At 35.3% G+C, this 138663-nt stretch overlaps 6 protein-coding genes across 8 annotated transcripts; 3 read left to right on the top strand and 3 right to left on the bottom strand.

Annotated features, from left to right (window-relative positions):
• Positions 1-1156: 1156 nt before the first annotated feature.
• On the top strand, positions 1157-4845 carry LOC149412722 (uncharacterized protein KIAA2013 homolog). Its single transcript, XM_089645102.1, has one exon. The coding sequence runs from the start codon at positions 1281-1283 to the stop codon at positions 3129-3131; it is 1851 nt and encodes a 616-aa protein (XP_089501228.1). The 5' UTR covers positions 1157-1280; the 3' UTR covers positions 3132-4845.
• A 13081-nt stretch (positions 4846-17926) lies between these two features.
• Mer (ezrin/radixin/moesin family protein merlin) lies at positions 17927-62407 on the bottom strand. 2 transcript variants are annotated; one of them, XM_089645191.1, is made up of 13 exons: positions 62113-62407; positions 61863-61992; positions 53791-53996; positions 53052-53176; positions 52108-52210; positions 42111-42317; positions 38107-38211; positions 30829-30960; positions 29724-29870; positions 27813-27908; positions 26409-26513; positions 21909-22105; positions 17927-21237 (listed from the first exon to the last, which is right to left on the bottom strand). In XM_089645191.1, exons 1-13 carry the CDS (start codon positions 62197-62199, stop codon positions 21027-21029), a joined length of 1851 nt encoding a protein of 616 aa, XP_089501317.1. In that variant the 5' UTR covers positions 62200-62407; the 3' UTR covers positions 17927-21026. The 2 variants fall into 2 exon arrangements, with proteins under 2 accessions (XP_089501317.1, XP_089501319.1); XM_089645193.1 differs by having other exon boundaries at positions 26409-26501.
• A 930-nt stretch (positions 62408-63337) lies between these two features.
• On the top strand, positions 63338-73326 carry Pex12 (peroxisomal biogenesis factor 12). The gene is made up of 7 exons (XM_089645194.1): positions 63338-63691; positions 63764-63872; positions 64145-64344; positions 64753-64985; positions 66280-66427; positions 67798-67883; positions 71379-73326. The coding sequence occupies exons 1-7, from the start codon at positions 63572-63574 to the stop codon at positions 71500-71502; spliced, it is 1020 nt and encodes a 339-aa protein (XP_089501320.1). The 5' UTR covers positions 63338-63571; the 3' UTR covers positions 71503-73326.
• An 8100-nt stretch (positions 73327-81426) lies between these two features.
• On the bottom strand, positions 81427-91973 carry LOC149412719 (protein GUCD1). 2 transcript variants are annotated; one of them, XM_089644907.1, is made up of 4 exons: positions 91884-91973; positions 89895-90181; positions 85372-85559; positions 81427-83184 (listed from the first exon to the last, which is right to left on the bottom strand). In XM_089644907.1, the coding sequence occupies exons 1-4, from the start codon at positions 91903-91905 to the stop codon at positions 82977-82979; spliced, it is 705 nt and encodes a 234-aa protein (XP_089501033.1). In that variant the 5' UTR covers positions 91906-91973; the 3' UTR covers positions 81427-82976. The 2 variants fall into 2 exon arrangements, with proteins under 2 accessions (XP_089501033.1, XP_089501034.1); XM_089644908.1 differs by having other exon boundaries at positions 89986-90181.
• Positions 91974-97212: 5239 nt separating this feature from the next.
• LOC149412718 (spliceosome associated factor 3, U4/U6 recycling protein-like) lies at positions 97213-125591 on the top strand. The gene is made up of 16 exons (XM_089644919.1): positions 97213-97413; positions 97692-97819; positions 103958-104133; positions 105026-105194; positions 106440-106617; positions 107420-107511; positions 108910-109249; positions 110043-110216; positions 111378-111492; positions 113220-113425; positions 113913-114306; positions 115908-116058; positions 117455-117572; positions 118453-118691; positions 120500-120697; positions 121766-125591. The coding sequence occupies exons 1-16, from the start codon at positions 97312-97314 to the stop codon at positions 121965-121967; spliced, it is 2982 nt and encodes a 993-aa protein (XP_089501045.1). The 5' UTR covers positions 97213-97311; the 3' UTR covers positions 121968-125591.
• Positions 125592-126030: 439 nt separating this feature from the next.
• LOC149412717 (pickpocket protein 28-like) lies at positions 126031-137928 on the bottom strand. Its single transcript, XM_089645397.1, has 12 exons — positions 137741-137928; positions 136231-136437; positions 134741-134861; positions 133970-134118; positions 132329-132441; positions 132160-132248; positions 130472-130656; positions 128750-128835; positions 128547-128606; positions 127931-128111; positions 127369-127460; positions 126031-126246 (listed from the first exon to the last, which is right to left on the bottom strand). The coding sequence occupies exons 1-12, from the start codon at positions 137926-137928 to the stop codon at positions 126098-126100; spliced, it is 1620 nt and encodes a 539-aa protein (XP_089501523.1). The 3' UTR covers positions 126031-126097.
• Positions 137929-138663: the final 735 nt, after the last annotated feature.

The raw sequence follows: 138663 nt of genomic DNA, 5'->3' as shown, positions 1-138663 counted from the left end.
AACTTCTAACAGGGCCTATAAATCCTACTGATTCCTCAACATAAATATTTAAAAAATATTTCGTTATCCTACATGTATTCAAAATGACCGACTTTTGCATCTTTATATATAATTTTTTTGATAGATCTAATACGCCTAAATTTTTAATGAGAGTGTAGACAATGCCAGGCTTGTTCGGGTTAGCTTGTTCAGGCAACTTCGAAAGACGTTTCGTGAGAATTTCGAAAGCCGTTATCTCAGGTTCTATGGCGCCGAAAAAACAAAAAAAATCAAATGTACTAAGAATTATAGTATTAAGTGAATACAATTATAAATTCTGCACGAAGTGCTTTCTGTGGAACAATCGTCACTCTGACATAAATACAAGGCTGGTTCGAACTTTGAAAAGCCATTTACTCAGCTCTAGTCGCAGAACGGAGTTAAATTTTAGATAGTACTAAGATTAATGCTCAGTTGGTGCTTCCAGAGGGACAAAAAGGGTAAAAAGTGATAACAACACATATTTGCTGCTAAAGTTGAAGTTATTAATTTCTTAAAAATGAATGGTATTATTTGAAATAAGCAGTTAAGCCGCCCAGCCGATAAAAGGGAGGGAGGAATACGCTCGCATCTTCCACGTTTGTATTTGTTTGGTGAAAAATTGAAAATGTCCACCGACTTGTTGATTATCTTCAATACACGCAATAATATTATTTGTAACCAATATGATTTTCAATATTCTTAGATTTGATCGGACTCCCTTTCCGTCTTAAGACTCTCTGTTTCTCCCTAGGTCTAGGGATTACTTCCTAGACATGGCAACGCTGTCTGAATCACGAAAAAAATTCGTAAATGTGTTGCCATAACCGCAACTGTCAAATGAAATAATAAGGAGATTTGTTACCAAAGTGCCTACCAGCGTTCTCACCAGTACTAACTGAGGCAACCACTAACCCCAAACCACATCAAAAGTCTCTATCATTCGATCGCTCTTTCTTTGGAAATCCCATTTTTTTATCCTTTTCCACATAAATTTTAAATCTGAAGGCCAAATCCGTTAAGTCTGTAGGAAGCTTTTATTTAAAAAATAGAAGTTCCTATTTTACATCTGAACATTTCAGGTAATATAATTTTTAGTTATGGCATCTTGTTCTATGGTGGTATGTGTCGTGTAGATTTTTGACAGTTCCTTGATAGCAGTATGAGCGCAAACTTGGTGTTTTTTGTGTAAAAACAATAAAGAGTACATAAGAATATTAACATGTGCCTGATAATTGTTTAAAACTCTTTGATTATTAAATATGGAGAAGCTTCGAGTGGAAGTTGTAGAGGCCGGTCGCCGTTTCAAGCGACTTACCGACGGTCACATGACACGCCGGCGTATACTCATAATAATATTGTTCTTTATATTTTTCTTCCTATACCTCGGACCAGGTATTATAAGATGGCTGTGGTACAGTGAAGATGCCAAGCTGTCGGACCCCCAGGCGGTGTGCATGTACGACCGTCTAACGCCTTTCCTCAAGGCGCATTCAGAACAGAATGTTTACATAAAGAACAATGAACAACCTGTCTCTGAAGATAATACTTATGTGCCTTATGTGGGAAACGGAGTCTTCGGTCTCACGATCGAGAGCGACGCATTTATGAACATTAAAAATGGGCGCACTCTTTCCTTAGACGTTAATTTCCACCCGATTGTTTCCGTCGACGACGACCAATTAAAAGAAACATTGGTGGTCGATTATCTGTATGGACTCGTCCATAGGTTTCAGTGTTCTGCTCGCGGTTATAATGTGGTTTACAGATACTACGCGCACAGAACAATCCCGTCGTTGTTCGTTCAAGAAATAAGAATTTCAAACCCGACAAATTCGCAAATCGACTTGAAGCTAACTCCTACAAGGATATCGGACTGGCCGACCGTGGTGAAGCAGAACATTAAACTTCACCATGGACTGGCGGTGTACGACTATGACGTGTTCACGGGAATGATAGAAATCAGCCAGTCTAACAACATGGTAGTGGCGGTCAGCATTGTCTCCAGAGTTCTACCGGCTTCTGTATCGTTAGACAGCAAAGGCAGCGTAACCTTCAACTCTTACACTACTATTGTCTACAGTGATCCCATCTCGAGAGATCGCTACGTGGAACAGAAAGATGTCATGGAGAAGAATGCCATCACGGCTATGGAAAGAGCAATCAAAGTATCGGAAACAGAAAATAAACTTAAAGATTTGCAAGCGCATGTTTGGCTGAACTTGTGGTATACCGGCTTCTCTCTCAGCGAGTCTAAAGCTCAGGCCGCCATTAACGGCGATAAAATAAATGCCACGATCTATGCAGTCTTATCGCAGGTGAGGTCTTTGGAATACGAAGAAGGAATATCCAACCAGAAGAAGTCGGAGATTGTCCGATCATTAACATATGCCGAAGGCTGTTACGAAGGTCACTACACGCTCCAAGCAAACAATCTATGGAAGCCTTTAGATAATTTGTATCAGATGAATACTGTCGTTGGAGCTTGGCTTTTGACTCTAGAGAAGCAAGGATGTCATAATTTATTAAAAGCCGGAGCCAGCGGTGTCGTTCAAGCCATGGTTCTCAGCTTCGGAGGTCTCCGCTTCAGTAACCAGCACTTGGAATTCAACATCCATCCTTCCAGCTTGCATCGAGACTTTTTCTTCCGGCGCTTAAACTACGGCAACATGACGCACGTCAATATAAGCGTAGTACTTCAAGAAGACAACAAGGCTGCCATGTACGTCGCTTTGGATAGATCTGACCGCACGTATTACGCGTGCGATGGCGGTTGCATGGACAGTCCGATTCAATTAGGACCGGCGAGGAAATACTTCCCAGTAAAACTAACGGATCCCTTAACGGCCATTCTATACATAACCTCCGATAAGCAGCACATGGAGGATTTGAGGCACGCCATACACGTTAAAGAAGTGGCGTTGGCTCCAGCGCATGAACACCACGTCATAGCATTGCACAAGCATGGACACAGTCTGGGTGGATTGCCGACTATATTCTGGGTGTCCATTTGCATTCTGATTGTAGTGTTCCACTTGTTTCTCTGCCGTATAATCGTAACAGAGTTCTGTGATCCACCAGATAAGTATAGAAGAGTCTATAGCAAGCCGTAGAGCTAGAGATGTCAAATGTATATTTGGCCCAGTTCCTTAGGCCTTGAAAGAACCCAGCTCGAAAGTGTTGAAGACGGTATGTTTGTTTTCTTGTTTAGCTTTTACGAAAGCAGGAGAGTATTTGCTGGTTTTTTTTTGCGTTTCATGTAATTATTTAAAATGAATTTCCAATGTTTGTATTTTTATTATTAAAAAAGATAATAAGTCTAGAGCCGTACTAACATTTTGCTCTAGAAGTTACCAAATAATTATTATTTATTAATGTTATGCTTTATTATTCTTTCGTCCAATTATCACTTCAGAATATTATTTAACAAAAATAGTTTATTTTGCTCAAGAGGTATTAACGATCTCATACTAACTACTTTATCTCTCGGTTTCCACTTGGTTTTCTTGCATCAGCTATCATGAAAACAAAAGTTTAAATGTGTTTTCCTTATTCCATTATTTTGTATTCACCGAGAGAAAAGTTAATTTATTAATGAGGCTATATTCAAAGCTTTGTACATGTGTGCACGTTCATTTAAGACAGCTGTTACTTTTGTTGGATTTTTGTTCCGTTCAAGCTATTTATTTGCTTTAACATGTTAGAGTTTGTAATGACACTTGTGACAATAACTCTACACAGTAGCTATCTAAAGTCCCGTATTGCTGCTATCAATATTCTTGACATCGTCAGTCCAGAAGCAAAAGTACTCGTGTTCTGTTTTGACAGAATTTATTGCAGTTTTGTTTTTTTTTCACAATAAGTCAAAGGGTATGTGTGACACAAAACCCGTTTAATCCCATTTATTTATTATGTAAGATAATAGTGTCTATTCTTTTGTGTGAGGAAAATTTATTTTTACACAATTTGGTATGCAGACGGTCTGCATAAGTCGCGTAAACACTCCGGCTATGGGCCTATTGTATTTCCTATTTATCATCTTATTTCTCTGACAGTAGTCCAGTCCCTTTCATCAGGGTTGTCATGGTAAAAAAACCCTTGACTGTGCAGAAACGGACGGTCCGTTTGATATATTCCCCTATCTTAACAGACACATTGCAATCTTTAGAGCAAAGGCGTCAAGTAGGAATGCTGTCCTTGTTCTACTGGTATTTCGATGAAAGATGCTCCGAGGAATTGATTCCGTCATTGATACCTTCAGCTACGTGGCATAGTCAGGAAACACGCCAAACATGTGTACACTTTTTTACAACTCATTCTTTAGTTCAACCTCTCGGCTGTGGAACGATTTGCCGGCCCCTGCATTTCCTTCCTCTTCCCGTCTCTTTAAGACCCTTGTTCACTCCTTTATCTCCTCAAAAAGACCCTTCACACAGCATCCCCAAAGATGACAAAGGCCCTTAGGGAAATTATTGTCCTCAGGGCCTCCTGTGTGAAGCTTATGTAATAAAGATGGGTGATTGATTGGTCATGTCTCCTGGTTTCACGGCTTGAACTTTCATTCTATGAAATAGACCATAGAAATAGAATAGATAAGGTGGGGGAACCAAGTAATACATGCATGGGTGTTTCTTCTTCCTCTTTCTTTTTCCACTTCTAACAGCATTTTTTGTTTGAAAAATACTTATAAAAGCTTTTAGCTCATAAGTTGAATTTTCCACAAGCGTCCTTTTGCTATTACATCGATGATTGTCCTTAAACTTCATAATTTACTTAACTTTGATGTTTGTATTATAACTATCACCATTTGTTTTCTTGTAAATCCAGTTATTTCTCCAATACTTAATAGCATTACAAAATGTTGTAAGCCTCAAAAAAGTCTGATAAGTAGGCAGTATTCTTTAAGGTTATTTATTATTTCATTAGAATTAAAACTCTAGGTTTGTCATTTAAAATTATTATATATGCGACTCTATTTTTTTGATTCATCACAGTCGAGGGCAGATTCATTCATTTCTTTCATCAATTCGGTCCAATTCACTATGTCAAGTGAATAAATAATTAATTTTTGTTTTAGTTGTTGATGCTCTTATTATTTTAACTCAGCAGATATTTTAGAAGGTTTTGACTTTGGCTCTTTGTAATTTCTTTAATCGAGCTTTCAAAATATATTTTTTTAATTTATGAGATGTTCACAACAGATAAAAAATGTATTTGATAACAATTCTAAATTATCTATCTATTGCTAAAACATTGAATTGATGCTACTCGATGGTTTTTGGGAAGCACTGAATTAATTCAAATGCACCCCTGGACTGAATTAATTCATTTGATTCATTTCTTGCCCTACTCTGATTTATCAGTTCCATTGTGACCACTTTTATCATTGCGCACTGAAAATTTTTACGTATTATTTTTTATCTCAATTTACTGCTCAGTAGTCCTACTTCCCCATGATTATTACAATCTACTATAGAAATTAATATAATCTGTATTTATTAAATTTAATTTGTTTTACGGTGGATAAACTATTATTATTGATCATGCAGCTATCAGTACTAATGCATCTTTCTGTATTTTCATTTCCAAAAAACATTGATTCATGTTTTGACTCGGCTAAAACTAATTTCATTCTAATTTAACTAGTGTTAAGTCAGTACTCATCACAGGCTTCAAATTATGTGTAAGTGTTATTCAGAGGTTACTGACTTACCTTAATTATAGAATTAAGTGAAGCTCTAATTAAAGTTATGTTGTATTTCATTGAATAACTATCTAATTGATTGAAAATTAAGATGTTTGACGTCTTTTCTATTAATATACGCTGATAAAGACAGATTTTTATAACAACAAAACTTTCATGTTTAGATTTTAAAATACCCTGTACAATCCATTAGGATTAAATAAAAAAAATCTATGCAGTAGATGAGCGTAAATCTTCTATAAAAGAAAAATGTTCATTTGTTCAAAATCTTATATCTCCGAAAGTTCTTCATTGATTAATTTGAAATTTTGAAACAACGTTGCATTCAAATACGTGTGTGTTTTAATATACCTATATTATATTGATGTCACACGCGACAAACAGCGCCATCTGTTGGACGTAAAAGCAACACGCGCTATTGTTTCTCTATCTGCACAGACAGACTGAGACCAACGCGTGGCGGGGTACAGCTAGTATATAATAGATTTTGTTGCAAAGAAAATACAGTCAAGTTCATAACAATATTAATGTTGCCAAAAAAACAGTTTATAAATAAATTATTATATTAACCTTTATTATGTTATAAATAAACTGTTTTTTAATTTTTTTATTGAATATATAAAAGAAAAACTTAAAATTAAAACGGAGTTCTACGAATTAAACTTGACACCAATAAATATTTTGTTTTTAAAATCAATGATGATAGTATACTATAAGCATTTATACAGTATAGTCTCTGTAATCCACTATAATCGAAACCATTTGGTGATGTCGAAGTGGGTGGAAAAACCACAAGACCAATGAAGAAAAAGGTGTAATTTGAGAGAAAAACAAATAATATTTACAATTAGTATCCCCGCAAAAAGCACCACGCTGATTGAAGTGGGGAACTTTATAATAAATCAACTAATAAAAATAAACTTTTTTTTTTTTTTTTTTTTTTATATTTACTCCACACAGGAGGCCCTGAAGAAAATAATTTCCCTCAGGGCCTATGTCATCTTTGGGGATGCTGTGTGGAGGGTCTTTTTGTGGAGAGGAAGGAGTGAACATGGGTCTTGAAGAGTCCCATGTTGTAGGAGGGAGGAAACACAGAGGCCGGCAGTTCGTTCCACAGCCGAGCTGTTGAACTTAAGAACGAATCGTAGAAGCGACCCGTTCTCATGTGACAAGTGTCAACTGTGTACAAATGTTGGGCGCGCGTTTGGCGTGTATCCCGACTACGCACCGGTGCCGAAGGGATCAATGACGCTAGTTCTTCAGAGCATCTTCCATTGTAATACCGATAGAACAAGGACAGCATACCTACCTGACGCCTGTGCTCTAAAGATTGCAGTCCGTTTGTTAAGATTGGGGAATCTATCAAACGGACCGCCCGTTTCTGCACAGAAAACTGCGATCGTTGACATTTTATAACATTGCGATGGCAGTAGGTATGTAATTTGGTTTTGCAAAGAAAAAAGAAACACATTCCTCTATTAAAATCACAAACAAAATGTGTAATATTTATGATATTTATTTAAACAAATTTATATGGTATGGGGTATTTACATTGTTCAAACCTTCCATGAATAAATACACTACAATCGTGCATAACCAGTGAAAAAAATCTTATTGAAATGATAACAATAGCGTCTGTTTCACAAAATTTCGCCAGGCGGAATTGGCGGGGTTCTAGTTTCGTAATAGGCGCAAAAGCTCATACCAATAACCGGCGGAATTCTGCTTGATGTTTTTCGCTTCCCACAGCAGCAGTGAATATCGCTTATACACATATCCGAAATTTCATTAAACAGGCTCGGTTTTTAACTGTTCGAATTACAGAGACTATACTGTTTAATGTAATAGACAATACATTTTTTAATAGTTATAAGGAATTTTGAATTTCCACATACAATTAGGTATATGCAGAAAACATTGTAAGCAGATTCTTTATGAATGAAATTGACTGTATGCCATTAGCTTGGAACTGATAACAGTTTCAGTCAAATAGCTGAACAATGCTCTTATCTACATAGATATTTTTTTATTAGATTCTGACATTATAAAATTTAATTACTTATTCATTGTCTTCCTTTTATTGCATTTCAAATGATTGAAGGTAAATATTTACAAACTTTGCACCATGTTTTTGGTTTCATGTAAGTGTTTAATGTTCCCTAACTGATGATTTGGCAGCCACCTCTAGTCTGAAGCTCATGATTATGAAAATGATTGACTGCATAAAAATTGGAAACCCTTTGATAGATTCTCCGATCTTGATAAATATTGTTAACTATCAAACATAAACTTCAGGTGGAAATGCCGAGTTTGTTCTACTGGTATTTCAATCCTTTGGCACTGGTGCACAACATGAAAAAGGATTTTTATCTATTTAAATTATTGTATGAAAGATTAATCATACATTTACAGTAGTTACAAGATTTCTTATTTTAGCATTTGGGAAGATATATAAAAATTTTAATTTATGTATAATCAAATATATGTGCTGTTCTTGAAATTTCATTCAATGGCACCATTCCTCTTGTCTTGCTGAGGTATGCTAGAACATCTGCTCTGCTGTGTGGTATCTTGTACTGAACATGCTGTGTCCAATGATTTGCTGATTTTTATGTTTCCTCCCTTCTACAACAACTTAGATTTGCGCCTTCCTCTCTTTCCCGTTCGCACAGAATCCAAAATGACATAGGAGTGCAGAGTTAACATAAATTAAAAAAAATCTTGTTGGCATCAGTGTCAAAATCAAAAGTAAAATACAATTTTATCTGCTCCATTATTAATTCTTGCAGTTTTGCCGCAAATATCAATTGATGGTACAGCCCCCATCTAATAATTTTTTATCTTATCTATTGGGCATCTAATTGCCAGAAGTTATATTTCATTTATGCCAAACAAATAGAAGCATCTCATTAATTAAATTATATCTGATATTAATTAAGTTAATATTTTATTTATGAATGCACAAAATTATATATCTCTTCCAGAAAAGGCAAACTTCCTAGTCAAGAGTTGATAAATCTGGATTTATTATTGTCATGTCATAAATTATGAAATGAAATGATTTGCCACAAAGTTGTTTCAAACTTTATAATATATAATGTATGTATATGATATAACCTGAGTTAATAGATTTATTAACTATGTAGTGTTTTATTTTATTTCAAATATTATTGTTTATTAATTTTAGGATTGTAAATAAAATTTATTTAAAAGATTAACATATTTTTTTATTTAAAAAAAAATATATTAGGCCCTTTTTCCACAGGGATACGCAACTTCTAATACAGGGTTTTCCAATAAGAGGTGTTATTTTGATATTCAATCGTAAAAGATCAATGGTTTTGTTGCTTGTGTGGCACGTAGCGCCGTCTTGTTGAAAGTAAACATTGTCCAGATCAATGCCATCCAATTCCGGCCATAAAAAATCATTAATCATCTTTCGATAGCGTAATCCATTCACCGTAACTGTTGCTCCAGCCTCATTTTCGAAAAAGTAAGGTCCAATGACTCCGCCGGACCATAAACCGCACCCAACAGTCACACGTTGAGGATAGAGAGGCTTTTCAACAATAACTCTTGGGTTTTCCGAACCCCAGATGCGACAATTTTGCTTGTTGACGAAGCCACCGAGGTGGAAATGGGCCTCATCACTCAAGATGATTTGCATTTGATTCACTCAAGTGAATTTTAATAATTTCAATGCATTGTATATATTATTTCAATGCATTGCGTGTATTGTTCCATATTTATTAATGGCGTAGTTTCTACTTGTCAAATGTCAAAAAATGACAGCTTCAAAAGTAACATCTACCGAAATAGCGGGCTATTCAAAATAACACCTCTTATAGGAAAACCCTGTATTTGCAAACCTATTTTTCAAATGCTAATTGTTTCATAAAATTGTTTCGTAATTTTTTTAATGCAAACTGAAAGCGTGGTATTATCTCTTTCTAAAGCTATTTAAATTGTATTTTTTACCGTAATACAAAGTTAGATAGCACAACTTTTACAAGACCCTATCAGGCTGGGATATACAGGGTGTCCGGGGGTAAAGTGCGCTAACTTGGGGAGTGATTCTACATGATTTTTGAAGTAGAAAAGTGTTATATCTGCCTTACTTTGCAGATTTAAGTGTTAGGAACTCTTTGTTAAAAAGTAAAAGATTCCACTTATAATTGTGTTTATTCACGTTACAAATAATAGGTCTGGATTTAGCTACACTGTTCATTACCCGAGGGTTGGTAATTCTCTGGTTCGAGAAGCTTGTTCGCTGACAATCTCATCTCACAAGTAATTGTTACACTCTAGCGACATCTGTCAGACTCTGGAGTAAGCTTTATAACTAGCGCCATCTATCGCTTAAATACTCAACTTTATTACCAGACATCACAAAAAGAAAAATAACTTTTTTAGAAATTCCAACGTTTTAAGGTAGTTTTTAGATAAAAAAAGTAGAATTTTTTGTATGGGAAAATAAATATTCTTCTATGAGAATCTACCGAAATAGCGGGCTATTCAAAATAACACCTCTTATTGGAAAACCCCGTACTTTTGTATCCCTGTGGAGGAAGGGCCTTATACCAATTGTTTGAAGAGTTTCAATAACAAGATTTATAAATCTGGGATGGTTGCGCTGGGCAGGACATTTTGCAAGGATGGAGAATATAGCCGACCACCGAAGAGCTTCTTTATAATTATCCTGCATTACAAAGGAGTGTAGGTAGACGACGGCTGGAGTGAATGGAAGCTAATACCGTATCATTGGATTTATTACCTTTAAGGAACTGGAGGTAGACAGCAGGAGGCTGAATAGTTTTTTTTGGGAGGCGGGTATAGATACCGCCACCCCAGGAACACTCCATTTATTGGATAACCAACACCTCTGCCATAATAACCCCGAGAAATTCTTCTCCTTAAAAAAACCCTCCACACAGCATCTCCAAAGATGGGCCCTTAGAGAAATTATTTTCCACAAGGCTTCCAGTGTGGAGCTAATGTAAAAAAAAATACTCTCAGTATTGCCCTACTGAGAAATCACCATTCAGAATTGAAACGTTGCTTGAAATGGCCTTTGCCGAGTTTGGTGACCATATCTGAATAGCCAGGTACTTTTTAACCTTCCCTTTCCCCACTCCCTGCAACCTCACATCATATCTCAATTGGGTATTCAATAATCTCACTGGCTTCGGACGGGAGGACTCTATTGCGATATGCAAGTCCTTTTCATCTGTAATTATTTTCAAACAAGTATTATAAAGAGGAAAGAAAACAATTGATTGACTTTGTATCATTTTATTGTTATAATTATCAGACAATGTACTCTGTAGAAAAATACCTGTCAATATTCTTCTCACATTACATAATATTTCTATAAGGCCACATTTTAATTAATTTATTTAAAGGCAAAAAGCATTTCTCAAGTGCACAGCTCGGTACACACATAATATCAAAAAAGAATTGCTTATACACAATAATTATTAACCATAAAATATAATATGTACAAATAATTAAAAAATACAATTTGAATTATTATTTCGAGAGAGACTCGAATCTATCACATTATAATATATATTTTATTTGTTCCTGCTTTTTGTTCTTTTAAATCATAGAACAAATTTTAATGGGTTTTGTTCGTTCAAATCATAGAACATCGTTAATGGGTAGGTACTCAATTTCAGACTAAATTAAGGTACCTATTTAATTTTTAAATTTGTGTTGAATTCTCAATACTGTATGTGAAAAATAATAAGGGCTCAGTTCCAGAATTAGGTATTTAGTTTTTTAAGGCATACATAAATATACAGAATTCTTAAAATGTTGTATAAATAATATTTAGTTCAACTATTAAATAGCAGTCATTTTAGAACAAATAAATTGAATGAATAAAATATAACCTAAGATGACACAGCGGAAATCTTCTGACATACAACTCATGAAAAAAATTACCTTGGTCAAGACTTTTTGGTTGGACATATGTATTTACAACGGAGTATAATTGGAGGCATATGATGATCCACACCAAACACATATAAAACATATTTTTAGTGACCAGAACCGAACGTCAAAAGTTCTCTCAAACTACCTACATCGTATCTCATTAATTTCTCCATTCCTTTCACCTCAAATTCTCTAATATTGGGGGTGACATAATCCCACTGACACCGCGGATGGTGGAGATCGGTGATCAACTATTAAAAAAAAGTTATTTAATCTAAATGAAACAATGAAAGATTCCCGTTGTGTTATCTTAAACTATTTTTTAATTGTTATTGGATTACATATAAAAAAGCCAGTACAGTACTCTCACGGTATTCCGTGGCTCGATTATCTGACAACTACTATAATCCGCCGTTATTTTTATTAGTTTAAAGCACAAAATCAAAGTACTATAATTTGCCAGAATTCATATGTCAAATTTAGTAGTTTGCGGCATGCCTAGATTCAAGCGCCAACACTGACGGTTTGGGTTATTTTTGTTCACTGACGGTTTGGGTTATCTTATTCTCACACACTCAGTTATTATACTGCCGTTTAGCTTGCTCGAGCTGACCATTTTACAAGTCACCAGGGATCATTACTGTTTATTATTTTTTTTTGATAAATTAATGTTTTAAAGACAAGATTTTATTTATGCATAGCACAAAGGATAACAATTATTTTTATAAGCAATAATTGTTCGCCTGAAACACTCATCCACATTGAAAAAATCTCCTGATAAAAAATACATGACGCCAACGGGACTCGAACCCGTGTAATTGTTGAATGAAACACTAGCATATATTGAATATTTTCTCGGGTAAGAAATAAGCCCCCATAGCTCAGTGGTCAGAGCTTTCGACCGGAAATCGAATGGACACGGGTTCGAGTCCCGTTGGCGTCATGTATTTTTTATCAGGAGATTTTTTCAATGTGGATGAGTGTTTCAGGCGAACAATTATTGCTTATAAAAATAATTATCATTACTGTTGTTTTAGGACATTTCCGTTGGCCAACATATGTTTGTTGACGCATATGTTTCTGATCGTTTCATTTTGACACGAATTTGTTAGAATAATTTACTAAATTAAGTCTTCTTGCAAGCGTAAACATGACGACTTAAGCCTTGTTTCACACGTGGTGGACGAAGCTGCTGGGCACAGTAAAAATAAACCTTTCACACGTGCGCACCTTGCCCCAACAACTAACAGACCTTTGATGGTATTTCTAGGGATATTACCCTAGATCTAGGGAAGAAAATACTCATAAATCTTAGAAAAGTTTGAAATATCTTTAAATAGTATAAAACAAAATCGCTATCAGTGTCCGTTTGTTTGTGCGCTTAGTTATTCAAAACTATGCAACGGATTTTGATAGGGTTTTCACTATCATTTAGAGAATTTCTTCCAGAAGGTTTATATATAATACATGAATATTATATTTATAGAAAGTAGAGAAAAGTCGATGTTTTGTAATCAAGTCGTAAAAAAATATTTTCATGCGCTTACGTAACGATGGCCAAACCTTATAAGATGCATCAAAATAATGAACTACGGAATTGTATATCTTCAAAAGGTCTACAGAAAAATCCGCTATGGTATATGTTGAAGGATAACCTCCAGTAATGCCGGGTACACGTCAGCTAGTAATTCTTTATAAGGTCTAAATTCTAGGGTTATTTCAAATATTAAAATATTTGAGAAAACAAAAACTACTCTCACGCGCAAACGTCTCGCTACTGGATGACTGCGGCCGGTTTTTGCGGAAGCTTCTGTGGGACTACTTTATTTTCCCCCACATGTGGCAATACTAACGTGAGGACGAATATTACAATTTTACAGAACGCGGAGACGGTGGCAGAAAGAGTTGAGAGAGTGGCGGTAGGATCGAAGGTTGAAACAGGAATGGAGATTTCTCTTCTCGTGCTCGCTTGCGTCTAGCGGCGGATTAATTCGCGTTAGTATTGCTACATGTGGGGGAAAATAAAGTTGTCCCACACTTCCATTGTATTCCATACCCCACTACACGGAAAATGCCATCTATCCTGCAGCCGGGCTCGCAGTGTGCATTGCCGTCATCGACCCGGCCACCAGATGCCGGATGGCACCGAAAAGACACATACTAGCCCTTACAACTCAGATCCTTTAGCTGGCCGGTACCAGATGGCTTTGTCTAGCACGTGTGAAATAAGGCTAAGTTTAAACCAAAAATTGGATTTTTTTTTTTTTTTACGAAATATGTAGTTTTATTTTTTTGCATTTTAATATGTAAAAACTATAATCGGACACTTGACCGGTTGTTGGAGAGGCACATTAGTGAGGAAGTACTGCATATATTTTTCAAAAGGCACTGGATTAAAATTCAATTATTAAATTTATAGAATCAACGAGACATAAAAAGTTAACATGCATAATTTAATTATTTAACTTGTGCAAATATACAATATTTAGAGGAAGGCAAATGGATTTTACAATGAACAAGGATAGATCAAACACACTATAATATTATTATATTTAGTGATTAGTTAATTTAAATTTTATCACAGAAACATGAAATGTTATTATTTAATCAATGACAAATACAATAACAGAATTGAAGGCATGAGTGAATGAAGGTGTTATGTTACAAAATCAAAATTATTTCTTTGAGTTAATTTTTTTTTCGATTGTGCTATTAAGAATATTTTAAGTATTGTTAAATTGAGCTCCTCGGGTGTAGACCATGTTAACTGACATTTTTGCAAAACTGTTTTTGTTTTGCATTTTCTGATGTCTTCTTTCGCAGGAGATCATTTTCATAGTGGTAGCGCTGTTTTAACAAACGATTTTAGCTGCGTAATCAATGGTATCCGACATACTGTTTCATGTAAAGAATGGTAAATGATGCAAGATGCCGGATAGCCGACACATACCACATTCTGTGTCATCACAATTAACGGATGAAGTGATGTAAACATTGTAAATTTTGTGGATTCTTTTGACAGTCTAGCATACCCTAAGTTTTCTGCCAAAAACAAAACACAAACTCTTCATGTAATGAAGATCACATACCGCGATAAAATTTTGATGTAACCCGTTTCATGTAAAGCATGTTAAGTGTTCACTTTCAATACATTTAGCACCGTTATTTATTTCCTTTTTTGCACTAATTAGATCTGAAACACATAAATATGTTATATACTTAATTTAATTAATCCTCAGCACAGGAGATCCCAGTGAGGATACCATTATATATACAATGTGTTACAAAAATAATAAAACATTTATTATGTTGAGGGATCAGTAGGATTTATAGGTCCAGTTAGGAGTTCTACCGAGCCGAACCCTCTGATATGAAAATATCTGTAGTCGGTGAATTATTTTCTCATTTGACTCTGGTGAGTTGACGTGTTGTTCTTGTATTGTTTTGTATTTATTATGCTTATATAATGCACTTGCATAATGTGGATTGACTATATGATCATTTGTGGAAGGGTTTATTTTTTCCTATGGGGAAGATTTAACCCGGATATAAAGTCGGAAATTAAAAAAAAAAATTTATAAATGGTTCTAATGTTCATGTAAAGGATGGTAACTAACAGTTTTTACCATTTTTCAAGTTTAATTATTTTGTTTCAAATCATATTACTGCAATGAATGTAACTTTGTATCGTCATAAAATAAAAAGTTTAATAATAAGTCCTCCTAATTTTTAACAAATTAAATTAATTAATTTAATTTTGAGCATCCAACCATTCAAAATGCTATAAAACTTGTTTTTGTCAGTTAACATAGTCTACACCCGAGCGGCTCAATTATCCAAAGTGGTTGGTTACGTAATTTATAAATATCATATCTGAGATTTTCTATGGTGCTTAAATGCAATTGTAACAGTGTATAATATACATGTTTAATAAATTCAGTAAAATGTTAAAAAACGTCAACAATGAGTTAAAAACATGGAGACCTTTTTTTGCGGCTAACCCTTTCAAAAACAAAAAAAAACTTTTTTCAATAGTTTTTTTTGTAGATGATTCTTAATGCAATCTAGCCGCACTATTTTATTAGATGCCAAATAAAAAAGGGTTTTAGTATATTATATGTACGATTTTTTAATGTTTAAACATAAGGCCATAAAAAAACTCAGATATTGAATATCTCATGAAAAAAATTATGTAAAATTTTTTAAGAATATGAAAAGAATAATTATTTCATTTCATAGAACTTAACTTGCATGAGATAGGCTCAAAAAGCATTAAAAACAGTGGTGCAGCGACAAATTCCCAACTTATGGTCAAGCTTATAAAACAGGTTCCTATCAGTGCAATTTTTACGAGTGAGAGTAACAAGAGATATTGTTTTGATATGATATGCAATATCGCATGCACCCAGAATGCATTCATCCCGGTTTTAAAAAGTGCTACAAGTGGATAAAGATATTGATTTTGATGTCTTGTATGTATTTAGATATTAATATTTTTTCCGCATTTGAAGCACGGACACGGGGGCAACTACCCAAGCTGCCCAGGAGGTTGCTACACCACTGCATAAAATATGTATGTTATTTTTACAGAGCACATAAGCTTAGAAGTTGTAGAACGGGGTATTCCACATATGTTTTTACTAATACATATTTAGCTGTGCGCGAAAGGAAGAAGGGCATGAATAAAAATAAACTTAAGAGTATACTCAGGCTTATCCACACAATATTTTTTAAATTTCATATTATCTTTGCTTTGCTTCGTTAAAAGTCCATATTACTTTTTATTTAGACTCATCCAATTTTTCCTTCTTGAGCGATAGCTACCCAAATTTGGGTAATAATGGATACCCAAATTTGGGTAGCACCTCCAATGCTCTTGTGCGATAGCTACCCAATTTTAATCGGTAACTCTAATGCCCTTAAGCGATAGCTACTCAATTTTTATGAATTTATTTATTGGATTTCGCGCATTCAGCTAATACTGTTAGTCGCTAGCTTGATTAAGCTTCTACTGAATACCAAAAGATTTCACTAATGTTCCTCTCATGGAATGTTTGTACCGTATAGTCTGCATGTAGGTGCCATTTAATGTGCATGGTGGAATTCAAAACTGAAAGCCTGAAAATGTCTATCGCTTAAGACATTTTTTAAAAATGCTCTATTGCTCGATGTGGCAAACTTAACTCAAATCTTTATTTTTTCTTCTTCTTATTTCCCTTTTCCTTTCGTACATAGATTTTGTATAGTCATAGAAAATGTAAACTTCAAGCTTAATCAACATTAAAAGGTTCATGTGTAACCAAAGACATTACATTCAATCATTTTTTATCTAAATTTTGTGAAATAATTTACAAATTTTTGGACGAAAAGGTCAAGTGTAAGATAATCTCCGTGGCGAAAAATCACGATTCAGAATTGCTTTAGCCATGTTTGGTGAACATATCTGAATAGCTAGTTACTGCCCCACCTTTCTCTGCCCCATTATTTCTGTTCAGCCTTACAACATAGTCTCACTTGCTCCCAAAGGTTGGGAGCAGTTGAAACTGTATTCGCATAAAAAAATTAAGAAGTTAATGTCTTTGGAAATAGAGTTAGGTGGCTTAGGAATAGCTCGTTATCCCCAAACCGTGCATCAGCAGCAGAAATTCGATCCCCTTTTTATAGCACAGAATTTAATCAGCAGCCACAAGCCATCCTATTGTCACAGCACGGGATGTGTTAAAACTTAATTAATTCAAAATGTCCGCATTCAAAAGCAAGCATTCGTGGTTATCTTTTGTTAAACATTAAAAACGATCATCTGTTATAGATTACTGTCCTCCACGTGCATGCACTATAACAATAACAAACAACATTATTAACATTTGTTAACAAATAACTTACAACAAGATGGCAGAGCGAATTGCGCTCGAGATGTAAAATGGCAGTGGCGCATTTACAAATAAAATTAGAGTAGATATGATGAGTCTTGATGTTAAAATGTGTTTGAAATAATAAATAAATACTATACTTTATAATCCATAAAGCAAATTTCGGTAAGCATTTTCAAATTTAACAATTGCACACTGAAAATGCAGACTACTTTAGTCAAATTATAATATTTAATCATTGAAGACAAGATTTACAACTCTCAGGTTTTACTCATTAAGTTATAACAAAAATAAAAAATATTCATCCTGGACTTGTAGACAAGTCAATAGATGTCACACATTACATTAAAAATGGTTACATTTATCTGAGACACTATATAGATTGCATTTAGTTCGGGTAGAATCTTGCAATATACATAAAGACAGCAGCCAATAAAAATAATGTTGGTAACTATCAGTCAAAGTAAGAAACAGATAAAAATAATGTAAGTTGATAAAATTGAATTAGCTCAGCGTTCAGAGCACTTCCCCGGCAAGGAACAGGTCCTGGGTTCAATTCCTAGACGCGACAGAATCTTTTTCTGTTTCACATTTTTCATTTGAGAGTCGTTAATACTGTATTCAATGATAAAATATTACAATTTTGGATTTAAAAAAAAAGAATTTGTGTAATTCTTCAGCATAGAGGTTGTTTAATAAACAGAAACATTTAAAATTCAAAACTTAGCAAATCTACTCGACGAAATGGTTACTTGATAGTTACAGTTAAACACACTTGTATTGAGTAGAAAAAGAATACATTGAGAGAATCAAATTAAAGTTATTGTACTTTGTTCACGTTTTTATCATCTGTAAAAATGTATCATTACAAAATGAAAAATTTTAATTCACAGATGAACCGTACCTTGTTTTGTTAAATCCAATTTATAGATAAAGTAAAGTAACATGATTTGACAGGGAAATGTAAATGGATGGTGTGAGTTTTACAACTCAACAATTTCGCTGAGCAATCGGTACATGCCTTGGTAAAGTTAAAAATTCCAGATGTTGAAGCAAGCGATATGCAGAACATGCCGAAAAACTTCAACTGTGTTGATTTAAAACCAAGCAGAAAATGTAAAACTGGTAAAAAAAAATCGATGGTAAAAACGTGAGCATTGTGTCAATTTATGTCAAACTTAGCCCACGTTAAAAAGTTATGTTGACGAACATTTGCTCCCCATGTGAACAAGGCTTAACATTAATAATAATTATTCAAATCAAGCCTCAACTCTGATAACATTCCATTCAAGAATATAAATATGTAATATTTTCATTTGGGTAAAATTAAACATTCATTTATAAATAATAATCCTTGTTCACGACGATTAACGTCAGTAATAAAGGATTTTATATCATCGATGTATGCACACGACAAATATTATTGGTTAACTTGGTCTTGCCAGAATTTATTTATATAGGTATTTAACAGTACCTACCTATCTGAACAGAAGTTCTTCTGTGTGTAATAATAACAAAAGAATAAAAAACATGCGAAAATTGATTTAAAAACCATGAAAATAAAAATGTATGCGATTAGTTTTATTATTATGCTAAAAAATATGCATAATTCAAAAAATTTATTATGGGATATTTGCTAAAATGATTCATAAAATAAATCTATTATAAAATAATAGTAAAGTATTACTACAAAGCGAAATTTTAACTGCGCCATTAGCAATAAACTAATATTTGTCTAGAAAAAGACAATATAATAAATTACGTATCGCATAATTATTTGTACCGTGATCGGGGATGTAATAATGACGTTCGATCCCTCATTTCAATGTATTATAAATCATACGGCGGCAAATATAAAAGTTATTTATGGAGAAAATGGTTTTTCATTGCTAGAGCAGTCAAAACTTCACTCAAGGAACATTCCTTATCTTCGTAATGTCAATTGCCTAAAAATAAACAATCGTTTACCTAGTCAGTATGAAAATTGTCAACATTTCATAGAAGCGCAGAGTAAACTATGCATAAAATAAAATAATATTTAAAATAGTTAAAATAAATTTGACTCAAAAACTAAATTACAATTTGGTATACTCTTATGAAAATCTCTTTCATCCTATTGTCTCTTGGTTCATTATGTAGTTGTATTGTACGTATTATTGTCACAAGTCTTGGGACTTTTACGAGGAAAGAATTGGCAACTGCGAGAATGTCACTAAAAACTGAACCATTTTAAACCTAACCTAAAAATTAATTAAGCTGTATTTCAGTTAATTTTAATTTTATTATTGGAATTGGAACATGGAACTTAATAATAAACACCTGGCATACTGGCAAAGTGTCAGGCGGGCTGTGTGGATTTGATTTTTATACAAATCTACAGTTTTATTTCGAGATCGATGAAATTTTAAAAAATTGACCTTCAAAATATGAGGAAGGTCACTGTTTACATGAGATTTCGAAAAACCACCCCGTCCCCTTTTCCCACCCTTTAAAGCAGAATTTTATAATTATTGACGAAATTTTGCACACACTAGACGTTTAAAATAAGAGTAAAATTACTGTCTACATCAGATAAATATCAGATCTACCTCGGCTAGATAAGTCCTCCATCACAACACAAGCAACATTTTCCCCTTACTGTGGTGGTAGTAGGAGATTTTCAAATACCGTCAGGTTATTCGTAACCTGAGAATGTTTGTTTTTCTTTAAAAAAAAAAAAAAATGTTATTGGGTATTTGAGACACAGTTCTGTGTCAAAAGTGTAATGTGTTAGTGTGCAAGTGTTTAGAGGCAAATTTCATAATGAACGTCCTGCTCTTTACCGTTGTACAATTAAATTTGTTTTCATGCCTATAAACTGTATTTTAAACAATGTGATCTAAAACCTCAGATAACATGGCAGTTTATCACAAGATTGTGGACTAAATACGTTAAATAAGACGCCAAAGAACGACATGGCCGAATGGCGCATTCTCGGCACTGCAGCTCTTAACTACAAAAAAACCTTTGGCGGCAGGACCAAAATAAAACTCGATTGGATTCCCATTTGGAGAAGAAGAAAGGATTGACTTATTGTTTAAAATTTAAATCAACTCAATTACTGATAAGCAAACTTACTGTGAACTTAGAATTGAGCGCATCAGCAATATGCTGCCTGCTCATAAAATAATAAAATGTGTGTTGTCTTAATAAAATTGCAGAAATCGTTTCATAAATACCGACACAGCGTGCTTAAGATGATTTTTTTACAAAAATGGTGCAAAGCAAAAATTATTGTATTATTATCTAAGTAATTCCTTTTTTAACTTCAATAAAAAAAAATATACTTTCGTTAGAGCCAAAATCATAATTGATAAAGTGACATTTATATTTTGAACTAGTTGAGGTAATATCCGAAAATAATTAATTAGATATGAGAAGATATTAAAATGGTTCAGTTCTTTCCGACAGCCTAAAAATCACAATCTCCCGATAGTTAGGTAGAGTTATCGAGATATCTAGAGCTCCTCGTAGAATGCCACCCTGGCCTTGGTGGAGCCCGACTTGACCTTCTTAAGAGTAGAGTATTTGGTTTCCCCGAGCCTGACCTGGTCCTCGTGCAGCTGGTCCAGCTCCGACTGCTTCTCGTCCACCTTCAGCACCTCAATCTCCGTGCGCAGGTCTCGCAGCTGGTTCTGTAGGTGCTTGGACTTCTCCAGGTAGTCCACGCTAAGGAGATAAATTAGGATTTTACAGTAGCAGCAGCATTGACGTTGTATATATTGGAAACTGAACCAAACGTTAAGACGTAAGATTGTTCCAGACCAGCTTGCAGGGTTAAGACTGCCCTGATGATAGCCAACTCCCGAAAGGAGAGGGTACCAGTAGAAGAAAAAACTATTATAAATTGAAAAGCCTGTATTGCAAAATCACACGAAGTTATCTATCAAATTAAAAGATAGCAGATTATGTACTAAAAATAGTGTTTTAATTTTCATTAAAATATTCCATAATCCCGGTGTTAAGACAAGCAAAGTAGCGTACCACCGAGATCACTGTGCCGACAAAAGTCTGGGATTTCCAGGATCCCGGTTTTCGAGATCCCCGGATTGAAAGATCTAGTCCTCAGTCTTCAGGCCTTACCACCTTGCTCCTACTCTCCTTCAAGCATCCACACTTCTATGTTTGTGATTTTCCGTGTCCCGCTATCTGGAATTCTGTCCAAATAACTAGTCCATCACAGTCTTTGTGACCTGCAGAATCCTACAATGGTTTCAGTGATAAAAGTTGTAAAATGCAAATTAATCTATCTTCATAAAGCGTACATCAAATTGGAGACAGTCAGCTTGATAAATAGCAATCACAAGACTGAGTTTGGTATGTAAATATAAGCAAGTTACCGTTCTTTTTCAATCTCCAGGGATAGCTGCTGTATGTCTCCGTCAGCCATAAGCTCGTAGGATGTCAGATCGGTGACCATGGGTTCCATTGTCAGCGGTTCCGGGTCCCGGCCGGATATGTGCAGCGACTGCAGGTCGGTTTGCAGGTCGGACGGCAGCGAGCACGAGGAGGGGAACAGCATGGACGGCATGGGGGTCTGGAAATATCAACAATATTAGAATTCGATTCATTCAACTTTATTAAGTACATTAATTAGGTTGAATGAATAAAAAAAAATCCGAATTCTAATAAGTAATCAATTTTATTAAGTATATGGGTGATGTACTGTGCGTGTCTCGCTAGGAAAACCACACCTCATACTTTTTCCTTCCCATCCTTCCTTTCCTAAAAAGACCCTTCACACAGTATCCCCAAAGATGACATAGGCCCTAAGATCCTTATTTTCCACAGGGCCTCCTGAGTGAAGTTAATGTAGAAAAAAAAAATTAGCCACTTGTTTCACATAACTGAAATGATGAACTTGAATAAAACTTGAAAATTATCTTTAAAATTCAATGAATTGTTCAAATCTAGAATCTGTGGAACAAACTGGCCCTTGTGTTCTGTCCAATCGCCAGTGTAAGTGTATTGTGTAGCTTTGTGGAAAAGTATGTATCAGCCAAACAAATCTTTTTAAAACAAATCTTTAGCCAAACATTGTTTTGGCAAATGGGATAAAAAAAATTGAGCAGTTTGGAAAAGGTATGAATTAGAATCACAGTTTCTGAATACATATTTCATCTTTAAAAATGAAGAGAAAGAAAACAACACCAACTATTCTATATATTAACGCAAGGTTACCTAATAATCTAGTGCTATTGTCATCGATTCTTCTGGGACCGGCACACAGTCAAGAGTTATGCCAGATGAGTGTGAAACATTTGCAGTTGGTTATTGTTTTTCCTCATGAGAATGGGTTATTTTTACAATTCCTTATTAGCCTTTTTTTCATGGGGATACGCAAGTATCTCATACTCGACGATTCCATTATATTGGCAACTACTGCCAAACATCTGCGCGGAGGTTTACACACAGGTACAAATTAACCGCGGCCAGCCGGGCGAGGTGATTCCGATTCACGTCGCAGAGACTTTAAACAAGGCGTCACTTGTGTCAAGATATTTTGTAACAATGCGTAAGCTTTAAAACAATGATTGGTGCCGACGCGGGTCTCATGATTTCAGTAGCGTTGTTTAACCCTTTAAGCCTTGAAAGACATTACTAGCCTTATATGCCATTAGAGCAAACATTCTTAAAGTGTGCGATATCGCTTCCTTGTGGGTGCTGGAGGGTTTCAGGAGGGCAGTAGAAGGCTCAAAGAAAATTAGGGGGCGTTTAGGAAATCCAGGGAGGCGACGGCAGACAAATTCTATTTATAAGTAAGTATCTGACGGAATCTAGCTGAATTAAATAATAAAAGTATTTACTTCCTTATAACAAAACTGGATATTCACCACTTTAGTTAGTTAGTTTTAAATTAAGTAAAAACACTAGTAATGGAATTATATATTTTTTATCACCGTCATTGGTTCCTCAAAGATTGTATGAAAAACTGTATCGGAATATCCACCTTCAGTTCGTGCAGTGTATGTGGCAGTCAAATTGTAACCCTAGATAACTAATCGCTCGTCGTGGCGATGACGCGCTACTCAGCAAAATTCGAAATCACCTACTTTCCCCCGCTCCCCGACCTTGACTCTTTCATTACCTACCTAATTTGAGTAAACAGTGCAGCACATGAGGCGATTGCGGCCACACGCTTACTAGGACGTGCCCTATGACCATCTCGTCGTCCACTGGACGAAAGTTTAGTTATAACAACAATTTTTATTTTTTAGGTGCGTACATTCATATATTTATGTATTCTTATATTTATTGTTAATGTTGGCGAATCTTCTACAATAGAAGCTCCGGTTCCATCTACGTCAAACGTGCCTAAAATTAGCTACCTGTGTCCATCCAAGGCCCGGAGGATGACCAAACACCGTTGCACCAGATGTAGAGGGGCTATTTGTGGTCCACATCATGTTGACATGTGTGGTCACTGTGTAGACTGATATTTTGATATTAATTTGTACGTAATTTGTTCATTATAAACCTTACTTTTGTGCCATGTAACAAGTTCCTATCTTAATTAAATATTTTTGATTTACAGTGGTGCCTCACACAACGAACGCCTCGCACAGCGAATGCTGCACACAACGAACTTCCTTTTCGTTCATTTCACGATTCATACAACGAACTTCGCTTCACACAACGAAGTCGCCCGATCTTCTACGATCACTGCCGATTAATTGCATCCTCCCGCGCAGGCAGTCGTTAGACTCGTTAGTCACTGCGTAGTACGCTTAACTTACGCACGTATCGCAGCAATCGTTCTTCATTACGAATTAAATCGCACACGTATCACGGCAGTCGTCCTTTTAAGATAAACTCAAAATTTTTTTTATATGATGGGTTCTAAAAAAAGCAGGAAGGTGATTTCTCTTGAAATGAAACAGGAAATAATTAGAAGGAGTGAATGTGGGGTAAAACAGTGTGACCTCGTCAAAGAGTTTGGCCTCAACAAGACCACCATTTTCACCATTTTGAAAAACAAGGATGCAATAAAATCAGCCAAAGTAGCTGTACTCCGATACTCTTGTCCGTTATTTCCGGCAGATGTTGAAGAAAAGAGAGAAACAAACGACTTTGGACAGGTTTTTCACTGCACCATCGGCGGAAAATGGATGAAGATGTGCAAGATTCGATTATTTCTTAAAATTAAAAAATGTGTGTTTTTTTCATTATGTTTTTAGATGTATCTAAATAAAAATAATAACAAAAAATTTATCTTTTTTTTATGTCATCTTACCATATTTTATGCTACAGAACGAATTATTTTTTTTAACATGTATTGTTATGGGAAAACGCGTTTCACATAACGAACTTTTCGCATAACGAACTTGCTCCTGGAACGAATTAAGTTCGTTGTGTGAGGCACCACTGTATTTCTAGTGTTTTATTGCGTAGTCCACTCGACGAAAGTGTAGTTACAATGAAACAATGAAAACAGTTTAGTTATCTAGGGTTAACAACCCTGCATGAATTGACATGATTATCTTACTTGTTTGAATTTCGGCTGCAAGTTATTGAATGCGGCGACATAAGGCTGTTTTTAAGAAATTTCCAGCCTGATATTAACAAACTCATGATGCATCAGATTCATCCTTCACATTAGGTAAGTTTTAAATTTAAAACCTTATTTTAATGTTAATAATTATTAATGTTATTATTTTACTTATAAATATTATTAATTTATTTAAAGTTTTATTTCTTTTCATTGAAACATTCTTTGATCTCAGAAATAAGATATGGGTCTCACCCTATCTATCCTATCCATTTAATAATGCATGTTTTAAAATTATATTTGCAATTACTGTGTAGCAGTGTCCAAAGAAGCGAACCTAGCAGTCCACAATGGAGTTCTGGTACCTACCCTGATGTACGGAAGTGAGGCATGGAACTGGCAGAGAAAGCATGAAAGTAGACTGAATGTTGTAGAAATGAGATAACTGAGGCGTATGTGTTGTAAAACCATGTACGTTCGTGTGAGAAATGTGGAGATTCGCAAAGAGTGCAAGGCTGATGTAAGCGTAATGAGTAAGATCAAGAAAGGGACGCTTAGATGATTTGGGCATGTAGAGCAAATGAGCGAAGAAAGGAATGTAAGGAGAATATACGATGCAAATGTGAATGGTAGCAGAAGTCGGGGACGCCCGAGGAAGACATGGCACGACCAAGTGAATCAGATACTTGAGTCGGGCCGTGTCAAGAGTCAGAATAATAGAAGAGTATGTATGAGACGATATATGAATGTGAATGAGGCAAGGAGTGTGTGCCAAGACCGAGTTGTTTGGCGGTCCGTCCTCTCTGCCTACCCCTAAGGGAAACGGCGTGATGGTTATTTAGTTAGAACAGATGGAATGTAAAAACGTAAGTTAAAAAATATTTAAAATATGGGGGACACTAGATTTTTTTTAAATCTCAATCTAATCTCGAAGTTTGAGAGCCTTTGCATTAGAGATTCTGAAGGACAGATATGACCGGGGCGCCCAAACAATTTAAAGTAGTTTTATTTTTTTTCTATAATGAGTCGATATGTGATTTGTTTATCGTTGAAAAAATTAGTAAAATATTTATACATGATTTATACATGGATAAAATCCAAAAAATTGTCAAAGTGCATGATTACAAATTGGCAACATTTTTTCATTGACGGTTGAAAATTTATTTACATTTTTTTATTGTATAAACGGCATAAAAAGTGAAGTGATTTTTGATTTACACTTCCAGTACACTTTTTGTTCTGCAGGTTAATTCTAAAAAAAGCCTCTTTGGAGGTTGGCTATCCACCACCCTCACCATGTATCCTACCTGGCAAACCATCCCAGTTGAATGCATAATCTGCGGTGACTTACTGTGGTTAATGTAGTGGAGGTGTTCCTGCTGAGGAAGTGGAGCAACTTCTCCTTGGCCTGCTTCTCTGCCACCCGCGCCTGGAGCAACTCGTTCTGAAAGGAGAACTGGTTTATTTAATAAATTACTATCATACCATTTCGCTATGTTCCCACAGTTACTATGATAATTTTAGGCTCTGATAAACAAGGGCATTTTACGCCAATCCTTGCTGGAAAGTTGTCGTCAAGATTTTCGTACTGTCGGTGAAGTTTGTTGTGTATGTATTGCATATTCTTGTCAACGTATTACCGTGTCTTGACGTTGAGTTCGCTCGGCTACCGATACTACGACAATATTGTCCGGCCAAATCTATGTCTTCTCGCAATATTGGATGCATGCGTCTCTGTTCGCCACCTAATCGCAACGAAAACTGTCATAATTTTTAAAGCAATTAATATTAATAAATGATTTGGTTTGTTAAAGTTATTGCAGGTATTGACACAACTATATGCATTTCCCTTTAACATATTTTCCTGCATTCCTCCATTCAATTACCTTTCCCTGTCTGACAGTGTGGAGTACCTACATATCTGCATCACTGACATTGCAACAATTTATTATACATAACCAGTCTGTTAAGAAAACCTATGCAGTGAACATGTTCCTTCAGTGTGTTTAATTCAAGTCTATTATGGAAGTTATGCAGTGATCACCCCCAGTGTCCTTTTAAGACCATAATATCCATTTGCAACAAGACGTAACAAAGACCAAGGGTAAGTCCGAATCCCTTTCCAATTCTAACTGTTAACCACAGCTACCCCAACAGTTGTTTAAAATATTATTTACAGTCCACAATAAAACCACAAATTGATTCGAATTGACAAGATTATTATAAGCAATAATTAGTCGCCCGGAATATCAATACAAATTGAAAATATCTCCAGAGTAAAAATAAATTCCCGTCAGCAGCATTTATTTTTACTCGGGAGATATTTTCAATTTGTATTGATATTTCAGGCGACTAATTATTGCTTATAATTATTTGTTATGTTTATAATACATTTGTCTAATAATAAAATATGTGTCTTTTTTCATTACAAGTAAGATGAAAAAACGCAAGGTGAAAAAAAACTTTTTATGTTTGATTTCAAAATTTTAACATTAAAAAAATTATATGTTTATTTCTAATATTAAAATTTTAAGGTGTTTTTCATGAACTTTCCAAAACAATTTTTAGTTTTCGAATACGTTCAGAAATATCCCATTTATTCGGATTTTATTGAGAAGCAGAAATACATACCAATTCTCAGACTTTCTGACAGCATTTTTAAGAAATGTAACGGTCAATATGCCAGAGACCTGAAGGGTTTAAACGAATGTTACATTACATATATGAATGAGGTTAATTCTTGAGTAATGAATACCTTCAGTCTATCAGCTTCCGCAGCTCTCTTCTCTGACTCCTCCACAAGGCGGGCCGTTAGGAATTCTGCTTCCCTGGTCTTCCGTTCTAAATGTATCTGAAAATCATTCATACAGTGAATACAAGTTTGCTATACACCCATTACAGAGACAGTTACCAAGAAACCTAAAACATGAAAATTATTCATACAGTGAACACATGTTTGTTATACACATTAGAGAGACAGTTGCCAAGAAACATGAAAATAATTTTATATATTAATAATGTTGTAGTGTACTGATATATCTCTTCTTAAATAGCAATACACTTGATGATCGGGATTTTATAATAAATACTTTGGTCCGTCTATGACTATGAATTTCTATATTATTGTGAGATAATTACAATGAATATCTAGAGGGACATACGTCCGTTCTATAGGAGACTCTGAGTTATTCTGGCAAGGGAAGGAACTCGTACTGAGCTGCCGGCCTGGAGATCAGCTAGCATTGCCTGTATTCGTAACCATTCGGGTATAGCCAACACGTTGTCTCTGTCTTGTGGTGTAACTACTGCCACCTATGGAAATATCTTAAAACTAAATAAACTAAATATCAATAACTTAAATCTACACACTCTACCAACATCTTTCAGTTGGATTTGTAACTACAACAAATTAACAACATTACAAATGTAATTCGGTATGTTTAAGCTGATCAGTTTAAATACTGCCAAGACAATTAATTATTTTAGTATTAATTATGTAGTTTATTAAAAAAAAATTATAACATCATTTTTCCCTTAGTTACAAACTTTTTAACTAGTGTTATTTTGCATAGGACTAAAGATTACCTGTATCTCATGAACTATCATATTCAACCATAAATAAAATGTAAAAAAAAACTAAATACATAAAAATTAAGACGATTACGAAATCATGCTTGAAAGTTTTAGTAGTTATTTTAACTAAAATCTGTATAAAAAAATGTAACTCTAAAGTTTTACCGGGAAGACCACCAAACCCGTTGGACTGATCACTTAAAACAGGCATTTAGAACATCGGTGTCCTTAGCTCTCCATGCAGCGCAGGATCGTGAGGAGTAGAGGAACCGGGTTCATCAGCACAATTGTAGCGGTGTCACAATTCTCAGCAATGACTCAAGAATAAGGAGTTTCGTAGCCAACACAAATGCAAACCATTAACCCTATCGCACTGGAGGGGGGTAATAGACTACCCCCAAATGAGAGTTTTTTTGCGATGTTTTTTACATCAAATATAAATTAGGTAATCCTAGAAAAACTATTCGGTAATTGAGGTGGGAAGATGAGGTAAGAGGGGATGCAGCACAGCTTCTCCAGGTGACAAACTGGAAGTCAGCCGCTGAGGACAGGAGGAGTTGGAGGCGACTGTTGCAGGAGGCCAAAGCTCGATATGGGCTATAGCGCCATCGAAGAAGAAGAATTGAAATGCTTGTGACTTGACATACAAATGTGAAAAGTTCTTTGTTTTTGAACTAAGTTTATATGTTTATTATCCTGATGAAGGTTGAGATCAACTAAAATCGGTCAACCTGTATAACTGAAATAAAGTTTTGGTTTTAAGCAAAGAACTTTTTTCATTTGTGTAATATTACGTATTTAAGTGTTACTGGAAAGGGAAAAAATAATATTAAGGGACACGACTGCTCCACGATATAAGGGGGACTCAGTGACCCCCTTCGGGTGCATGTGATTTTTACTTTCAGGTATGCAAAGGTTAACATGCAACTTATTTCCACAGACCGTACATTAATATTAAAGACATTTACCAAAATCTTCTATCTTTCAGTAAGCATGCTTTTGTTATTTGAAAATGACATGAGCACTCTTTGTGCGGACTTGGTTTAGTTCTTATGGCATGCCATATTGTATTTGATTAACGAACCATGTATACCTTTTCTTCTTCAGTCTGTATGGCGCTCAGCCGCATGCGAGATATCTCCTGTTCGGCTTCAGAGGCCTTCTGCGACAGGAGCGACGCTTCCTCTTCCGCCACTCGGCTCTTCTCCGCCAGCAAATCTGCAGTTTCTTCGGAACGCCTCTGGAAAATGAATTCTCGTAAGTATGTTAAATACAAGGGTGGATTCATTTTTTAAAAATTGTTACTCAAAATATAAAGAAAACAACAGTTGACAGCTAGTAATACATGATGTCTGCAAACTACAAGCAGGGAAACAGGTTAATCTAAATCACATTTGGAGTCAATTTGCAGTATAACTTTTTTTTATTTGATCTTTCGTTTTTGAGTAAATCGAGTCCAAAGTTGAAACTTTTTAGGTTAAATTTGGTAAAATTGTTTACTAGGGGGTTAATATCAGCTGTTTATTGTCTTTAAAAATGAATTGAACGCTGCTCCAATAGTTTTTTTAACACTTTAGTCACTGAATAAAAAACATTTATGGATTCTCTGTGTGATGTAGATTCGCAGTTCCCCGCTTGTACTACTAGTTTCCAGACACCGTGCATAATTATTATGCAATTGAATTTGTTTGTCAATTTAGCAGCGTGGTTTGAATACCTTTTCATTAATTTTGCATCTCCTCATTCATAGTTAGTTCTTATAAAATTGATAGTAAACAAAATGATAAAAAACCTATTACTTTTGTCTTTCAAACTTTTTTTCTGCCCTTCTAACAAAATGAGGTTTGCACGGTGATAGGCGGAGGACCATAGCACTAATCCATCTTGGTGCACTCCCAGCACATCTATACATATTCTTTTACGACACGCGGTTCACTTGATCGTGCCATGTCTTCTTGGGATGTCTCAACTTCTGTATCCAACCGCTTGGTTTTCATAAATGTATTATATTCTCCGACACTCTTTTCTCCATTCAAGACTAAAATAATCAGGTTACAATGTTGTTCCGGTCCAGAAGTCCAGGGTTCGATGATCCTCAGTTAAGAACGTTACCTTTTTATTTAGATTTAAATTAAGATTTCAAATACCTCTGCCTATCAAATTCAACCATTGCAAGCTCATCCTATTAAGATACGTACCAAAGCCTCGTTAGCGAGCCGTATCTCCTCCTGGTACTGCATGAGCCTCTGTTCCATGGCGGCGCGGTCTCTCTCGGCCGTTTCTCTGAGCTGCTTCTCGCGCGCCAGCTTGTTTCGCTCTATCTGACGCCTCTGAAAAAGACAAAGTTCAATCAATACACATACAGTTATGACAACATACCGTTATTCTAAAACTGCATCAATACGGATAAAGTTAGTTAATCTCTTCTGTGAGCGGGCGGCCATCTTGAACTCTTCCCATGATTATGAGTTTTTCTTTATTTTTTTATTATAGCGACTATTTAAACATTGTACATACAAAATATGATGTTAAATACATGTATAGTAAATTGTATTTCTTAGTCCTCCTCACTGGGTGACCTGTGCTGAGGCGGACTCAAGTTATACATTTTTGTTTTATTAGTTTTCTATGTCTTTTCATGTCTGTCTGTTTTATTAGTTGCATTCATTAGAGTAATAACGGTTCTCTGGTCTGTTAAAAGTAAATAATCCTTGTACATATAAATCATGAATTAAATTAAATCTCATATGAAGATACAGTGATTGCACATTGTACCATTTTTATAACAAATTATTCAATCAGCAATTGGTACAAAATTTTATAACACCAAATTTTCATGTGCGTATGTCGAAATAAAGTTTGCAAAAGGTAAAAAACGACGGGAATATAATTTTAAGATTTGTTAATACAGGGTTTTCCAATAAGAGGTGTTATTTTGATATTCAATCGTAAAAGATCAATGGTTTCGTTGCTTGTGTGGCACGTAGCGTCGTCTTGTTGAAAGTAAACGTTATCCAGATCAATACCATCCAATTCCGGTTATAAAAAATCATTAATCATCTCTTGATAGCGATCCATTCACCGTAACTGTTGCTCCAGCCTCATTTTCGAAAAAGTAAGGTCCAATGACTCCGCCGGACCATAAACCGCACCAAACAGTCACACGTTGAGGATATAGAGGCTTTTCAACAATAACTCTTGGGTTTTCCGGGCCCCAGATGTGATAATTTTGCTTGTTGAAGAAGCCACCGAGGTGGAAATGGGCCTCATCACTCAAGATGATTTGCATTTGATTCACTCAAGTGAATTTTAATAATTTCAATGCGTTGTTGCAGCGTGTATCGTTCCATTTTTATTAATGGCGTAGTTCTACTTGTCAAATGTCAAAAAATGACAGCTTCAAAATTAACATCTACCGAAATAGCGGGCTATTCAAGAAAAACTAACAAGTGAATTGTTCGTGAAGGACGTGTTCTTATCAGTGCTCTGAATATTAACTGTATAACAGTGTTGATATGGCGACAAGATCGACCCAAGCCTGGGAAACGGTCACCGCTGCCATTAAGGACCTCACGGACCAGATTAGTGGCCTAAAAAACATCATAACAGAGCTACATAACAAGGTTAGTGATCAATCGAACCTTATTGTTGCACAAAATACTACCGTCGCCAAACTGTCGGCGAAGATAGTTGCACTGGAAGCCGCCAGCACCTACGGCACGAGGGAGCACGCAACCAGTGGGCCGTCTACCTCGGGTAATTCTACGGAAGGATCAATCCCGATCAAGTCTTCATCTAGCGGGCCATCGGCCTTGGACGAATCGGCAGAAGGTACAAACTCATCAGCATCTCCGACAAATGAGGAATATCTCGGGAAATCTAACCCGGACGAAAAAATAAAGAAAAGGAAACCAAGAAAAAATAAAGCTAAGCCACTGAATGAACCAATCAATTCTAAACACGTTGATGATCAGAGTGAGTGGCAGGTGCAAGCACGAAAGCCGCGACACCGTACATCCCTCATAATAACGGGCACTAAAAAAGAAACGGCGTTGCGAGCAATAGAGCGAAAGCATTATATCCACGCTTGGCGCTTTAGCCTAGATACCAATAGCACACACGTGCACGCATTTCTCAAAACCATTGAACCGGACTCCGAATTTGATATTGTCTCATTGAAGGCAAAAGGGAACTACACCTCCTTCAAAATAGGTGTCCCGGAAGAAAAGAAAGATACATTCCTAGATGCCGCCAACTGGCCGGCAGGTATCGCTGTGTCTAAATTTAAATTCTTATCACCATCAAATAAAGAAGGTGGCCCACAATCAGGTAAATCTTTACCTACCTAAAAATGGCAAAACTAGCGTTGAAATACCAAAATGTGCGTGGTCTAAATACGAAAATAGGTGAATTTTCGAACAACGTTATTTCACAAAATTCTGAAGTTATTGCTCTAACTGAAACATGGTTGCAAACCTCTGTATTCGACGCAGAACTGTTGTCCACCAGCCAGTACACAGTACATCGCCGGGACCGAGAGGGGCAACGAGGGGGAGGGGTACTGCTCGCAGTACGTAAACCGTTAAATTCAATAAGAGTAAGGGAGCTAGAAACAGATGGCGAACACCTCTGGGTAAAAGTCTGTAAAGATAACTTCACTGTGTTTATATGTGTAGTGTACTTCTACTGCACAGATGACAGCGAAAATAGACGTATTTTCTATGAACATTTAGACAATAAAGCCAATATATTATTAAATAAGAACATAATAATTTTGGGTGATTTTAACTTAAATAATAAACCCAAAGACGTCTTAACTGATTTTTCGTATTTCACAAACTCGAATGGACTGACGCAGTACAATAAAGTGAAGAACAGTAGCGATAACATTCTCGATCTTATCCTTAGTAATATAAATGTGTGTGACGTGATGAGAAGCGAGGAACCACTGGTGAATGAAGACCAGCATCACCCGACGCTGGACATTTCCGCGCGCCTATCAAGAGCGGTTCGGTGCAGACGAAGACCCCGCCAAAACGATCGCCGCGCCCCCCGCGGGCCCCCGCCTTCGCTCCACAATTATAATTTCCACCAATTTAATTATAAGCGAGCAAACATAGAACTGTGCAATAATATTCTTTCGCATTTTGATTGGACATTTTTGTACACCATAAAATCTGTAGACGAAGCAGTGAAATATTTAAACAATGTACTGTTTAGTATTTTTGAATTATGTATACCAAATAACAAACCCAACATCACAAACGATGTATATCCGATATGGTTCAATAAGAGCATTATAGATAAACTGAAAAGAAAGGAATCACTCAGAAAAAGATATCTATTGCACAAAAAGCAATCCGATTATCTGATATTTTCAGCGAGTAGATCCGAGCTAAAATCTGAAATAAAATTTGCTAAAAAACAATACATGGAAAATGTTCAGAATGGGATCAAAGACGACATAAAGTTTTTCTGGAACTATATTAGGTCACAAAAAGTTAACCCAACCTCACCAACATGCTTGATTGAGGAAGGCGTAACTTTTACTAACCCTAACACAATTGTAAATAAGTTTGCTGACTATTTTCATTCCGTCTATAGTCAAGTAACCCCTAAACTTGAAACCAATTTCCCAACAGCATCACCCTGGAACGTTGGAGATATCTCACTCGGATTGACCAACATCCAGGAAATAGAAACTTGTATCCGGAATCTCCGACCTGATAAGGCTACTGGTCCGGACGGTATTCCTCCTTCAATAATTATAAAAATCTCTCCAAATATCTGTGTTCCCCTTGCGTACATATTTAATCTCTGCATCATGTCTTCCACATTTCCACAGTGTTGGAAACTAACGAGGGTCAGCCCCATTCACAAAGCTGATGAAAAGACTGACGTCAGAAATTATAGACCAGTTGCAGTACTGTCAACAATTCCAAAAATTTTTGAAATGATTATCTGTGATAAAATCAGTCCACAAATCACGCCTTTCTTAAGAGGTAATCAACATGGCTTCTTACCGAAGAAATCAACGGTAACCAACTTACTCTCTTTCTCTCGACGGGTAGCACAAGGCCTAGACTGTAGGCATCAGACGGACGTAATTTACACGGACTTCGCAAAGGCATTTGACCGAGTAGATCACGATATTCTAATAAAAAAGATGCATAAAATAGGTTTTAATCAACCCTTACTGACATTTTTTGCGTCATATTTAAAAGATAGAAGTCAGTATGTAAATATAAATGGATACGACTCCCATAAGTTCGCAGCTCTGTCAGGAATTCCTCAAGGATCGAATCTCGGTCCCATGTTATTCCTCATTCTGATTGATGACATTCAGGATTGCATACGTCACAGCTCATGTCTACTATTCGCAGATGACATGAAACTGATGAAGGAAATCGAATCAGATTATGATTATTCGAAACTGCAGGCCGACCTCGATTCAATCATGATATGGTCGGTAGAAAATAAACTTAACTTCAATATTAAAAAATGCGTTGTTATGACTTATAGTCGTTCACAAAATCCGGTATTCTGCCAGTATAGAATGAATGGTGAAGTACTTACACGCGTAAACATCATCAAGGACCTTGGGGTGATCTTTGATCCCAAGCTGACATTTTCAAACCACATAGTCCAGCTTACCTCGGCTTGCTCCAAAACTCTTGGTTTTGTAATTAGAACTTGCAAACAATTCAATAACAAAGAAGCAATGACCTCCATGTTCAACGGAGTGGTCAGAAGCAAGCTGGAGTACGCCAGTACTGTCTGGATACCTTATCAACTTAAATACATAAATATGATTGAACAAATTCAAAAAAAATTCCTAAGGTATGTTTACATGCGATCATACGGAATATATCCGAAATTCATGCATCACGTGGAACTGCTAAAGGAGACAAATTACCAAAGCCTGGAGACTAGGCGTAATGCCGGACTCATGGTATTTGAATTAAAGTTACTAAAAAACCTTATCGATTGCCCATATCTCCTGTCATGCTGTGGATTATTCGTTCCTGATAAATACTGTCGAAATCGTAGCCACAACCTATTCTGTATACCGCAGGGTCGGACAGATGTCATTGCCCGACATAGCATGACAAGAGGTATGACCTTACTAAATGCCCTACCAGCGGATATAGATGTGTTTAATATCACTATACCATGTTTAAAAAAATATATGTACATGTATTGTTAGTTTTAATAAAATTGTACCATAATTGGACTTACCTGTCTGTCGTACAATAAAAAAAAAAAAAAAAAAAAAAAAAAAAAAAAAAAAAAAAAAAAAAAACACCTCTTATTGGAAAACCCTATAGAATATAAGAGAGAATGTACCTACATTCTAAGGCCCTTCTTCCACAGGGATACGTCAGTGTCTGATACTCATGTTGTGTACTAATGTTGCAACAAATTGTCACCTGACTCGCATCCCCACCAATCATTGTTGAATTCTCGAAACCTCAAAACAATAATGCTTTCAAAACCTCACTCACAACCAAACAGTTGCCGTAGCTGTCATTTTTATATTCTGTCATTCTTTGTTGAATGATCATTGATTGAAAGCATTGCAGCTCAGGGTTAGTCATGTTCCTGCCATTTTGCAAACCAACCACTTGCCGTTGTGCAAATCAACCACTAGCCGCTGTGCAAATCAACCACTTGCCACTGTGCAAATCAACCACTTGCCGTTGTGCAAATCAACCACTTGCCGATATGCAAACTCAACATAATAGCCACTGCGCGCTTTAACCATCAATCAACTTACTGGTATTACTCCATGTTATTACCAACTTCATTTCACCTTGACAACCACTGCCCCACCACATCAGCATAATGGAATTCACGCTGGTATGACAACAGAACCCGGATACTTCTTGCCCTCCGCATCATCATCTCTCAACCACAACCAAGAAGCACAGTTCAATTTCTAATGGCTCTAGTGATACTAGAGTGCAATCTCAAATGGGTCAAGTTACAGTGAAAGTGTAACTTTAATAACTTCAGTGAAATTACGTCTACTTGGTACTCTACGAAAACTCTACGCTCTTCAAACTTAGCTTACAGACCAATGAAATTTTAGAGTCCTTTTTGTTCTTGTCATCAATTGCATAACTTTGTGTGTTGTTCTTGTCATCACTGCATAACCTTGTATGTTGTCTTTTCATCACTGCATAACCTTGTATGTTGTTCTTGTCACCATTGCATAACTTTGTATGTTGTTCTTGTCATCACTGCATAACCTTGTACATTGTTCTTTTCATCACTGCATAACCTTGTATGTTTGTTTTTTCATGATTGCACAACCATTTTTTTTTCTTTTCAAATCAACATTGCTTTTTACTCTCTACTTCTCTCACGACAAGGTGATGAGGATTTTTTAGCACCTATAGCTTCATTACCACGTCGCCTTTTACTGGCGGAGGGGGAATGTGTTACGTAATACAATCACACTGTAGCAACTTGTGTTACCCCGCTTTACCCCATGCCAGATGGCCGCGGTCATGTTAACTGCACGTGGTGACCACCCACGGCGACCGCTCGGCCACCATCTTATCTCAGCTCGGACGCGGGCAGTTCTAATCCTTCTCTTGCCTCGGACGCACACCCAGTTCTAATCCTACCTCGGTCGCGAAAGCAGCGTCCCATGCCAGAACAATTGTAACGCTCGCAACAATGACGCGCAGATTACGCATTATTAGAAGCGGACTCGTTCTTGAATGTAACTAAATATTTTGCGCAGCCAATTCACAATCATGTTTCGAAATCTTAAGTTAAACTTTGCTCGATGGAACCACGCTTCCGTCGAATTCTCAAGTGCGTCGCAAAACTAAACCAACTGCAGCTCCCTTTGGAGCGCGGGCAACTACCAGCTCGGCATGTTATGCCCCTCATGACAAGGCGAACCAGTAAGCACCTTCATTATAATCCACTTCCGTTGTTCAAGACAGTAAATTCCATCTTAAAAACTCCCCGTTTCACCCGGTCGTTTCTATAGAGAGGGAGAGAGAGTTTAGATTCTGTTCTACCATGTGTTTCTTTAGAAAGTGTTAAATAAACCTTTGTTCTTTATATTAATGAGTAATAATTGAATTGACCTTCCCAATCCCTGACCGATGGACGAAGAAATGAGCTGGAAAGATCCCCACCCCTGATGCATTCGAGTACTCATCTGCCTACCTTTTTACACTGAGCTAGCAAATTACATTACACCCTGGTTCAATTCCAAGATGGGTTTTAACCAATATATAGCAGCCTGTTTATGAACCCCCGCGCAGATGTATGGTTGTAGTAGCAAAGATACTTGAATCGTAGAGTATCGGATACTTGCGTATCCCTGTGGAAAAAGGGCCTTACCGAAACTGACAAATTTTATGTCTGCTAGTCCCTTTAAGGCGATTATTTTTTAACAGGAACATGCAAGAGATTCATAAGAAAGGGAGTATAAGTTATATTATTTATTTTACCTGTTTTTCTTCTTTAGCTTGAGCCTTCATCTGTTGCACCTCCATGGTGTCAGGTTTCCGTCTCCTCATGTAGAGGTCATGGTTACCAATGCATAGGTCTAATATCTGCAAAAAAATACAACATTTAACATTTTAAAATACAAATGCAAAACAATTCATTTTTCTATCTGTGTTTTATCAATTGTTTTAATCAGTCATTTGAAAACAATTAATGTTATCAACCAAAGAGCTAATAAATTAATAATAATTGGATGACTTGTATAGCGCCGTTTTTGTGCAAAATCATCTCAAGGGCGCTGTCCACGAATACTCCAACAAAATAAATTTAATATGTACTTCAAATAATGTGACATAATATTGTCATCAACCGTAAAAAAACAAACATATTTTTACAAACTGAATCCTACTTATAAGCCGTGCTTTTGAAAAACCTCAAATAAATGTGAAAAACACTCTCAACACTAGACTACATACTGAATGGTAAAATTCAACACTAGATTCTGTACAAATTGTAAGGACGAGTTGATTCACAGAAGTTAATTTTCAAGTTCTGTGAAAGTTCTATTTATGTTCTGTTAATATATCAATATGGGCCAATCCTAAATCTCTATATGAATGAAAATGTCAACAATACGACACCGTTAATCCAAACTCTCATTATCAGATTCTAAATTCCAAATTTAAACATTAGCATTTTATTAAAAACGACATACAAAAATTTCAACACTAGTTTCTAAAATCCAAATGTCCACACGTAAGTTTATGTTATGAAATGGCAACACTAGATTCTAAATTCAAATGTCCACATGTAAGTTTATGTTATGAAATGGCAACACTAGATTCTAAATTCAAATGTCCACACGTAAGTTTATGTTATGAAATGGCAACACTAGATTCTAAATTCAAATGTCCACATGTAAGTTTATGTTATGAAATGGCAACACTAGATTCTATATTCAAATGCCCACACGTAAGTTTATGTTATGAAATGGCAACACTAGATTCTATATTCAAATGCCCATACGTAAGTTTATGTTATTAAATGGTAACAATAGATTTTAAATTCAAACTTTCAACACAAGATTCTAAAATCCACATCTACTGAAGCCAAAACCGAAAACACCATTAGAATTATTGCAAATTAGTCGTGATTTGGAGGAAAATTTTAAAGCGTGATTATTTTCGGATGAGTCAAACAGCAGCAAAATAATACATGCATCACAACTTACGTGGCCGGCTTGGACGGGCATATTGAAATAGCAAGAGTTCCTTGTGGAGCGCAACACGGGAATTATTGCGTAGATCTAACACCACGTAAACACACAATATTTACTTTCTGAACTTCCATTGCGAAACTCAATCCCATGTGAATGGCAATTTAACAAATAAAATATTTTGTCTCAAGTCCTGTTTCAACACCTTTAAGTAAACTAATGATTAACTACTCTCCAAACAAATTTATCCTAAGATAAAAAATATTATAGAAGCGCTCACCAATTCTCTAGTCAACTTTCCGACAGGTTCAAAATAGATCAATGTTGAACCTTATAATTTTTTATATCTTGTTCAAAGAAACTAATCATTTTTAAATAGCGTCTTGTACAGGGTTAGCAGATTCCTCGATAATGATCAGCTGCTAACTCTGGACAAAACTCAAGTACGTACAACGATTGAATTTGGGAGCCACCTCTGGGCTGGAGTCCCAAAATACCTGATAAACCTACTTGATTCTGTGCAAAGGAGGGCGACTTGTCCAACAATCTGTTGTTAACAGACCGATTAGCCATCTCTAATACACTAACGCAATGTAGGCATGCTGAGTCTGTTCTACAGATGTTTCAATAAAGCCTGCCCGAAGAAGCTAGCAGTATTGATACCCTGTGCACCGGTGCACGTACATGAAACTCAACAGACATGGTCACATTTTTGTGTAAGTCGGGTCACATGTGGAACGTGCTATGGGCACCTGTTTTCCTCCTTCATATAATTCGGGCTTCTTCAAGAGCTTCATTAATAAATCCCTCCCTAGAGCCCCTCCCTTAACCCTCCCTCGCAACACTGCCCAACCAGTGGCGATATAATCACCCTGTCTTTACACTGTCCAGACGAAGGCGCTCTTGGGAGTTGTAACAAAATTTATTTATTTTTAAATGGTTTTTACAAATAATTTTTATAACGCCTATTTAATGAAACATTACCTCAAGGGCGCTTAGCAAAGCTGTTTCTGCGACAATAACTATTTTTTTATTCCATGAGTATTGCTAATCCTTAATTTTTAACTTTACTTAACAACGAAGAGACAGGTTCCAAGTCACCTGGGATTGAGTACAGACATAATTTTTGATGTGTTAAATAGTACGCTAGGTCATTCTCAGTCTTGCCATTGCATTCATTCATGTTAGATTACAATGTGCACATTTCAGCAGCCAAGTAGTCAAAAGGATGCATATTTGTGTGTTCCTATTGAATTTACACTACATACAGACAAAGCAACATATCTTTCTATTCATATCGTTTATAGACTCAAAAGAGTAGGATTGTGATTGTAAAAATGTGCTGTAAAAGTCGGTGACATCTGAACTTCGAACGTTTTCAGTTGTCAAATAAAATCACAGACATAAAGTTGATAACGCAAATTAATCGAATAATTAACCTAAAAGCAGTAGTCACAAGATATTTGAATAACTAGTTAATGAGATAGTGTATTACAAATGCAGATAACTCTGGTTGTTCGAATGACGAATCATTTGAAAAACAGAAAGTTAGTACATCAGATCATTTTTTATTCAGATAACAGATCATTATGACAGTATTGCTTATATGAATATCTGGTCAATCAGATAACTGGCAATTCCTATAACAGATCATTCGGATAACTGGCAATTACAATAGCAGATCATTCAGATAACTGGTTATTCGGATAACAAGTCATTCAGATCACTGGCAATTCTAATAACATATCACTCGGATAACCGGTTGTTTTTATAGCAAGTCATTCAGATAACTGGCAATTCCAATAACAGATCATTCGGATAACTGGTTAATTGGATAACAAGTGAATGACGTAATTAAGTAATGACATAACTGGTTATTGGAATAACAGATCATTCAGATAACTAATTATTTGTATAGCAAGTCATTTAGATAAATGGCAATTCTAATACTGGTTATTCGGATAACAAGTCCTTTAGATAACCAGCAATACCAATAAAAGATCATTCGGATAACTAGTTATTCAGATAACAAGTAATTCAGAGAGACCCAGACTGGTCATTCGGAAAACATATAATTTCATTGTCTTGTCATTCAGATATATTACTGGTAATTTCAATAACTGATCATTCCAATAACCGGTCATTACAACAATTCAGATAATTAGTCATTTGGATAATTTACCATTTGAATGTCAAATGACCGATCATTTGGATAATTGACCATTTGAATGTCAAATGACCAATCATTTGGATAATTGACCATTTAAATATTATATGACCCGGTTATTTGGATAATTGACCATTTGAATATTAAATGACCGGTCATTTGGATAATTCACCAATTGAATATTAAATGACCGGTCATTTGGATAATTCACCAATTGAATATTAAATGACCGGTCATTTGGATAATTCACCAATTGAATATTAAATGACCGGTCATTTGCATAATTCACCACTTGAATATTAAATGACCGGTCATTTGGATAATTCTCCTATTGAATATTAAATCACCGGTTATTTGGATAATTGACATTCGAATATTTAATGACCGGTTATTTGGATAATTGACCATTTGAAATGACCGGTCATTTGGATAGTTGACCATTTGAATATGAAATGACCGATCATTTGGATAATTGACCATTTGAATATTAAATGACGGGTTATTTGGATAATTGACCATTTGAATATCAAATGATCAGTATTTAGTATTCTACTTCACATAATACAGACTATTATTTAATCTGATCATAAAAAGTTACCAATCAATACATAAATATTTCTTACCAATTTGTTCATTCCTTTGGGCGAGAAGAATATAAAGTTGGTGGATGATTTGTCGATGAACTTGATGACAAACTTCTTATCGTCAAATGAAATATGCTTTATCTCGGACCAGGGAAACGTCGTCTTGGGTATCAGCTTATTGTCCTTTTCATAAATATTCAGTCCGAGGGCCGTTACACCTAAGAACAGGTTCGTTTCCTTCTTGTTCTGAAAAACGAGATCAAAAACAGGCAAGAATATGAATATAGATCAAGATTGAAAAGAATAAGCAAGAAGGGACTAGGGAGAGTATCACAATATAGTCAGCAATTAAAGTATAAATATATTGAAATTTTGATTGTTAATGTAATGTAAATTACACAGTTGTAATATAGTTACACAACAAGACTAAGATCAGAACAAAAGATGATAGTGCCAAAAATGAATACATCGTTTGGACAACGTTTCCATGTATTCCTGGCTCCTAACAATAATAATAATTGGATAATTTGTAGAGCGCCGTTTTTGTGAAAAATCACCTCAAGGGCGCTGTACAATTTATTTCCTAGGATCTACATTTGTTATTTAGACCAACTGTGCCAGCACGAGGTTCGTCATCCGTTCAGGCATGTGTCTGCCGCCAATATAGCGCTGACATGTGTCTGCTGCCAATAAAGAGCGCCGACACAACATCCTCACATAGACAACAAACCTTGGCAGCACCGCTGTGACGCTCGACAAAGACAGAAGATGGAGACTCTGCTGCAAGAGTCCTAGGTAGCGAAGGAACTGTACCAGCTGCTGCAGGGAGAGAGACCACCCCGTCCACCAACTGTGCCAGCACGAGGCTCGTCATCCGCTCAGGCATGTGTCCGCCGCTAATATAGCGCTGACATGTGTCTGCTGCCAATAAAGAACGCCGACACAACATCCTCACATAGATAACAGACCTTGGCAGCACCGCTGTGCAAAATCACCTCATCCTAGTCTACCCTAGTCTCTCCAGTCACCTCCCAGCCTTTCATGCCACCTAGTGCATTCTCTCGACCCATTCAGACTCCTTCCTGGCTCCAATACCTAAATAAAATGCAGCAAAAAAAAAAAAAAAAAATAGAATTCTTTCTATTGTCGTGATCCGACGATTTCACACCTCTGTCTTAGACCCTTAGGGCTCGCTTATCGCAGGCTATCATAAGCAAAATCTTGAACCAAAGTCAAAGTGAAGTTTATATGTGTCATCTGTAACAAAATACATAAACAAAAACAAAAACTTTAAACAAAATATGGCTTATCTGTCCTCCAGGCAGACATCCTCGGTTGAAAAGGTCCCGTAAATCCCGACACCACTTGACACTTGAGTCAGGTATAAAATCTTCGACTGCACTGAGAATCTTTGTTCTAGGTTCACTTTCAAAATTTAATCGGTTTAAAATGCTATAATAATTGCAAATTCCGGCTAAACGGTAGAAGTTACGCGCATTTCGTGAAATAAGAAGGTAAGCACTATATAAAACACGGATGCTGAACATTTTTCAGCGATCTCTTAACAAGGGAAACCTTCTGAAAGGATTAAACAAACTGGAGCGGTTAAAACACGTCCGCTCTCGTAGGCTCTTAACGTATATAATGGGTTCAAGCAGCAATGCCGTGAGGTTAAAAGAAAACCATCTTCGAAAGCAAATTACCGTATGGCTGATAGAAAGTGGCAGAACGAAATCGGAAAGCTTCCTGAATGAAATTATTGTATGACTGAAGAAAGACCCTTAAGGCGGTGTCTAGTAATTTATCAATTCGAAATAATGAAAATATTATTCGACTCACCAGAGCTAATGAATTTAATAAATATTCATATTCCAACAAGATCAACACGGCAATCCCATTTGTTTCATTTACCTACATGTAGAACTAACTTTAGAAAAAATTCACCAATTCCACGTATATGTGCCCAATATAATACTAAATTTCAAAACATAGATATTTTTAGCAATACACTTCACAAATATCGAATAGAAGTAACTCGTACGATCGAAAATTAATACTATAGTATGGAATGTATCCAGAGCATCTCCTATCCTCATCCTAAATTCCTATTCCTCCCCTCCTCACCTAAAATATATATATATATATATATATTTTTTTTTTAATGCAATAAAACTCCATCTCCAATCAATATTAATATAGGAGACTTTTTTGGCTTGACTGTTTTTAACATGTATATATTTATATTTGTATTTTATGTATAAGCTGTTTGTCTCTTACCTTTACCAATAAATAAATAAATAAAAATTATTACGCAATACGGTAAATATGATGTTCTTAGCCGGAAAAAAAAATATTATTTATTTTTATTATTAATACAGACTTAGCATTTATCAAAATTAAATCAGAAATATGACCTTTTTATGGCCGTCCTTTCGTATTGTTCAAAAAATATTTTAAATTTTGAATATCCTCAAAAAATACCTTGAAGGTTTTTCTTCAAGACTTCGTTCAGAAATAAAAAATAAATAAAAAAAATAAGGTTGTGGTATAATTATTTCCTAGGCACTATCTTTAATGTTTTTGTAAATGCGGTTTACTAAACTTTGGTTAAATTTATTCTAAAAAAAGGAACGAGGAATAGTTTCTATTATTTTTGTCCACTTTTTAAAATTATTTTCACATTTTTAAATTACCATTTGTTTAAGAGTTTCGAGTTTATTAACCCATTCATGACGAACTATTTTTTTTTCGAATTTCGCGCAGAAAATTCACAGAGTGGTTGGTTTTGAAAGTAGAATAAGAACGTTTTTTTCGGAATTTGAAAAAATCGTCTCCTCATCCCCCAGGAGCCTCGAGAAGGATGAGGTCCATATGGATCTTTCGGCAAATAACTAGTCAGAAATTTCATTTTTTCATCTTTATTGTTCAAAAAGTGTAATTTTCAACAACATTATTTAGTGTGATAGTCCTCGAAGCATTTCACGCATAGTCCGACCTTACATGTGATGCAACGGATGCGCTGCTTGCTTTTACAAGATGCACAAGACAGTTTTCCTCCCTTATTAGTCTCAGTTATCGGTATTGGCCCAGGATAATGGGGGACGGAGGTATCATACTGCATCGCCGTTTGACCTATTTTGGTGAGTTTGTCGGGTGCCTTGAAGTATTTCTTGATAGAATACTTCTCGCAGTAATGCTTTGATATTTCTTCACGGAATTCTAACTGCCCCAATTTAAAATTGCCCGTGGCTTTGCGCTTCAGAAGCCAGCAATTCTGAATGGTTACATCAATGGCCCAGGTAAAAATGGACCACCACCATTTCTGTTGGCGAACAGTAATGCGATAACATGCAACGTTTTGGTCCATTCTCTCAGTTCCGCCCATATTCGTGTTATATTGATGAATTGCATATGGCCTCTGTATACTGATCTTTTTTTGCTCCTTCCGTGAGTAACGGCTTGCTAGATCCAATGGATTCTTTCCGTATTTTGTTGAAGCTACAGAACAAACAGCGTTATCAACCCATTGAGTAACGTAGATGGGGGTCTTGCCAAATGATGTCTGCGCACTTTCAGTATGTCCTCGAGAAAGCACACCTTTGTTGTATTTTGACATTGTTGCCTTCTTCTTGGGGATAGGAGATGAACTGGGAATCCGATTGTCTCGAATTGTACCTGTGCCATTGTATCTATAAAAATGCAAATAGTATAGCAATGGCATACCCGTAAAAAGATTATCAAAGTAGAAGTGATATGGCAATTCGCGCTTTTCCACTGGCAATTGATCGACCAACATAAGTAGTGGTGAAGCATTCAAGCCTACAACACCATACTCCTTTGGAATCCGGGGATTGCTGCCTTGGTAGATCTCAAAATTGATCAAGTAACCGGAGGGTGTATTTAGGCTCCACACTTTATATCCGAATCGAATGGGTTTGCCTTTTATGTATTGCTTACATCCATGGCGGCCATAGTATGGAATCATCGATTCATCATAACTTAAATTTTCTTCTGGGTGGAAGTTTCGCATAAACCGTTCAATAAGCCTATCTGTAAATGGACGTAACTTCCACATCCGGTCTGCACTATTGAACTGATTTGGTGAAGCAAAGTGTATCATTTTGTGTATCTGTTCAAATCTATCACGAGACATGGTGGACGCAATCTGCTTATTGTAGAAAGGGCGAGAGCTGCTCCAGTACAATCGAGTTGATGGAATCGGGCATAATCCCGATGTTATAAGTATACCCATGTACGCTTTGATATCCCCAACAGTTAAAGGTGATACTTTATGACTATTTTCAGGGTCTTGCTTGGTCTGATATTTGTTGGATTCTGTAACGATGAATTCGTACATTTCGTTGTCAAAATTTAGTTCAAATAATTCCACCGGTGATAAAGCAGCTACGTCAGTATAATTTCCTTCGGGAAATATGCTAGAAACAATTGGCGTCACATCGTTAGACTTCCATTGAAACATAGTTTTCGGACCAGGCATACGTTTTGGAATGCGATAAGGTGGTTCAGCGGGATCATTCACTCTGTCTCCAGTACTAACACGGCATCGTTTCAAAGGAGGCTCGAAAGAAGTGCTTGCAGACGCTTGACCGTGTGATGCTGAAGCGTCGAATAAATTTATGTCGAAGTCACTGAAAGTTGAATCTAAACGCTCGTCTCCGAAATGCTCTAGATTAGGGTTCTCTTGATCTGAATCATAATCGGGCGTATCTTGTCCCTTTTTGTGTCGACGGCGATTTACGATTTGGCAATTAGAAAACAATTGCGCTCGAGAAATATTGGCAATTATTCCACCGTCATCTTCATCAGCTGAATCTGCTCCGGACAAATCACTCTCATTTGGCGGCTCCACATACACATCCACATCCACTACCTCATCATCCTCCAAATTCGTATCCGATTGTTCTTCAAGCAGTAACATCACTTCTTCAACAGTCAGACCCCTAAAAAACACGAAAAAACAATGAAATCTGCGAAAAATTACAATTTATGTATAGTGAGATCTGCCGAAAGGTCCATATGGAGCCAAAAATCAAAACCTTCAATTCAAAGTACTCTCTTTGATACAATAAGGATTATTTTTGTAACAATATGTCTATAAATAGTTAGTAAATTTCATTCTTTACAGATCATAAACGGTTTTGGAAAAAAAAAATCAAATCTACACATAAGTTTATTGGATTACTTACTTCACTCGCTTTGACATTTTGAAAAATTTGCACTTTTTTTCAAACTCCGTTTATACACGTCTGTCCACGCCGGCACATGCAAACGAACTGAGCGCCTCTAAGACAAACGTGTTCGTACATGCTTGTAGACTACATCAAACTGAATTTCGCATCGCCATTTTAATATATCGGCATGATGTGACTAATTGAGGTCCAACACTTTTTCGAGGTCCATATGGCACCTTCGTCATGAATGGGTTAAAATAATAAATTATTTTGCCGTAAAGTGGCGACATTAATTCAGCTACCACGGCAGAAATTAGAACTGAAGGCTTATTTTTAAATATGTCAACAGATGGCGTTAATCACGGAACGACCCTTGGAATTTTCAACAAAATCTTGCGTGTCATCAGTCAGCGAAGATAATACCTACTTGTATATACGAAGAAGTTTGCCAGTATTTTTTTATAAATTGACGAACGGTCTTGCTGTGCACGTGTTTATACATGTGTTAGTTTTCGACGTGGACATGCGCACACACACTTGTGTATATTATGTAAATATGTTTTGTCATTGATTTTGAGGACAGGCATCAGAGATGTTCATCGAGTTAGGTTGATACGATTCGTCTTCACATTTTTTTATTGTATAAGTAATATAATATTACATTTATTGTGAGGTGTGCTTAGCTGATTCTTATTTGGTACATGCTATATACGTTCATAATTTTTATTTCAAATTTAATGTACTTTACATACGATTTTTATATATTGAAGTGAAACTTCTTTACGCGCGTTATGCATTTTCGAGGACCGGAGTAAAACCGACTCATGACCGTCAAGTGACTCAAGGCCGATAACGCGACTAATTACCCTCGCAGACGTGCGTGACAAGTTTTTTTAGTAAAAAACACAGCCGTAAGTGAGTTTTTCAAAATTTAAAATTGCGCGGGACAAGTCAATTGAGGAGTACACGTCGTATACGCGGTTCTCGTCGCGCAAGATACCTCTCTTCGCGGTCTAGAGGCAGAGAGTTCGACACTCGTTATGCAGGACCCGGGTTCGAATCCCATATTTTTATAATTTTTAATTTTTTTTTCTCACATGCTACTTATAAATATGTGAATTTATAAGTAGCAATTTAGTAGTAATTTATTTTTACTTGTGTCATGAAATTGTTTTTAATAAAGCATTACATATTATTTACTTGGGCACCGTTGTTTTCTTCTATGATCCTTATTAAAAAGCTAACAAAAAGCATTTTTTTTGTTATCCTTCAAAACATGCATTTTTTACTCTTGAATAGTCTTCAAGCACGTTTTTTTTATTACGGTCAGAGCCCATTGATGTACCTACCTATTGTATTTTTTGTGTCAGCGCGGAGCCTTCTGCAGTGGGAAAGTGTTTTAAAAAATCAAATAACAACATACAATATAAGTCACTTATAATTAGTGACATCTTACGAATTTCAACAGAACTTTTTTAGTACAGAACTGTCTTTAAATGGCTAGTGAAACCGAGTTCCTCCGCTGGGGGGCATTGTTGTAGTTTCGTTCTGAACAGGGTACCTATTATACTTGGCCTTAAGTAAAATCATTCTGAATTTATCCCTATTATCGAATATTTATATTTATAATTTTTGTTTTTGTATAACCATTTGAATTACGATATATGTACAATTGTATTGTATTATTGTTTTTATATGTTCTTATTTATGTTACCACTATAATACGGGCATTTGTCTAGTTTGGGGTATTATTATTAATAATAATAAATAAATATACCAATTGAAAAAAAAAATGAGAATATGAGAATTATTAACAATAACAAAAAATCAAACATACTAATTAATGTGGTGTGTTGTGAGTCTGTCTGTGAGTAAGTAGCTTTGGTTCAATGACCTCGATTTTTTTTTAAAATTTAATTGTTTTACAAAATTGGAACTGATTGTGTCCAGAATTCAGATGAGTTATAAGGTACCTTCATTCTCTTGTTCGCCAGCATATCATTAAGGATACTATTAAAAAAAGCATTTCTCTGAATATACCTAGCTATTCTGGAGAAACTACTTATGGTAGATTATCTCTAAATAGTATAAAATAAAGTCTCTATCCGCGTCTGTCTGTTTGTGCACTCATTTCTTCTAAACTACGAAACGGATTTTGACGGGGTTTTCACTATCATTTAGAGAATTTCTTCCGGAAGGTTTATGTATATAATAAATGCACAATATATTTATACAAAATAGATAGAATTCATAACCTAAAAACTTTAAGCAATGCCGGCTAAACATCAGCTAGTAATAAATTAATTTAATAAATATATACAAACAATATCTGGTAAGATAGTACAAAAAAAACATAATTAGGCAAAAAAGTTTTTACGAAAATAGAATCAGTTGGCGTACAACAAATATTTTCATTTTCAAAATTGGAACTGATGTGTCAAGAATTTAGACAAAATTTGATAACTTACATAATTGATTATTTTCATTTATTTTTATTCTTATTATAAACGGCCAAAGCGGTTTGTCAATATTGATCACAGCACCAGAGAACACGTGTAACTTGAAGCCACAATGTTGAAAATAAATATAGAAGAATAACATTTTAAGTATTACAATACAAGGGCAGAAAATAAACATCAGATAGATATAATACGGTCAAGGCAAGAAAAAATATCCACAAAAAATATTTTTAAAGTGTTGCTACTGTAAATATTTTTTCTTGATTTTCTGCAGCACCTGTTCTAGTATGTTTTTTACATAAAATTCCAGTACAAATCCTGCAATTATTACATCCATATTGACTGCTTCCTTGGTCAAGGGGTAACGCTCTCGATAGCAAACTGGAGGTGGCGGGTTTGTATCTCGGCGAGCGCAAGTAAATTTTATTTGTGTTATTCCACGATTTACACATTTAAAATAATAAATAGTATATTTGCGGCACGTTCCAGAGTGGAAGATACTCTCAGTATCGCCATGGTGTAAGACCAACATTCAGAATCAAAACGTTGCTTGAAATGGCTTTAGCCGTGTTTGATGCAGATCTGAATAGCCAGGTACTCCCCCACCCTCCTCTTTCCCATCTCCTTCCCCTCCCCACTACCTTCAGCCTCACAACATAACCCAATTGGGGATGCCATAGTCTCACTGGCTCCAGATGGTTGGGAGTAGTTGGGATTCTTGTGCGGTTTCACACAATAATTTTTTTTTTTAATCCAGTAATTTTGTTGTAAATATCAAGGATTTTAACCCTTTTGCTGCCCGAATGCCTGAACACAAAATAGATACTCTCACGCCAAGGGTTTTTAGAATTTTTTATATTGCGTCATTATTTATTGTCCTCAGCACTTAGAGATTGTAAATTATTACCAACACAAAAAAAAACTTGTTTACGTTACACTCTTGAAAAGTCTAAGCAAGATATCTTTATAATTTGATGCATTATTTGACGAATAAAAACTATCTATGAAACATCAACAAACTTCGACCCGCCGCCATTATCAAATGAGTAATCTCACCAACACATACAGACATACTATAGTAATATCAGTAGTCACGTCTCTGAAGTGGGACCTCTGCGACGGCTCACTATTTTTCACGATTCACTTGTGATAATATTATTGTTTAAAACTTCATTATTTATTCAACTTTTATTTACAGTTTCTTATCGTATTATTTATGTTTATAGTTTTTATTCGAATGGTAGACTTAAAAACAGGGATGAATACACAATGCCACATTACACTGGGAACACATATCTAGCCATTTTTCTGCGGCTTTGTAAGTTTTGTATTCGCACAAACATGGCCGGCTCTGTATGGCTGTATTGTTTTGATGTTGCCGGTATTGGCTCAGACGTAATGGTGTGTCATGATGAGACGAATGAGGAGTTGAGTATTTTTGAGGTGTTTTGCGATTAATTGTATTATCACACATAACTGATAGTCGGAGAAGCTCATACCTGAATTTTTTATGCTGTTGTGTACAGTAAAAGAATTTAACAGATATAAGATAGAGACAATATTCCCTTATTTGGTCATCAGACAAGTCGCGTCAAGCCATGATAGAGGGTTACACAAAAAAAAATATTAGGAAAAACGACAAATTAACACAATAATTAGTTTTTAAACACAGATAATTAAAATAAAATGTATATGATTATTTTTTCACTCGAAAGGCGGATATAACAACTTATTTCATTTAAAATAACAAAACATGTTGATTAACACAAAACTTATTTGCACTAAAAATATGAGTAGTTAATAAAAACAATTTGTTAAAATAATAACGTTAGAACCACGATTCGTTGCAGATTCTAAGTATTCGCGAACCGTCGAGATAAGAAGGAACCACGTGATTCACTAACACAACTACGCGCGCGCGGGGAATTCAAACACTGAGAGGGGAAATATTGTAGTCTCCAGTTTGACGAGGTCTTTCATAATATAAACAAAATCATTTGTCACATCTGTGTAGAGATGTCGCTAGATAAAGGTTCAAATTATTTTTTAAGCCCGAATTTTGCGCCATCTATACAGAAAGTTCCGAGATATCGCAAGATGAAATTAAAATCACGTATGATTGCGCGCGGCAGCGAGGGCCCGGAATCTTGAATCAAACATAGATGCGCACGGCAGCCTCCGGGTTAACTACATGAACAAGAGTCATGAATCCAGTGATTTTGTTGTAAATATCAAGAATTTTAACTACATGTACAAGAGTCATGAATCCAGTGATTTTGTTGTAAATATCAAGAATTTTAAATACATGAACAAGAGTGAGTCATTAAAACAATGGACAGAATTAAAATACTATGTACTTTATAGCAGAATTATTATGATACTCACATTGATTGAAAAATAGTTGACACCATACATATCTAGATCTTGTGCTATTTTGAGATATTCCATCTCAGCTTCATCTCTCGACATCCCCTTGTGATCGGCATACCTAGAAATGCAAAAAAAAAACACAATACACATAGAGAGATAGTGATTCGCTATATTATATTAACTACACCAATTAATAAATTCAAAACAGATTGCAAGAACTGCATTAACCATCCCGCACAGGAGGGGGGTAAAAAGCATCCCCCAAAGAAGAGTTTTGTGTCAGTTGTTTTTGAGTGCGACCCAGACGCAATGCCACCGACCGGTCAGCATTACTGCTGGGGGAAGGTGGGCAATGTCTTATTTATTTATTTATTTATTTATCTTAAGTTAGCTCACATCTTCGAGTGTGCTAATACTTTTATAAACATATAAACATGTACATTGTTTGGCAAACATAATCTTTCTTTAAATATTTCAATAAAGTCACAAAAAAAGAAACATTAATAATTGAAATAGACATATTTTCTTAATTCATTTTTGAACTTATTAATATTTTCTATCACAGCAATTTCCTTCGGGATTTTGTTATAGAGTTGAACGGCCTGGTACATCAGAGATTTTTGGGTGCTTGTTTTTTTTCTTGTTGGCAATCTAATTTGCTTAGAATTTCTCGTCCCGTGTCCGTGTATCTCGTTATTGTAATTTATTTTTCTTTTCAGTTCCTTAGACATCATCCCTAATTTAATTTTATGTCTGATTAAAACAGTAGGTATAATTTTATTTTACTAATATCTGAGTGTTACTGGAAAAGGCAAACAGAGATATGATTGCTCCGTGATATTTGGGGGACCCTAGTGACCCCCTTCAGGTGGTACGTAATGTTTACCTTCAGGTAAGTAAAGGTTAAATTGAAAAATAAAGTACTGAAAGCTGGCCGAGTAATTCAGTGAAATGGTTACCATATCTTAATGCGATCCTCCCACATCTCAGCGGTCATCTGGTACTGGTCGATGACCCTCTGGGGGAGCAGATCTTCGCTGGCCAGCATCCCGGGCTTGTACAGGGTCTCATCGTAGTCACCAAACTGAAGAAAGTTCATAGATATTACTTATAATGTGAAAGTTTACTGTTAAATCTACTTATATTCAGCTGTGGATATAGGCCTCTCAACCACCTGATCTGTGGGAAACCTCTGTTTCATTATTATAATTAAGGACGAATGTACATTAAATAAATAAATTTTACTCATCTTTAACCTTTTGTTCCCTTAAGGAAACTATAAAAAAATTATTTCCGAGTATAATTAGCTATTCTGGGGAAACAAGTTAAGGTAGATTGTATACTATTTTTACAAATATATAAACACATTATCTGATACAATTTACAAAAATTTCATTTTGCAAAAAACAAGTATGTTATTATGAAAATTGGGAATAAAGAAGTTAAAAGATATGTGGGTTATGTGTCTAATTACTTTGACTGTCTCACTAGGAAATCCTGTGCTGAGAGACAGAACAATAACGGCACAGTTTACAATATAACATTATCAAACATACTAATTTCAGTTGTCTGTACTGCGTCATCCCATAAGTACATTAACAGATATACAGTCTAAGGAAAACAATTATCGAGGGTGCTGCAATCTTTCGTGGCAACAGCAAAATGGTTCAAAGGAATGTAACTTATAACAAGCTGTACCTTGGCCTGGACGGCGTAACTGGCTAGCAGGACGCTGGCCTCGGGCGGGCAGTAGATGTCCATGCTGAGGATGGCCTGCTTCACCTGCAGGAACAGCAGGTGCTGCGTCACCTCCTGCACCAGCTCCTCGGCCACATCTTCCGGGTAGAACTTGCCCAGGAACATGAAGGCGGTGGCGGCCTGCACGCACACGCACTGGTCTTGCACTGCAAGACAAACAAACAATACATTACGGTAACATTGATTGCTATCTCTAATACGCAAACGAAATGTAGGCAAGCCGAGCTTAATGGAAGGAGCTAGCAGCATTGATCCCCTGAGCACGGCGCATGTATGCGAAACTCGACAGACACAAGCGGAACACCCCTTCATAGTCAATTTTGGCTTCATGATAACGGGTAGTTTCTTGGACTGATGTTTGAATAAGTCAGCTCGCATGTGGAAAGAACTACTGTCATCTGTTTTTTCTCCTTCATATAATCCGGGTCTCTTTAAGTGAGGTGTAACATAAAGACCTGACTAAATATACAATGTCAGGCAAGTGTAAGAGAGAGAGAGAGTGCATGCTAAATGGGCTAGAATCAAAAGCTACTGATTTAGTGGCGACATTGGTTTCTATTCAAATCTAGATGGAAGGCATTTCTAGTGTGTTTTATATATTCTGTGAGACATATCAACTCAGTCACAGCTGAACTGATGATGCAGACAATGATGTTGAAGAATTCTTCTGGCGCCCTCTCCTATCGCATATTGGCTATCCTCAGGGTGATCTTCATCCTAGAGATTACACTCAGCAGAATTTATTTATTTCTAAGAAACAAACAACTTTTTAATACAAAGATAAGTATATAATATGAGGTTAAACATTTTTTGGTTAGAGAAATAAGTTTTCTTTTGCATTTAAATAACAAGAAGGAAAGGGGGAAGAGGAATATAGGATAAGGATGGATGCTCTCGATACATTCTATATTCAGCGCCCTTGAGGTGATTTCGCACAAAAACGGCGCTACACAAATCATCCAAATATTATTATTAATAATTTGTGACCATATGCATTACTTCAGTTCGATGTTACTGAAGGTTATTCTTAAATATGTTGATATTATTAAATTGTGTTTTTATGTTATACTGCACACATATACGGGGAATTGGTAAATTTATCCTAAGATTAGTTCTACATGCAGGCAAATGAAAAAAGTCAATTTGTCGTGTTGGTTTTGACGGTATGTGGATTTGAATAAAATTTATTTTATAGTGTTCCTCCGCTGCTCATCTCACTAGGGATTCCTGTGTCGAGATAAGCAGCAACACAATTATATTTAATCAAATAAGTAAATCACAACATTATATTTAATCAAATAAGTAAATCCAAAAATAAAAATAAAATAGTTGTTTCCATTAGATATTTAAGTTATCAAGTGTTGTGTTTTTTTTTAAGAGCCTTTGCATGCAGCGGAATTCGACAAGTTTACTAAATTAATATTATACTTTTTTAACCTTTCAGAATGTAATTTGTAGATTATAATAAACATGTAGAAATTTAAATGATTTAGTAAGACTCCTCTTTTGTGTAGAATTAGGTTGGTTCATTTGATCATAAATAATATTGTTCCTTGTTTTTGTTAACTCTAATATTTCCATTATTTTATGGTATGCACTAATGATGTTCTTCTTCTTTCGTATGGTGGGGGGTCAGAGAGGGACATCTAGGTCTGCGAGCCATTCTAGGGCCTCAGGTGTCGCCATGTGAACCTCATCAATCCCGCCGGGGAATGAATGGAGCGGGCATTCATACCATATGTTCGGTGATCTGCACCGCACCACATTCACACATCGCCGACTCTTTAAGGCCCCATCTGTGCATCATGTGGGCACAGCGGTTATGGGAGCACCTTAACCTATTGATGGCGGACCAGGTTTTGCGAGGCAATGAGAACCCAGGCTGTCTCTCGGTGGGGTCCCGTTTGAGGTGGGCATTTCCCACGTTGGCCGTTTGCCACTTAAGTTTCCACCTATCTTCTGATGATGTAACTAAACTTTGTCAAACAAACTAATGATCTAATCAACAAAGCCGATAAAATGCTGGGATTTATAATATGCATCTCAAAACCTTTCTGCAATGAAAATACTCTGTACATCCTTCACAGCGCTTATATACGCCCTCACCAAGACCACAGAAAAATGGACTCCTGCATAACCCTTTAAGGACGCTCCAACACGAGCGTGCATATTCAATGAAAAAATTCCCGCGCTTCGCCTAATCAACTTTTCGGGACGAAGACGACGGCAAACGATAGTGCACAAAATTAGCTACCCACTAATTTAGATTGTTCCCGTCATCGCCCGACCAGTTGATATTAGTGAGGCGACCAGGATGGCAGTCTTTTTCTCCGATGAGAGCGGTAGACGTAAGTGATGTTATTTTGTACATTCTTTAATTGATACATCATGCAATTGTTATTAGTTTGTTGTTTTAATGCCGGTGGTTGTATTTTACAAGTATTTACATTGAAAACTTGAGATTTGTAAATAGAATCACACTTTTTGGATCAGGAGTCACGATCGTGACGGTTAGGCCTAACGTGACTTTACGCAGTTTTTGTTATTGACTAATACTTCGTTGATTTGATCACTATTATTCACATTTTTTGCAGAGATGGAGCTGAATAGTGATTTAGTACTGCAACTGATAGGAGATGGCAACAATTCAGAAGTGGATGGCATGGATGACGATGAAGAATTGCCTCCCCAAATGCCATATGACCATGTTGATGAAGAAGCTCCACCAATACCGACCCCGTCTCAACTCCCACGCAGGATTGTACGCCAAAGAAGCGCCGGCCCGGTTAGAAGAAGACTTTGGAGACAGGTTCCATTTAACCAAAAAGGACACAGCTGCCCGCAGCGTGACGACCCAGGAGTAATTAGAGAACCAAATAAATATTTTGAAGACTACTTCGACGACGAGTTTTTAGAACACTCTGCCATGTGTACCAATAACTATTACATGCGCCACACTGGCCGTATTTTAAATACGAATGTCGTGGAGTTAAAGAAGCTCATAGGCATTCATTTCATCATGGGATACATCCCATACCCGCGGATGTACATGTACTGGCGAGAAGGAATGCGATTGGGCTTAGTTGCGGACGTAATGGCCAGAGACCGATTCAAGACTCTGCGTACAGCGTTACACGTTGTTGACAGTGATACACCTCCACCAGGGAATAACAACACACTTTGGAAGGTACAACCTGTACTAAACCAGGTTAAAAAAGCATGTGACAGAATGGAAAGGCAGCCGGAATTTTATTCTATAGATGAGCAAATGATCCCTTTTAGTGGTGTATGCCCGCGTGGGCTGCGACAGGTCATCAAAACTAAGCCACGACCCCAAGGTCTAAAAGCTTTCGTGGCTACAACTCACGATGGGCTCATGATTGATTTTGAAGTCTATCGAGGTGCTAGCACTCCGATTGGAGACAGATCATTAGGAGTTGGGGCGTCGATAATATTGCATCTTTCGAAAAGCATTCCAAGAGGAAGTTGCATTTATTTTGACCGCTACTTCTCGTCCATACCATTACTTTAAAAACTACTATGGGACTGCACGGCACAGGTACGCTAATGATGAATCGAATACCTGAGCGGAAAAGCATAGATTTTAAACAAGATCGTCATATGCAGCGCGGTGAATCTCAGCAGTTCGTGAGCGACGATGTGGTAGTTGTCAAATGGATGGACAACAAATCTGTACTAGTTTCCTCAAATTGCACATCTGCAGACGAAACAGTAACTGTGAAACGCTGGAATAAAAATTGTTCAGCTTTCATTGATGTCACCGCTCCTAAAGTAATCGCTAATTACAATCAACACATGGGCGGCGTTGACATTCTCGATCAGTCTATTGAATACTACCGCACATTTATGAAGACAAGGAAATGGACCCTAAAAGTCATACTCCATTTCTTTGACTTGGCCATTTCCAACGCATGGCGCTTGTATAAATTAGATTATGCGGCAGCTGGGGTTCCAGTCAACAAAGTTATGGACTTGTTGGAGTTTCGCATGCAAGTTGCAGATGGACTTACCAACGCACCTATTCGCCAAAGGAGGATTAGCGAGAGTGATGGTGAGGCTGTTAAAAATTTAGAGCCAAATGTGAAGTATAGGCGATCGAACCAACCCTCTCAAGCTAAAAGGTACGACGGCTATGACCATCTTCCATGTTTTGACGAGATTGAAAATCCTCGTGCCTGCAGAATGGAAAATTGTAAAAGCAGGTCAAAGATTAGGTGTGAAAAGTGCGATGCGTATCTCTGCCTTTCAAGGAAAAAAAATTGCTTTGCAGTTTATCACAAAAAATAAGATTGAATATCGCTATTTTCAAGTCTGATTGAAAAATAGCAGTCTTTTTATTATTAATTAAGCGTGGAGAATATTTTTTTGTCAGATCTCAATTCTGGCTACACAAACACATTGAAGACTTGTTCTTACATCTTGTTACTATGATTATATAATGTATTATGTGATTACTTAAATAATAAATGTTATTTTTGATAAACCGAATTTTATTTCTGCTAAACAAGCACAAAAAAGCCGAAAGTCTAACAGCGTCACGACCGTGCATTAGTAGAGTTCTAGCCCAAACGTCACGATCGTGCAGGGGTAGTATATGACCTTGGGGATAGCTAGGATTTTTTTTATTATTTTTTGCATCTGCCTTATAAGGTCGTTTTGTAAGATCACTGCAAAAAAAATGTGATTTTAGAAAAAAAAATTTCAGGCCTGAAAGGGATAACAAGCCAATATTAAAAAAATAGACAAAACATTTTTAGGCGCATAAATTGTTAATTAAATTTATACTTTGCAAATAACAAATAATAATCCATGAAATTCCATAATTTCGACTCAGTCCAAACCGCAACATTTAATATTGGATCAAATCCTATTATTTAAAATTCGGATTAATGGCATGGACTCGTCTGAGCTCACTAATTCTACATCTTCAAGACTCTAAGAAATATATTGGACTTAGTTACATTAAAAACTGTATACTTTGCGCTTGTTCAATCAGGTGACCGGGTATGTCTTCAAAATGACAATTCAACACACCTCCAAAAAGCGATATAGTCATAAAAAATGATGAAACAAAAACTATGTTAAATAGGTTACATAGGTAACTGTTAAACCTAGTTTTTGTTTCATCACTTTTAATGACTCTATATCACTTTTTAAAGGTGTGTTGAATTTTCAAATTGATGAAATATCATGGAACCGTTCAATCAATGCTTTCATCATACAATATAATGTTGTATGTTGGGGTTCTTGTCACAAGACTACCCTAGAGCCTTTAAATGTTGCACAAAAATTGTTGAATAACTTAACGAGTAAAACCACAAATTGTAATATTGATTTTTTTGTTTCAAATATTCATTTAGGAATCCCTAATATTGTCTCCAGTAATTAAATATTACAACTATTTAAGTAAATATGCACAACATTTTGTATGGTGTTAGTTTGTGTTATTTTAACACATTGTTTGCGGGAGACGCTTAAAAGCGTCTTTTGCGTACTGTTGGTAGAGAGCGGGAGACGCTTAAAAGCGTTTTTCGTATTTGTACACTATTGGTAAAGCGCGGGAGACGCCAAAGTGCGTTGTAGGTACACTTAGAGTAACAATAAATTACGAGTAACGTATGATGTTGGTTACTCTGTGAAGTAAAAATTATGCGTCAGCTCTCGTGACACGTGTACTAGGTACCTGGCAATTCGTGGAATTGGGTCGGGTGGCCGGCCGACTGTGGTCATAAAACATGCACTTGAAATAAAATAACTGTAAGATAAATGTTTCGTTTTTTTTTTAATCTTTATATTTGTTCAGTGTTAAAGCGATATTGTTTCGTTCAAAACGTTCTCTATTTTCTTTTCTGTCTACATTCCGCTTTAAAAATTTCGTACAAAGTATTTGTGTGCTGTGCTGGAAAATTTATTTGTTACATAATAAAGGGATATTTTTTCATAAAAAATACCCTATAAAATGGACTACGGTAATGATAATCGATTACAATAAATATATGAAAGGCATTGACCTAGCAGACCAATATCTTTCGTATTATTCTATTTTACGAAAAACCACCAAATGGACAAAAAGGCTAGCGATGTATATAATAAATTGTGCATTATTCAACTCATTTGTTGTCTACAACTCCGTAAAAGAAAGGAAAATAAAATATAAACAATTTTTTAAGGAAATCGCAGAGCACTGGGTGGCTGATCAGATTTCGTCAGATAATAGTCAAGACCCGGAACCAACACCATCAACATCTGGTATCCGAAAAAATCTTCAAAATCTGATCCTCCAGGAAGACTATCGATGGATATGCGAAAACATATATTGGAAAAGATTGAAGGCCCTGGTAAAAATAAGAATCTGCAAAAGTGATGTTGTGTGTGCGCGGTACACAAAATACTTAGCGAAACCCGGTACATGTGTAAATTCTATGATTCTTTACATGAAGGGAATTGTTTCCAACGATTTCATACTTTCAAACAATATTAGTGTTTAGTGGTGTGTATTTAAAAAAATATATATACTATGTTGAATGTGCATAAAATGACTAAATGGACAATACGACAAAAGTGCAGTTTTTTCAATTTTTTTTTAATTTAAACTTATATATCGTAATTGTTTCTTCAAAAATATAAAAATTTGTGACCAGATCATAATAAAAAAAAAATCGAATAAGGTAAAATACTGAAAATTTTATTTAAATTTGATCAATACTTCAGAAGTTATAGCTATTTTACATGAAACGGAATTTTGCGCGCGAACATGATAAAAATTGCCCGCTTTACGGCGTAGATTGATTAAAAAACCCCCCGCAAAAATTGTGTTAATAATCTATGTGTATTTCCTAACCTTCAAACTTAACTTTCATTGAGAAAAAAAGGAACTTTAACCAGTGGAACGCCGATGGGTCTCTCGAAAACATGCGAGCTTTCCAATATGATCCTTTTTAGAATAATTTGCGATGCGATTTTGACCTTAATGCTTCGAAAAATGTATATAAAACAAAATCAGCATTGTTTGAGTTAATAAAACTTTAGGTTCCACTAATATTTTTCTGTTTTATGCTACGGCCTTCAATAGGTTAATGCATCTTTTACCATATCCCACGACATAAATAGTTATTTCTTGTAGTAATAAAGTTGAAACCAAGTGTGATTTATAATTTTTTTGCATCTTAAGTGTGCAGCGGAATTCAACAAGTTTCTTATTAATTTTATGATAGTTTCAGTAAAATCATTTATGTGCAAAAAAATGTATGAGATTTTTGTTGTTTGTTTTTGGGGTGTTATGCCGTGTTGCGCTAACTCCTTCTTTAGCCGACGTTTCGGACAGCGTTGCAGTGTCCATCATCAGGGCAGATCCGGTAGATCCGAAGATGTGTATAACACCCCAAAAACAAACAACAAAAATGCTTTTGGCCGTGAGAATCTAAAAACTTACATGTATGAGATTATTTTATTTACTTCAATAATATTATGATCCGCTTTAACAACTAAGGATGGGTTGTTTCATAGAATTTGAACAATTCATTAAATTTCAATGTTCATTTGCGGGTTCTGTGAATGTCCTAATCAAGTTTTGTTATTATATCATTAAAGGGCAGTTAATTGAAAGACCTGAAATAATAACAGAACTTGAAAAGAATTTTCACACAACTTGAAATTAACTTTGAAATTTGAAGAATTGTGCAAATTCTCTGAGACAACCGTCCTTAAATTAATTTAAAAGTTAATAGTGTGTGAATAACAAAACATTATTCAATGTTGTGGTTAAAAAAACGCAACCAATTTGAGAACGAGATTCCTTGATCATGATTCATAAAATCATGAATCATGGGTAGAATAATAATAATAACTCATCTCAGGAAACGAATGAAGAACTAGACATTACAACAGTAATACACTGTTATGACTGGCTTCTATTTACTTTTACACGAATGGGACTCGCGTGTTTCATAACAGATTATGCAGTAGCCACGAGAAAGTATTATTTCTCTTACCTTTCTTGTCAAGCTTGAGCCATGAAATAAACTGCTTGGAGTCTTCATATTGCAGGCCAAAGTACCAGGTCTCCCGCAAACCGATCGTCCGGCAAACCAAATCAAACAGATCTCTCCCCGTTGCCCGCCACTAAAACCATAAAACATTATTTATAACGACGACATAACCTATAGAAACGACCAAGTTTGTTTAGCTGTCAAAGTGAATAAGCAATAATATTAATGTTTTCTCGTAATCGGGACTGTTTACCTCGAGGTTAAACTCCAACTCTGCATCCAAGGTGCATACTTTTACAGGAAAAGATTTTCCCGATTTCTTTCTTCGGAAGGGTGGCATTCTTCCGATGATTTCATAATAACTAACAACACTACTTTATTTAGAATTTCGGCTTATTTTTACAGATCGGATCGGGCTGAACGAACTCCAACGAAGACCGCGCATTTCACGAGTCACTTTCACATAGTTGGAGAGTTATATTGTAAAAATTACGAATAATATTGACAAACAATAAACCAGATACATGTCACAAGTCACAAGCACCAAGTTTTTACCATCAAAACAAGCCATAGAAAAGTATTTGTAACCAAAAGACTGGAAACTGAAATGGAACTATGACAGGAATAGAAGAATTTCTATGGCACATGGCTCTATGGTGCTAACTTAATAACACTGTTTTTTTAGTGAATTTTCACCATGAACCTAAAAAGCCCTGGACAGAGCATTAGTGCGATTTTGTATTAGCGGCATTGAAGCCTGAGGAGTGAGGAGAAATTGCCTGGCAGCCCTCTTATATGAAAAGCTTTTGAAATTATATGTATGCAAAGTGGTATATAATGAACTATTTAAATTGTATTTTTGTATTATTAATATGACAGGGAAAGGGATATGTCATTAAAAAAATCTAAGAAGAACTTTGCATTTTTCATACCTCTTCCCCCTCACCACACGGCATCAAATTTGTCATGAATAGTTCTGTCCAGGGCTTATTAGTTTCATGCCACAGGAGTAAAAAAATCTGTTTTCGTCTTTACTTAAGATTTTCGTGGAGGAAAGCACGCAAATGAGTTTAGAAAACCACCTAACAGAAGTGCGAATGCTAAGTAGAGGATGAACTTGGAATGTTTGTAAATTTAGGAGTTTAGTAATAAATTGGACTTATTACATAAAAATAAACAAATTCAGTTTGCTAAAATATTTAATGCAGAATTAAAAATTCAAATATGTAATTTTAATCTAGAATTCACAAACTAAAAACTATACTCCATATCATTCACACCCAGAACAACGCCGGATAAACGTCAATGCACGTCAACTAGTTATAAATAATATTATTACCTATTAAAACCAATCATTTATAAGATAGATAAGCTATATATATATTAATGAGCTAGCAATAGTTGGAAGATCATTCGTGAATAGGGCTGTAACCATAGAAATAGTGTGCCGTAGAAAACAGAAATGCGTCACAATAAAAACACCAAACTGACAGCCGACTTGTGCAAATTGTATAATCCGAAACAATATATTATTTTGATGTTAAAAGTTGTAAAATAAAACATTTTATCATTATTATAAGATTCCAGTGACCTTTTATTTAGAATACAATTTAACTCTAGCTTCGTTCACCTGTAATGGTTTAGCTGTAAAACACATTTAATTTTGTTTTGTAATCGGGAGTCCGAAGGCCGTTTTACTATATTATTTAAACATGGCAGCTAACGCGGCTCATTTAACGAGGACTCTCAATGAAAAACCCTCTGTTTTTGAAGTAATTGCGCAAGAATCTTTGCATTCCACTGTTCAACCAGCTCTAAGAAAAGTTTTTGAGGTTAATATTTATTCTACCAACATTTTTGTATTCTTAATCTTTTCACCTATATTAACCTTATTTTATTTTCAGTTTATTGCTTCTCTCAATCCGAGGAAACTAAGTTGGTTGGTGCGTTGGTTTGACGAGATATTCCTGTTCTTCAATTCAGTTGTACAATATAATTACATACGTCACTATGGTAAGTTTACAATACGCTCTGTTATAATATGTATCGTAACGAGAGTCGCTCTGTTATAATATGTATCATAACGAGGGATGTTTGGCAAGGACATCACTGTCGGAAGTGTGTCCAATACACACGAACCTAAGTTTGTATTTTTTTTACCAACTCTAATAATTGCGCAATCTACAAGCTTGAATCTAGTTTTAAAGTGCAGTAATTATGGGGTCAATTTATTGGTAGGTACCTAGTTTATTTAATTAGATATTTGAAAATTTTCCTTTTTCCAGCTGCATCATTTGCCGAGCATTTCTATGGTTTAAAAAGATTTTCCTTAAAGACACAGATATTTCAAGATGGCTTACATATACCTTCGAGGGAAGAGAAAATATCAATACTTTTCCTGACCCTCTTCCCATATTTTCGGCAGAAGTTAAATGACCTGACTGATATCTACAGGCTAGATGAAATGGATGGGATAACCCCCAAGGTATTTCATTTTGGACCTTTAAAAATGCTTCTCACATACTAAAATATGTTTTATTTGCTAGGCAAGGAAATAATGTATCAGAATATTTTTCTAGCTTGTCGTTTCGTCATTTGTAAATATATTTATTTTATCTGAAAAAGTCGCAAAATTCCATTTCAAATGTCACAAATCTGATTTTCAAAAATCATAGTAATGTATTTATTTATCTCAAAGCCTTGTATGAATTATTTTTATTTGTGAAAATGTAGTGAAACTAAAGAATATTTTCATATTTCTTCATAATGTTTTTATAATATAATTTTTTTTTAATTTTAATTTTTGTAATTTTCGACTTGTAATAAGGGTGTGCTGAACCCAACTAAAATGTCCAGGTTTTTATCTAATCAATTTATTTTTATATTTCCCCAGGGGTGGAAAGGAACCTTCCGAAAATGCCTCATACAATTTCAAGCCTCATTCCATCTCATCTACGAGTCCATCTCGCTCATACAGTATATCGCCTACATGTCCGGCAAGAGTGACTGTCCTAGCATTCCCTTGTGGCTCACCTCCCTGACTCTCAAGTATGCGCCGAGCGGACCTGACGCTAGCGAACGAACTTGGTCGGACTTTTGGAGCGACGTTAAAAAAGGCAATTTGAAGTGAGTTAAATTTGTTTTAGAAAAAATCACCACCTTCATAGCATAAAGGGGAGATAATGCCAGCGAATGAACATGGTCGAACTTCTGGGACGATATTAAAACTGACAATTTGAAGCGTGTTTCCTGTGTGGTTTTTTTTTAAATATTTGACTGACTATTGTATTGCCTGCGTTCACTACTTTGACAATAACCTTATCAGTACCACTATCTCTCGGGAACATACATACTAAGTAAACAAATTCGTATGTTTATTCCAAGAATTCTCTGTTCAAATTTATATTAAATGTTTTTTTTAATCTTTTTTCAAACTCTGTGAATTTGGACTTGCTTATATTCACTATAAAATCATTATGTACACATACTTTGTTCATCCTCCTAGATATGAGAGATCCGGTGACCGGATAACTCATTAAAATGACAATTCAACACACCTATAAAAAGTGTTATAAATTTACGAAAACTGATGAAATAAAAACTAGGTCAAATAGGTTACATATGTAACAATAAAAAGTGTTATAAAGTTCTGGAAAGTGATGAAACAAAATAGGTTACAAATGTAACCTATTTAACCTAGTTTTTGTTTGATCACTTTTCAAAACTTTATAACACTTCTTATAGGTGTGTTGAATTGTTATATTTTATTGAGGAGTTATCATAAAACCCTTCCTTCCTGTTAAAAATATGCATCATCAGCATACAACAGCCAACATTCTCACAGATTATTCATTTCCATACCTAGATTTACACCTCTTAAAAGCAGTTTTTTTTCTCATTTTTAAAAGCAGATTAAAGATTCCATCAGATTTTAATATTACAAATGGACATACGCAATAAAAAAATTTATCTAATCATAGCTAAAAAATTATGAACGCTTTCTGATGGTGTTTATTTTTAAACTTTATTTAACCACTTTTACAAAACTTAAATACAAATTTATTGAAATAACTAGGTTTTAATATCTACTTCTCAGGATAATTTAAACAAAGAAATAAAATAACAAGTCTGTGCCTGTGAAAATAAGGATGGAGTAATTTACATAGTTTTGGATCGACTAGTTCTTATAGGTACATGGAAGGTAATTAGACTTAATAAATCAGGGCTGTCTATAATACCATTAACAATTTTATAAATAAAAATCAAGTCGGAAACAAGTCTTCTATCTGAGAATTTTAATAAGTTTAGTTCTAATTAGATGATAAAAATATACATGACTTTTTAGATGAAAAAATAACAAGAACATAGACAAAATAATTCATGGTAAGTTGTACCTTTTTATTTATTTTGTTATTTTCAGATCTGCAGGAGTATCATTTGAAATGGTTGGAACTGTCTTGTTAAGGAGTATGGAATTTGGGGCATTCTTTATACAATTTCTAAAATGGTGGGATGACAAAGGACCTAAGATGGATCTAAATAAGCTTCCAGTTCCTGAAGTTCCAGAGGTAATTAAAAGTCCATCTACTCACGGGGCAACTGAAACTAAACCATAAATAAACCACTCACTAGATTGATATCTTCGGGCTTTTTGTATCAAACAAATTGGTCCTCTATTTAACCATAGATATGCCAATATATAGACAGTACAATTCTCATTTGGAGCCTACTTATTAGCCTAAAATATTTTAAAAATAGATTTGTTTGAAATGACAAAATATTACCTCACGACAGGAAAATGAAAAACTCAGTTACATGTTAAGGCGATGCACTACACAGTAATTTAAAATCATGTGTTTTTGGTTTGAAAATTTGGTTGCCTAGAAATGTTTCAGATGCTTTAATTAAATACTGCGAGTAGAATACATCCTGGCCTTTGAAATAATCGAGTATTTTTTAGATAAGTCTTTTTATAAGCCCAGAAAAAAATAATGTATAGGCCTATGAAAACTGCTTTAAAGTTCAAAATCTCCTACTTACGAACCCATTTTCGGTTATGGTTTTATTGTATAATGTGGCAAATTAAGTTATTTATAAAATGATCGAAAAACATTTGAATATATTTGCCTGAACATCCACAAAATAAAATAAAAGGCACTTTTTGGCCATGTTTTTTTCTTGCATAAATCAAAACAGGTGGATGGTGTGAAGCGGGAATTTAAGCCTTATCGCCATCTACGTAAGGTGTGTTATTAATAGCGGCTCGATTCAAAATATTACACGACGTAGTGCATCGCCTTAAGCATTTTTATTTCAGCTTCACAATAAATTATAGATACAAGTTGAATTATCAATGAATAAGGTAGACCGTTGGAATTCTATTTGGCATGATATAATCACGATCCAGTACGACTTCCAGTTTATTCCATAGACTTTCAGAGTTTTTCATTGGTGTATATAGTTAGGCAACAATATGACATCACAATATTCATGGTTCCAAATTCAATCGTAGTTATCGCAAACTGGTTGGAAATCGAGCTTCTCTCACGGCGTATCTCAAGTTTACGATTTTACAAGTTAACCATGGATTGAAGAAGAACACTTCAGCTGCCATCTGTCACTATCATTTTGCGTTAAAAAATGTTTGCAGAATCCAGTGATGATGAAGCCGCCATCATTATTATTTTTTGGACATATAGTAATCTGACAGATCTTGGGGCATGGACAAATTGCAGATTTCTTCAAAACTGACATATCTATGTTGAAAACTGATTGCGTCGTGTGTGGACTGCCATTGAAATACACGGGATATCAACTTGAGTTGCCAACTGGTTTTTTTCAGTTGCCTTGTCAGCGGATAGACTATTACATGAAATCAATAAAACATTATGTTCATAAAACTGATTGCTTTTTGATGTTTTTTTTTTTATATCTCTAGTTGGATGTAAGAGCATCGGACCATTTGAATAAATGTCCACTTTGCCATCGGAAGTGGAAAATCCCAACTGTCATTCCTGTCTCTGGGTAAATAATATACTTATTTTGTTGACATTAAGAAATTTTTATAATTTGCACCAATTTTCAAACTTGACCACTTGAGCGATCGCTACTCAAATTTGGGTAGCACCGCCCTTGAGTGATAGCTACCCAAATTTGGGTAGCACCGTCCTTGAGTGATAGCTACCCAAATTTGGGTAGCACCATCCTTGAGTGATAGCTACCCAAATTTGGGTAGCACCGTCCTTGAGTGATAGCTACCCAAATTTGGGTAGCACCATCCTTGAGTTTTTTTTTTTTTTTTTTTTTTACAGTATTACCGCACAAGAGTCCCCACTGCTCCCGTCTGGAGCCAGTGAGACTATGGCATCCCCAATTGGGGTATGTTGTGAGGCTGAGGGTATTGGGGAGGGGAGGGAGATGGGGAAGAGGAAGGTGGGGAAGTACCTGGCTATTCAGATCTGGTCACCAAACACGGCTAAAGCCATTTCAAGCAACGTTTCAATTCTGAATGGTGGTCTTACACCAGGGCGATACTGAGAGTATCTTCCACTCTGGAACGTGCCGCAAATATACTATATATTATTTTTAATTAATTAATTGTGAAATAACACAAATTAATCAAATAAAATTTATTTGCGCACGCCGGGTTCGAACCCGCGACCTTCGGATCTGTAGTCAAAAGCGTATACCACTAGACCACGCCGGCCGTCAAATATGTGATAGCTACCCAAATTTGGGTAGCACCGTCCTTGAGTGATAGCTACCCAAATTTGGGTAGCACCGCCCTTGAGCGATAGCTACCCAAATTTGGGTAGGTGATTTTATGAATTTATTTTGAAGTTTCCGGAATCAGCTAATACATTTAGGGCGGCTTGCACCATAAGTTAAATATGATTTAAATATAATTTTAAACACATTATTTGATTTAAGTGGACTTGGCGTCTTGCACCACAAAATTTAAGTCGTTAAATGCGTTTAAAGAACTGTCAAAGTTAAATACCCAAAAGCGGCCGTTTAACCGAGTTAAACGTGTTTAGCCCTACTCTAAACAGTACTGTCAACATTTTTTAGGTTATCTCTTCGATTTCTGATTGTGGTTAAAATCTCATTTTAATTTGTATTCACAATGAACATTTGGGATTTGTATTCTGACGATCATGAAGAAATTATATTATAGAAATTATAAATAAATTATAAATAAATTATAATATAGTCAGATAAGTAAACACAAGAACAAATTTATTTGAAACACTCAGTGCCAAGAAGTTTCAAAGAAGATTTCGTCTCAGTAAAGAAATGACATCATTATTAGTGCAAGAAATTGAACCTCAGTTAAAATTCTACACCAATAAAAACATCAGCGAGGTGCTCGTCACCTGGAGCTAACACTCCTTATCGAGGAGTTCTTTGCAAGGTTGTAAACTTCTCATCATACCTACAGCATTCTTATAATACTTTAAAACAATATAATATTTAAAACAAATAAATAAAAACAAAATTACTCGGATAATTGTTTTATTTTTAATTCCAACAACAGAAGCTCTTTTTGTCTTATTTCATCATTATGTCTATTTGCTTTAACTTTTTCTTCATAAAATAAATGAAAACACTATTAAACCACACACACAATCACAAAATATTTTGACACTTCAAGTAAAATGAAACATCGTAGCTGTTTTATTTACGCGTTAATGGCGGTAAACACGCGGTAACTGTTTTACCGACGCGTTAATGACGTTTAACTAAAATCGCCACCGAACTGCGTGGTGCAGGACGCAACTAGACGCATTTAAGTTAAATGTATTTAGGGTCTTAAATGCGTTTAGTTAAATAAAATTTAAGATAAAATTTGCGATAGTTGGTGCAAGCCGCCCTTAGTTGCTAGCTTGATTAAACTTCTATCGAATAACAAAACACGTCACTAATGTTCTTTAACAAAATATTCTAGATAATTTTTTGTATTGTGTAGTTTGCGTGTAGACGCCATTTTAAATTGTGTTATGAAAATTGAAAATCTGTTTACATGTTGAAAAGTATACTAAGGAATATATAAATAACTATTGGTTCGATGATAACTCAACACAGTGACAATTCAACACACTTTTAAAAAGTGATATAAAGTCATTAGAAACGATGAAAAAAAAATTTTTTTTAACCTAACCTACTTAACCCAGTTAATAAAATTTTTGTTTCATCACTTTCCATGACTTTATATAACTTTTTAAAGATGTGATGAATTATCATTGTGATGATTTATCCGGTCACCATAGCTATTTACGTCAGGAAGGTTGGCAAAACATGCTCAAAATAGGTAATTAGGTTCTTAGTTTGGGTTATTTAAATAATTATTATTTCCTAACCTTCATAATTATTCTACTAGAAAAAAACTTGAACTGCTTTGTGTTTTAAAGCCAATGAATCCATCCGTATTTCATTGACTATCCCATTTTTGTAGGTTTTATACGAATTTATATATAAGTAAATTTAAAAAAATCATCTACCTAAATCTAGGCAGCCATCACTCAAAGCCTAGAGCAATGGGACCTAAATATGGGTAGCCAATGTTGACTGGTTGAATAACAATGAGAAAGAACTATTTCGGTAACTGAACATGGAAAATAATGCATTTTAACAGCTATTAATTAGCCAATTAATTTTAATGTGAACGAAATAACTTCCAATAAGAGTTCCGATAAGAGGTGTTATTTTGGATATTAATTGAGGAATTAATGTTTTTTATGGCCGGAATTGGATGGTATTGATCTGGACAACGTTTACTTTCAACAAGACGGCGCTACGTGCCACACAAGCAACGAAACCATTGATCTTTTACGGGAAAAGTTTCCGGACCGTGTTATCTCTCGAAGAGGTGATCACAATTGGCCACCGAGATCTTGTGATTTAACACCTTGCGACTTCTTCCTTTGGGGCCATGTGAAAGAGAAGGTCTACGCCAACAGCACAGCGTCGATTCAAGACCTCAAAGATGGAATTCGTGAGGCTATCGAGGACATAAGGCAGCCACTTTGCGATTTGGTTATGGAAAATTTCATGAAAAGGATATGGTCCTGTAGGCGTGGTCGTGGTGGTCACTTGACTGTTATGTTATTATATGTTGACAATAACATTATATGTTATTTTTCACTATTAACGGCATACCTTCCTCTTTATAATGAAATAAACATTCGATCATTTATATTAAAAAATGGCATTTTTCTTTCAATATCAAAATAACACTTCTTATTGGAAAACCCTGTTAAAACGCATTATTTTTCATTTCCGGAAATACTTCTCCATATCCCACCTTTCTGTATTTAAATATTTATTGAAATTGAAATAAAGTGTTATTTCAATAATCTGGGCGTATTTTTAATTGAAATGAAGTGTTATTTCAATAATCTGGGCGTATTTTTAATTGAAATAAAGTGTTATTTTAATAATTTGGGTGTACTAAGAAGTAAGCAGAATTTTATCATTTTACCGATGGTTGAATTCACATTGATATGTTTTTTGTTTCAGTTATGTGTATTGTTACAAATGCATAGTGGAGTACCTCAACAAAGACAGCTTCTGCCCGGTCACAAAGTATCCCACGAACAAGAATGATCTTATACGATTGTATTTACCAAACCTTGATGAGTGATTCGTCAATTGATAATTGTAATATCAATGGATTTAACATCTACAAATAAGATTTCTAAGCGTGTTGAAGATTTTTATAAAGCATTTTTTAATATAAAAAAATTTGCATATGATGTACTACTTTAAAAAGAAAAATAACAAAAAAGTATTATGTAATAATAACAAGGTCACAAATACAGGACATACAGAATATTTACCAAAATGTACAATTAACCATAAATAAATTATTTAATTTTATTTTGTAAATTGACTCCACACGGGAAATTTTTTCGAACATTCTTTTGAAGACACGCTCTCAGGGCCTGTGTTATCTTTGGAGTTGCTGTATAGAGGGTATTTGACCAGGATTATTATCAATATCGTTAAATTCGGTAGATAACTTGAGAGCGTGCATTTAGCATACTTTAATTCAAAGTCATTTAAAATTTTATAGTAACTAATAATTCTTTTTCTTCTAATTTTTTATGGTACACAGGATATCATTTGTGGGTTTAGGGTTTGTGTAGTAAGTTAGATTTATGTACGTCTAGTCGTGATGTTAGTTATTTTATTAATAAACATTCGTTATATATATATTTAGATAGATAGACATAGATATTTCAATAAATAAAAATATGTTTTTGTAAAGTCAATCGATTGAAAATAATCAACCTTGTAGAAGTAATATCTGAAGGCAAAATGAATTTGTAAAGTCAACGCTGCTATTGCAGTGCTTTGTACCCTGCGTGTGCACGATTTTGCAACACTGCAATTGCAGTGGGCCGGCTGCTAAGGGTTAAGAAATATGTACCGATTAGCATTGCTTGCAAAATGTGTAAAAACATAGATCAATAATGAATGCTGGAAATTTCATTGAATATATCATGATATAAAGTTGTAAACTATATATTTTTTATTTTATGAAACACATCACAAGAGCTCCTCTGTCTGTACTGTGTGGAGTTATATCGCTACCTGATTGGGTGAATTTGAGAGGCGGATTAAGGATAGGGCTTATAGGAATGGATGAAGGAGGGTAAGCCATATGAAAACATCACAGATATGATTCAATTAGTCAACATTAACAACTGAACAGCTGCAATGTTCTACTCTTTTTCCGAGTGTCCTGTCGTCGAGTAGGCTCCATTGTAATACTTGTAAAACAGATACAGCATGCCTATATTTCTTAAACCTTACCTAAATTGATACAGGCTTTTAATCTTATTGAGGTTAATTATTAATGTGAAAAATTTAGGCCCTTCGCACAAAGAGATACTTACAAGCTACGTGACTATGACTTAATTTTAAGTAGCCTACCGATATGCTACTCTTTAAAGCTGGTTTCCGTACATGGCGCTACCCAAATTATAATGAACTTGATAATTTTTTCAAGTGCAGCCGTGGAATTAATACAATGTAAATTGACTCTAGCGATGAAAACAATAATATTTACAGGCATTAAAAACGATCTAAAATAAGATATTGGGTTCGCCCGTACAACAAAATAAATGTTAACTGTAGGGCAATCGCCGCTGCCAAGGAACTATATGAGAATGATGTCAAATGGACTTCGCCTTCTCCACTAAATCCTTTCTAACGTATTTTGGTAAATTATAGTTATTTAAACATGGATATTTTCTTACCTCCAAAATAATATTGATCATTTAAATCATTTTCGGACATCATTTCTGTCAAATGGGTAGTAGTAGTAGTATGGGGCCTTCGGGGAATCAAGGAGGAGTGGAGAGGAGATATGAGACCCTCTTCCCTCGTGGGACCTTCAGGGAACTAAGGAGGAGTGGAGAGGAGAGATGAGGTTCTCTTCTCTTGTAGGGCCTTCAGGGAACCAAGGGAATTTTAGAGAGAGAGAGAGAGAGAGACCACCTGGACCCAGTGGGACTTTCCCTATTGGGGTATAAAAATAATAATAAAAACATTCAATTGCCAATAGATAAATTTTACAAATTTTTTAACATAAATTCTATTGACAAAAAGGTCACTGCTCAGCTATGCATTCCGGATTTCTCCGGGAATGCAGCTGGTTTTCAGCAGTGCCTCCAATATAATAATAATAATAAATACATATTTAGGTATAATAATGAACAGTGAAATAATATTAACAATAAAAAATCAAATCAACACAAACAAATAAAAATAGAAATATGTAGTAGGTATACAAATCAGTGCAAATTAATAATATAGTCAACAAAAATTCAAAATAAACAATAATCGCAACCACATGTACCTAAGTATCGTGAGGCTAAAGGTAGTGGGAAGGGGAAAGAGTTTGGGAAGTATCTGACTATTCAGATCTGGTCACCAAACAAAGCCAAATCTATTTCAAGCAACATTTCAACTCTTACACCATACATTACATTCTAACACTTACATTTTTGTGGTCTTACACCATAGCAATACTGAGAGCATCTTCCGCTCTTGGCAAATATCGTCATACATCTGCGAGGAGTCTACATCTACATCTTCGTTCACAGTCACACGTTACCGACATTAGTAAACTCATTGGAGTTTAGCCACCTGACTGGTCGGGCGAGGTTGTTGCCACTCATGTTATCGAGATTCAAAAATGGCGTTAATTAGATCAGACATTTTGTAACAATGCATGTGTTTTTTTATTTCGGTAAAGTATTTTCACAATTTATTATTTTAAAATACATAACTTATAAAAACATTTATAATATTGTTACAAAAATACATAGCGAATGGCGTAAGAACAAAATAGTGAAAAAACATGTTTTTTTGTATTTCTACACCAATGAAGAGAACTACCTCTTGAGTTTGATGTAGGAGTAAAAAGTAACATCATAGAGTTATAACATTATAAAATATAAAAATGGTTTGAAATGAAGTTACTGTATTTTGTTAATGATGTTACGCGTGTTCAGTTTTTAGAATATAATTTTACTTTTTTCTGGAATAATATCAAATCTGTTATTTTTTTTAACTATTCGGGAATACCATTAAAATATTTTATCCCTTTGTAAATATAATTTTTGTGCATTTCTTTGAATTTGAATGAATACTAGGAACAAAACAGTCAACAAAGAATGACAGGATATAAAGATGACACCTGCAGCAACTGTTTGGTTGTGAAAGCATTCTAGTTTGACATTTCAAGAATTCAACAATGATTGGTGGCGATGCGGATCTCGTGAATTCAACGCGACGTGTACGGACTCCGCCACCGGTGCATAATCGGGAAACACGCCAAACGCGCGCCCAACACAACACAGTTGACATGCTTCTATTTATTTTTTATAATATTGATTACATTTTATGCTTTTGACTGTCCAACTAGGAAGGATTCCCGTTTTAGGACAGTCAAATTTGCAGGTTTCAAGTTATCCTAGACGAATACAGGATTTAAGACTAGATAAAATAAGTATGTTAAAACGAAGATACATAAAGGCGTTTGTGATAAATAATTATCAAATTACATCTTTTAGTAACATTTCGGAATCAGTCCTGCCTAGATCCAACAACCATTTTGTCACTCTTGGACAGAAGGATGACAATTCACACAGTTTCAGCTGAGAAAGGATTTTATTATATATTTTATGACCGAGATATGAGAATATTTTTTGATAAGCCGCTCTGTTGCTTGTTGGAACGGAAAGGTCATTTCTTCCCTTACTTCTGGTTTGATGTTTGTGTTCGGCTGTTTTCATTTTGTTTTTATTTTTATGAACATGGATTACTATTTTTTAATAGTATGGATGTAGTTTTATATTTATATGACTCATACTTGAGTTCAGCTGCTTGACTTGTAGAACCATTTGGCGGCCTCCCTGTGTTTCCTCTCTCCGACAACAAGACCCATGTTCATTTCTTCCTCTCCTTCAAAGAGACCTTTCACACAGCATCCTCAAAGATGACATAGGCCTTGAGAAAAATTATTTCCCTCAGTGCCACCTGTGTGAAGTTAATGAAAAAAAAAAAAATTCACTACATTTTCACAATTCTTGGTCATTGGTGAAGAATTAGTTATTGGTAATTTCTGAACTGGAGACCCTTTTAGTCCAGGTCATTTTGAGGGTGCGCTTATACATGGTGTCTGGAAGCTAGTGGTACAAGCGTGAAACTGGTAAATCTACATCACATTTGGAGTCGATTTTGTAACTTCTCTTGTCTTCCTTTTCATAACTTTTTTCGAAATAAAACAAATAAGTAGTAGAAATATAAATATATACACAGTAAAATTTATTTTTAAGTACAGTTCACTAATATATAATAATTAATTTATTCAATAAAATTAACATTGTCAATATAAGGCATGTTATTGAATGGTCATAATTCATTTTTAAACATTGATTGGAAGTTCATACGCCACTGCGTATTTATAATATTATATTATTTATAGAATTTAAATATTACTATTCTAATTTTTTTTATAAAACTAATTTATTTAATTGTGATTAAAAAATATTTAACCTCACACAATTCTATAATATATATCCAATGTTATTTTTAACTTTAAAAAAAAATACATTAAGAGTTCAGGATACAAAGTAATTAAGTACCGTAAAATGGGGTGACTAATTTTCAACTCCGAAACTAAACTTTTTTATAAAATCTTTTGTCATATTTATTTCACATGTTTAAATTATCGAAATTATGTTTAAAACAAACATGGTGGGGCACTTTGATATCCACTCAAGCAATTTTTGGCATTTTATGGCAAGTTTGCAAAAATTTTTGAAAAAAAGGCAATCGCTTGTCGTAATGTACCAAATTTAAAGAACCTAAAAATATAGGATAAACAGTAAAAAGTGGGTGGATTCATTGGCTTTAAACTGCAGTTAGCAGTTTCATATGTTTCCGTATTAATATTTTGAGAAATGATATTGATTAAATAATATGGTAAATATATATGTACACACACCAATCGCTCGAGCAGATGGATACACTACTTTTTATAAGATTGTTACAACAATACGCCAATTGAAAAAAAAAAATGCGAATTTGAATATTCAAGTAGTTATATAATATATATCGATAACCACTGATATATTTACAATATAAATAATACAAAACTATTATAATCGTTGAGGAATTTATAAAACGTATTTAAACTTTTCTGTCTGAAAACATCTAAAAAAAAAATCGCTTTACAATTAAACTATCAATATATTTGAATATAACTAGAAGCCAACTAATGTGACACTTATTTTCGAAGCGTCATTGTATACACGTGGCCTGAAAAAAAATCATTAAAAAGAAGCCAGTAATTTCAGAGCGATGGTAAGAATTATGTGGATATCTGCAATGACCAAAGTTGCCCTGCGATTCAAAAGTCACCCCATATTTTGGTATTAATTAGTTGCAATTCAATGGTTTCATAACATAAACCAATTAAATAGGTACCATGGAACTGCAAAACACTTAAATCTGAGCTGGTTATAAGATATTACCATCGGGCAATAAGCAACCTTTATGCAATAGTGAAAATTTATGTCCAATACTGCAGATAACCCATTTGTAAAAATGTTCAGGAGAGACAAAAAACCATATAGGGATACATGCTCTTTTGTTTGTTCGCGGTTTTGACTTTAACCGAGTACAAGCAAGTCTATTGGTCTATTTCAAGATTTGAAAGCACCAATCAGTGAGGCTTCTGCTGTTCAACTGATTGTGAAATTGTTGGCTTGTACGCGGTATTGAACATACAAAGAAAATATGTATTAATACAGTCAATGGCTGAGTTGGCATCGCGCTGGTTCCCACCCAGGCGTCGTAAGTTCAATTCCTCGGCTGGTTAAGGGCCCGTTTCCACTTCCGTTTAAAAATCGGATGCCCTAATGGTTGTGGAGGTTAGTAGAGCTATTCACAATTATCCGACATGATTAAAAGTCATCTTCGGAACTTTTTGTTAGATGCGCGGTGTATCCATTTAAAAATCGTCTTGGAACTCGCTTACTCATAGGCTTGTATGGAGTTGTTCCAACATGTCGTCTTGTCGTTCTGATGTGCGACATTAAGAAATTTTAAAATGTTGTCAGATTATTCGTAACCCTGAAATTTATATTTTAGCCTGTTATGTCTTACTTATGAAAACAGCTTAATAAAATTATAATCATTCTCAAATTACGAATAACCTAACAATATTTAAATTCTCCCTACTCCTGTCATAAAAAAACGGAAAATTTTGCTTGTGCAATGATGGAATATTTAGCTAGCAGAGGATTGAACCCACATAGCCTGGGCGGGAACCCAATGCTTAAGACCACTCAGCCACTAACCAGTCTCAGTAGGAACTTAATTGAAAGTGTAACCATTTTGTAATAACTACAAATTAGCGTAAGGTTGGCAATAGGATTCAAAATGATGTAAAATTGCCAGGTTTAAGTGATAGAGTAAGTTGACTAATAAAAAATCAAACTATAAATATATACAAGGTATCCGGGTGATTACCAAAGTGATTTCACGTGATAGTACAATTAAAAAAGATTACACAATAACTTTTTCGAAGATCCGTTGTCTTTTTTCTTTACAAAAATTCAAACATATAAAATTTGTAGTGTAAGGTCGAACTTATCCGATAAATACGAAGGGCGTTTTTTAAGTAACTACCGTTGTGATATTAAGAAAGCACATGGCTATTTTTTTAACTGTTTTATTTTTACATGAACGCTTGGACTTTTGTATACTTTTCAACATAATTGTCACCTAGATTGGCACTTGTTGTATCGTACAATCAGCTTCTGTATTCCATAGTCATAGAAATCTGCCGCCTGATTTGCTGTTGTCAATGTTTTGCGCTGACCGCCAAGGTGCTTCTTTAAGTACATGAACGGTTTGCAGCGCAGTCATATGACTGGGAACAACTTGGTCACCCCCCGTATAGACCTGACGTAGCGTGCAGTGACTATCACTACAACGTAGACGAATACAGAAGCTGGTCGTACAATATGACAAGTATCTTAATACATGTGGGAATTATGTTGAAAAGTAGATTAAGGGCTAGACGTTCATGTAAAAATAACATTATTTTGTGCATACTTAATTTTTTTTTATTTTTTTTTTTTATAGTGAATACCTCACAAGAGTCCCAACTGCTCCCGTCTGGAGCCAGTGAGACTATGGCATCCCCAATTGGGGGATGTTGTGAGGCTGAAGGTAAGTGGGGAAGGGAAAGAGGAAGGTGGGGAAGTACCTGGCTATTCAGATCTAGTCACTAAACACGGCTAAAGCCATTTGGAGCAACGTTTCAATTCTGAATGGTGGTCTTACACCAGGGCGATACTGGTAGTATCTTCCACTCTGGAACGTGCCGCAAATATACTATATATTATTTTAATTAATTAATTGTAAATAACACAAATTAATCAAATAAAATTTATTTGCGCACGCCGGGTTCGAACCCGCGACCTTCGGAATGGCAGTCCAATGCGTTACCACTGGACTATGCCGGCCGTCAAAATACTTAATGTCAAAATGGTACTTGTTTAAAAAACGCCCCTTATATGTCGAAAATGAAGAGTGGCAATATCGCATATCTATATCTGATCAGTATCCATAAAACCACACATAAACAATAGTAACGTGTTTTGACATTCAAAAAAAATATTGCACAATTAAACATTTTCACCTTAAGGCGATGCCATACGTAGTAATGCAAAATCATGTGTTTTTGGTTTAAAAATTTGGTCGCCTAGAAATGTTTCAGATGCTTTAATTAAATACTGCGAGTAGAATACATCTTGACCTTTGAAATAATCGAGTATTTTTTATATAAGTCTTTACATAAGCCCAGAAAAAAATAATGTATAGGCCTATGAAAACTGCTTTAAAGTTCAAAATCTCCTACTTACAAACCCATTTTCGGTTATGATTTTATTGTATAATGTGGCAAATTAAGTTATTTATAAATTGATCGGAACAAAATTAAATATTTATGCCTGAACATCACAAAATAAAATAAAAGGCACTTTTTGGCCATGTTTTTTTCTTGCATAAATCAAAACAGGCGGATGGTGTTAAGCGGGAATTTAAACCTTATCGCCATCTACGTAAGGGTTGTTATTGATAGCGGCTCAATTTGAAATATTACACGACGTAGTGCATCGCCTTAAAACGTTAGAATTTCGAACAGTTATTAATTTATCTTTTATATTTGTACTATCACGAAGAATCAACTCCCGAAATTAGTGTGCTTTACTTCCGGACGCTTTGTATAATTCTGGTGATAGAGGACTTATTATATAAACTAAATCACATCATCGAAAATAGCAGTTTACATAAAAACACAAATGCAACAGAGGTAGTACAAAATTGAATGAATTAAAGAAGTTTTGATGAAATATAATAATAAATGCACATAAAAACACATACTGTATACAATAAATTGTGTCATGACATGAATAATTTTCACTAAAAATTTTAATTAAAAACAAAAATTTAATATTAATAGAGACAACTTGGCCAAGCTTAATCGTTTTTCTAACCGATACTTGACAGCTACACCAAAACTAAATGCCAAATACCACATTAATAACAACTGAAATACCAGCTGCAAGAGGATTAATGTGCGAAACACGGTATCACTTTTATGTACAGCTGTAAAGCTGTCAAAAACTTTGGCTAAAGAAAGAGGAAGCGCAACATGGCATAATACCTCAAAAATGAATCACAAAGAACACTTATATGATTATGACTGTTATCAATTTTATTAAAAATCTATACTTTTGTCTGACATGTTCGACAGAGAGACAATGTTAATTCCAAAAAAGATTAAGTAAATAAAATCGATTAAAAGTATTTTTTTTAATACTAATGAAATGATATTATGCATAAAAATAATAAATTGATATGTATTGAGATCTCACAGAAAAAAGTGATGATTGGGAGTTTAATTCAATTAAACATAGGTGATTTTTTTTAACAAACAAATATGCATTAAAATATGTATGCATGAATGAAAATAAAAAAAAAATCATTAAGGTCAAATGCAACGTTCGTTATAATCTATGTGTCCGTAGATGGCTTTAATTAAATTATTACAATAATAAGACAAATTATTTCTTTACATAATAAGTACGTATTATGTAATATGAATAAATAGTTTAGTCCATATTAAAACTCAATTCTTTGAAGAAAAGCATTATTGATTATAACGAACGTCGCGTTTAACCTTAACTCCTACTTCCAATATTTATGTAATTATATATTTAAAATATAACTATATAACTAAATCAAAAGATCTACGTCTTTTAACAAAATTGGATTAACAATATATGAGAGCAATGATAGTCAAACAATATAAATAAAAAAGTTGCTCATGATGTGACGAAAATCAATAATTGCATAGTTTTGTGCTAAAATATTATGGAAAAGATATAAACGAGTTACAGTAGTCTCTCAGTAATCCGCGGCTCGATTATTCGACAACTACTATAATCTGCCGTTATTTTTGCTAGACAAAAACACAAAATCAAGCTCTATAATTCACCGGTATTTGTACGTCAAATTCAACAGTCCGCCACGTGCCTAGGCTCGAGCTTTGTACAGTGACGGGTCGGGTTGTCTTATTTCTTACACAATCAGCTATTATGTATACCGCCGTCTAGCTTGCTAGAGATGACCATTTTACAAATCACCAGGATTAAACATTATTGTTGTTTTAGGACATTTTCATTAGTACTCCGTGAATTCTGGCAATGATCTAGTTCGTTTCGTTCTGCCATGTTTTTTGTTGGAATAAGTTTACAAAAAAAGAGTTTTCTTGCAAACGTAAACGCGACATCTTAAATTAAACCAAAAAATGGAAATTTCGCAAAAGATCGTTAGCGGTGTTTGTTTGTTTTGTTTTAGAAGAGAATTTACAAAATAAAACTCTTCTACAATAAAATTTTTTGAAACAGCTACATTTAACAGTATAAAGTGAATTAAATTGTTTTATTTTGCCTGTGTAAGAAGTCAACGAAATTCTCCTGTCTCCAGATATGTACAAGCTGTTGAAAGAATACAAAACAAATTCTTACGTTTTATAAATTTTAAAATGGGTATTCCAGCAATTATGTTGAACTACAACACTCTGTTAAATTTTATGAATATGCTCAAATTGTCAGACAGAAGAATTCTCACTGATTTGGTATTTTTATATAAAATTCTAAATTATTTAGTTGATAGTCCGGTATTGCTAGAATTGATAAGCTTTCGGATTCCACAACATAATACTAGAAGTCAGGATTTATTTCAGTGCAGAAATTCTGGGACTAACTACCATATGTATTCCTCTTTGCCCAGAATACTAATGTGGGGAAACAATTAAACCAAGTCAGTGGACATCTTCAATTTATCTTTAAGCAAATATAAAATGTTGTTAATGAAGCAATTCAGTTATTTTTGTTATTTGTTTTTGGGGCGTTATGCCGAGTTAGAGAAACATGGCATAACACCCCGAAAACAAATAACAAAAATACTTTTGGCCGTGAAATTCTTAAATCATATTCAATTCAGTTATGTACAATAAATAATGTATATTTCTTAATATTCTCATGTAAAAGCCCCGAAAAAGGGCGTAAATAAATAAATAAATAAATAGTTAAGCTGAAAAAATACAAAAAGGTGTTTGGTAAATATTTAAGTTACCACCACATTTTTAGGCACAGATTATAAAAATTACACTTCGTTTCAATAATTACTAGAAGAAACCAACATTTACATGCACAAACTAGGTTATTAGGTTCTTAGTTTGGGTTATTTAAGTAATTTGAGGGTATTTACATTGAAACAAAACTTTTGCAAACGTAAATCCATACTAAAAAAAATTCAAAACGGCAGCAAAAGGATCATTGTATAAGAGAATTTTGAACTTAGATTGAATACAAATGGAATTTTAATGCATCTTTTACCATCTCTCTCGATGTAATCAGTTGTATCTTTTAGTAATTGAAATTAAAAGTTGAAATAAGTGTAATTTTAGTAGTTTATGCCTATTAAAAGTGCGGCAGTAAATATTTACCGTTTGTTTTTACGAAATACCTATTTTAATTTTAAGCATATTTTGTATGTATGCACTATAATCCTCCGCTTTCACTAACTGGACATTTACCCAGTTTTTGGAGTGTCACATTAGATTTTAATTGTTTCTGATTCGTAGTTCAATTTCCCTATTTATATATTTTCGTTCATTAAATTAGTAATCGTCCTAAATTATAAAGTTGAGATCATCCCCGATTGATACTGTAATAATATTATTACAAAGACAACGGAAGACCAAACCTTGTATCTTCTAAAGACCATACTTTCAAGTTATCCTGTTACATAATAATTTACACATATCTCTAAGTTGCTCCACGGCAATTCATATCACTAAATCCAAACCGTTGTCAGCGCTTTAACTGTATTATTTTTACTGTTTATTCAACCATACTGTATCTGTCTTGAATTAAGTGTATCAGAAAACGAAAACAACTTGAAACAGAAGAATAATCACAGGCAGAGAGACGAAACTAGAAATAATTCGTTCATTGAATATTATGGATTGTTCTTTCGGTTGAATATCAGTATTGTGTCTTCATCGGTACCGAAGCATTTCCTGGCCGCATCTAGGCCGTCGTGGGAGATCACACACAGTCGATTCTTAAAGCTAGGATTTCTGTAGACGAACTTGCGTTTGTATTCGTCGTAGGCACATACCACAATGTAGTGGCCGATATATTGTGTTGTCCAAGGCAGACAGGATCTGTAAAGTAAAGGAAAACATTAACCCCTTTACTAATAGATGTATTTTAGATTTTACACAACTATTAACCCATAGATTGGGCGGCTGAATTTCTTTCGCATCGGCATATTGAGCTGCTATGCGGCCGCTAAAACTCACCCCACTTACTTGGGTAGATTATAATAAAATCACAATTTTTATGAAAGAATCAGTAATAAATGCACAGTAAGAAGAAGGTTAATATGGAAACATATGAACTGCTTACTGCAGTTTAAAGCCAATTGATAAAATGTCTATACTTATTACTCAGACATGAAAAAAAAGGAATTTTGAATGTGTGGTGACATTCAATTTTTAGAAAACAATTAAAGCAGACTACACAATAGAAAAATTTCTAGAATATTCCATGAGAGAAACATTAGTGACATCTTTTGGTATTTGATAGAAGTTTAATAAAGTTAGCGACTAAACATATTTGCTAATTGCAGGAAGTTAACCCATTGGCCTCCGAATTGTTTGGCTAAAAAATTGTCCTTCACATCCGAATTAATTTTGTACCAAAAGTTTTAAGTGCAGTGGTGTACTAAATCTTACATAACTTTTAAACTAAAAGTGCAAACGAAACAATCTTTTTTAAGTTACTTGTGCATTGAATCAAGGTATGTAAAAAATATATGCACTGTTTAAAAAAACAAAATAATATGATTAAACGAGGATATGAAAAATTTTTTTTTTCAAAAACAATTTTTTTTCTTCATTTTTTTATAATTAGATCAAGAAAAGTTGTACATTAATCATACTTATTACCATAATATATATTTTTTGCCATTCGGACTCTTGTTAGCCGCCCACCATGCGTTTTACGAACAAGCTTGTCAATTTCCGAACCACACGCCATTTTGAAAAAATTCAATGAAGTTGAAATATAACAAAATTTCAATCGTAAATATCAGGAAAAAATTGTACCAACGGAGTCCTGCCAATTACTACGAAATAAATGCTTAATTATCTACAGAGCGATTGGCATTTAAAATTTTAAACACAGATGTCAATAATGTATCCCTTTTTCGTATTTAAGCCGACAGACATCAGACCCTCAGTCGTTTGATTTTAAGACACATCGCCGTACACACGCCGGGACGGCGTCGTTTGAGGCCAATGGGTTAAGAACAAATTCATTTTAATTTATAAAAATCACCTGTCCTACCTGTAGCGGTTATGTCACCGCTCCTAGAGTCATCAAAATCATAACCAGACGGCATGTGTTAAAACAGCCGAGACAGCAATTATTCTTTCGAGACTTCAATAGTAATATCTGTACCATCATACGTAGACTGCTGACTTGCATATAGGGTGATGCAAACGCCCAGACAATAAACCGAGTCAGCGGTCCTGCGAGTTCGAAGTCCAGACGCTACTCCAACCCGTTCCAGACGAGAACAAAGGAATCGGCAGCTATATAAGCGGTGGAGGACCTAAGTACATCAGTCAGTCATCATCGGTCCTCATTCCACATCGTTCCAGTGACAACTGGGGGGCCCCGCGCCCCTCCACGAAGGACATATACCCGGCTTCGCCCTTACCATCATGGACTCTACCGGGACATCAACCTAGCGCCTTGTCCGGATCGTCGTCCCTGGCAAGCGCTACTCGGATTACAAGCGCCCTGGTCCCAGCGTCTCTGACCAGCGCTTCTTCCACGCATCATGACCACCACGAGGACACGCAGCATCCTCACTGGTCACACCGCGCCCGTTCAACCGCCTGCAAGGTCCACCGCACCTTTGGCAGTCTCGTCAGCACCGGAGTGCCTGAAGACCTACGTTCTTCGCCAGTGCCTGACCTTCATCGAGTCCCGGTCACCAGCGCCCGGCGTCGACTCACTGACCCGCGCTTGACCACCACATCATCCCAGCAACCGGAGTATTCAACATCTGTCCTACATCATCTCCTCGTCACGGCAACTGACTCAATAAATGTATTATCCTGACTCTTAATAAACACTACAACAACAACATCCATATCTTACATTGTCTCACTACGAATTCCCAAATACCTATAGCTACCCAAATCTAGGTAGGTACAGCTCAAGGACATTAGCGGTGCTACCCAAATTTGGGTAGCTATGCTCGAGTGGTTGACAAATAAAAAATCTTCAACCATTTTTTAATGTACATAAAAATGTAGTTAATAATTAGAAATACCAACCTTAATTCCATATTGAGTTTGTTCATCTTACAGATATCACATACCAGGATATTAGCATCTATGAGAAGGATAATTGGACCGTGGAACTCTAAGTGATTTATTAATACATCAGCACTAATTGATTTGCGTTCAATTTTCAATCCTTGCGACGCCGCAAACTCGAATTTTGTGTTTATTCTGCATTCGTCCTGGAATATAAAATACATTTATTAATTATGGGTATGTAACTAACTAACTAACCATCACGCTGTTTCTCCGCAGGGGTAGGCAGAGAGGACGAACCGCCAAACAACTCGGTCTTGGCAGACGCTCCTTGCCTCATTCACCTTCATACATCGTCTAGTACATACTTTTCTATTATTCTTACTCTTGACATGGCCCAACTCAAGTATCTGAAGTGGAATCTCCACATACTTAAAACTGACAACAGTCTACCATTTTTAGCCGGAGAGACAATATATCCATTTTCAATTTGTTAGATTGTTAAATTTGCAGTCGGTGGCGCCGCAAATTTGTAATTTCGAAAATGGTAATTATTAATATAACAATTATAGAACAAGTGAAATATAGAAACAATTAAAGAACACTAGCTGACGTGTACCCGGTGTTGCTGGGGGGTTATCCTTAGGAAATGGACATAAACAATAGCAAACTTTAGGTCAAACTTAGGTCTTTTTAAGATATACAATTCCGTAGTACATTATTTTGATGTATCTCATAAGGTTTAAACAGCATTAGCAATGTAAGCACCCAAAATATTTTTTTTACGACTTGATTACAAAACATCGACTTATGTCTACTTTCTAAAGGTGTAATATGCATGTATTATATGTATAAACCTTCCGCAAGAAATTCTCTAAATGATAGTGAAAACCTTATCAAAATCCGTTGCATAGTTTAGAAGAACTAAGCGCGCAAAAAGACGCGGATAGCGACTTTACTTCATACTATTTAGAGAAGACCAAAACATTAAATGCTGTTGCTTAATACATCTATTTAATTATAGTGATTTATTTTTGGGGTATTACGCCGTGTCACGCTACTTCCGTATTTAGCCAATGTTTCAGACAGCATTACAGTGTCCATCATCAGGGCAGATGTGTGAATAAGGCATTATATCCTGTATGTGTACATCGTGATGATATTGTGATTAATGTGTAGAGAAAAAATTATTAATGCCAAGACCTTAAAGTTTTAAGCAACCTTGAAAGGCTGACCTTCCATTCAAAATTTTATGGAAAAGAAAAAGTTGAATAATTAGGTCACCTGCAAGGTTAGGTTTTATTACTTCCAGATGTGTTTAAGAATATCAACTAACATATTTTATAGATTTCCAATGTAAGAAGCATTATCTTAACACATTGTCGTCGGGACACGGCTTTTGCCGTTTTTCGCGGACTGTCGGTCAACTGCGGGACACGGCAAGTGCCGTTTTTGTCAACTGTCGGTTTTAGGCGGGAAACGGCATTATACGGGTTTGTTATCAGCGTGAAATACTATGATTCATAAGTGGAATGGGCTCTTCAATTAGGCGAGACAACCGCAAAAGACTCTTTTTTGACAAGAAGCAATTAAACATATGAGTTATTGAGTGTGCGCCTTCGACCTTAGATGACACTGTTCAATTTACGCAATCAGATTTCACACATCCAGCGATTGTAAAATTGCGGGCATGGCAAATATATATTATTATTTATTATATAACTATATGATATGAATAAACATGTTATCTTTTACTTGGAATTTTCAAATATTGAATATTGAATGCTATTTACTGAATTAATATCAGGTTTTTATATTCAGCTTTGAAATGTGGTGAAATTATGATGTGATCAAAGCAATTATAATTTATTGTTGATGATCAAATGTCATATATGATTTCTTTGAAAATTTCAATTGAAAATATTATTTGGTTTAGAAATTGTGTCAATTTTAGGAAAGCGATATATTTATGCGCTAATCGCGAAAATCACCCGCTATAGGCTAGATTCTATTGTTTGAAGCGCCCGACTACAATGTGTTAACTGTAAAACTCTAACATAAACTAGCCCATCAATCAATTTGGGAGGTGGGTTTGGGTATCGTCGCCCCGGGAACCATTTATTGGATAACCAACACCTCTGCCATAGGTAACCCCAAATGGTTTGCTATGTTTGGTGATTTAGCAGGGGTGCCCGGGTTCATCGGTTGAGGTGTGTTCAGGATGCGCCTATCCACCAGCTGCGTGGCGTGGCAGATCGGGAGAGGCTGGTCTGGGGGGACCCTTTGACCTCTCCAACTGGTCTCTCGACCATCCATTGCGCCACAGTGAGAGTGATATATTCATATGTCCGTCACTCCTGGACACACTGATCTCTAGATTCCTACCTACCCCTCATACCTTTTTCCTTTTTTTACAGAACCTCTCATTTCTTTCCTTAAAAAAGACCCTCCGCACAGCATTCCTAAAGTTGACATAAGCCCTGAGGGAAATTATTTTCCTCAGAGCCTCCTGTGTAAAAAATAAAGCCCACAAAAAGTTTAAACAGATATTTCAAAGCATGTACATGATGTTGCAATCTGAAAGTAGTTGCGTTGAGACCTAGAAATTTCACAGAAGAAGCTGTGCAAATTTCATAATTCCATAGCTCACTGAAGAGTTTTTGCTGTTTTATAAAATCAGAGGGCTTATTTATACTGTACCGGTGGCAACAGTAGGTAGATGAATTGCAACTAAATCGGAGCCACTCGCTCAGTCTGGGTCTTTCGGGAAGTTTCGGTCGCACTGTGTTAACGCATAGGCGATAGGCTCGAACCTTCTGGCGAGTTGTTGTAATGTGCCAGACCGACTGCGACGTATTGCCGTAGGTAGGCGAGTAGATACTTGAAGCAGGTAGGTTACTTTGTTTTGTTTACGATTTCGGCTGCAAGTACGTACCTGCAAGTACGTACCCAAGTAGCGTCGAGCTGCTTATTATAAATGAGTTAATTTGGATTCTTCTTGACGCTACACTATAATATAAACTATTTATATTCTGAAAAAAGATCTCGAGATAAAACTTTCAAAACTTTAACTGACGTGTAAAATTTGTTCTAATGCAGTTAGTATAGTTTTGCAATCAGGTGGCTGATAAGTCTGTTGTAATCTCTCCCTCTTTCTAACAAACGACACGTGAAATAAAGACAGGTTAGAAGGGCGCTCTCAGTGGCAGGACCATATTCTACAGATAACTTCATTCATGTTCATACATCGTCTTCTACATTTTGTCTCAGACTCAAGTATTTAGTTTACTTGATCGTGTCATGTGCCATTCACATTGGCGTCATATATTATTTTCATTACACACCTTTCTTAGTTCATTCGCTTTACATGCCCAAAACCATCTAAGAGTCTCTGTCCGAACCAATAATAACCGTTGAATAACGGATTGTTATCTTTAAGATATAGTTTACTCCCTACCTACTCTCGTCCTATCATCTTTGTCACCAGGAGAAGGGAAGTACCAAGACAGTACCTTTTCTACCGCGCAACCGATCACAGGTTGCTAGTGCAATTCCGGGTTATGTGCAATTCGCCGTGGAGTTTTTGGGCTGGCAGAGACAGGGAAAAATGAGAACACCAAATACAAAGTAGGGCTTTCAATATTCTGGTGGCATCCTCTCAGAGTTCCATTCCGTTCCCCTTTCTATTATTTCGTTCGCAAGAAGCTCGTGGCTCGAGACAAATCTTACACATTATGCTTGCATTCTTTGCAAATCTTCACATTTCTTTAAAGATCATACATAATTTTACTACACATACTTCTCAGGAATCTCATTTCTACAGCATTCAGTAAGAAGTGTAGTCAGTTTATATCATTGACATGATGCTCCTTTTATATGTAGTTAGTGGATCCGAAAAGTCAATGTAATTTAATATGATTTCATTGTCAATCACTACCAATTCCCATATATTTAACAATAATATATATTAGAGTCCTTGCCTGACTTTTGAATCCTTCGAGACCAGTGTTGAAAGAGTCGAGAGATTTCATTCAGCAGCACTATACCTCTTGTCATGCTGCGCCGGGCCAGAACGTCCGTTCTGCCACTTGGAATATAAGTGGAGGAGTCGACCCTGGCGGTAGTTGTCAGGTACAAACAAGTTATAGCATTCCAAGCTGTCCTATTTCTCCCAGATTGGAGACTTTCGTAGCGCGTCTTCAGACGACAAATCCATGTGATGCATACGTCGCTGGTACTCACTGTGCACTCTCATATAAAGATACCTTACAAACCTCTTATTTTAGAAAGTAAACATTTTTTTTATTCTTCTAACAACAGTGCCGTTATAAGCAAAACACAGTTGATGTACTTTTTATCGCAGAATAGTATTGATTTGCTAATTTATTGTGGCTATTTCAGGTGCGTGAGGAAGACGACAGAGAAGGAGAGGGAGAAGATGAAGGGCAGGAGGAGACCATGGAGGTTGAGGAAAAGAGCGAAGACAAGGAGGGGAAGAAGCAGGGGATCCACGCCTCCAATGTAATCAATAGAAGGGTTACCTTATGCAATATTCTATCGTAATAGGCTTGCCCTTTGTATGCCGAATGGACTCCGAAAGTCTTAGTAAAATAGCTGTGCAGGATCCTGAACCTCTTCAATATGTAGCAGAGGTCGATGGTCCACGTGCTCTTGTCTATATCCTCGGCCCGGCAGATCTGCTCGAAGTTCAGCAGGAAGTACTGACGCTCCTCTTCCGGAAGGATCATCAACACGCAGCTCAGCCCGCAGTCCCAGTTGTACTTCTGCTTGTAGTGGGTTATGTTCTGTTCGGCAAAGGGTGGCTTGCCTGGAAAGAAATAGGTTTAATAATTTATTTTTTTTAAATAATGAATATTAGAGTAACAAAGACAGCAGTCCACAGTGGATTGCTGATGCAGACCCTGATAATAATAATAATACTTGGAAGATTTGTATAGCGCCGTTTTTTGTGAAAAATCACATTAAGGGAGCAGAACAAATACACTAAGTTTGGTGATCGCGCTTTCGGAGTATCAGGGCCGAAGGCTTGGAATAAACTCCCTCCGGAACTAAGATCCATAACAAGTCCAATAGAATTCAGGTCTAAACTAAAAACTTACCTTTTTAAGCTGTCATACCCTTAAATCAAATATACCATTCCTGAGAGAATGTCCAGTTATATCCAATTTTCCAATTATGTCCTAAATCCTGTATCTAAATTTTGCTAAAAAACAATTAGTTAATTTTAATTAAGTGTTAATCTCAAGTGACCTACCAGGTAAGTATTGTACTGTATATTATCTCCATATATAGTTAGTAATAACATAGATAATTGTAGAAATGTATTATAAATTTGTACAGCGCCCTTGAGGTGATTTTGCACAAAAACGGCGCTTTACAAATCATCAAAATATTATTATTATTATATATATTTCTTTAACGCTCTAACTTATTACTAACTATAGACTAGACATATTATAACAACTAATGGCTAATAAACTGCATCCACCGGTTTGTCGATCACTAATACAAAACTATAATGTATAATACATTTGACCAATGAATGTGATGCTGCAGTAATGTTTACATAAATATAATTTATTTATATTTTATACAGGCGGATAACATACAGAACCATACTTACCTGGCAGATCACTTGAGATTAACACTAATATGGCTGTGAGATATAGGACTGGCAGAGGGTGGCGTTTTTATTTTATTTTTATGTTGTCGAATATATTTTCTATAATTATTTCAGTTTTTGTTTATGGATATGGCGTTGTTGCGGTCACACCAGCCAACGTCGGTGACAGCTGTCTTACCAGCCAGTAGCGTTTTCTATGTAATTATTTGTATATTATATATTTAAAATACACCTGATCATTAAGGCTTTGCTTTTGTTACAGCAAACCCGGAACCGAGTCATCGTCAATTTGAAACTCTTTTTGTTTTTACCGTACAAGAGTTTCAAATGCTCGGAGATGAAAAAAGTGGGGAAAGGCGAACAGATAAGGTTAAGAAGAATCCATTTCAAGCAATATAAATCTCTAATAAATGTATAAAAAGTGTTAATTTTCTATTTTTCATAAATTTTCCAGAATTTATTATTCTCCTTTTCTGGGAAAATGCACAGCTTTAGATAAAAAGAGAAAAACCAACAGAAAAGGGCAGCAAAAACAGTATCAGAAGTATGTTGTAATTGACGATAAGATTAGAATAAACCAATTACATAAAAAAATGATTAAAAATGTGAGGGAACATGAAAGTAATATAATCTGTTATTTGTTTAGAGATAGGATTTTACGTTTATTTGTAGGAAAATTGGTATGGATTCAACAAGGACCATGAATATAAAATAAGGTCGATAGTAAGGTCGAACAATATTTGGAAAGCAGTGCAATAAAACAATAGAATATTAATACGTAAATTTCATGTCTATACAGCAAGAAAAACGTTTTTAGACATGCTAATTAAATGAACTTAAATAAGGGATGATGAATTTAATATATATATATAGATGAATTACTTACATCTTCTTAGAAATTCAGACATTCTGGGCAATGTTTTTAATTGCACTGCCTTTCGACAACCTATCAACACCAGCTGTCATGGAAATGTCATGTCTGTCAAGTCAAGTTGACCATAAATCAACTATCTATGACAAACCACAAACCATGGAACAATAAAAATATTTTTCTTAGCAATGTTTTTTTCTATGCAATAGTCGATAGCGGTAAGTGAATTGGTGGGTTTTTACAATTTTTTTATTAATATTTATTACATACCATAAATCAACTTATAGTACATACGCTGTCGGCCACGAGAATATGAGAACTTTTCTAGTTTGGTGGTTGAAACACTATGAAATTGTAAAAGAGGTAAGTTCGCTGCACCACTGTGAAACTTAAATTAAAATTAGTGGATTGATCAATATTGGGAGAACATATGTTTAAGGCCGATATTTAAGATTTTTTAGTCGGCTTATCTTTCCTGGCATTGAGCAACTTGATAAACATAAATATCTCTCATAGCGAGCTTAATGGTGCTGCCAGACGCAAAGCTCACATCAAAAGTTAATGTACAGCGCATCATCTTTTCTACCGACACACGACGCTATCAAATATTTCTTCCTATGGTAGGAGAGGGGGTCAGTTGAATTCGAGAGCGGCCGAGGAACATAATTTCATCTGTCAAAGTGACAACTTTACTTACTGACAGCTTGAGCACGTTTTCGAAATGGATGATACTTGTCGCCTATTGCTGGATCTGTTGGACAGCTCATCCTTAGATGATGATGCCGCCAACTATATAATTATAAATGCTATTTATAAACTTTTTAGATTTTAAACAATCTGCGCGTAAATAGCGCATTTTCACATAACCTGACATAACCTCTCCGTCGAATCAGGAAATTCGCAGTTCGCACGCCGATCGACGAAAGCGACATATAATAAATTATTGTAAAATAAGCTCAAGTCAAAGTCAAAGGGTGAAAATTTGTTTACTTCAAATTCAAATATTGATTATATTTTAAATATATGTTAAGTATGTTTGCCAAATAAAGTTTTTTTTTATGTTTCTAAATTTACTAGCACACATGACGATATGAGCTAACATAATAAATAAGAAATGCATTATTAGGCTGCTTATGTCATGGCTGTCAAAGGGAACACGGAACTTAGTCGGTAGCTCCGCAATTAAAATGACCCCCTCTCCTTTTTACGGCGGAGAGGGGGACGCATAACTTTTCAAATATCGCGTCGGGAGCGGTTACGTAAAATAAATTCGGTTAGCGAAGTTCAGAACCACACTTATAGCGCGTTATCTTTTTACGTGTGTCGGGTCTGTATGGGATTGTATGGCGAGCGCTATTGTGCTTTATATTATCTGTTGATGTGAGCTTTGCGTGTGGATGCACCATTAAAGTAAATTAATTTAAGTTCAGGGTAGTTCAAAATAATTAAGTGCTTCGTTTTATAAAAAAATAGAATCTTGACGTGTACGGCGAAAGAGGTCAACAATCAGATTCCATATACCATCGTTGGGAAAAAAGTGGTACTCGTCCAATGCTCTAAACTTGCTGAGAAAGATATTATATTGCTTGATAAGAGCCCTGAACAATGTAGGTGGGTCATTCCGCCGTTTCGTTCAAATCGCATGTTCTTGCAAAAAAGTCATATGAAAAATAATGTTTTTCAAGAAAGTTTTATTGGAAAATGTAGTTATTTAAAAAAGGAAAAAGTAGTATTTACCGGATTAGGCATTTGTTACTTAATAACTTTATGGTATACAAAAAACATGCTAAAATCTCATTACCTTCCCCGTGTAAATGAGGGACCGGTAAATTGATCAATAAATAAGAACATTTTACACTAGTAAAATCACTACATTCATTAATCGACCTGAATGTACAACTAATTTTGCATATTTATTGGTGTTTAATTTATTTTTAAAGTTACTGTATCATAGAAAGAATTGAGATTTTGTTTTTGTCCAGAAAAAATCGCTGTCGTCTTCCGCCAAAGCGGTAATTAAAATTGTGACCGTGTTTGTCACTGTTCGTCAGCTGTACCCCACCCCGCGCCTCCGTTACTAATCAGCACTAATCAGTGTACCGCTATATCTGGACGGGGGAGGACGTGCGTCGCTGAATAAAGAAATATCTGCGATCTCCGTGCTCGAAAACGACTTTGTCACCGACCAGGCATCATTACCTTCCAGCATTTTTTAAAGTAAGTACATGTTTTAAAAATTTGAATCATGAACCTATAAACTATAATTAGTCGGACTATTTTTTATTGAAACATGAAGATTTGTAATGTCATTATTAAACGAGTTATTAAGGAAAGATTGTCAAAACCTCATTACCCTGCGTCTCATTACCTTCCGTATCGTAAAATTTTTTGCCGGATGGTAATTTAGAGGTGTGGAGGGTAATGATAAATTTGTAAGGGTTATTTTTACGTGCATCTGGGACCATGTTTGGGGGTTCATAAAAGTTAATATTATCAATAAAAGCAGTTTCTTGCGTTCTAGCGTCGGACAATTTCAGTTTTGGTGAAATACATATTTTAATTATTATTTAATTATTTTGGTGAAATACATATTTATTGATTTTAGCGAGAACTATTGGTTGAAATACCATGAAGAAATTTAGTCCTTTCATTTTGGTGGCAGCCGAGGACAAGTCTCTCTTCATACAGGAGTACTTTACTATGTAGACAGCCAGACGGGTCTTCCTTCAACCAAATCATTTTGCACGATGAGTCGGTGCCTCAATCATGATGCTTCAGCTATATGGGCACATCTAGTACCTGTTCTGAATATGGCGCAGGATTTGGTTCCATCGCTTGCAACGATTCACTTCTTATCTGATTCGCCATCTAGTCAATATAGGAACCGCTACATTTTCTATATGATAACGAAGTTAATAGATCAAGTTCCTAATATCGAGAGGGTCACATGGAACTACCAAGAGGCGGGACATGGTAAGGGGGCCCCAGATGGCATCGGAGCGGTTGTGAAGAGATCTGCAGACAACTACGTGAAATTTGGCGGAGACATCGGTTCCTTTGAAGAGTTTGCTGAAGTTGTCCGTCAAAATGTTCAAAACGTCGAATTGACTGTCATTGCAGAAGACGAAATATATCGGAATAAATTTCCAGAAAAACTTCCCGGATTTAAAGGAACAATCAAAGTACATCAGGTGATTTGGTCTTCGTCGTTGCCATACAGTGTTGTTTTAAGAAGCCTCAGCTGTTTCAGTTGCCAACACAGCAATCTGTTATGTAAGCACAGCAAACATCTGGGAGTACTGAATGTAGAAAATGACGAAGCCTGTATAGATGTCACAGTTGACATGAATATTGAAAACTTAAGCCTACAAATTGACTCGCCTACTATTTTCAATAATATTGATGACAATATGCTATTGAGCGTATTCGACGGCTCCATGTTTTTGGACGATACTATTGCTTCAACGCCAGAGCCTGCTAAAACTATAGAAAAGAAATGTAAAGTTAAAATACTCTCAAACGTCCCGTTCGACTATCAGCATTATTCCCTTTATAAAAATAGTACGCAAGAATTCAATCCTTTCGATCAATGTGAGTTCGAGAAGTTCATCCGATCCCTAAGAGTAGAATATCCTGATTTCGATGAATCAAAACAGCAGTCCCCCAAAACTGTGGAACTCCCACACATGGACATTGACGAGGAAACCAACAAAGAGGATAAGGAGGCGCCATTCAAATACTACTTAGATGACTGGATAATGGTTCAATATAAAATAACTAACACGACACATCATTTCATTGGGAAAATTATTGGAAAACATGAGTACACACTAGAGTACAAAGTAATTTTTTTGAAAAAAGCTCAAGGGAATTCCAAAAAATTTGTCTGGCCAACAATTAGTGACGACGATTTCATTTTGGAATCACAAATTCTTCAGCGCTTGCAAGATCCAGATGAGAATGAAAGAGGACAATTCACTTTCAAAAATTTGCCGAACTTTGATTTGAAATAGTTTTCCAGCAAAAACTTTCACAAGAATGATCTCAAGTTCCTTAAATATTATGTTCCTATTTAGATGTAAGACCTTTATCTTGTACTTATTAGTTACATATGTTGTGTTTGTTTTAAGTATCTCTGATTTTATTTTAAACTGCATTTCAATTGACTTCTGATTTTTTCTTATTTTTAATTATTATTTTTATTATTTCTATTTTTCAAATATTACAATGTTTGCTTAGGAATGTGAAAATTTTGTATTTCTTGTGTACAAACCTACTTATAAAACGTAATTATAAAGAATTTGACTATTCCTTATAATTTCTGGGTAAGTAGTATAATAGGAAAATTTTAGTTGTGTTGGGTTTGATGTTCCAGCTGCCTTTTCTTAATTTGTATTTTGATATTTTTTTCCATTATTTTTTAACAATTCATACAGATATTGCAAAAGCATAAGTAAGCAGAACTGATTACGTATGAAAAAATGTATTTCTTGTCTCCAATGTTCAAAAGTCTGAATAAAGCATTTAGTTTTTCACTAAAATAGGTTTTTCTTCTTTTTCCTAATCCGCTCACCACGTCAAATGATTCTTAGCATGATTTGAAATCTATTTTATTATTCAATTTCTATTCAAATTTCATTATTCACAGACATTTTAAGAACCTTAAACATGTTCACTACCATCTATTAATATTTCATTACCAAACTTCATTACCATCCAAATTTTTAAATTACCATCCAACAGTTTTTCATTACCATCCACACCTTCATTACCTTCCATCAATTTTCTTCGAATCCAAGTGTCGCACAAAGGTGCCCTTTTCACTTTTATACATCTGATAGGTACGGGAACCCATTTCTATAAAAATATATAGTAAAAAGGCAAAAAAAAAAAATCCGCGGAAACAGGCAAATTTGAACGAAACGGCGGAATGACCCAGGTATACCGGTCGTATAACTCTATAACACTAACATAAAAATAGGTAATTATTTACCTAACGCTCACAATTTTAGGCACAGATTATGAAAGTAACACTTCGTTTCAACATTTACATTAAGAAATAAATATTTTCATTCCGACGTAAATATTTTTTCTCGTAGTAAAAAAGTTGGATCTAAGTATAATTTTAATTATAGGAGCCTATTAGAAGTGCGGCGGTTAGGTTAATATTTTCCAAAAACATTGTAAAACGTATTTGTGGAACAAGATGTAAGATTTACAAAAAAATGTTTCATGAGATTTGAAAGTACCTACTAGATGCCCGCAATTTTCTCCTTCTGTTGGCAAAACTAATTTAAACTAGCGCGTTCGGTTGGTCAAACTGTTTTATTTGCATTTTGTAGCATTTTGTTGTTTGGTCGTGTTTGTGCAATTTGAGCGGAGGAATAAAAACGAATTTCTTTTAAAAATTGGTATTTGAGTAAATTGTTTATTCAGTACAATAATGGCTCGCGTAGAGGACGATTCCTCAGAAAGTGACGAAAAGCTAAGCGTCGACGGGGATGCAGAAGATGCAAATTTGGATGTCGTAAAAGATGACAGCGACGTATGTACATAATAACTATATAACCTTATAAAATATTTTTGGCGTGTCTAATGAGAAATGGCCCGTAACTTGTACGATACTCTGACATATGCCTTAAATTAATATTATTATTGTCTCGGTTATTCAAATTGCCATGAAAAATTACCAAATGCCTTCTAAATAATGCAACGCATTTACCTTTGTGTATTTATATTTGACATTTGAATGACACCTTTTTATAGGTCTTCGAATTTTGATAAAATTCAAATAAATTTAATAACACCGAATTACTTTTTTAGAACGAGTCTATTACTTCTGAGGATGAAGACGAATTTGTTCTGGAGGAAAAAGTTACCGCAATTCAGGAAAAGATTTTTGAAAATCCATATGTCTACAAGAACCACATTGATCTCCTTTCCGTCCTGCAGTAAGTCAACCATAAATTATTTATAGAATAAAACATTTAACAATCTAATGTAAATATCCAGCATTATTGGTTCATACCAATGGCATTACAATACATGTAGACTTGCTTATTGTATCACAAAACTAATATAAAAAGTGGCAAGTAAGAAACACTCTTGTTTCTAATAAATTCTTAATTCAAATGTTGTTCATGTATGACAAAGGTAGACAAAACATGTGTTCATAAACAGAATAAATGATAGGATCGGATGACGTTTTAGTATTCAAAAGTTAAGGCTGACTAGAGTTATATGTCTGGGCGCCTGACTGATTTTGAGGTGTCAAGTGATAAGTCAGTGCCGTGCCATAATAGAGCAATGACAGTTTGCAAATGGCGGCGATTCTTGTTGCTGCTGATTTGTACGTTGTTTTACTTCAAGCATATAAATACAGTGAGTGATTAGACTATTTTAAACAGTGTAATTTGGCTGTTGTACAGACCTCTACTCTAGTCGGCCTTGCATTTTGTCGCATAAAATCTTCGGACGAAAAACTGAATTATTTACAATAATCGAAAAAAGAATTAATTTGGGTGTATTTATCAATGAAATGTTATTCCTTGGCTTTTACTAGTGTTTACTAGTAATTCAAACACTTTCTCACCACACATGAGGGCATTTTAGTACTTAAACTACGAAATCGAAAGTACTACAATTGACATACTTTTTGCTCACAACTTTGCGATTCTACATCGCGTCTATGTACATATTGTAACGACATTGATTCTATCTATTTTTATTACTTTGATATATGGAATCTATTGCATTGCACTACTCCTGCATGCCTTCATGTTTTTTTTCTTAAATGTTCTGTTTTGTCAGCCTGTAAAATGATATATTACTTAAACGTCAAACAGTGAATATGTCAAAATTTTAGCTCCTATAAAAACCCAGAAAACTATGTGTAAAGCGTGATATTAGCGAAATCCGACTTCTAATATCAAATTCGAACATACAATATCAGTTTCATGGATAATTTTGCCTAAAACAGTGCCTAAAAGTGATAAAAAACTAAAATAAACACCACTTCTGGTAATCGCCGTGACACTTCGATATCGTTAAAAAACTAGGTGTTAAATGTGATATCTGTGAAATCCCACGTAAAAATCAAATTTAAATAACAACTATCGTCTAAATACAGTGCGCAAAAGTTTTAAATAACTTAACACAGTTAGATTAGTGCAAATCGCCGTTACGCTGTGTCTTTTTGCCAGATTAAATTGTCAAATCATTGATACCAACAACACCAACGGAAACGAAAGTTACCGTGAAAAAACAATTAAACTTAAACCAAACTTAAATAAAACTATAATAAAAAATAAAAAGAAATTATTATCATTTATAACTTTGAAATAATAAAAACTTTAAAAAATAAAAATAAAAGCACTCCAGTGACATCTATTGACACAAACTCAAAGCTAACAACAATAATCATACTTACGCCATCTGTCAATTAATCCTAGTGCCATTCAATAATAATTATTGAGAAACATATTTCTATGGGAGGTGCAGACCGGCAAAGACTATTTTTATTTTGAATTTGAATATTTCACACCAACAAAATGCCTAACGTCGATTCTCCAATGAATGAAGCCAACCCATTTGGGACATCTAGTCTAACGCCAAGATCGCCTAATCAAAGTAAAAGAAGGAATCGTGCCGTACGCACAACATCTGAGGTTGCGTCTGATCCTGAAGATTACACTACAAACCCGAAAAAATCAGGGGAAATTAGTGATGATTCATTACAATTGGATCCTATATTTACTAACAACAGAAATGCAATGACAACAGTAAGAAAATATCTTAATACAATAAAAACAACGATTATTGAATGTAAAGGAAAGATATCTGTAATACAAAAAGAAACTATTTATGTTGTTATGGAAAACTTATTTGATTTCGTCGGCCATATGAACACGGAAATGTCTGAAATGAGGGGAGAGTTAAAAAATCTACGACCACTGGCCAAGCATATTTGTGAGATCAAAGAATTAATTATTAAAGAAAATAAAGCTGTCACAACTAAAATTGACAAAAATATTGAAGATATTAAAATAAATGCGGAAATAAAATCGTATGCGGAAATAACAAGAAATGACAAAAATAATATGGAACCACCAAACTGCAAAAAACATGAACCAATAGTCATTGTTAAGCCGAAAGATAAACAACAAAAAAATACAGTTACAAAGGATGAAATAAAACAAAATATAGATCCAGTTAATTTCGGTGTCACCGGAATAAGAAATTTTAAACAAGGAGCAGTAATCGTAGAATGCAAAAATACAGCTGCAACAAAGAAGATGGAGGAGCAAATAATCTCAAAGATGGGAGGAAAATATGTCGTGAATACACCTAAACCTAAGAATCCTAAACTAAAAATCATTGGTTTAACAGATAAATTCACTCCGGAAGAAATTGTATCGAAAATTAAAATGCAAAATGATTACCTCGAAACAATTGAATCAAAAATTGAAATAAAATTTATAAAAGAAGTCAAAACGAAACGAGGTGACGTTAACTACATCATTTTCGCGGAAGTTGACGGAAAAACATACCATAGAATGTTACAAGAAGGCAGAGTAAATATTGGATGGGATAGATGTCGAGTATTCGACAACATTTCACTTTTAAAGTGTTACAAGTGCAATGGCTACATGCACAAATCACAAGATTGTAGAAATGAAAAAGCATGCACTCGTTGTTCCGGAACACATGACGACGACAGTGAAAACTGTCAAAACGACATCCAATGCATTAACTGCAAGAAAATGAATGATCGACTAAAATTACAACTGCCAACTGACCATTTTGCTTGGAGTGATGAATGTTCTGTGCACATGAGAAAAATTGAAGCGGAAAAAAAGAAAATTGATTTTTTATGTCACTAAAGACCTGCTCTATGGTAAACAGTAACATAAAATTATCTTCGGACAACCAATCAGATAACGAAGAGAGTTTTTACATCCATAACATACAAAATTCGCCTGCTCACCATAAAGAGTTATCCGCCAGAGCCGGAAAAACCATCAATATAATGCATCAAAATGTACAATGCATTCGAAATAAAATCTTAGAATTAGAAAATATTTTGTGTGAAAAAAATATCGACGTTTTTTGTGCTAGCGAACACTGGTTACAAAAGGGTGAAGCGACATCTATCAATTTTAAGGGCTATAAATTAGGTTCAATTTTTTGTCGAGAGAGCCATATTCATGGAGGTGTCTGCATTTACCTAAACGAAAACATTGCTTTTACAGAACTAGAAAGTGTTAAACAAATAACGAAAGAATTTGTATTTGAATGTGTTGGTATTGAAATCCCAAAGCTTAAAATGATAATTTGTACAGTTTACTATAATGACTCTGATATAAATATTTTTTTTGAACAACTTGAACTATTATTAAACAAAATTTGCAAAAACAACAAAAAACAAATAATACTCTGCGGTGACTTAAATATTGATACAAGCTACAAGAACAAAAACGCAGATTCACTCAAAAACACACTAAAATCTCACAACATACGCTTGATTATTGATAAACCTACTCGTATACAAGGAAATAAAAAAGTGTAATTGATCATATAGGTACAAATATATCAAAAAGCTCTTACACATGGGAAGTCACAGAATTAGCTGTATCAGATCATATGGCACAGTTAATGCACGTAAAAACAGAATATAATATAAACCAAACGTGGTATACAAAAAAATAATTATTTAACACAGAAAACACAAACATTTTTAACAATTACATATCGTGTATATGTTGGGAACCACTGAAATCCTTTGAATCCATTAATGACAGCTACGAATACTTCATTAATGAAATAAATAATGGTATGAAGCTTTGTTTCCCCTTTAAACAGTATAAATATCCCCAAAAACGCAAAATAAATTGGGTAACGACTGGTATTAAGATATCTATTAAACAAAAAAGACATCTGTACATGAAACAAAAAAACACAAATGACCTCACAATCATAAACAATTACAAACAATACAAAAAAATTCTCAGTAAAGTAAAACAGGTAGCTAAACGGAATTACAATAGTAAACGAATTCAAAATGCGCAAAATAAAACCAAAACATCGTGGAACATAATAAAAGAGAACTCAAATAATTCTAATTCTAAAAGTAAACCAAAAATCTGTCTTAAAATAAATGATAACCTGGTATCAGAACCAAAAAACATTGCAAATGAATTTAACATTTTCTTTGCACCACCGCCACCACCACAAAACATATCTCTACATCCACAATCTGCCAAAACAGTCAAAAACAAACAGTCGCGATCATTCTTTATAACGCCTGTAAACAGGGAGGAAATTATTAAAATCATCGTAAAACTGAAAAATAAAAGCAGTGTCGGCACTGACAAAATCCCTATAAAAATTATAAAAGCATGTGCAGAAGCGTTAAGTTACCCGTTGGAAATATTAATTAACAAATCTTTTGAATCAGGAACCTTCCCAGAACAATTAAAACAATCTATTATTGTACCTTTGTATAAGAAGGGTCCTAAACAGGAAATCTCAAACTACAGACCGATATCCTTATTACCAAACTTTTCAAAAATATTTGAAAGAGCCATGTACAATCGCATTTATAACTTTCTCGAAAACTTTGAGATAATATGTCCACAACAATTTGGATTCCGTAAAGGCCGTTCAACAACACAGGCAGTTTTCAATTTTTTGAACAAAATTCTAGAAAATATTAATATTAGTAAAAAAACTGTAGGTATCTTTCTCGACCTCTCAAAAGCATTCGACAATGTTGATCATGAGCTTCTTCTAACTAAACTTGAACATGTGGGTATTAGAGGTCTAGCATTAAAATGGTTTGAATTGTACTTAAACAATCGTCAGCAGAAAGTTCAAATTTCAAATATCAATGAAAAAATGGTCCAGTACATGGTAGAATCCAAATGGAGAACAATAAACAAGGGTGTGCCACAAGGAAGCATTCTTGGGCCTCTCCTCTTCCTTATCTATATAAACGAACTTCCAATAATTGCTGGCACAGAATGTTCAATGTTTGCTGATGACACCGCTTTGTTGTTTGAATGTAATGGAGACGTTGACGAATTTAACAAACAAGTTAACGAGACTTGCCAATTAATAGCAAACTGGCTGTTATCGCAACATCTATCACTCAACACAAACAAAACCCAAATTTTAAAATTTTGTCCAGTGCAAGCTACACCTATAAATATAAATGTAAACATTAATAATAATATTATCGAACCTTCCCAAACCTGTTCACTACTGGGAATGGAATTAGATATAAACATAAACTGGAAAGAACATGTCTCAAAAATTGTAGCAAAAATCAGTAGTTTTTCTTATGTTCTGGGTACCTTAAGAAAAATATTAAACACCGAATCAGTAATAGCCGCATACTATGGTTATGTATACTCAATAATAAAATACGGTATTATTTTTTGGGGAAACTCGGTAAACGCTAAAGATGTTTTCATCATACAAAAGAGATGCATAAGAAAAATTACAAACTCTGATCGTTTAGATTCATGTAGACCTATGTTTAAAAATCTGAAAATTCTGACAGTCACAGACATATATATATTGGAGTTATGCATGTTAGTGCGATCATCTACAGACAAGTTCCCACTAAAAAACTCAACACATAAATACGCTACAAGGCTCACAGAAAACTTACTAATACCAAAAGCAAACAAAACAATATTCCAAAAAGGACCATACTACATGGCCATTAAAGTATATAACAACCTTCCACATAACATTAAACAAATACAAGATACACACAAATTCAAAACGTTACTAAACACTTTCCTTGTTAATAAATGTCACTACACGTTGAGTGAATACCTCACGTAAATGAAACACCTATTTTTATTGGTATATATATTTGTATTTTTTTATTTTTTCATTGGTATATTGTTATTATTTTATCTGTATAAACATTGTAATTAAATAAATGTGGTTAGCTGGAAGAAATGGGGTCTACCCATAAGCTATACCTTTTGTAATTTTAATTTTACAATAAATAATTTTTGATTTGATTTGATTTGATTTGATTTGATTGTGTTTTTTGTCTTTGATTTAAATTGCAGACAATTGGGCAACAGGTCGCGCCTGCGCAGTGTATACGAGAGACTCAGCGATCTCTACCCGCTAGAGTCCAAGCAATGGCTTTCCTGGCTTCAGATGGAGGTTGCATCAGTCACTTCTACGGAGGGGCGCGACCAGATATACAAACTGTTTGATAACGCCTTCCTCGACTGTTATTGTAAGTCACATTATTTTGCTATTGAATAAATAAATAATATTATATTTTCAATGCCTGTTTCAGGAAACACTTAGGTGCCCCGATGCAATTTTTCATTGATATGTGTTCGCAATACAATTGTTGTGATGCTCGCTTTCGGGGCACGCCCACTTGCAACACAACTGCTGTGAGATCCGCGCACAATGGGTTAAAAATGATGAAATATTTGAGATAATTACATTGTTTTTGAGAAGCTCTTATAAGTTGCATAGAATTTTTCCCCGGCAATGCTGCAAATCTTGAATTTACAACCGTCTCTGTTCGGTTCCATGTAGTGATGGGTTATGACTCATTTTGTTAAGAGCGGGAGACAGGATACCGGCTCAATATTTTCGTACGGCTCAAAGAGTCAACTAAACTGAACGATGGCTCAATTGAATGGGAGCCGTGAGCTCAGAGTGTATATGTAGTCAGAACACTTTGCTTGCCCGATACGACTCGCCGGTATGCCTCCCCCGCTACACGGCACCCTCGATACGGCTCCCAGCTCTCAGCATAAGCGTATGAATGATCCTACGACTCTTGGATCGGTACACCGTTCGTACCACAAGAAAAATAAGATGCGGGAAGTTCAAAATAAATAAATTTTAATTCATGAAAATCATACCTAATACCTAAATTCGGGTAGCTATCGCTTGAGTGCTTATGTGTATAGTAAAACAGAAGTAATGGCTTTGCGCAATAGCTCATACAAACAGTAAGAATGAGAAATACAGAAGCATTTAGTAAAATTTTACATTCACATTCATTTCCTTCTACACTACCACAGTATCAAACACCTCTGCAAATGCATTACCGATTTGATATGGTTTTATTGAAATGTTATTGAATGAATGTATTTTATTTGTTCCAGCTACCTCCATCTACATGGAGTGGTGCGCCATGAGCATGGGCGGTGGCAAAGAGGAAGCTCGCGCCATCATCCCACAAGCACTGGAGGCCTCTGGTTCAGATCCCATGGATGGAGCTATGCTTTGGGACACGGCCAAGGAGTTTGAGTTTGCTCACCTCTCCGTTCTCAAGTGAGTAATCTGTTGTAATCTGTTGCATTCATACATTCCAGTTGATTCTTTCCAGAAGACATGAATTGTGCGCCAAATAGATTCCACATTTTGACAATTTTTTACGATTTCACATTTTCTGTGTTGTGAAGAATGTTTGTGAGCTTTGTTGATTTACCCTTTATTATATTATCGAACAGTATAATTTTAATTGTAAGGTAGGGTGACATAGGAATATTTGAATCCATTACAATCTTCACAAATCTTGATAAATACTCTCAGTATCTCTCTGGTGAATGATACCATTCAAAATCGAAACATTGCTTCTAATGTCTCGAGTGTTTAGCCACTGGAGCGCTTGGTGCTCACAAAGTGGGTAGATGACTTTAACACTTGCACGACAGGCGCCCACAATATGGGTTCAATATTTGAACTTCCCCACGGCCTGCTCTGTTGTCAGCTGAATAATGCTTTCACTGTTATTCAAGAGATGGCACTCATCTGTTTCCAATAAATGTAACTGGTAATTTTAACGGTAGTCAATGGAATTTTAAAATCCCGTTGATGTTTATTTGACTTCATTTCTGTTATTTATCAAATATGAATGTGGTTGTTATTGAATTCTCTATTGTAAAAGTGTAGTTTTGTTAGCAGCTGTCAGAAGAATTTTTGTTTTCGGAGTGCCGTTTTTTTTATTTTAATCGGTGGTTTGTCTTTGTGACGTCTCCATTCACAAAAAAGCCTATGTTTTATTTCAAAAAATGGTCCTTTATCACTTTGCATTTTGCAAAAATAGTTTAATTTAGGTGATTTAATAAATGTTTGCTGTAAATTTAACCTATATTGTAGTTGTAAGATGATTACACCTTGGTGTTTCAACTGCATATTTTCTTTTACAATTTAGTGTTAGTTTCTAGAATTTTTCCTTTTTGTTACCAATTATTATGTTAGAATTATTATATTCAACAATGATAATATCATGTAATTCGATCACGAAACACGTCCACAAAGCACTTCTTGTGTTTATTTTTTTATTCTATTCCTATAACTGTCATTAATTTTCTAACTTATTAATTATTATAGAAAATATATTTGTCAACCTAAAAATGTCTTAGTTTTTTTTTTCAATAATAAAAAATACCTTATCATGGTCCCACTCACAAATATTTTTTAAAAATAATTTCAATCATGGTAATTTATTATGTTTGTTAGCAAATTGCATAGTTCTTTCCCAAATCTTATCCTGTATTGTTTATCTGGTTCCAGTTCAGCGTCAGCCCTCTCCTCAGCTGAGTATGCCCTGCAGGTGATGAGGGTCTTCGAGGTATTTCAGAACCAGTTGTCCCGACCGCTGTTCACCTCCGAGAAGACCATGGAGGAGTTTAGGACCTTCGCCGAGTCCATGAAGGCCTATATACCTGATGTGGAAGAGAAAGTCAAAAAGGTGAGAATCTTTTTAATAACTAAATCTGATAATTTTTATTTTATTTTTTGCTTAGGGAATAATAGTTCCGTTTTTAGAAAATCTGCTGCCTCCATTTTATTATTTAAGCAAGCCTTAGTCAAGCTGCTGACCCTGTACAAGTCTTAAGTCCGCCCAACTATTGAATTTGGGAGCCACCTTTGGGCTGGTGCCCCAAAATACTTAATAAACCTGCTTGAATCTGTGCAAAGGAGAGCGATCCGTCTGATTGACAATCCGTTGTTAACAGACCGATTGCCTTCTCTAATGCATAGACGCAATGTAGGCATGCTGTGTATGTTCTACAGGTATTTCAATGGAGCCTGCTCCAAGGAGCTAGCAGCATTGATTCCTGATGCACCGGTGCACGTGCGCGAAACTCGACGGACTCGAACTGAACACCCGTTCACGGTTGACGTTGGCTTCATGAGAACGGGCCGTATTTACGACTCGTTTTTGTGTAAGTCGGCTCGTATGTGGAACGAGCTACCGGCATCTGTTTTTCCTCCCTCCTATAATCCAAGCCTCTTCAAGGCCCGCTTTAACAAATCCCTTCCTACAGCCCCTACCTTATTCCGCCTCACAACGCCGCCCAACCGGGTGGTGACATAGTTCCCCTGTCTGTACACTGCACAGGCAGGGACACTCTTGTGAGGTGTCACATAAAAAAAATAAGAGAAAATTAGAAATATACTTTTTTGGATGCGAGGTCTACTGTTCACAGAACTAGTGACTTATATTGATTTTGTGATGTATTTTAATGGTAATTGATTTATTTTTTAAGGTGGAAGAAGCCCACGTTACATCTGAGAAGATTCTGAAAGACTTGATGGATTTTGAGAATGAACTGGAACTCAGTGCAGAAAGTGAGGCAGAGTAAGTACAGTATAACAATACTTCCCTCACTTATACATTTTTCAATAATTACATAATTTATCCTGAATATGAATCAGATTACTAACACACTTCGGCCGGGAAAGGTAGTTCTACCCGTTCGGTTGATTGATGCTTAATGGCGGGAAGGGTAGTTCTACCTTTTGCGCCGGCCTCATTTTAATGGCAGGAAAGACGGAATTATTCAATGTTTTTGTATGAATATTATATATGTACCAATCTCTTTGTAAATGTCCCAACTATATGTACATAATTATCGAATCGTAATGCAACTCTTCTTTTTATATTTATCTTGGTTCATTTCGTTTACATCAAGTATTTCAACAAAAGGATAGTATATTATTTAGATAACAAATTTAGTTATTGTAATAATTCAATTCCTGGAATGAGGGTTTTTATGACCGTGAAACCCGATTCGAATCTCTATCTCTGTTCCGCATCCACTCAACTCCTATGTGCAAGCGAGAGAGAGATATCGGGCGTATTTAAAGAAAGCTGGTATGGGCAAATACCGATAGGCGAGCTGTAATAAACATATTATAAGGCTATTTGATTTGCATTTCAAATAATATTCGATTTTCGTAGTACTTTTATAATTTTTACTAAAATATTTTGATTATTTTCGAAGATATAGCCATTTAAAACAAATTAAAGAAATTTATTTGGGACCTTTCCTTTCGTCCGGAGGCAGCGTAGCGCCGGCGCAAAATATACCCGCCAGAAATGTGTTGACATTCTACAAAAAAGGAAGACATCCATTAGGCCTCCCAGACAAAGTTAGGTTAAGCAACTCCAGAGAGGTTGGGCCTGCTATGGATGGAGGCCACTGATTCTGATCTGTTCTCCACCCGAATAGGAAAAGAAGATGAGACGAGATTTGACCAGCATTTTATTAATCTTATGAAATTGATTCTTTGTTCAGTAGAATCCTGTTAAGTTGAACCCCGGTAATTATCATGCAAACATGGGTATATGTCTATATCTGAATTTGAAGGGCTTGCTGAGAAAATTTGATTTAACAGGGGATTAGTCGTATTATTACAAATTTACTTCGGATACCTACCTGAATTAGAAGGGACAGCTACAGAACGCGACTGTTCGGCAAATTAGAATTTATTTTCTTCTTAATTTTCGAATAATTTCCTTAATTTTAAATTTGTTTTTTGATGTTCCATGGATTTCGAATTAACGGATTTCTACTTTATTTAACAAATTCTTTCAACTGTTTCGGGGACTGAGCGTCGAAAAATTCACACCAAGATTTTCACATATAAAAATTTGAATACTATGTAAGTTGTGTAAGGTATGCAACATTTTGGTATATTCATTGCCACACCACTGTTTAAATTTTCAATTTAACATTGTATATTCACTTTCCAGGGAAATAAAAGAAAAATGCAATGTCTACAAGCGCTACATCTCGCACGTCAAGGGCCTGATGGATGACTACCCCGCCGAATTCCATCTGCCGAGTCTCGTAACAGTTTTATACGACCGCGCCACTTCCGACTGCGCGGCCGCCATGTGTCGATTGGACCCGACCCCTTCGCCAGACTGCGATGACCTCTGCGAAGCGTACGTGGAGTTTGCCCGGGAGCATTCTACTGATGAGCAGTGTCTGAAGGTTATCGAGAAGGTCATTAAGAGGTGTCCGAGGAACCATAGTTTGTGGATGACGAAGCTGCATCATATTGAAAGGATGGGACACGATCTGGACAAGGTGAGTCCATGATTTTCTTTGTCCGGTCAGCATTTTGATGACATCTTAACCATAAAGCAGTTAATCAGTTTCTCAAATAATTCTTACCCAATTAAACAGTTCATTGACAGTTCAATCATAAATAAAAGACCGTTCCCTAGCGTTTCGGTGCGGGAGGCGAGTATGGTGCGGCAAGCCACCAAGGAGAACTACTAATAAATCATGCCCTTTCTGCGCACGGCAAGAGACGTGCATCTGCCCACCTTCTTTTGTTTGCGGTCTAGCTATCACGTATGAATATATCTGGTTGTTGTTTTCAATGGAAACTTTCAAGGATTAGAGCTTGTCTAGGTCGAAAATGTAAACCTATGATCAGACCTTCTTATCACAATATGTATGTATTATGTTTATCAGTGTCTAAAGTAAACTCATGATATGTTGTGTTATGTTTGTTGTAAGTGAACTCGTGATACGTTGCATTATGTTTGTTGTAAGTGAACTCATGATATCTTGTATGGTGTTTGTTGTAAGTGAACTCATGATATATTGTGTTATGTTTGTTGTGAGTGAGCTCATGATACGTTGCATTATGTTTGTTGTAAGTAAACTCATGATATCTTGTATTGTGTTTGCTGTAAGTGAACTCATGATATATTGTGTTATGTTTGTTGTAAGTGAACTCATGATATGTTATGTTATGTTTGTGTAAGTGAACTCATGATATCTTGTGTTATATTTGTTGTAAGTGAACTCATGATATATTGTGTTATGTTTGTTGTAAGCGAACTCATGATACGGTGTGTTATGTTTGCAGATAAAGTCGGAGTTTGAGACTGCACTGTACTGCGGCTTCCACTCGGCCCCCGACTACGTGACCATCTGGCTGTGTTATCTCGAGGCACTGCGGAGGAAGACGGACTTCTCCTGCGCCGAAGAGATTGATCGACTCCGAAAGACTTTCCGCCTCTCCTGGGACAACCTTGGCCAGGTAATACACGAGATAACAGGCCCATACACTGTGGTTTGCTTGTATATATTCATAAGCATATTGTCAGTCCTATGCACACTTTGTATATTATGTCCCTCTTAGGTATGCTGATAACTTTTTGTGGCACAGTTTAAAATATTAATTTTCAACCCGTCAATGGCAGCTTTTTAATTTATTTTTATTATTATTAATTAATTGTTAGGATTCGACCAAATACAATTGCAGTTCTGTGAAATCATGACTACCTTCAGGTACACTGCAATGTGCAGTGTGTAGAGCTAGGTTTTAAAAGATTAGAACGTATTTCAATATTATCCATGAAAATTCCTAAGTAAAACGTTGACATTGTACATGCTTGTCAATTATTTAAATACTAGCTGTACCCCGCCACTTGTTGCTGTGGCTCAGTCTGTCTGTGCAAACAATATTAACTGTAAAAACAAAATGTTTGTCCAACAGATTATGCTGTTTTTCAAAAAAACAGCATAACCTGTCACAGGTGACATCTATATAATTTCATAAGATATGATTATGATTATAAGATCACCCGAATAGGGGTCACTAGGGTCCCCCATTAGCGATCATCTCTTAATATTTCTTTTGCCCTTTCTGGTTACACTCAGATATTAATTACTACCTACCGTTTTAATCGGTCATCGCCCATCTTTGCCCAGCAGTTAATCATTAAGTAATGCAGAACAGTAAAGGAGGTAGTACAGAATTAAATGTAACTCAATATATTATTATTGTAGCCGTTTCCAGTAAAGTACAATTTTTACAACTGTACTTACGGCTTGCTGTGGCGAGGGATTAAAAAGAATGTAATAGAGATCCGGGGGAGGGAGGGGGAGAGTGATTTCGTCAGGATTGAATAGATATTATTTAATTTCTTAAAAAAACAGTTGAGGAATAATTTTTTTTAAATGAAAATCGATTATCGAATGGTTTTTTTAGGATAATTTAAATTATAGAGTATGTGATGTAAATACAACATAGATTTCGTAGAAAACTCTTGTTTTGGGGGTAAGTATATTACCCCCTTCTGGTGCGGGAGGGTTAACAATGCTGAGCTCTTTTACTTAATCAAAGTTGAATTATAAATTATACTAGTTATGATTATAATAAATTATTATTATTAATGATTGCTTATATGTATTACAGATGTGGGGTGATACAGCGGACACAGAGTTCATAATCCTACAGTTCTGGGCGAGGATAGAATACCAACACACCAAAGACTATGAATACGGGAAGGAGTTATTTGATGAAATATTTGGTAAGTTTATTTTTGTTGTTTTTAACCCCTCCAGGGTTTGGGGGTCATATATGACCGGGCGTCCATATTTTATAAAAGTTTTTTTTATCTTTTTTCTATCATGTGAAAAAGCATAATTTTTTTTGAGGTTAGAATGAGAAATAATAATTCTTTCCAGTTTGCCTCAGATATTTATACTGCAATCCATTAATAAAATCCTAAAATTAGCCAAAATGGATAATTCATATTTTGTGCCGCTATTCTAAAAATCGGTTTAACTTAAAAATTAATTTTTTATTATATGAACGAGATAAAAATAAAGGTACAGTGTTCTTACAAATTCCCCAAACAAAACGAATGATTTGAAATGAAGCGAAATTTTGAAATATTGAGTTCTCTCGATTTTCCTATGATTGGAGTAATAAAATAGGTAAAATTGTGGTTAACGTTTTTGACAACATTTTTCACAATCAATGTGATGAATGTACTGAAGGGTTAACTACATTTAACAGCATTATTCTTCATCTAATGCAATGCTTTGTCAGTTCAGTTTGGTACAGTCAGTTCTGCAGCGTGGTATCCTGACCTTAACAGATCATGCTATAACAGTAGTTTTCTGGCAAAAATAAGTTGGCATTTCAAAAATATTTTTTTTTTTTTTTTAAAGAGTGATAAACATTGTCAAATTACAAATAACTTGAACAAAATTTCTAAACCTCTTGCTTCAAATGTTCAACATAATGAGAATAAAGTTTTTTAAAAAGAAAAAATAAATATGTAAATATTTTTTTTAATCTATGACATCAGGAATTGGCTCCATCGCTTGTAAATAGGTCCCTGCCAGAAGTGCAGTGCTGCCATCACAAGACCGTTTTCGCTCGTGGCTAGTCGTGTTCGAAAGCTGGTGATCCGTTTTTACATTAGTGCTCGGAATCCGGGAGCATGCCCTTCTACAAACATCTCAGTGGCACTGCAGTACCAGGACAGCCCAAAAAGTATTCGGTACGAATTGTCGTACTGTACTTCCATTCTTTTTAGAGATGCTTTGTTGAAGTTGGTCCACAGCTCCGAGGTATATAGGCTCGTGCAATATGTGTTAAAAAGTTGCCTTTTTGCTTTTGGGCTACACTTATTGAATCGGCGAGAAATCATATTTGCTCTGATGCACAGTGATCTTCTCTGTCGCTCAATATCCATATCATCAATGAGCTCCGCTGTTACGATGTGTCCTAAGCATTTGACCTCCGGTTTTTCAGTTATTTTTGTGCCGTTTAGGCTGACGGGTAGGTTTTGAGAAACTGTGCACTCAATTAATATTCATATTTTCACATACTTAATGCAGAAAGTTTATAATGCACTTTAGTGGGGTCCCATAATGGTTGGTTGACTTTCACAACAAAAGCTGTTTGGATGAGATCACAGGCACGGTCTAACAATGATTATCTCCGGCAAACGTCACTTGAGATAACCATGAACTCCGCGGTGATTTCATTGTGCTAGCAAGGTTGTTACAGAGCGAAAAGGTATTTTACAACTGACTAGCTCTATTAATGGTGCATAACACTTCAAACCCATCCACCAATGGGGTAAACCACCATGAAACAGTAACTTTCAATGCTCAGTAAAAATCCGGCAACTGTTGCGACATCTTGTTTTTATGCTGGACCAGTGCTTGAATGAATCAAAAATTGTTGTCAAGTGTAAAGTTGTAATTTTGTATTAAGAAGGTTTTTTTTATTGTTATTTAGAATACGGGGATAACAGACTACGGGGTGGCCTCTGGCTGGAGTTCATCGCGCTAGAGCGGTTACGCGGGGGCGCGGCGAGGGCTCGCGCGGGCCTGCGCAGAGCCTTGCGTAACTGTGCGGACCCCCGCCTGCAGAGGGCCTGGCTGGCACTCGAGAGAGACCACGGCACTTTGGACACTCTGATTGAGTGCAATAAGACATGTGCAGTAAGTGCTGCATTTTTTCTGCACCTCGACACACCTTATTGCTGCTCTAAACCACAAATACATTTAATTTTAAATATAAAATAGAAAATATCATCCAACGATGTCAATATATATTACTAATTAAATTAATATTTTCTTTTATTTTTTTTTAATGTTCATCAAATATTTTTTATTTTACAACCATACAACTTAACTGTATATATATAAAAAATCCAGCCATTAATTAGTGTGTAAGTAAATCACTTGGTAGATATAACTTAGTCTTGTGTTAAAAGATCTTTGCGTTAATATGGTGTCCTAACTATGAGTAAATCTATCATTTATACCGCTGTCAACTACGAGTGAAAATTATAGTCTTCTTGTTAACACTACGGTTGATTTTGTTACATTTTGACTTATCAATCACTGAGTTTGACTAGCAAAAGTGGCAGTAATTTTGTGTTAGATGATGAATTTTTTTGTCTAATAAAGTATGTTTTATTTTCAGGCTAAAGCCAAAGAATGGGAGGAGGTCCAGGCAGCCAATAGAAGCAAGGACGGACCCAACAACTACAAGAACAAAAACCAGCAGAACCGGTTTCAAAATCAAAATCAACAGAATAACGAATCTACCGCCAAGGGCAAGAAGAAAAAGCGAAACAAGAGCACCGGCGATCAATTCAGCCAAGAAAAGTCACCCGGCAAAAGGCAGAACAACCAAAAATCTAACGACGCAGGGGAATTCAAGCAGCCAATGAATAAAGGAGCCGGTAAGAAGAGAAAGATGGATTCAGGCGATTGTGATGATTCAACGAACTCTTCAAAATTACACAAGGAGAATAACAGCGAGGCTAGTCATCAAGTAACTGGAACCAATGCTAAAAGGAAAAATGACAGCGACGGTAAGTTGTGTTTGTTTTTTTCTTTATTTTAACTCCTTTATTTAATTCCTGTTTGCATTGCCTTGCTCAATTTATTTACCCTGATCTACATGGCTGTCCCATGGCCACATGTGATCCATCGGCGGCTATCTCCGAACGCGGCTGTCATGTATGAAGTTTCACTATGTCAAATATGTACATTGTGTCAAAATGTGCAGCATAGTGGGATAGATTAACAAATTGAAAAGATTAACTCTGGCATTAACCTAGTTTAGTTTCATCCATAGTTCCAAAGTGGTAAAAACTCTTAGGACGGGTTGTTTCAATTTGAACAAGTCTTCAAATTTCATACGTAATTTTCATGTTCTGTGAAAGTTCTTTTTAAGTTATTACTTCACTTCTGTCCAGTAACTGGCCTATAATGATATAATAACAGACCTTGAATAGGAGTTTCACAGAATCCAAAAATGAACGTTGAAATTTGGTGAAGGTTTCGCAGAATTTGAACAATTCATCAAATTACAAAGATAAAATTCAAGTTTTGTAAAAGTTCTATTTCAAGTGTCACAGTACTTGGATAGTAACAGAACTTGTATAGGACTTTCATAGAACTTGAATTATGACTTTGAAATTTGATGAATTGTTCAAATTCTGTGAAACTACCCGTGCTTAGTATCACCCTGGTGAAAAACCACTATTCCAAATGGAAATGTTGCTTGAAATGGCTTTCGCCGAGTTTAGTGACTAGATTTGAATATCCGGGTGCACCCAAACCTTCCTCTTCTATCCCCTTTCCTTCCATATCCCCATTGAAATTCATTGCACACATCAATTATATAACTAATAAGGTTTTAAAGATGCTTGGCTTCCTTTGCAGAACTTTAACTGATTTTAAGTCCTTAGATTGTATGAGAACCCTCTATATTTCATTAGTCAGAAGTCAAATGGGATATAATTCACCTATTTGGTCCCCTTTATATAAAGTTCACTCTAACAATATAGAAAGAGTTCAGCACAATTTTCTTAGATACGTAAATTTTAAGTTCAGAATTCCAATTGAATACATTAATTATGTCAGTTTGATGAATCAATTGCATCTAATAACACTGTCTGACAGGAGAATTATGTCAGACCTGGTTGTGTTACACAGTCATTAACAACTTAATTGACAGTCCTGCCATCGTTGCCACTATTAAATTCCATGTGCCGACTAGGAATACAAGACAAAATATAACATTCTTCAGCAATACATACAAAACCAACCATCAAACACAGTCACCAATTTATATTTATAGAATTAAGCATAATCTATACCAACACTTTGTTGAATCCTACAAATTATAATAGCGTTGGTAATGTAGTTTTAGTGATTTGTCTTATATGTATTATTGTTCTAGCTTCTTTATTATTTTATGTTACTGTTACATGTTTTGCTAATATTTTTTTATATTCAGTTTATCAGTTTACTGTTATATCATGCTTTCTAATATGACTATCTAACTGACTAGTAAAATAATTGGAGCCTAGAATACCCACTTAATTTGTGCCAAAAGGTGCAATTCTGTTTTCATCTGACTAGTAAAATTCATGATGTTTTTATTAAAATTGTTATGTGTTTTTAGACGCACCTTCAAAGAGATTGAGACCAGACGATACGGACAAAGTGTCATCCGCACCACCACCGGGATACGAAGATTTTAAGAAACGCTCAGAAATTGTTGAGGACGAAGAAAAGAATTCCAGGACTGCCTTTGTTAGCAACTTGGACTTCAGGTATTTAATAAATCTATATTATGATCTATTGTACCAACGGCTGCGTGCTTACCATCCTTGGGTTCCAATTCCAGCACACGCAAATATATTTTATTTAATTAATTTGTCTTGTACAATTAATATAATATGTAGTTTATTTGCTGTAAATTCCAGAGTGGAAGATATTCTAAGTATCAGGAGATGCCTTCCCTCTGATGGAGCAAAGTCACTCATAAATTCGTTCGTCGTCTCACGTATGGACTATTGCAATAGTGCATATGCCGGCCTACCTCAGAAACAAATCAATAGAATCCAGTCAGTTTTTAATGCTGCGGCAAGAATGATTTTTGGTGAATCTAAGTATTGCCGTATAACCCCACTTCTAAGGGATCGCCTTCACTGGCTTCGATGCCCTGAAAGAATAGAGTTTAAGATCTGCTTAATGACCTTCAAAGCATTGCAAGGAATGGCGCCAGCATATATATCGGAACTATGTATCCGACAAAACTTAAGCAATAGACAGCTTACTCTAAGGTCAGCAGATCTAGATATTAGTAATCGTCTAATCGAACTTTCTAGGTCAAATCGAGCTGTTTACTATGATCGTTCTTTTAGTGTAACAGGCCCTCTCATCTGGAATAGACTTCCCTCAGCTCTTACTAATCTCCAGAATTTGGCTGAATTTAAACGAGCTTTAAAAACAAAATTATTTAAAAAATCTTACCATTTATAAATTTTAACTTCTTTTCAATATTTTATAATAAGCCATATTCTAAAACTTCCGGTAATTGTTTGGTTTCGGTTGTCTCCTTATTGTACCTTTTTAGTGTCTGCTCAGAACATTCTCATTTCTGAGCACAAACTGCCTCCTGTTTTATGTTATGTTTTAGTTTTAATATTCGTGTTTTGTCCTGTCCTACTGTTATTGTTATTTTAAGTTTTGTCATCACTTTGTATAAACAGTGTATTTAGTGTTATAATATTAGATCTGTATTGGGTAAGGCACACTGTAGGAATAATTTTAAGAACTATTAACACTGAATTACCATTTTTTTTAAAGTTTGTTATACGAGTAGTTAAGCGCACTTGAAGTGAAATGACACTAAACTGCGCTATATAAATTCCATGTTATTATTATTATTATTATCGCCCTGGTGGTAGATCATCATTCAGAATTGAAATATTGCCTGAAATTACTTTAGCTGTGTTTGGTGACCAGATTTCAATCCCTTTTAAAAAGGAAATCGTTGCAGATTTAATGTTAGTCTTAGAAAATCTCGTTAAATTATCTCCAACATTATTTAATAGATTTACCTGTGCACTCGGAATAGTCTCACTGGCTCCAGACGTTTGGGGTATTTGAGACTACATATATTATCACGCAAGTCTTATAAAGCATGTGTATCTTTGATTTCAGAGTGGACGAAGCCGAACTCAGGACTAAATTGAGTGAATACGGAGAAATAGAAGAAATGAGACTTATTAAAGGCGTGAAAACGTTTGGCAGTATCTGCTACTGCGTTTACAAAGACGCTGTAAGTATTACGCACATTTCTATTTGTTTAGTAATCGCCACTGCTATTGGTTCCCAGTCGGTTTGAAATGTTATGCGTCAATGGTGTGTTCGCTGCCCGTATTCAGTTGTCAATTACCTCTAGCCCTGTAACAACCATGTGAGGTTGTTCAGTCCGACGTTAATCGCTGTGGAATTTATAGTCCGCACTTTTGAAGCGTTCGCCGCCCGCATTCAGTTGTCAATTACCTCTAGCCCTGTAACGACCTTGTGAGGTTGTTCAGTCTGACGTTAATCGCTGTGGAATTCGTGGTTATCTAAAGTAGTGTCGTTCACCGGGAGATGATAAAGTTTAGAAGTGCCTGTGATCTTCTAGCAACTATGTGAAGAGTGCAAGTAAACTATCCAAGTGTGGGCCTCACTAAAAACAACCAGAAAACTTTCTTATAAACCTAACCTACGTAACCTATTTAACCTTGTTTATGTTTCATCACTTTTCATGACTTTAAATACCTTTTTAAATGTGTGTTGAATTGTCATGTTGATGAGTTATCCGGTCACCGTCAGGTATAAAAGCTTTAAGCCCCATCCTGCATGGTTGCTCTGTCTAAGTAACAATTAACCCTGTGTCCAATACCTTAAATGTAATAAAATATAGATTAATATGGCAAATCATCATCTTGGCGCTACGTCACAAGCTGTCCATCTCTTCCTCGGTCTGCCTCTATGTCGCTTCCACTGGGGCACCCACTTGGTTATAATTTTCCGATTGCCAATGCATAAGATAAAATTTTCTATCTATAAAGTAAATGTATATTATTGCCATTACTACTTATGAATGCTGTTGGAATTTTTATTGGGGTATCCTAGCTGTAATTTTACTCTTTTTTTAATACTTGCAGGATTCAGTAGCTGTGGCGCTATCGCATGACCGGGCGCTTCTCGGCACGCGGCCCATGTTCATCTCCCGTTATTGCTCCACCAAGGACTCCCGCGAGAAGCACTTTGTGTACCCCACGGGCATCGAGCGGAACAAGCTGTTCGTCAAGAACATCGCCTTCGATTACTGCACGGAGAAGCGGCTCACCGAAGTGTTCGCCAAGTTCGGCGAACTTAAGGGCATCAGGATCGTCTCTTATAAGTGAGTTCCACCCTTTATCACAATGAATGCCAAAAGTGTGCATATTCAATGGGGAATGAATAAGCTAGAATTCATTTACTAGATGTATTTTACCCTACTGTAACAGTAACCTTACAATGAATAAGCTGGAATTCATTGACTAGATAATAATAATAATATTTGGCTAATTTATATAGCGCCGTTTTCGTGAGAAATCACCTCAGGGGCGCTGTACAAATATATTTCTTAAATAGTTAACACTAGATGTGTTAACACTAATGTATTGTACCCTACAGTAACAGTAACCCTTGTAATGAATAAGCTGGAATTCATTGAAGATGTATTACACACTACAGTAATAGTAACCTTTGTAATGAATATGCTGGAATTCATTGACTAGATGTATTGTATCTAGGGAATGCAATCCAACAAGAAAATGTCAATCCAGGTATTTGCGGGACTGAACAATCTTAGTCCCGCTGGATCCAGGTATTTGCGGGATCCAGCAGAGTGGACTTAGATATCTAATCAATCGTACAATAAAGACTTAATACCTCGATCTACCAACCTTGCTTTTAGAGTTTTAAATTTATACCTATAATAAAACAAGTTATTCGGGACATTTTAAATGATTTATTAATAGGTATACCTTTAGTTAGACATAGGTAAAGTTTAAGTCATAAATTGGCAAAGAATAAGATAAGACATAAATTTACATCACATACCCGCCTGGGAACAGACTTTGTCTAGTGAGGTGGGTAAAAGAAATCTATGTACACAAATGAAAATAAAATAAACGCCCGGATTGCCGGCACTGAAACTGAAATTGAACTGAAACTTAAATTTAAATAATAACGTTCACACAATAAACAATATTCTTGTACAATGAGCATCATAAGTTTAATTAAACATTATTTTGGAAATAGCTTCGTAAAAAAGTTAAAGTATTAATGTGTGTAATCTGATAAACGGCTTCTGATATTGGACAAAAGGTAGCCAGCGGCTGAAAAAGCTCGTTCAGCTTCCACGCTGGTTGGCACAATAGTCATTAGCGCATTGTAAGTGAATTGAGAAGGTATATGCCTTTTAATCCACCGGACTCAAAGTAATTCAGAGTAAGTGAGGGTAAATCTGTAGTTGCTCTTTAGTTGATTTTTAGTGTCTTGCCGTAATTCATAACCATTAATTTGATAGAATTAGACGATGTTGGTAAGTTAAAACCCCCGGGTTAAAAAGATCTCGCAAATCCGACGAGGTACAGAAAACTCGGAACGGTAAACCATCTTTAGACACCATTCGTGATACCCTCTTTTCGACGGTATTGTTTTCGCTTGAAAAATGGTCAGTGATTTTATTTGTTGATGGTTGAGGTTTACAATCAGCCGGTGTGGAAGAACTGGACGTCGATGCAGTTGTAGAAGCTTCTCTGTAATCCCGCCAGTCCAGCGGGATCCCGCAAAATGTCTGCGGGATCTCGGTATTTCGGGATCCCGGTATACCGGGATTGCATTCCCTAATTGTACCCTACAGTAAGAGTAACCTTTGTAATGACACCAGTTAATGCCACCAACTTTCTGTGGGAGGGTTTCTGCGTTGTTTTTTGTACTGCATATTACATATTTTAGACCATTTTCACAAAACATGAGAAATGCACATACATTTCTTTGGCATTACATGGGCGAAATAGGAAGATAAAAATGTAAATACTTAAGACAAAAATAAAGCATTTATTTACTATGGAAGCAGTAAAACTAATATTGAAAATAATAACTTAACTTATAAAAATTTAGTATTTTTTACATTTAATAATAATTTTTTTTTCCCTGTAGAAATGGCAATCCCAAAGGCCTAGCGTACGTGGAGTACCTCGATGAAAAGAGCGCCAACTTGGCCCTGCACGGCACCGACGGCTCCAGTGTGGGGGGCCGCCCCATCTGCGTGGCCCTCAGCGCCCCGCCCCCCAAGAAGACGGAGCCCCACCTGTTGGGAGCACCTGCCTCTTCGCACATGATGACTCCCCCGTCAACGTGAGTTAAAACCGTACACAGTAGATACATAATACATTCAATATTATTCTGATGAGTGAGACATGGCTGAAAGAAGGGGAAGTAAAGTACGTAAATCTAGAAGGTTACCGGCATGAAGCATCCTGCCGCCCACAAAGATACCATGGACTTTAATGTAATCAACAACGTGTACGACTCCGACAACAACTTCCTGTGGATACATATAAACACTTAATTTAAACATAGGTGTAGTGTATAAAAAGCCTAGTACTAATTATCAAGACTTTTTGGATAAACTTAGCCCCCAACTTGAAGCACACAAAAGATGTATTATTTTTGGAGATTTTAATATAAATCTACTTGACTCAACAAATACTCAAACACGTAAGTACACAGACACAATAAGATTAAATAATTATAGCATCCTGAACAAAATAAACAACAAACACGCGACACGCATTACAGATAATACTAACACAATCATTGATCATATACTCACCGACATAAAACTAGAATACTCATTAACGAACTGTGATAATTCAATATCCGACCACAATATTTTACTCCTTGATGTAATTCACACATATACTAAAAACACATCTATAAAGTCGTCCCGAAAATATACACATATTGATTTTGATAATCTAAAGAATGATATCATCCAAAATCCCTTTCATCTTAATACATGGAAGATTTGTTAATTTGTCAATCAGTTTGTTCAAAATTTGAGCAAATAGAATTTTGAACAAATTGAATTTTGATTTTTCACTACATAGTTGAATTTTGAAGGCGAAACAGCTCTTCTGTTAATGTTTGTTCCAAATGAAGATAAGGAGAACTCATTATCGTAGAGAAACATTTTATCGACAGAATTTAACCTTGGGTTCAGAGGTTATGTCTCATTATAAACTATAAATAAATAATAATGTAACTTGGCACGACCGAGTGAATCAAATACTTGAGTCTGGTCATTTGAAGAGTCGGAATAATAGAAGAGTATGTAAGAGGCGATGAAGATAGAATTGTGTGGCAGTCTGGAAATGGTGTGATGATCAGTTAGCCATATAACTTATGCTTTCCTGTTTGCAGGAGAAACCACTCCAGAACCATGATGTTTGTCCCACGCGTTCTGCAGAAGCCCACTGCCAATGTTGCCAGTAAACCAATCCAAGCCGGAGACGCTCCGGCTGTCGAGGGCACTCCCGCTGCTAACGGTGACGTCCCCCCGGCTGACCAGTCTTCCAAGCTCTCAAACTCTGACTTTAGAAATATGTTGCTCAGCAAAAAGTAATCTTTAGACCTTACGTATACGCTGCTCAGCAAATACTAACTTTACAATGTGCCGCTCAGATAAAAGTTATTTCATGAATGTTGCTCGGTAAAACTTGTTTAATAATATTATAGCTATGATGGTCAGCAAAAATTAACACAAAACATTTGTCAGTCTACGTTGGTCAGCAAAAATTAATATAAAATACTTCTCAGTAAAGACTTGTTAGACAAATTGCTTCCACTGAGCAAAGAGTAATGAATAAATTGATAAATGCTTATGTCGTCTATTATGATACCCAGCAAAAACAACATGTAATACAGGTTGTCCAAGGGTAAAGTGCACTAACTTCCGGGGGTGATTCTAAATGATTTTAGAAGTAGAAAAAATAAATAACTTTTTTCGAAATTCTATCATTTTAAGGTAGTTTTTAGGTAAAAAACTTGAATTGTTTGCATGGCAAAATAAATATTCTATCTTTTTTACTTCTACCACCATATAGAATCACCTCCCGAAGTTAGCGCTCTTTATCCCCGGACATCCTGTATATCGTTAGCAAGAAATATACAGCTCAGCAAAAAAGTTGTGAATTACATAAACATGGAATTATATTGTCGTTGCAAAATTCTCTTGTACAGTAATGTAGTTTTAAAGACATTCATTTTGAGCCTTGTATATTATTATCATGATCAATAATTTTTCCTGTTTATTATTTAGGGTTTTGTGTGGAATATCTGATTTACTGAATGCATTTATGTTACTTTGCGTTTTTCAAGCAATTCTTCAATTATTATTACACGTAATTTTGGCATTATTTCTATGTTTTTTGATAATTTTTCTAATATAGTTGACATTCTTTTCAATTAATAGAATTTAAAACTCATTTAATTATTAATGTATCTAGTCGATCCTAGTGTTTCAGAAACTCTGATAATTTCATCTATGAACTTAATCCTTAAGCTGCTTGGGAACAAATTATCGTTGTTCTTATTTTGGGCAATAAATAACTTTCACAAGATTTTCTAGTCTTGCTGTATTTGGTTTCTTTAATATATCTTTACAACAGTCTTAAACCTTTTCTCAGTGAAGTTAATTACTAATTACAAGGACCCAGATATGATTGTTGGATGCCATTATTTATATTATTAATTTATGAACTAAAACTCACAACAAACTAAAGATCAACCATATTGATTTCTTTATTTGTCAGTTTTTGTTGTTTAATCTTAGTATGTGGACTCCAATGTGATTACTTTTGCTCTAACTGGGAATCTTAATCTGACCAGAGGACATTACCCGACGAGAGAATGTTACTTGATATTCTGATTAAACCCACCTGCAAAATGAAGTTTTCTGTTTGTGTCTATTATTTTACCCTTTAAGCCAGTGGACACATTAATTGATGCTTACTACATAATATATAATGTATCTTTACAAAACAATTACATAATAATTCTATTGAAAATTGTTTATCAGAAAAGTTGTTGCAATGATATTACAAACTAGACATGTTGAATTTGGGTATCAAACATTTTGGTCCTTCGAGCCGGATTTGAAACAGCGGCCTATGGATTTACAGTTTTCAAAAGTGGCAAGCGAAAGATACGGTAATCGTTGTACTTTTTAGTACTAAACTATTATTGTGTGTCTAATCAAATAGCGTAAATGGGTGTCAAAATGTCCGTGGGTGGTGAGAAAGTGTTTCTATCAGGGACAGTTTCAGGCTTTTCATGAGCACAGTCTTCCCAATCTAAAAATCTTCAAGTTTTTAGCTAAAAAATTCATAATGTGTAATTTTTCAATGTTACAACTCACTGAAAAGTCACAGATTGCCACTGGTTTTCATTATATGGCAAACACTACCTGACATACTAAACAAGAACATTTCATCCAAATAACTTATTTTTATAAATAATACAATTATTTTGATTGTTTCCAAAGTTAGTTTAAAGTTTTCCACTAGAGAAAGTGAGATAGGGAATGTAGCAACATGTAAATATAACGACTGGATAGCAGGCGGGTTGCTGAGTCGGGGTGTATGTCGGAACCACAAGGCATTAAGTGTGATAACTCCATAATAACGTCTGATAAGTGGTACTGCTCCATATAACTTCTACAGCTATCCGATTTTTAAACACAATGACGTTAAACGAAAGCGGGAACGGGATCTAAAAAGGATAACCTACTGTCAGTACGTCGTTTCGACACCGTTCCTTATTCGAGTTTGTGTAAGTGCTTCTTGTCATCTCAATCACACCCACGATGTAGAGTGTAGCAACTTTTAGATACAAAAACGCCTCCCGGTCGTATGTAAATCTTTTTGGTTCATACAAATATATTCTTTGAATGTCTATCTCTGTCATACGTGTACAACATTTAAATTGCTGGAAAGAAGGGTGTTTGTTACTTGCCACATTTTCTCTTAATTTTGTGAGACAATAATGGGTCTAGACGTATTGTAATGCCATTGCTTGAATGATGTAAATTTTTTAATACAAAATGTCTGAAATACATGCAAAAGTTCACAGCCTGGATATAAAATGGATATAATTTTGTGTGTGTACTACGTTTTGAGTGTTGCAAATTTTCAGAACCTCACTTTGAAAAATTGTGACAGATTTTTGGAAATCATCATTTGGAAATCTCTGTTTATTATTCTCAAACTTATGCATTGCATAAGCATAAAATTCATACCTCAAGTTTACTCGAGTCACACTTTTAATATTTATTTAGTTATTACGCATAGAAATTTCACTAAACAAAAGTATACGTACGTAATATTCTAATACTTTTATAAAACATCAACATGAAAATTTTAAACTATAAAAGTACCTATCCATTATTTAAAAAAAGAAAACTAACCCTTTTTATTTTTAAAGCGTGTTTAAACGGCATCAAGTAAATTTGATAAGTTGAAATTTTAAATACGTATTGTAAATGCGCCGTGGTGCGATAAATATGTTCTTTTATTTTTTATTTATTAATTAACATTATGCACAACTTCATAATATTTTTCTTAAATTATTTAAGTACCTATTTATAAACTTTTTAACCCTTTCATCACCATTATCGAGTAAGTTTTAACCGAGGGTTTAAATCTCTGAAGGTTAAAATCACATTTCTTGCTATTGATCTCTACGACTTGTAGCATAATACTTTAGCGATGTTCTGCTTACGCAGAAATTAAATAATTTGTTGTTTCATGTAATATTATTTACTTAAATGAACAGTTTCAACTATGCACTGTCAAATTATTTTTTAAATATTTAGTTTCAGCCCAAAAGACATATTTTCAAATATTTTAATTGTTTAGAAAATTTTTTTAAAAATAATGAAAAAAAAAGATATATTTTTTGTTCTGTTTTATTGTATGGTGTTTTTTTATTTTTAATTTTATTGTACGAGCGTACAATGTTCTGTTGATTGAGGTTAGAATGTATATATTTTATAAATATCCCTTTTCCACAGATTAAATTTAATTTGACAATAAATAAAACCGTGTTTCATTTTATAGCCTATTTATAGCCTAGGATCCCGAAACAACAAACGCTACGTCATCGAGTACACAGATGAAACTACTTTGTAGTGAGAATAACATTTAGTAAGCCTTAAAAAAGTTGGTCGGCCGGTGCGTCTCTTGGAAGGTTCCGCGCAGTCATGGAAATAGTAAACGAATTTTTTCGTAAAATTTCTTCGTAAGGAAAATGAACGCGAATGGTTTCTTACGATAGGGGTCGATTACTAGATGAAAAAAAAACAGGTCTGCCAACCGGCAGCTTGGAACATTCGCAGGCAGCCGGATTTAAAGTTGGATAAAAATTATAATTATTAATTATTATTGTTTTCATTATCTTTATTATCTTTTTTATTTCAACGTGGGTTTAAAAACTTAGATCGAAAAATTTAAAAAAAATAAGTGATGAAAATAAAAAATTATTTGAGTGTTCCGATTGGACGGGCGAGCCTTTCGACGCGAACCAACTTAAGAACCTGGCCGCGGTGCCCTTCACCGCTGTCCCGTGCCTATATTATTACTATTAGAGTCTTCCTAATATTGCCTAATTGTTTATATTTATAGGGGTGGTGATAATGCTTTAGCTCATTTTTGTCTATGGGCAAAAGTCAAGATGTAATTTTTGTCTATGGTTAGGTTACTGTGAAAAAGGGTAAATTGTTCCTGTCTTGCTATGTTTTTTCCTGTAGAAAGCACAAATTATACGGAGAGATATAAAGTACATTATCTCCACAAAACTCAGGAAGCTAAAGCCCAAAAACAGCCCAAGAAGTCCTCCAGTATTTGCTGCAAAAAAAGAAGAAAAGTTTTGAACAAAGAATAGGTAACCATCATAGACATATGAATATTAGTAGACCTGCCCTAAGTGATTAAAAGCGTATTATTCCCCACTCCCCATACCGGTTCCATTGGAGCCGGCTGGGCTCGCGTATGGCTTCCCGTGAATCTTGAGAATGTGACGTCATCATTCTTGTTCGAACTAGTGTCGAGCTATGGTCGAGGCATTTTATGAAATAACACGGCAAAATAGTGGCTTGTGATATGAAAACTTGTAAAAATAGATGTGAAAAAGAGAATAAACCCAATTGTCGTATTACATTTCATATGTAAGCATCATTTTAAGCTTATTCACATCGTATAATATGAATCAGTTGTAGAAACATATACTATTACATCGAGATACATCTGGTCGAATGTAGCGATTCTCAAGTGTGCACATCGTTGTTACTGGGAAGTAAATTATGAACACTTATAAAAGTGTCTTAACTAAATACGTAAACAAAATATTCGACTCTGAAAATAGAAGAATTTTTTTTTGCCGAATTTGGACTTCGCAAATTTGTTCATAACGTGGCGAGTAATTTGCGCTCCCATGTAAAAATGTCTATTCATTCAAAAGCAGATTTTACTTTTAAGAACTAAATGGTGATATTAAAATGCGAGATGCCTATATACTGTCAGATTGATTTATTGACGAATTACAGTCAGCTTTACCCCCTTCGTTCTTAAACAGTTGATTTTACCCCTCACCTTTAATTTCTAGTCTATATATTCTTATGTCTGTGGTAACCATTCCAAAAACTCAACAGTGTGAAACACTGGAGAAATATTTAGGAAACTTTTTTCTGTTGTAATGGTACAACATTAAATTATTTAAAAGTTTTCTTACATAAAAAGTACAACATTAAATTATTTAAAAGTTTGCTTACATAAAAGTACAACATTAAACTATTTAAAATTTTGCTTACATAAAAAGTAAAACATTAAATTATTTAAAAGTTTGCTTACATAAAAAGTACAACATTTAATTATTTAAAAGTTTGCTTACATAAAAAGTATAACATTAAATTATTTAAAAGTTTGCTTACATAAAAAGTACAACATTAAATTATTTAAAAGTTTACTTACATAAAAAGTCAGTGAATCCGTAGAGCTCTCCTTTTGTATATCGTATGAAAGATGTTTCCATGAAATAGACGTGTACTATAGCCATGTTAGTTCTGGAACAGAATATTCAATGGTTACCCTAACGCTGCCATTACATGCACATTCTTTCCTGTGCCAAAATTCGATTTATCGGTTTCACGAGGGAAAAATTGTGCGTGTAAAGTTTTTGTACATACGCTTTTGTGCATGCTTTCTCACACTCTTTTGAGCACTCCTGATCATGCAGGAAAGGGAGTGCAAAGCGTCGAGACATACAATGGACGTACAGATTTGTAGCATATTAAAGCGCTAGACGCCATTCAAGTACCTACGAATGATCACATAGTTTTATCAAGAAATGCGCGAACCTGGCTCGTGCCAACCTGCCTCCACGCTGACGAAAAGTTGCACAAATTTGGCTTTAGGGCAGGTCTATTTATTCTGATTTCAGTAATACTATTCATTTATAAGGTAGTTGTGATTTCTTTGCAATACGAATTGTGGTTATCATGAAATGGACGTCGCCTCTTTGTCAATAACTAACTTGAAGTATTCAGGTGACTTCCCCGCCAGGTTTTCCTCCCTCAGCTGGAAGCTATCAGTTAGGGTCGAGGAGCTGGTATCCTTGTCATAGGACAGCTCATAGCAGGCAGGGAAACATTCGTCACAGTTGGAGTTCAACAGTGTGGCACTCTCGTTCACACCCAATTTGTCTTCGATCGCAACTAGAACACAAATTCTAATTAGGTTCAACCCTAACTTGTCCTCAATTGCAACCAGAACACAAGTTATAAATAAAAGTGAATAGTTGCTAAAACTTGTTTGTACTTGTTTAGCTTATTCGACACACGTCCATGCCATTGGGGTGTTTCAGATTTGATGACCATCAAATCAACGATTTGCATCACCATTTGAATGTTTGAGATTTGAACAGTCCCCGTTAACACTTCCGTTCCGAAGGCAGGTAACACTCTTAGTTAAATTTTAACCTTCAGGTACGTAGAGGTTACACGGCCTGTTTCAGCTTTTGATCAAATAGAGATCAACCGTCAAGCATAAATATTATTATATTATGTTGTTATGTTTGTTAGTTGATCACAATTCGATAGATGCTTGCGCATATGTTATAAGAAACGTTGAACATAATAATTTTTACTTACCCTTTAAATCTGTGTAGCATTTGGAGTCTGACATTCCACAAATCCTTACAGTACTGTTTTCTGAAAATATCTCAAATATTAATTAAATTTTAAACATAATTAAGAATAGTCGAACAAATAGTTTGTCCGTTCGTTTTCCTCTTTTCCGACTGCAGATATAAGTATGTCAAGATAAATGTTTTAGCTACACCATACGTACTTACTTGGCATAAAGTATTGCGAGCAATTACACTGCAGGATTGTTAGTCTAGTTTCGCACTCCATTACACAATTTTTCTTTGTATAAGTCCTGAAACCACAAACATATTTACTGAAATCAATAAAAAAATCTGCATTGTTTGAAAATAACAAACAAAAATTTACGCTATTCTGTGGATAGATTACCGATGAAAAAATATTTTTCTCATATGATTTAAAATTCCCACGGCCAAAAGTATTATAGTGACTGATTTCTGAGTTATTATGCCGTATTTCGTGTCCTCGTTATTTAGCCCAACGTTTCTTTCACAATTAATTAATTTTAAAATACTCATAATTTCTGTACCCAAGTAGTATACGGATGGATGCAAGTCCAAACACAAAAAATCATCAGGAAATCCGAAAACCCATGTTTTTCAGGAAATCTCTTGTAACTTCCACAAATATTAAGATGGATAATTGAAAATAAAACAGTAGGTACCTATTTCTTTCAAATATCTATAAAAATATTTGTAGAAATAATGAGAGATTTGTATGGTTTTTCGGCTCACTTTCGTGTTTTGGAGTTGCTCGGGTAACGATATATTAGCAGCACATTTCAGAGTGGAAGATACTCTCAGTATGGTGAAAGACAGAGAAATCATTCAGTATTGAAATGTTGCTTCAAATGGAAATAGCCGCGTTTTGTGACCACGTCTGAATATCCAGGTTCTTCCCCATCTCCTTCTCTTCAGCCTCACAACATATCCCATTTTGGGATTAACCACTTGCGTTAAAACCAGAGATGTGCTTTATTTCAAATAAATCCATTTCAAATGGAAATGCAAAATGCAAAATGGGTATTTTGCACTTTAAATGCTTTTCTAAAAACCATTTTGCATTTTAAATGCTTTTCTCAATGCATTTTCCATTTTAAATGCTTTTTTGCAACATTCTTCCTACTATCTCCACTCATTTTTTTTTCATAAGCCCCAAATATCAGTCGGTCCTCAACCTCGCTATGAGAGATAATTTACATTTGTCAAGTTGCTCCCTGGTAGGAGCCCTGGCAATTGAGTGATACCATTACAAAAAATACGGATTCAAATACTGAACATGGGGCCATGACGCTGTAATATTAAATGTTAGATAGCAGTTTCTATGTTTTTACATTGGAAACATTAGTCCTGCGCAATTTTTTTGTGGTTTCATAATCTGTAGTTGTGGTGTTTTTGGATTTACTATCATGTAATATGTTTGTTCTACATTGATGTCCATTATTAAATGACAAAATTGTTTAAAACTTGTATAATTATTTTAATTGATTGACCTGAGAAACCATTTTGCATTTTCAATGCATTTTGAAAATAGGTATTTTGCATTTTGCATTTGAAATGCTTTTCTATAAACCATTTGCATTTTGAATTTTCAAATGGAAAAGTTTTGACCCATTTCCATTTTGCATTTCAAATGGTTTTGGGTACCCATTTTGCACATCTCTGGTTAAAACACTTAAAACAACATACCGGAAAATGGTCAAATAAGCAGTAACAATATTTTTGCATTCTTCGTGTGTATCGCTCCATTGCTTGTTGTCAACTTATTCTTTATCTGTCTACAACAAAGCAAAATGACATTTGATGCCATTTGCAAAAATTATGGCAGTCACATTATGACATTACTTTTGCCTGACCTTTTATTATAAAAGCTATGTGTTTCTTACAAAATGAATAATGTAGGTGACAAACCTGTAAAAGACCAGTCTTCTTTCATCAGCGAAGTAGCACTTCCTCTTGTCCAATGCGATATTCCTGAGTTTGGTCTCGGAGTCGGATATCCTCGGCTTCACCGACATCCTCAACTCCACCCCTGGGGAGACCAGGTCGCCGTAGTCCGTTATCTTGGGTGTCTCCGATGGGTTGTGCAGAAGAATCTACAACAGTTTAATCTAACTAACTAATTGACGAAGTAACCATCACGACGTTTCCCCGCTGGGGTAGGCAAAGAGGAAGGACCGACAAACAACTCGGTCTTGGCACACTATTTGCATCATTCACATTCATACATACTCTTCTATTATTCTGACTCTTTACATGGCTCTTGGTAGAGGAAATTAACTCACTTCCTGAAATCCAATCGAGCTAAAACTCGGCAGACAGACTCATTGCATTCTACCAACATTGTTATTACAACATATCTTCGGTGGCAATTACGCTCGGGCTCATACACATTTCTCTGAAATTGAATGACATTATGAAAATTTATAACAGTTAATATAATAAATAAATCGAGGTACCATTCAATAAGTTGTTTTATCTTTTGTTCTGTACGACATGAAAAGTTTGACACCAAACCAAGAAACTAAGCATTAACACGGAAAACAGAATTCTTGAATTGTAGATTTGTGGGAACTCGTAGTACAAGCGGGAATCTGGCGAATCCATGTTTCAGCAAACTGAACGGTTAAAAAACATATTTCGAGGTGGTTGTGTTCTTTAACGTATTTTAAAAGACATTAACCCTCTAGCGGCATTTTTTTTCAAATGTGACCCAACAAATTCGGACTCCATTTAGTCGAAAACAAGAGCTCAAATAAAAAAAAATAAAAACGACAAAATCAAATCCAAATGTGATGTAGATTTACCAGTTTCACGCTTGTATCTCTAGTTTCCAGACACCATGTATAAGCGAACCCTCAAAATAACCTGGACTAAAAGGGTTACCAATTTAGAAATGACCAATAACTAATTCTTCACCAAATGACCAAGAATTGTGAAATTGTACAATTTTTTTTAAACAGGAGGCCCTGAGGAAAATAATTTCTCTCAGTCATATTTAGGAATGCTGTGTAGAGGATCTTTTTGGGGAGAGGAAGGAGTGAAAATGGATCTTGAAGAGACAGATGTTGAAGGAGGGAGGAAACACAGAGAAAGGCAAATCGTTTCACAGCCGAGCTGTTAAACTCAAGAACGAGTCGTAGAAATGACCCGTTCTCATGTGTCAACCGTGTACATATGTTGGGCGCGCGTTTGGCGTATTTCTCGACTATGCATCGGTGCTGAAGGGATCAATGACGCTACTTCCTCGGAGCATCTTCCATTGTAATATCGCTAGAACAGGGTTAGGATACCTTCTTGACGCTTGTGCTCTGAGGGTTGCAATCAGTTTGTTAAGAAAGGGGAATCTATCAAATGGACCGCCCGTTTCTGCGCACAATCGAGGGATTTTTTTTCCAGGTATTTGGGGGCTCCAGACCAGAGGTGGCTGCCAAATTCAACAGTTGATATGAAAATTTATTCAAATATCGTGAAACTAACTAAATATGATGGGGTGCTCTATCGACAGTTGAAATTTATCCACCACTTACCGGACACCATGTATACCAAGAAAACCCAATCGATAATGAAGTCAAAGCTTTTTATGACTTTTCACTTACCTTGAATCCAACACTGTTCGTTGAAGAGCAGTAATATTCGCCGATATCTGCGTCCAGAACCAAAGTTAGTCCAAGATTGGCCCCTGGACCTGTAACGAAAATGGTTGTCTTCTAAAAGCCACAATATCAAATACCAAACATGATGTTCAAATAAATGCAAAGTAGTCACCTATCGGTCTCCAAGGGAAACCGTCGAGAGGAGCAGACGCGGGGTATCCAGCTTCGGGGGTCCAATCAACAGGAGGAAATGGAAATGTCACATTCAGGTCTGATAAATCTCTCCTGGAACATGTTAATGTAAAGTTTTTATTTACATATCATAAATGCACGACACAAGTTACAAAATAAGCTACACTTACAAAAGAAGCTACACCAAAGGCTCGGAAACTTTACAAAAGAAAAACAAGTAAAAATAAAGGAAAAGTAAAAACAATACTATCGAAAGCAAGGTTCATAAGGCTGAAACGGCTATCCTGGCTGGTGGAAGATAACCTAACCTAACCCTTTCAGACCTGAATTAAAACTGGCAGTGGTAGACCATATTTGATGCTTGATATCAATTAGAGTTATTTCAAAATTGTTCGTATTTTTTTTAAATAAAAAAAATACTGTTTAGGGGTTATTGTTACTTTTATTTGAAAGAACATTAGACCTCAAAAGGTGTGTTTTACATAAATGACAATTTTGAATATTTCAAGAAAATACATAAAATTTTAACATTGAAAAAATCCCTAAAAATTTATAACACAATTTTTTTTTTTCACAATGTAAAATTGGCGACGGCCTGAACTAGTAGCAAGAAATATAAAATTGGCGACTGCCTGAACTAAGCAAGAAATATAAAATTGGCGACTGCCTGAACTAAGCAAGAAATATAAAATTGGCGACTGCCTTTTTTTATTTTTATAGTGAATACCTCACAAGAGTCCCAACTGCTCCCGTCTGGAGCCAGTGAGACTATGGCATCCCCAATTGGGGGATGTTGTGAGGCTGAAGGTAAGTGGGGAAGGGAAAGAGGAAGGTGGGGAAGTACCTGGCTATTCAGATCTAGTCACTAAACACGGCTAAAGCCATTTGGAGCAACGTTTCAATTCTGAATGGTGGTCTTACACCAGGGCGATACTGGTAGTATCTTCCACTCTGGAACGTGCCGCAAATATACTATATATTATTTTAATTAATTAATTGTGAAATAACACAAATTAATCAAATAAAATTTATTTGCGCACGCCGGGTTCGAACCCGCGACCTTCGGAATGGCAGTCCAATGCGTTACCACTGGACTATGCCGTCCTGAACTAAGCAAGAAATATAAAATTGCCGACCGCCTAAACTAGTAGCTAGAATCCAATAAAAAAATAGCAATCCAGTTATACCAGCAATTGGAAAACGAAAACCGCGAAATTTAATTCGTTCTAGATAGTGAGAAAAAAATCTAAAATCTATGTATTTTCAAATATGGACACCTTTTGAAAGGAGTATTGGCTGACCTTATCCAATGTTGTAAGTTGGTATGGAGGTTAACACCGTATCCTTGGATATAAAGATTGCGGTACTAAAGAGAGATAATTTCTCAAAGATGGAAGGATTAAAAAAAACTCTGGGTTGTAATCCAATCAGCAATCGACAGATATTACAGATATCCAAACTGAATTTGAAGCCCTTACGCAACTTTGACCTTATAGCATGATACTGGGGTTGGCAGTTAGCAGACACCCTCAAATAGCAGGACGCAACGATGTGGATGTTCAAAAATACATTTATTCTTTTTCTAATCCAAAAAATAAACATGGAAGGAATCTGTACTCACGGGTTCCAAAACATCATGTCCCTGTGAACACTGTTGAAGGTGCAGCAAAGTCCTTCATCAGTCAGCGCGGTGTTGAAGAGTGTGTCGCAAGCCCGTGGCGAGGCTCTCCAATAGCACATGGCTATAAGATTGGTGCACGGCTGGGTCACCTAAAACATTTTCAAATTAAATATTTGACAGAACAAGAATTATTTTTTAAAAGATTTACATATACTACATTACTCCGATTGAGTTTAATAAAACTCATTTCGGGAAGCACAACATTATACAATCAAAAGGCAATTATGTTTAAATAAGAATACAAACAAAAATAAAAGAGAGTTCAATGAAGTGTTCAAAGATTTTGGAGAAAGACTGAACAGACTCAACATATTTATTGAAAAATATTTGACAAATAAATTAAAAAATATATACAGAAGTTAGAGACGTCCAAAAAAAGATTGTGTCACTGGCTAATAAAGCTGTTGAGGAAGTATCTTTTAAGAGCTTTTGCCGATATTTTTTTGTTTGTTTCAGGAAGTTTTAGGTTACTAGGTAATGCATTGTATTGCGTATATGCGATGTATTGTAAGAAGTTAGTTCCAAATTTAGTCGTGTGAATAGATAACGATAAGTGTATTTGATTTTGTGGCGTGTTTTGTGCTGGTGTATGTCTGAATTAAAGGCTGGTTTAGTGTTGGTGAGTGAGGAGTGTTGAATTATTGCTAGAGTGGCAGTTGTGATGTTAAATTTTGGCAGAATCGTAAAAGGAAGATAAGTAAGAAGACTTACGTTTATGAGAAATTGTTTAAAATACGACCATTCTCCTGCTTTGCTTGATGAATCTATGTCCACGGGGGTGTCGTTCTGCACGTTGCACAGTGCTTCGAGTACCTTTTTGTCCACGTTTTTTCTATAAGCATTAAAGACATTATCAAAAGTTTAGGTTCAGCAAAAAGTGCTCTCACAAACCCACATCGAAAGCAGGAACTCAGAAAAAACTAAAATAATACATTTCCATTAATGTGGCAAAGGCAAATTGGTGGTGACCGGATAAATCATCAAAATGATAATTCATCAAATCTTCAAAAAGTTATATAAAGTGATGAAACAAAAACTTTATTAACTGGGTTAAGTAGGTTAGGTTAGGTTATGTTTAAATTTTTTTTCATCGTTTCTAATGACTGAGTGTTGATTTATCATGGAACCCAAATTGGTGTGACTTTATCGTGATAATTTTTTTGGTTATTAAGCCGTGTTGCGCTTTCTCCTTCTTTGGCCAACGTTTCGGACAACGTTACTACGTTCATCTTCATGGGAGCTGTGTAGATTGTGGCGAAGTGTGTGCTTCTGTATGTAGAAATGATACCGTGTGTCTTGCGTTAATCCCCTTAGGCAGTGGTGGTTCGTGACTTTTGAGAGTGGAAAGTTTGAAAAATTCGACATTATTGATGTTGTTTAGTCCAAAACATTTTTATTTAAACTCGTTATTTTGTATGAAGGTTTTCAGGAAATTTTGAGTTTGGCCGTGTTTTGTTTTTGTAATATTAGCACGCAAAAGTCACGAGCCGCCACTGCCCTTAGGGTGTATTTCAGTATAATAATTAGTTAAATTAATGTGGTAGCCGTTAAGTACCATATACCAAGAACTATTAAGCTTTTCCATTAATAATCGTTTCCAATAATATTAATGCGGTTTTTAATTGCCTCCATAGCAAGGCGTGCTCGATGCGTTTTGGGTCTTTCCAGAACTTCAGTTTGCTAAAGAAGGAGGAAGCGCAATACGGAAAATCTCAAATAATATCTGGTGTTTGTTGTTTGCGCCATACAGGAATGTGTACAGGGCGGCTTTTAAGGACTAAGATCCGTTAATTTTAAGGTTAAGGACAATTCCTTATCCTGAAGTAAAACTGGAATAGACCTTAAGGCCGTGAATTTTAAGGTTAAGGACAGTTCCTTATCCTTAAGTTAAACCAGAATCGCCCCTAAGGTCGTTAATTTTAAGGTAAAGGACAATTCCTTTTCCTTAAGTAAAACCGAATCGATCCTAAGGTCGTTAATTTTAAGGTTAAGGACAATTCCTTTTCCTTAAGTAAAACCGGAATCGACCCTAAGGACGGATAACAACAAATCCTTAGATTCAAAGAACCGGAATCGCCCCTCTGATAACTACAGTTTGTATTGCAAGAACTTTTTTGGTTGTAAACCCTCTGTTGGGCAAACTGGATGACACCGCTTTCCATTACCGGATAGCCAGTGTCCGGTGTTCAGTGTCCACTCACCCTGCTGATACGATCCTCTCCGCCACGGACTTCCTGGCCTGGTTCATGTTACAGATGGTGATGGCAGGGAAGGGAATGGATGTCAGCTGCGCCTGCTCGGGGTTGAGGGACACGATCATGGGCGAGGTGTCCCAGCGGCTGTACAGGCTGCCGATGTAATAGGCTGCGAACAGCACGGCCATGAATACAGAAAGAGACCAAAACACCCTAGAATGAAAATAAGTAAATAAATACGATCTTCGAAAAACACTCGACTAAACTAAATTAACGATAACCAAACGTTTATCTTTTTCTCGACGGGTATAACAATGTTTGGACCCTAGGCATCACGCGAATTTATCTATAGAATTTTAGCAAAGGTATTCGAAAGCGTAGATCACGATATCTTGTCGAAGAACATTTAAAAAATAGATTTTAATCCATTGTTGATAATTTTTTTCATCACTAAAAGATTTAAGCCAGTAGGCACAATCGGAGCTTCGTCTGGAATTCCACAAGGCTCAAATTTCGGTCACCTTTTATTTTTTAATCTGGTAGTTGACATCCAGGATTGCATACATCTCAATGAATAGTGGAAATTGGATCAGATTAAGGCTTTCAGAAACTCCAAGCCGATCTCGATTCACTATCAAAATGGCCGCGAGGTCATCACGACATAATTATAAACGTCCGTATACTTTATCATTTTATAAATATATGTAGAATAAGTGGAAAACTTTTAGCATGCAAAAATATCATCAAAGCTCTCAGGGTAGTTTTGACCACAAGTTAACGATTTTTGGTGCAGGTTACTCCGATTTCTTCATCAGAACTTTTCGTTATATTCTTGGTTATGTTTAATTATCTAATGTGAAATCGTCATGTTTGCATTATTTTCAATTACCTCACATGTCACTTCATGTTAGTTAATAAATTCCTGTATGTCTATAATGGGATAATAATATGCGAAATTAGCTGCGATAATTTATTTTAGCACGCCATTCACTTAAGCGATGTCATGAAACATGAACTGTATTACGAAATTTTTGCAAAATTATGTTGAATTATTGTTTCTTAATAACATTGCTATAGTAAGAATTTACATGCGTGGTAAATTTCAATTTCAACAATATTAAACTATCTCTGAAATTTTTTCAATATTATATAATAAATGAAAAGAGAGAGATCGATTCCTCGGGAAGGTGAAATTAGAAAATTAATTTTAAATTTTATAATAATTATGGTGTCTAAACAAAGGATACCTTTCGCAAGGTTTGATGGAAGATGGACAGTATTTTATATAAAATAGCGTATTTGTTTGTAGTAGGACGATCCAATAATTTGAGACCTGATCTTTCAAATCACGGCCAAAACTGGTAAGATCCTGGGACGAAGAAATGTTCATTTTCGGGTGATTAACTGTGGTAATGTGTGAGAATTGCTTGGATCACTTTTTAAAAAGATTGCTGGCTCTTTAAGTTTGACAAACATACAAATAGACATAAAATTATTGATAAACCATCTGACTTACCGTTCCAGTAAAGACAGACTACCATCTCCAATATACCGCATCCCATGGAGGGTGCTTTTCTGAAGATAGAACCTCAAATTTGAACTAACACCCTTGAAATTGAACAGGCCAACCCTTCCTTTCAAACGGCTAAGGGAACTATCAAATTTATTTTCTGTTGAACCCTTCGTGGGTGTCTTTTTAGACATAAAAACATCTTTTGGATATCTCTTGCTTTTGAAATCTTCATTTTTCCCGTAGTTTTCGTCATAGTTGTTATTTCCCCAAGACGAAAAGATTGTGTTAACATTTTGTTGTTTTCTTGGACGAATCGTGTTCCAATTATGAGTGGTTTGGTTCATGTTGGATTCTGAAGTTTTCTTGAAGAAGGTGATGGAATTTTTCGCTGCCTTGATTATATTTTTTGCTTTTGTTTTCTTTGACAGTGACTCCTTTTTTGCGGAAATTATTGAGGCTGTACTTGAATCTGGAGTCCTTATTCTAGCCATTTAACAATCCCAGCTTTCTAAAAGTAAATTATCAAACAATAATTAATTACTTAAAATATTTCGAAGATTAGATTGACAATTTTCTTCATGTTTTTGATTTATCGTAAGATACAGAATAAAACGTATCAAATTTATTGCAGACGAAACACCGTGTATAAATTTAATGTAATACTAAATGTACTTGATTTTTATCATTATAAAACATTGAAAAGAACTTTTCAAAACGGTTGTATAAATTACACTTGATATTCCATAAACACTGCCTATTTCGTTATTCCCGGAATTACGTTTTTAGCTGTTAAATACAGCTCTATTCGTGCTATGCGGTTTGCATACTTTTATATTTTAGGCGCCGCAGTCGATGTACATAATATATGACCTAACAATTAATAGGTATCCTTTTTCTATATAAATAAAAGGCAATGTTCGTATGTT

The sequence above is a fragment of the Hesperophylax consimilis genome, chromosome 22 (genome assembly GCF_061612785.1).
Source record: "Hesperophylax consimilis isolate HC1 chromosome 22, BYU_Hcon_1.0, whole genome shotgun sequence".
NCBI classification, from domain to species: Eukaryota; Metazoa; Arthropoda; class Insecta; order Trichoptera; family Limnephilidae; genus Hesperophylax; species Hesperophylax consimilis.
The sequence above is the reverse complement of the archived record's forward strand: the minus strand, read 5'-3'. Positions and strand labels throughout refer to the sequence as shown.

What these genes read in the sequence shown, in the direction of transcription:
- Mer (XM_089645191.1), bottom strand. Translation starts at nt 62,199, where the DNA reads ATGCCACCCTTCCGAAGAAAGAAATCGGGAAAATCTTTTCCTGTAAAA. An exon ending in GTTACGCCGTCCAGGCCAAG is followed by an intron (nt 53,177 to 53,790) that starts GTACAGCTTGTT and finishes AACTTTCTTCAG; the next exon opens with TTTGGTGACTACGATGAGAC. An exon ending in CCTCCACTACATTAACCACA is followed by an intron (nt 22,106 to 26,408) that starts GTAAGTCACCGC and finishes TGATATTTCCAG; the next exon opens with ACCCCCATGCCGTCCATGCT.
- LOC149412718 (XM_089644919.1), top strand. Translation starts at nt 97,312, where the DNA reads ATGGCTCGCGTAGAGGACGATTCCTCAGAAAGTGACGAAAAGCTAAGC. An exon ending in GATCTCCTTTCCGTCCTGCA is followed by an intron (nt 97,820 to 103,957) that starts GTAAGTCAACCA and finishes TTTAAATTGCAG; the next exon opens with ACAATTGGGCAACAGGTCGC. An exon ending in AAGGAAAAATGACAGCGACG is followed by an intron (nt 114,307 to 115,907) that starts GTAAGTTGTGTT and finishes ATGTGTTTTTAG; the next exon opens with ACGCACCTTCAAAGAGATTG.
- LOC149412717 (XM_089645397.1), bottom strand. Translation starts at nt 137,928, where the DNA reads ATGTCTAAAAAGACACCCACGAAGGGTTCAACAGAAAATAAATTTGAT. An exon ending in GAGAGGATCGTATCAGCAGG is followed by an intron (nt 134,862 to 136,230) that starts GTGAGTGGACAC and finishes TAATGCTTATAG; the next exon opens with AAAAAACGTGGACAAAAAGG. An exon ending in CGAACAGTGTTGGATTCAAG is followed by an intron (nt 130,657 to 132,159) that starts GTAAGTGAAAAG and finishes AAACTGTTGTAG; the next exon opens with ATTCTTCTGCACAACCCATC.
- LOC149412719 (XM_089644907.1), bottom strand. Translation starts at nt 91,905, where the DNA reads ATGTCTGAATTTCTAAGAAGAT. An exon ending in GTCTGAATTTCTAAGAAGAT is followed by an intron (nt 90,182 to 91,883) that starts GTAAGTAATTCA and finishes ATTTCTTTCCAG; the next exon opens with GCAAGCCACCCTTTGCCGAA. An exon ending in ACGATAGAATATTGCATAAG is followed by an intron (nt 85,560 to 89,894) that starts GTAACCCTTCTA and finishes TTTATATTCCAG; the next exon opens with GACGAATGCAGAATAAACAC.
- Pex12 (XM_089645194.1), top strand. Translation starts at nt 63,572, where the DNA reads ATGGCAGCTAACGCGGCTCATTTAACGAGGACTCTCAATGAAAAACCC. An exon ending in CTCTAAGAAAAGTTTTTGAG is followed by an intron (nt 63,692 to 63,763) that starts GTTAATATTTAT and finishes TTTTATTTTCAG; the next exon opens with TTTATTGCTTCTCTCAATCC. An exon ending in CAGTTCCTGAAGTTCCAGAG is followed by an intron (nt 66,428 to 67,797) that starts GTAATTAAAAGT and finishes TTATATCTCTAG; the next exon opens with TTGGATGTAAGAGCATCGGA.
- LOC149412722 (XM_089645102.1), top strand. Translation starts at nt 1,281, where the DNA reads ATGGAGAAGCTTCGAGTGGAAGTTGTAGAGGCCGGTCGCCGTTTCAAG.